The sequence below is a fragment of the Pagrus pagrus genome, assembly GCF_965226575.1.
Source record: "Pagrus pagrus genome assembly, chromosome: 12".
In the NCBI taxonomy this organism is placed as follows: domain Eukaryota; kingdom Metazoa; phylum Chordata; class Actinopteri; order Spariformes; family Sparidae; genus Pagrus; species Pagrus pagrus.
In genome coordinates, this window is record NC_140196.1 from 10,393,078 (window position 1) to 10,537,256 (window position 144,179).

General features: G+C 41.3%; 4 protein-coding genes across 7 annotated transcripts; 1 reads left to right on the forward strand and 3 right to left on the reverse strand.

Annotated features, from left to right (window-relative positions):
• Nucleotides 1-15,999: 15,999 nt before the first annotated feature.
• On the reverse strand, nucleotides 16,000-27,856 carry ss18 (SS18 subunit of BAF chromatin remodeling complex). Of its 3 annotated transcripts, XM_084368127.1 has the most exons (11): nucleotides 27,668-27,855; nucleotides 27,100-27,176; nucleotides 26,911-26,995; nucleotides 25,610-25,766; nucleotides 24,377-24,607; nucleotides 24,047-24,217; nucleotides 23,652-23,729; nucleotides 21,466-21,588; nucleotides 18,836-18,966; nucleotides 18,360-18,422; nucleotides 16,000-17,595 (listed from the first exon to the last, which is right to left on the reverse strand). In XM_084368127.1, exons 1-10 carry the CDS (start codon nucleotides 27,734-27,736, stop codon nucleotides 18,405-18,407), a joined length of 1,140 nt encoding a protein of 379 aa, XP_084224253.1. In that variant the 5' UTR covers nucleotides 27,737-27,855; the 3' UTR covers nucleotides 16,000-17,595; nucleotides 18,360-18,404. The 3 variants fall into 3 exon arrangements, with proteins under 3 accessions (XP_084224253.1, XP_084224252.1, XP_084224254.1); XM_084368126.1 differs by lacking the exon at nucleotides 18,360-18,422 and having other exon boundaries at nucleotides 27,668-27,856; XM_084368128.1 differs by lacking the exons at nucleotides 18,360-18,422; nucleotides 23,652-23,729.
• Nucleotides 27,857-28,472: 616 nt separating this feature from the next.
• psma8 (proteasome 20S subunit alpha 8) lies at nucleotides 28,473-32,430 on the forward strand. Its single transcript, XM_084368989.1, has 7 exons — nucleotides 28,473-28,696; nucleotides 30,214-30,340; nucleotides 30,530-30,654; nucleotides 30,873-30,995; nucleotides 31,100-31,219; nucleotides 31,772-31,834; nucleotides 31,926-32,430. The coding sequence occupies exons 1-7, from the start codon at nucleotides 28,595-28,597 to the stop codon at nucleotides 32,019-32,021; spliced, it is 756 nt and encodes a 251-aa protein (XP_084225115.1). The 5' UTR covers nucleotides 28,473-28,594; the 3' UTR covers nucleotides 32,022-32,430.
• Nucleotides 32,431-55,571: 23,141 nt separating this feature from the next.
• LOC311266847 (BTB/POZ domain-containing protein KCTD1-like) lies at nucleotides 55,572-64,084 on the reverse strand. Its single transcript, XM_084369442.1, is given in 7 exon segments — nucleotides 55,572-56,806; nucleotides 59,022-59,327; nucleotides 61,422-61,566; nucleotides 62,451-62,629; nucleotides 63,443-63,707; nucleotides 63,709-63,753; nucleotides 63,755-64,084. Coding segments are annotated over 7 exon segments (1,263 nt in total). The 5' UTR covers nucleotides 63,916-64,084; the 3' UTR covers nucleotides 55,572-56,644.
• Nucleotides 64,085-77,905: 13,821 nt separating this feature from the next.
• LOC311267095 (aquaporin-4-like) lies at nucleotides 77,906-82,539 on the reverse strand. 2 transcript variants are annotated; one of them, XM_084369945.1, is made up of 5 exons: nucleotides 82,412-82,539; nucleotides 81,393-81,810; nucleotides 81,126-81,290; nucleotides 80,330-80,410; nucleotides 77,906-79,618 (listed from the first exon to the last, which is right to left on the reverse strand). In XM_084369945.1, exons 1-5 carry the CDS (start codon nucleotides 82,501-82,503, stop codon nucleotides 79,364-79,366), a joined length of 1,011 nt encoding a protein of 336 aa, XP_084226071.1. In that variant the 5' UTR covers nucleotides 82,504-82,539; the 3' UTR covers nucleotides 77,906-79,363. The 2 variants fall into 2 exon arrangements, with proteins under 2 accessions (XP_084226071.1, XP_084226072.1); XM_084369946.1 differs by having other exon boundaries at nucleotides 82,278-82,412.
• Nucleotides 82,540-144,179: the final 61,640 nt, after the last annotated feature.

Below are 144,179 nucleotides of genomic sequence, written 5' to 3' on the forward strand. Positions count from 1 at the left end.
TGTTCACACTGGGGGGAAAGTATACCCAAAACAGTCACAATGCATATGAAAAAAACCCACTGATTTTTGAGCATGCTGTTGATGGACGCCGCTATTTTCCAACAATGCAATACCCCAAAGGATTCGAGGAGCTACTCACGGCTGAAAAAAAAATCAAACTGATGTGAATGGCGGGTGGAAACAGCTCCAGGAACACCTCAGAATACCAGATTATTGTAAAAACATTTTGCTGTCTCTTTGAATTTGGAAATCGCAGATTGATTGACGTATCATTTCTGTAAAGTACTGCATGTGAAATATATTAAGTTAGTAAATGTATCTCTTGTATGCTAACTTCAAAAATGGTATGCTATAAAGATAGCATATCTTATGCAAACATTGGATATGGATTTAGGGTAAAAAAAAAAAGTGTGATACTAACACTAGAATTAAGTTTGTATAATTATATGTATATGTATATGTAGTAGACACCATTTCAAGTAATAAGTAAAGTTTAGAAATTAAGTAGGTTTCAATTAAAAATAGACATTTGAACTCTTACAGTTAAGTAGAGCACACACTAAAACTAACTAAACTAAAAACTAGAGCAGGGGTGCCCAAACTTTTAAGGGTAAAAGGGGCAAAAACTACAAATTAATGGTGGACAAGCGGCCAAATGCAAACACCTATCATGTTGTATTGAACTGTAATGATACAAAAATGGTACTAGGATCTGAAGTTGCCTTAACTGACTGACTTCCTGCGCAAAGTGTCACTCTGCCCGCCATGCTAAGATTGTGAAAAATAATAGATAAGCATTTTTTACATCGCAAAACATCAAATGACATAAACTGATTTATATTAGAAACATATATTTTAATTTATTTTATTTTATTTTTCACTTCTGTGGTGGGCCACATTTGGGCCCCACTATGGGCACCCCTGGACCAAAGAAATGCAAAAATGAAGTTGCGAATGTATTTTTTATAAATACAAAAAGTTAAGCGTTTTATACAATGACTGACAATGTCTTGCTTGATATGCATGATAATCTAATGCCAAAAGTTGCCCTCATTTTTAAAAAAGTAGATCAAGCAGGATATTTTTATCAGTGTATTCTGAAACTTAGTTTTACCAATTACCGCACAGTATGTAATCTCTACAGCTAGGTGTCTGTCAATCAAAACAATGCAAACAAATGACGTAGTTTGATGTCGTGATGTAGCGTGGGACCACAAAGGTTGTATTATTCATTGTTGATTCACAACCACCAATACTGACAAAAGCCTATTTGGCGTGACTGAGGCAGAAATGTTCATGGACAAGTTGATGTATTAAAGCTTTTTTATGTTATGTTTAGTCAAGCTCGGCCTTCTTCTTCACACCGGTGTATCTAATCATGTCACCCTGGAAGTTGTGGCAATAGGCAACCAAATGAAATGCACTGTTACCTTGAATAAAATAAGAGATATCTCTGTGTTTGAATTGTGTTGGAAACATCTGGGATAATTGACTCAACACAATCTATAACAAAGGTTTCGTCAATATTAGACATTTTAATGCAGAAATGTACTTGCATACACATATCTTGCATTCTATATCTTTAAGATCCGTAAGATTTTTTTGGATGATGTTTTATATTCTGCCTTTGGGTCATTTATTTCCAACTAACATCACATGTGGTCATCCCTTTTTGCAGTCAAAAATAATGTTGCTGTTAGATCAAATTTATCGTCAATAACATATTAATTATTAAAAGGAAGACATAAAGGTCTTTGTAAATACCAGAAATACTCCTTTTTCCTCTCAGTCAGCTGGAGGGGCATGTGGGTGTCTGTGTTTGATTGACAGCAGCTGGCAGGCTGAGCCCCTGCAGGGGAACACAGAGTCAAAGTAAACAAACTTGCCCTGTAGTTTAAAAGTCATGGTCTTGTGTTGTTAGCAGCCGTACTGACAAGTGAAGACCACATCAGTATGGACTAAAGTGATATATTTGCAGGAATAAGTTCGCACACTGTTTTGTGTAGTGCAGAAAACAGAATTTGAAGGTCAATCGGGGTGCACAGACCTCAGTCAAGGCTAACAGTACACTCTATTATGATATGCAAACCTGCAAGCACAACCACTAAACATGTCTGGATATATTTTCCAAAACTACCATAGTTATATTCAAATATGGTTGTGCCGTATGATATGTGTATGTTTTGAGCTGGAGCTTTTCCATCCCTGCAAAATTCAAACTTTTTTCCTTAATATGTCTGGTGGAGTTTGTAGCAGACATTTACATTTAATGTGAGTTTGATTACTATGATGATTGATTGAGAAAAAGCTTTGTAACAATTGTGGTGATGTAACAGTTGTACCGGTTCTTGCGTGAAGCCACTGTTCCCAAGTGCTCCATAACCACTGAGACAATACATGTGTAGGCTACATCAGACGATTACTAGTCATCATATTTCTACAATTGGCTGTTTCATCACTATTAAACTTTACTACTATCTGCTGGAATTTAAGATGTACAGCATTCATTTCACCAAGGTCAACTACTCCTCCATCCATCCTGTGATTTGTGCTTCACAATTTGTTCCTTGGCCCTCGCTGCTCATTTCCGTACCGGTACTTATTCCGTAATCCTGCTGACACACAAACTGAACCTAAAAGTATTGCCAGAAAATTCATCCTTTCTCTAATATTTATTTCTTGGCTATTATATGGCATATTTGTATGCTGTAGTAATAGACAACATGCAATTTAATTTGTTGGACTTTCACCAGATTCACCAGAGCTTTCAACTGCATGTCACAGTCCCTTGATGAAAGATATAAGGTTGAAAGGTAAAAACTTACATTTTTGCTTTATAATTTTGTAGATGTGATTTCCCTCCTAAAAGCAGGTACTTTAGTGTTTTAAAGATGTTGTGAATGGATGTTTACTAATCAGTGCCATATGTCTGCTGTTACAGTATGTCCCAGGTGGTACAAAGACAATTTTCCACTATTGTGACTAATAAAGTCTCATTATGCTGTAGCAACGCTCTTGGCACTGTTGGTATTCATTGTCAAAGCACATGGAGAAAAGCTTGGTAATATCTCGCACTATTGACTATTTTGTTGAATTGTTGAAGCACTCAAATGTTTCTGTCTCAGATCATAGGGTTCTCTTTTCAAAGCTTTGCCTGTGTGACATTATAAACTGCTACTGTATACAAATGACTTATCTTACCAACCCAAAAACAACATTCAAAGCCCCTCTGTCATGTGAACATGTTGTACATGTCACTTCATGAAATTCAGTCTGACATGAAGCGTCAACTCTTGCACCTCACATCATGCGGTGCGTATGTGGCTATGGAAATTTTCCATGTCAGGATGGCACTCCCCCTCTCTCGCTCTCTCTCCCTCTCGCTGGCAGGTGTAAATGGTGCAAGTTTCTGTCTTGTTCAACACCCATGCTATTTTGATGTGTTGGCAATCCCTTTGCCAGACCAATAACTCCCTCACACCAACACTACTCTTTCATGCTGCCTGCTTTATTCTCATTCTTGGGGGAATCCTCATGAGATACATAGTGTGCCTCTTAATTTCCCCAGGGATGCATGCAGGAAACATACACTAGTGATTTTCCAGGGATGAAACACAGGGAAAACATTAGAACAGGATATATCATGACATCTACTGCTGCTGGGTCAGATAACCAGTTAAGTGGGTGCCATAACTTGTCACGCGTCCGTGTTTTGCATTTCTCCCTCTTTGTTTGCCTCCCGTTTTAGTTTGCTCTTTTGTTTTCCAGGCTGAAGGTGGAATTATTCTGAACAGCCAGCGTAGCACCAAGCAACATGCAGCCAGTCAGCGCAGCATAGTAAGGGAGAATCCCAGGAGACGACGTGGCCCGGTGGGTTTGGTTTGTACACCCGTCACACACTTCTGAGGGGTGATGTGCATCACTGCTCCACTGAGGGAGAGCCTCTGCCATGTTTACTGTCATGTTCCAAGGTATGCTACGTGGCTTCAAACACATCAAACACATCTACAGGAATACTGATATTGGGAATGCCATGGGGAGCCCCACGAAAAGGTACAGACATACTCCTGAAAACACACATGCCCACGCCATGAGCACTCACAAACCACACAAAAATAAATCCATATTTTTAAAACGCTGCTTTTATGTATTAACAAACTGTCCATGGTTGTATAGGGTTGCAAAGTCAGGTCAAATTAGTTTATCTCTAAAAGACAGCAGTGTGTTGGATAGTGTCTCATTCATGCCTGCAGCACTGTATCTAAATTTGCCAATATGCCATTTTCTTTGTACAGTTGTTTCCATAGTAACAATGCCAACAGTAACACCTATGATGTAAAAGGAGACGGTATAGCCAGGGGATTCTTTGTTCAGATTGTGAGCACTGATTAAAACAAAAATTATTAAAACGTCTGCAGGGCTTCGGTGCTACAAACAGCACAGCATCATTAAATATCAAAACAAAATTCTTGCAGTAGTTTCTTGTCAAAGCGTCATTTGATAGATGATAATGACAACTTTAAAAAAAACGTCAATAACCTGTTGTCTTTCGCACACAATCATCAGGCTTTCGGGGTGTGCCGTCACACGCTTGTACCTGATTTATGAAGAATGGTCAAGACTGATTTGACTAGCAAAGTGCTCCCCTCCCGGCCTGCTGTTTGTAGTGTTGACGAGGGCTGAGTTGTTTGCTGTGCCTCTAGGCGTGAGGATGAGGGGGAGCAGCCTGGAGTTCCTGCCTGGCTCAGGGGGAGGTTGGACTGGATTAGACGGCTGACAGCTGGGCCACATCTCTGGAGGCGCAGGGTGGAGAGGCCCCCTGTCTGCCTGCCTCTGCACCAAGTGTCAATTTGAGCATGAAGGAAGGATGGAGTGAGCCAAAGAGTAAGTAAGTGAGCGGAGTGGGGCCACTGGTAGTCCTGGGCGGATTGACATCAGCGGTGCATGGGCCGTGCACACCGTTAGGCATCAGGAAACACACTGTTTATTTAGCGGGCTCTGACTTGGGGGGCACAAACATGTGCACACTTGGACAGACACACGGACACGAGACAAAACACTCTTACAAGGTTGTAGCTCTTGACCTCTCAAGTTTGTGCTAGTGATGTTCATAGTCACCACCGCATGGTATCAGGGAAGCATATAAAGCAGGCTTAGCTGCTTGACTTCAAAATGCCAGCGTTGCTATTAATTGCATTTGTTTCATAATCAAAGCCAATCTTTTCCTCGCAGAATCAAAGCTTTTCAATAATGCAGAAATGGCAGCGAAAACTGGCTCGCCTCAGGTGGTATCCTGTACAATTACATGCAATCAAGATTACAAACTCCTTCAAAATCAAACGCATTCCTATTTTACTTCTATTTTCAGTGATGCGATATGTAATTAAATCTGACTTCTCTAAGCGGTTGCATTATTTGATAGGCTGACTTTCAACATTTGCTCCAACTTCCAGAGGAGATCCTTTGATAGAGTATTTGATTGTGGCGTGCAGAACAACTGGCATAATTTACTTCAGCAGCGTGGTGTTAATATGAAGAATGTTGCCATATGAGAATTTTCTATAATAGGTTTCCTCTAGTCCTGAGAGACTGCTTTGTGTATTTCCTACGCTGAGACTTGGCCATCACTGGGACGTGGGATGTGGGCCGGAGTCGACTTTATTAGCTGGTGATGTTCTAATGTGATTTATTTTTATAAATGAGAGTGGGGTGGGAATGCAAGTGGGGGTGGAGGCCAGTATGCAAATATGGACCCTCATTAAACAACACCACCACACAACATTATCTGCTGCTCCTCAGATTGCTGGTGTGCATTAACGAGGTGCAACCATGTCTGCTAACTAATGACAATGTAATGATCACAGCATTCATGATAAAGTCATCAGAAGGCATGACATTTACACATCCGATGTGTCAGGAGGATCTCTACCACCCATACACTCAGGTGAGGCGCAGGTTCCTCCTCATGACTTTGCCCTTTTGAGAAACTCAGAAGTTATTAAAAACTTGGATTTGGAGTTTAGAGCCGTGACCTTCAGCGACAACAAACAACTTATCATATCTTTACTTCTTAGACAGAAAAACTATCTACAGTTTTAGTGAGTCTTATACTGGGTTAAGCTCCCCTAAAGGTTATAAATAATTATCTGACCCTTGTGGGTTGAAACATAATCCCCCTCTAAAAAATATGCATTAAGCCTAATTACAAGTAGAAGGCCTAATTTTTATATCTCTATTGTGATATAATGCAAGTTCAACTTAAGGTACATAAATATCTAAAAACAAGTGTGTTTTGTGTCTATATAGATTAAATGGTGATCTTTGTTATACCCTCATTACATTCGACTGTATTCAATAGACCTTCAGGCACATATATATTATGTGTTTGTTCATGTATTAAGAAGCCAAGATTATTCTATTCACTAATAATGCTCTGGTTGCTTAGCTCTGTATAAAGATTTTTGCAAAAATGACCGTCTGCACAGCAGTTTTATTTTTGGCCCTTCAAACTTTCTTATGAAGTTGGGATGCGGTCCCCGTGGGATTTCCATGAGCCCATTTCTATGTAAAGATGTTTATCTTCATGGCTTTTGCGAGAATGAGGAGATTAACCCCATAACAAGCAGACATCTTATAGTTGATCTGAGCATCATTAGTCCACATTAATAACCCATGGAAGTGCAAATAGCTTTTTTTTTTTATCATCTTAATTACATGACATCTGAGGTCTCAATCTAACGATGACTCTCTTTAGAGAGGAGGCGGGCTCTGTGACTTCGAGGTACTTGTTTTTGTGTGCACATCTGATAAGAAAAAAAAAAAATCCTGGCGCTAAAGGATGTGCATGCATGCGTGTACACACACACACATACACATACACACACACCAGCCATCTAAACTAAAAAGGATGCCATTGCCCATTAGAGAGATGGATTGACAGGAGTGCAGAATAAATCTTTGTGGCAGTGAGTCAGAAATATAAATAGAGCACCTAAGATAGATTTGTCTCTGGTGTTGATGAAGTTACCTTTGGGGGTAGAGCTCTATCTTTTTAGTAATGAGGACAACCACAAACAGTTTGGTCTCCTAATGAGAAATGATAGTTTTGGAGGTGCCATACAGAAATACCGTAGAAATACACCTCACTTAAGCATTTTCTGCTCTGATCCTGAACAAAAATGCCAAAAGTGGGATTCATTTATGAAAGAATCAGCCCCACCTGGTGGCTTTGATGTACATCATACTCTCCTATACATGAGGATGAAAAATGTTCTACATCAGTATCAGTAAAGCACAGCACTTCTGCATAATTGCAATATCTTCAATGAGAGATTTATTTTCAGCTGTCTTGGGTGGTTTGAACACCTTCTGTCAGCTCCGGAGTGGCTTCAGAAGACATTTATTTTCAGCCCCAAGTCTAAACGTTTAAGCACTGATAGCATTAATACAACAAACTCTCGACAAGAAATCTACCTTCAAATTAAATGTCTTCTGAGTGCGTCTGCCGTTGATATCATCGGCACACGTAATCTTTTGTGAGTGTCGGTAATCAAAACTTCCTTCCCGTAACAAAAAAAACCACACCATTAACAGCAGAATTATTTTAATTAGATCAATAAACGACGGTAAAATCAGGTAGGCAGGGGAGGGAATGAATGCCCTATTACCCATTTTTATCATCAAAGTGAGCGCTGTGCTAATTATGCTAGCAGCACCCAGTCAGAGCAGCCCACCAGAGACTGATAACAGCGGACTGCCCAGGGTTACGGTGATTGCACACCACAAACTCCCTCCACGCCATCTCATTGGACAGGTTTGGTTGCAGCAATTTGTGCAAAAAATAGGATGCATAATGATATAGAACAGCACTAAGAAGGTGTGGCGTGCAATGTTTTTTTTTTTTTAACCCTGGTTTGAGAGCTGGCATCCCATTAGAGCTCTATTGCTAATCAATGTGAGGCATTATAGGTTGTATAAATCACACTCTGACACCTGCTGTATGGGTCGTTAACAGAGAACTCACCAGGGAGGAATAGACAGAGCAAACATGCAGACACACAGAAATGTCTGAAGCTCAGGCTAAGGCATTGATACCAAAACAACTACTATGGCGATCAAGGAGCTGATCAATAGAAAAGATTTGGGACAACTAAGCGGGGTCATACACTAAACGACTATAGACGGTTCTCAATTAGTAAAGCAAATATTGGTTTGGCTTTGCAACGAAGATACACTCTCTGTCTCACTGCTTTCTAATAATGCTATGTAATCTAGGCTCAAATGATTATTTGCAATTTGCGGTTACCAAACAAACCACAGACCACCGGAGGTGTTTCTCAAATATTAGGAGGCAAGAAAAAAGAGGTTCCTGTGAAAATTTTTAATTGAGGATGTAGTTATTCTGCCCGAAAAGACATGCAGGGAAAGTGCACACGCAGGCATTTGTAACCTGAGTGTGTTACAGAGGGGGACCATCTGAAGACTCGCAGGCCCTTTGATGTCTTCTGAATACGGGCATAATGCATGTGTAATTAATAAGCCATTTGCATATGATGAACTAGGGCACTTAGTCAATGTTCTCGGGATACAAATACCTGAGGAAAACAATAACAACGGAGAACATTAAAAAAGGGGAGTCTACGCAAAAAAAGACAAATCTATGGCCCGCTTCGGATTAGAAATACATTAGCAGCTAATTATGTCCTAATTGCCAATATTTTAGCAGGTGTTTGTACTTAACCAGTGGTAATGCCCTCCTGGAACAAGCTCATCAGGGCTATTCTCAGGTGGATCTCTGCAGTCCTGGATGATTATGATGCGACAAGATGGACTCATGGTCAAAAAAAAAGAACGAGGGGAGTAATGAGGCTGCTGAATAGGACAACAACAACAACAAACATCCATAATAATGATAATAATATGAACATTAATGCTGCTAATAATCTAAAGAGGAGAAGGAACGAAGGAGAGGAAGAGGAAAAACGGTAAGTCAGTGCCATCTATAACAGAATACAAATATAACCATGACAATTATGAACTGTTCCTGGTGCTCGGATATTAGTGCTGAGAGCACACAGTTCAAAGAGGAGTATTAATTTTTTGGCCAAATATTTTCAAAGCAATCAAAGACTCTGGGAGGTGGAATTCTCTTACCTAATCAAACAGCAAATGTAACCCAGCGCTTGATTAAATATTGAGCTTAGAAGTTTCAGGTATCTTTTTTCATCGGCCTGCTGGCATTTGGCAGCGAGGGAGCATCAAACTCCCATAAGTCCCCCGGAGTTGGTCCACTCTGCAAAAGTGCTGAGTCGGCTGATCAAACTGTAGAAATGCCATGGAGTGAAAGAAAAAGAACCACAGGCATACATCAATTTAAGAGTCTCCTTCACATCTGACGTATTAGTTCCAGATGAGTTATATAGTGGAAAGTAAACCTGGGTCATGCCTGTTGAATCACATTATTATGATGTGTTCGGCACTGAAGTTATCTGGTCCTCCAGTAATTAGGATTTGTTGTAATATGCTTTATTAATGGAATACACTACAGAATAGAATAGAATAGAATAATACAATTAATGACGACTGAATTCCATTTAATTGCTTTAGTTTCATGCTGGCTCAGCGTGCTGGACACTTGAATATGACAAAGCAATTATTAATGTTCCAGTGTGCAGGATTTAGTGGCCTCTAGTGGTGATGTTGCAGATTGCAATCAACTAAACACCCCTCACCCCACTTTTCTCTATGGCAGCCACTAAAACAAAAAAACAAAACAGGAAATGCCCTAGTTTTTTGTTTGGTTTGTCCCTTCTGGGCTACTGTAGAAACATGACGGTTACAACATGGCAGACTCTGTGGAAAGGGGCCTGCCATCTCTGTAGATTTAGTTGATACTGATAGAAGTTAACAAAAGCATGATGATTCTTAGTTTCAAGTCATCGTACACTAATGAAAACGTAATACATTTCTGTCAATGGATGCTCCTAAATCCTGCACACTGGACCTTTAAAGTTGTAATGATTACGATAATTATAGTTTCATGCCATCAAACTCCATTTTTGTTTACATTTTTGATGGGTATTTAATGTATCTGCATTCTGTAATTTTCTCTTATTATAGTAGCTTTCATTGTTAGTGGCGGGGTCCGCCATTCCCGCTCAGGTTTCACAGAAAACAATGGAACATGTCATGCAGTGTCACTATATCTTACTCACTGTTGCTGTATCAGCTGTGTCAAGTTACTTGAATAGCACTAAGAATGCTTCCTTTTGTTTTCTTCACATTAAAAGCATTCAAACCAGCGAAACATGGGGTGGCTTTTATTGTGAAGCAGTAACAGGAAACGTCATGCGTTTGTCACTGATGTTAGGGATGACAGGGCTCGTCACAATACAAGAACATCTGGTTGCACTCCAAACAGATGAAGGAGTTACTCTAAAGTAATGTACCAGCAGTGACCACAGCTTTGACCAAACCAACCAGGACTGAATTCTTAAGGATTATAATATTGTTATTAGTAACTCTGCTTTCTTACAAGTTGAAATGTCTGCTGTGAAAGTGGCCAATGTTGTATTTATATGTTTGATTGCACAGATTCAGCCTGTATATACTGGCTCAGCTCACGGTTCATAAAGATGTAGATTCACGCTGAGGCCTCTGAGAGTTATAATTCCACATATCCTTGTGTGTTATTGAAACTACCCCAAACAATCCTACAGGTCCTTTGATATTTGCCTCTTAGTTTCACAAGTCTTAAATACCATTTTCCCAGTTCCCGACTCAATACCCAGTGTTGCATCAAATATCTATTCAACTTTTTCCTCCATCTTTTTTTTTGTTCTACTCCCCACACTTACCATTGTATTGTTCGACCTTGAGTGAGATGCTGTCAGGCGCTTTTTAGAACATAAGCGTTGCAGTTTCCCATAATCCACTGGGAGCGTTGAGGTGAGAGCTGTGGCCCAGTAGCACTCTGAGTGGCTGGCAGCGGATCAAAAGCAAACGAGGTTCCTGAGCTCATTCCAATTATAACAGCACACACTATCAACTACAAATACAAACAGCACGTAAGTGATAGCGCTGGTGGCCTGGAGGACTGCTGCCAGAGAGCAGGCAGCATGCTAATCAGGATACCTCTTGCCATGGGCTATTTAGGGAATAGCCTCTTATCCCACCAATTCCCCATGCCTTAGCCAGGGAAACGAAAGAGAAAAAGGGGAGTGAATTCCCTGAGCGCACAATCCAAGGACAAAATATTAGAAAATGGATCTTTATCTTTGCTCTCGGCCAATATCCATATTAATTACAAAAAAAACATTGCATATGTACTGAATAAAATATAAAGAGATTTGTCAAACACATACAGCTACAAATTATGACCAGCCTCTATAATTGTCTCTTCTTATGTTAATTTAATCATCAAACAAAAGTAAAGTAGTGCTGAAACATATTACCATGATTTTCATCATAAAGAATTTCATTTTCTTCCCATTTCAAACGAATCTCACACAGGCTTCTGCTGACTTCACTGAGCTGGCATCACACACTCTACCCTATGGTTTAACCTTTGCAAAAAGCAGGATGTGAAAAAACAAGATCCTCAGTCATTTGCACATCACTTCACACTGTTTATTGCAATTAGTCTGATTATTCATAACAACATCTTCGCGAGCATCCCATTGTAGTCGGCCAATCCGGGAAAGTGATTTATATCCGGTCGACTGTCATGGGGGAAGGAAGTGAGATGTTTGGAGCGGTTTTGTGGCAACATGCGCGCTCCCCCACTCGCATGGACAACCCCTCAGAGTTTGGCAACTCTCCAGAGCCATGCAGGGGCGGCGGAGTACAGCGGGAGCCTGAGTGAGAAGCACACATTGTGCACCGCAGGACCCCACCAGCCCCGGCCCGAAGGCACAACTCTCAAGGACATGGAGAACTGGGGCAGAGAACTTCCAGGCTTCCCACTGTTAGGGCAGGCTGAGAAAAAAAAAAGAGGCAAAGTTTCCAAAGTGTCTCCGTCTGTGTGAGCGTGGCTGGTGAAATGTGTTGTTAGGAGAGATGCATGGGTTCTACTGATCAGTAAACACTAATCATGCAATGGGTTTTAAAGCGTGGAACAGCTCTCTGGGAAGGGTGTGACATTTAAAATGTGGAGTAGAGGTGAACTGAAACTGGAAAACTCATATTTTAAATCACAATTTGCGTCAAAAGAAAAAGTGCAGGGGTCAAGCCGGCGCATGAGTCATACAGGTGTGTTGTGGTCGGTTAAAAAGAGGGAATACCAATCAAACAGGTCTTTACTAAAACTATGTCTGTGCACGTAGATGCACATAACTGTGTTTGTGTTTCTATCTCAGTGTATCCACTCTCTGATCTACTAGTCAAATATAATTACTGACTTGCATGACACCCCAGCAAGTGATACATTTAAATCAATGGCTCAAATAGCCCCGCGGTGCCATGGAGGGAAGGGTAATTCTAGGTTTTGCAGACAAATAAAAATGTAATCCGAAAATGGAAATTACAGCTTACTGTTGTACTAAATCCAGGAGTTCTGTAACATGCGACATTTCAAACAAGGCGACTGCAGCGTGCTTTAGAGCGAATTTGCATTAAAAATTCACAATTTCAATACTGCGTCTGGATATTTCTGTGAAATACGACAGAATCGATGTATATCCTGTTTGTTTGATATAGAATCCTACAAAAGAGTCAAAAGTCTTTGACACTGCTGGAACAAGCTTTGGAAGCAGCAACCCTTTTCCCTCATTGTCCTTCCAGTCAGGAGTTCAGGTTTACCGCGGGTCAGCCCCCTCTCTCTCTACATCAGGGGGAAGGAACCACACTGATCTGAGATGGAGTACCCCCAACCAAACCTTACCGCATCGACCCATGCCACCATCCTGGGCCTCTAATGGAAGTCCTGGGCATCCAGACGCCTCCCCCGCTCCGACACGGACGTCAAGTAGCGCTCTACTCATCATTGGAAGCAGCAGGCCTCGCAGCCCTCCTTTTCTCTCCCTGGGACCGGCTTTTTGGGAACATTGCAGGCAGATGTGTCCAGATGAGCACGTTCTAATTTGTAGGCCCAGGTTAATGCTCCGCCAGAGGCCCCGGAGGATCAATAGCTTTATTTCCCTAAAACGCCGGCGTGGTGAGAACCAGCTCACGGGGTGCTTTTAATACCGCCACAGTTCCAGTGATGACTGGGCTGTATTGATTGTGCCCATGTGGAACTACGTGCGCCTTCTGGGGAAGGATCTATTTGTGTCACCCTGGGCTGGGATGGGGGCTCCACTGGAGGAGTAGAGAGCTCAGCCAATGGAGGATGCCAAAAACATCAAAACAGCCATGTTTACAGATTACCCAAAGGGAAAGCAAATTACAGCAATTATGCAGGCTGTGGGAATACTGATATCAGCATACCTGCTATTTCACCCAGAGACTACTTTTATGAGGCTAGAACACATACAAAACAGCACACTCAATTTGATTTGATGGCTAAACCCTCAACAAACGATGGGATTTAAACAAAGCAGTGCTCATCTGATGCATGCAAAACAATGTCTTTCTAGGGGATCACCCTGTTTGTGTATGTAAGGTCCAAAAAATCTTTTCCAGTTGTTTTGAAAGTAGATGTAATAGCTTACACAAATATCTGTGAGGCAAATATGTATCTGGCAGGCGTAGTGATGAACATGTAATATTGAACATTGTCTCTACCTTAGCTTTTTTTTTTTTTCTTATTTCCCAAACAATGGCAATTAATCATTCTTTGTAAACACTGCAAATTGCTTTACAGAAAACTCATTTACCCTCACAGCATTTATCTCATATATCAGCGCAGAGACAACATACAGAGGAGCCTTATCCAAATCACGGGCCTTTGTTTGCGGCTGTCGTGACATATTCATGACTGGGGCCATAATAGTCAGATTCCTGTTATATCCCCCAGGGAGAGCAGAGAGAATGGTGTCACATCCAATTACTGCGGCACACTGTAGAGGTAAATCAAAACTCGTGCCATGAACTCTGGAATCCAAGGTGCACGTACGCACACACACGTGCGCACACCGCAATGCACGAGGGGAGCGAGTAAACAGCTATATCAACATTGATAGAGTATTGGAAAACACATTCTTCTGGTAACTTGGAGGTCATGTATGGATTACACAGGGAAATGGGATTGGCTGGAGGCTGTTGGCTGCTGTCTCCGCAAAACATAAATTGACATACATTAGATCTGGGAGCAAGTGAGGCAGACGGCACTTGCTCGAGATTCAACAATTATGGATTTGTTCGCCAGCGTGCAGGAATTGAAATTGCAGATGAGGGCGCTGATTCGGCCTCTACTGGAGGAGGAACAATGAGGTCACCAGGTTCACCCACACCTTCTTCTCGGCACCAATAAAGATGTGTTTCCACCGAGTGAAATTAATGCCTTTGTCTTTTCCTCCACAGTAGTCTTTGGGAGGCCTGGTGGTTTGGTGGTTGGAGGCTATCTCAGCAGTGCATAGCCCAGTTTCACCCTGGAGCGGTGCAAAGCTCCTGCCCAATAAAACAGGCTGCATCCCCAGGGCCCCTCCCTCAAGCCTCCAGTCAGCGCTTGTTTTTGCACCATTTATTTAGTGTGACACATCTCCAATTAAACTGTGGAGGCTGCTGCATTCCCCCCATAACTACCTCTTATACCTCCCCATAGACTTTCTGTCACACCGAGAGTGTGGGTATGAGAGAGTGAAAGGGAGAGTTAGTGGGAGAGAGACAGGGAGGGAAGGGGGAGAGAGAGAGAGAGAGATCACATCTTGCCTGCCAGCTATGATCACAATGTCATTTTCCCCTCAGTGGTTAGGAGCCTCCTCTGAAAGGTGCCCTGAATTATAATTATCAAAATATTGAACAAGATAATCATCCTCTTAAATGATGCTGCCACTTCACTATCTGCCTCACCATCGCAGAACATGCATGGAGTGATGTTCTCCTGTACGCTTCCTTAATAACTCATTTAGAACTACGCAGCCAAAGACTCCCTTTGTGCAAGACTGCACTTTGTAATATTTAGTTACATAAGTTAGCCATTTATAAACTACTACAGAAATTCATATAAGAATTCCTCCACTGCCTCACTTTCAGTTATGTGCCCATCGCTTTAAATTCATGACCGTTTTAAAGGAGATCTTTCATAGGAGGTAAGAGTCTCCTTGCCACCTCTTCATCCTCCCCCAACGGCCCCAGACACAGTCACAGGAGGAGTGACTTTGTCCGACCCCAATACCGTCTGCGAGAGCGCAGCTGAGGGCAGCAGCTGCCAGGGAGGACTGGTGGGGGAGCGCCCAAAACGCCATCTCTGCCAAGCGGAGGGGCCGGGGGGAGCCCCAGTGGCAGCTGGGAAGGGTGGGGCAGCCAGCTGTGGAGCAGCAGGATGGTGGGGTGACTAGGAGATGCCACTAAACCTGAGTAGGGATACACAAGTGCACACACAAATTTTATACATAGGCACACTTTAAAAAAGTTCCTTCTCTTCTCAAAGCACTTCAGCTGCTCTCGGCCACATTCACACGCACGAACACTCATCATCGGCACCGAGGCAACCCAGGCAGTCGGTGGCCCTCTTAACACCAACACCGCTCTCCCATCACGTGCTTCGGCCACACATCTGGTGTACCATCTGTATCACTCCCCCCAATGTGACAGGTAGTCCCTCTCCCTCTCTGGAGGGAGCAGAAGGGGAAAGAGGGACACGGAAGGTAATTTTGGGTGTAAATGTGCTCTGGACCTCTCTGGATGCATCTGGACAAAGCAGACATGCTGCTGAGCGGTGCAGGGTCATTATCAGTCGGAAACTGATTACCAGATAGGAGATGAAGACAAAACAATTATATCATACTGTCACGTTATGACGGCACCAATAGGGCACATCTTGTTTATGTTGTCGTCAGGACGAGTGTTAAGAGCTTATTAGTAAAAGGGTCAAATGCTATAAAGAACACAAGTCAAAAATATATTAAAGATTCTTCCAATTTATTGTAATGTACAGTTATACATTGCCATGACACAAATGTGACCACTTGGATGGGGGTGCAGAATGCAAAATATTAAAACAGCCATATAAACAATATCCGAGGACAATAAATTCCTCTTCTGTATGCTGCTGTACATATGGGATCAATAAAGTATGCACCATGAAACAGATATCAAGCCAGTGATATGAAACTGCACAACCAGTCTTTACTGTGAAATTAAGGAATCCATTTCAGAACATTATTTTCACATCTTATGTTACATATTTGACAGTAACTTCATTATTCACACACAACACTATTTGAATGACATCAACTTAGACGTTTATTCAAAAAGGGAAAAGGGGATTCCAGCATTGTCAAGACTAACAAAACAAAGTACTTGTCAGAAATATGTAATATACCGAGTTTGATCTTTCCCACTCACTAATTTGCAGTCAATGGACAGGACTGAGGTGCTTGTATAGAGAAAAAATGGCTCCGGAGAGCATAAACTTACAACTTGCAGTGGCATCTGCTACATTTCACCACTTTGGGCACATGTGTCAAATGAAGGCCAGTGGCTATTATTCTGTCAGGTTAATGCAGTAAAAAAAAAAAAATAATACTCATGATCCAAATTTTCTATACATTTTTCATTGACTTAGATACACAGCTTAACAGAATACAGCGATCGTTTCATGTGTTTTCAGACATTTAACATTTTCTAATTCCAGGTATGTGGTTAGTATTTGAAGATTTTCTGTTCACGTCATTTCATTTTCTATGTTGTTCTACGTGTACACAAGTCATACAGTGTCCATGTCACCGAAGTAGCTGAACCAATTGAATAGTCATACGAGTCAACACCACAAAGAAATAAAAAACAGAAAACGTGCTGGATGGGATCATCATTAAAGATCATTAAAAAAAACAAAAACATTGACACATACACTTTATGAAATAAACAACACAGCTTTAGTACTAGTTTCCAATGTCTTATACAAAGTTAGCTTGATCTAAAAAGCATAAAATATATTTTTACATCATCACATACATCAAGACATGTACCATGGCCTAGCGGGAAGTTCGTCTGGTGCATCATTTCAGGCCCCCACACATTTCCCTACTGCTGGCATTATTGCTTCTTATGAACAAGGAGCTGAGGGATAGCGAAACAATGCACCACAGTAGATTGAAACTGTACATTTAAAGTCAACTCTGATATCCAAAATTTTGTTAGTCTGTTTCACAATCTGCAATGCTAAAGGATAAGGCAGTTCCATTTTTAAGGCATTGCTGCTTTGAGACATACTGGACCAGAGGTTGAGTCATGGACTTTGACAGTATTAAGTCAACGTACATGATTAACAGAATACATTTTATAGGCGAAGATAAGAGCCCGAAGAGAAGGGGAAACGTATCTTGTATTTTTGGGTGTTGTACGTTCGTGTCTGAGAGAATCTCAATGAGCTACAACCATCATTAAAGTCTGCTTAGCAGCTGACCAGAGGTCAAAGCTCAGACAGAGATCAGGGCAGAGAGCTGTGTGGGTTGCTGTGACCATCTCTCATTGCTGGTAATTTCCATACTGGCCCTGTGGAGAGAAATGTGACAGACTCGTGTTACTGACCTTCTCAAAAACGAGGAGTAAAAGCTTATATTCACAAATCTCAATAGGGTGCAAACATCTGTGGTTTCAACCATATCCTACTGCAAACCATGATTTATGGCTGCATGTGCCGGTGTTGACCAGCAGGTGGCAGCATGGCCTCACAACTTGTGAGCTCTAAATTCTCACTTCATACCTCAGGTTTCGGCAGCAGCATGGCTGAGGAGTTTTTTTTCCTCATTAATAAATAGTGGACAGTAGCTTCAAGTGAGACAAATTCAGTGCAAGAACAGTAGTTGATGCATTTCTAAACAGGGGTCGAAGTATGTGTTTGGCATCAATGGAAAATACATGGAAACAAATTTTGAAAACAAACTGATTTGACATTCGGGTAAACATTTTAATTGAAATATATGAGCGTTATCATAAGCACAATAGTCATCCAAACCAGTGTTGTAAATTACAGAGATTTAAGACACAGCCAAGGCACTAGGCTTTTGGCTGTCTCGCTGCAGACTAAGCATGCTGTGTTTCTGGACCTCACGACTTACAATTCGACCCCTGGTTAATAACAAAATAAAGAATACAAACAAAAAAAAAGAAGAAAAAAGAAAAAGGTTCAGGAAAGAAGAGAGAGATGGAAGAGAGATAAAAGAATAAAAGAGAGACAGAAGAAACATAAATGCAAATTAAGGCTAGGTGGTCAAAAAGTCTAGATTGGACGTTGAGGTCTTCACAGCAACCATTACCTTTGCTTCTTACAGAGCTAGTCAGGGGTTCAAATCCCCGGGTCTTTATTTCCTCATGTGCCCCTGAATATTCAAAGATAAAGATATCAAAGTGTAGCTGTGGTCCCCACATAAGACCACAGGAAATACAGGGCAACAAATAGATCTCCCTTTAAACACTAGAGCAGTCTGCATCACGTTTAAGGAAGAGTCCTCTTTAAGCCCTCATATTTCACTGTATTGGCATACCATATTAGCCAGGATATGCAAGTGTAATTAACAAGACAATACTAACACATACACTCTCTTTCGGATTTGATTTAACCCCCAAATATGATGACAGCATGCATAACAGACTACTCTTCAATGTTTACGTTCTAACTTCTGGTTTCTCTACACAAATATACAAATAGTCTGGCATAAACACAATAAGGGACAAACTACGACAAATATATAAACTAGTCTTTGTTGCTGTCTAATGTTTTGGATATACTCACCTGGTCGTAGCCATAGGGCCGTTGCTGCTGGCCCTGTGGGGGTCCAGGTTGAGGAGGGCGATAGGCCCCGTACTGCTGCCCCTGCCCCTGAGGATAGTTAGGATACTGTCCTGGGCCACTTTGAGTGGGACCTACGACAAACATTGAGAACTCAGTTTAAAATGATGTATGCTTGACAGAGTAAACTCTCTTCTTAAAACCTCTTTGTGCATGTTTTTGGAAATGATTGATATATCTTTTTATTTTCTGTTTATTTGATGTTGTTAAGCACTTTGTTAAGAAAATTACTACTTAAATAAAAAACTTGAAAGATCAAACTGATGATGACCACTGATTTAGGGCTGCAACGACAAATTATTTTCATGCTGGTTAACTGATTATTTTCGTGATTAATCGATTAGATGTTTGGTCTTTGAAATGTTAGAAAATGGTGGAAAATGTCAGTGTTTTTCAAGAGATCAAGATGTCCTCAAATACCTTGTTTGGTCCACAACCCAAAGATACTCGTTTACTTTCATAGCAGAGTCAAATTTAAGTAGCTGGAATCAGAGCACTTAAGACTTTTTTCCCCCTTTAGTCTTAAAAATTGCTCAAACAGATTGAACGATTATCAAACGAGTTGACAATGAATCATTGCAGGTCTACACCAACTAACACTCAACGCGACTCGATTGACACATGATTAAAAGAGTAGAGCTTGTGCTTTTCTTTTCTTCTTTACACGAAGTGCAATTTTGCGGTCTCATCACCTGCTCAGAGAAAGATGAAACATTCAAACTCAGGTTTGGACTCCAACAAAGGAACCCAGTGTGAAAACGGCCTAAAGTTTTGCTCATTAACCGTTTCCTACTTGTTACTCCGAGAACTCTAGGGACTCCCTGTTAGTTTACTATCACTAATGGGCTGCAATAAAAAAGCTGATGGATGACAAAGAGGATGGTGGATATGTCAGACCCATTTGTTTAGGCTGCCTCCACAACGCCTGACTCAGTAATGAATGAGAATGAGTGAGTCAAGTTGGAGCCGGGCGGTGGTTCCCTAATGCAACGAGACATCAAGGATTCTGTTGGTCTTCATTAGAGGAGCAGGCTTCATTAAAAAAAAAGGAGAAAAAAAAAAATCACTTCATCAGCCCCCGTACACTGTAGATGTCTATGCAGGTGCTGTGAAGGACCGAGCGAAGCTTGACTGGGGCTCAAGTCAAATGAGGCCCACGCAGCATCGTTAGGCGCTCATAATGCCTTATGCTGTTGAGCATAACCTTGTGGGGGCCTGCGAGAGAAGGCATGCGTGCGTGCCAGATGGATCTCACCTCACAGCCTCTCCGCTAGCTCATTACTAACATGAGCTCTGGTTCAGACAGAGGGTGAGTGATGGAAAGTTTCACTGAAAAATGGGATGAGGCAGAAAAAGACCAAAGAGCTGCAGGAGCTTAAATACTTACATTGCATGCGGAACGTTTTTTCATCATTTATTCATTTTGGTTAAATTGCAAAGTCACGCACTCATTGTGAATAACCTAAAGTTAGAAAATAAAGTACAGAACTAAGTGTTCTAACTTTAGGGATGGTTCAGCTCAAAAAGAAAAAGACATATTTTCCCTCTTACTCATAGTGCTTTTTAATCCATCCAGAATGTTCTGGTGTGAGTTGTTGAGTTTTAACATCCACCTTAGAGATGTCTGCCTTCTCTCAAAAATAATTGAACTAGATGGTACAAAAAAAAAAAATCATTTGAAAAGCTCAACAGCAATCTGTTTTTCCAGAAACCATGGCCTGGTTACTCAACATAATCCATAGACCTTGGTTCTTTCTACCGAACTACACCAGTAAGATGAATCACTGCACAGGAGGACATGCGCGGGATGTAAACATTAGTGGCATCCTCCTTGGATGAGTTGTAACATTAGCTAGCATAGTTAGCTACCGTCTTGTCCTTGAGTAGATTCAAGCTTCCATCCGCATGGTGGTATGGACAGAAAATGGTTGCAACATGAAACTGCTCACAACAAGGTCTGTGGGTTACCTTGAGTAATTTTTATGAAGCGATATTGCTGCTGAGTTTTTCAAATGTGTACTCTGGCACAATAAACTAAGTGCAATCTAACTCCATTATATTCCAGAGAAGTCAGAATACTCTGCTTGATATGTTTTAACAAATCTATCACTTAACCTATTCTTTAATATGTATGTTTACTCATTTAAGGATATCTTTGCTGAACTATTTATCCAAAATGCAAGGAGTTGAAAATGTTTGGCTGGCAGTCACACACACTTTGCCCAATGTCTGTACCCATCAGCCAAAGCACCTCTCACACTCCCTCAGAACAGTGTGTCATATCAAACTGCAGCACCAGGAGAAATGCTAATGTGGTGCCAGCCACCACTACTGATTAAATTTCTCTTCCACCAAGCTTCAATCCCCCAACCATTCATTAAGGTGGTCCTTTAATTCCTTGCTCTTGATGATGTCTTGACATGCATCTGGCACAGTTACATTTCCAAGGGGCAGAAACCATCAACTCGCTCAGGAGGAATTATTCAACAGTTTAAAAAAGGGCAGCCAAAGAGAGACGACAGTGCCTCCTACAGGACAAATATGTGCCCTTGTTTAAAAAGAAGATAACTCACCGTAAGCCTGCTGCTGTGGTGGGTAGCCCTGTTGGCCCGGGTACTGCTGTTGTGGCGGGTAGCCCTGCTGCTGGGGAGGGCCTTGCTGGTATGCTTCTTGCTGTTGGCCATACTGGGCATTACCTTCAGGGGGCAACAGCAGGCAATGTGAGCAACGTGTTGACAACTACAGCGCAACAGCACAGCGGGCGGGTAGACATTAAATAGGGATTTATTCTACGCTATTACTTAAGCAAACCATTTTCCATTTGGATGGTGCTGTTAGGATGCAACACATTAGCTGGCTGTTACAACCACTAAAAACACAACAGCATTGTGTAAATTATTAAAAAGTAAAGTTGTAGTCCTTGTCCTTGTAAATCATACATAAAATAAATAGTTCAAGTAAGAGATAAAGGATCAGGTGTCAAGTAATATATTAAGTCTAGGCTGGATAATATATTGAGTGATTAGATATTCAACTTTTAGGTAGTACTCTGTACTTTTAAAAGCAATCCATATCTTTAGAAAAAGAAGGGAAAAATAAACTATACAAAGTCAACACTGTCATGACCACACATATTAGAGGAGGGTATAAAGATAGCAGTGTTGTGATGGATTCTCATAAAGCCGACCAATGCCTAGATCAGAACATAGTGGAGGCAAACTAATCACTATGACCTACATCAACTCAACATATGAAGCTAACTGAAATAATACTGTCAATTTATTTAGGTAATACCTAAGTTTAAATTATCTCAGTGTGAAAATATGAAACTGATCATGCTATAAGAGTTCAGTGTCTTGTTTTTTTATTCCGCAAAATATCAGGGTTTGACTTGAGGGAAAAAAAGGAAAATGTGTTTGAAAGGTCAAAAGGAAAATAGTGTAGTCAGTAGAGAAAACAAAAACAAACAACAAATAAGTAAATGTTAATTGGACAAAGAAAGAGAAAGTGTTGTTTCCAGTGAATCTAATCTTTCCGTGTGGCTGCTAATGTAATAATACCACCCCTTAACACACCAATGTGAAGAAAATCTAACTAAAAGGCTGGCTGCCTTTGTTGAAAACGCGACGCACTCGAGTGTGAAAGCAACGGGGGAATGACATTTACAATATCTTGCCGTCATCCGAGAGGCAAACAAATATGTTTGGAAAGAAAGCTTGGTCAACTTCAGTTACAGAAGTAAACAGAACTGGATATTCAACCTCAGGAACATCTGCCAACTTTTTGAGTGCTGGCGACAGATCTTAGAAAGCAAAGATTCTCTGTTGTGAAGTTCGTTTTTTAGGTTGGAAATTCCACAAACATTCACTCCAGATCCATAGGCGTCTTTTTATACACTTTCACTCAGCAAGAAGTGAAATTGTGATTTATTTATTTTTACCTACGCACATGGCACTCTCAAGGTGAACACATAAACTGTGTATGCCACACCCATTCTCAAACCTTTGTTTTGTTTGGCAGTCTGTTTGGTGTCAGTGGAAACTGCCCCTTTGAGAAGCGTTGGCAGAATGTGACAACTGGCTACTACTCCTGATCGTGATTTAACTTGAAGGCGTCCAAAATCTACATTTCAAGTGACTCATAGAGATTGCGGTATTAAATGTCCTCTTACTTCTGTTTCCAAACATCATTTAAGCTCACTGACTAGTAGATCAGCGCCACATGAACAAACCCAGAGTACTGTGCCAACTAGATGGCTATGCTGACTGGGTGAATTACTTCACGTGGCTCCTTCTTGGGTGGTATACTGGAAACGCAACTTGAGCTATCGGTAGCAGCACGGTGGATGAGGAGCTTGTGCTTAAGAACCATCTTTAATTCAATATTGTGTTTTAATGGCGCAAATGAATAAATGAATATATAACTCTGGATCGGTAGGTGAAAGGGCATTTAAAAATTCAGATTGAGGATTTTTATTATGATTAAATAGTTTGTGATATTCATTTTTGGCCAGATTGCCCATCCCTGGTGCTAAGTTATCCATGGACTTCAGCACCTTTTGAAATAGGCATGTGGATGTTTACTCAAAAGTAGATTCCATATTTTAATATTTAAAGTCAATTTGATTTCCCAGAAAATAATGAAGAAACTGATTTTTGGTTTTTCTCACAGTCTCTTTGCATCATTTGTGTTTTAACACAACTCCTGGGTTTAATTTTTTTTGTTGATTTTCTCCACGTGACTGGAGGGTTTCTCCTACCTTCTGAGGCTCCCTGTCCTGCGTGACTGTACTGGTCCCCATAGTAGTCTTCCTGCCCTGGGTACTGCTGAGGGGGTCCTACATACACATACACACAACATACACACAAGTAGATTCAAGGTGTTGTTGGATCGGTTTTGTGAGGGGAAGAGTAGAGAGGATGGATTCCTTGCCGCTAGTTCTTGTTAGAAAGCGTTCTTTTGGTCACTTGACTAATTTTATGATTGGAGGCTTTAGGTTACATGTTTAGTCATCAACATGTCTGTGATCTAGAGAAGTGGAGATAGAGGAAATTGAGAGGAACAAGAGTAAGAAATGCAGGACGGTGGGTTAGGGAGAAGAAAGACCAACACTCACAACTTGCACACTTGACAGACACACTCTGAGGGGTATACCTTGCTGTGGGGGTCTGTAAGGCGGCATTGGCCTCTGCCCCATTACATGGTTCCCTTGGTTGACCTGACCCATCATTCCCATCGGGTTCTGCTGTCCTTGGTAGTGCTGTGCGGCTCCACCAGGAGGCATGTTATACTGCTGGGAGGGAGGCTGCTGGTGCATCATAGGGCCTGTTTGTACAGTGATAAAGCGTTAACTCTCACATTGTGGTAGAAATCCTTTGCACGTACTATATGGCTCATTAAAATGCAAGAACATGATGTGTAGCAGGTGATAAGGCACTGGAAAACAACACAACCAAGTGGAAACTAGCAAAAGAGTTGTTTTACCTTGATTGGGCTGCATGTTCATGTTTGGCCGAGGCCCATAGTTTCCCATGGGCTGGCCCTGGGTCATGTTCATTTGGCTCTGAGCTGGCATGCCCTGGGAAGAAGGGACGGTGTGATTGTAACCACCCATCGAGCCATGGCTGCTGGGGGGCATATTCATAGAGCCACTGGGCATGTTCGGGGGCTGGTTGGGGCCTGGACCGGGACCTTGCATGGGCATGTGATTAGGCCCTGGAAAACAACAGCAGAAATGATTCATGACTCTCTTTGAAAAAAAACCCATAAATATTTAGCACACATACTCTGTGAACAACAGTTATGAGGCTGTGTTTCCATAAAAAGGGAATGACATTGGTTAAATAAAATGACCTTAATGATTGTAGACAGATTTCTCTTAAGGACCAAGTCAAATTCATGTGTAAAGCACGTTATATAAAAAGGCTCAATCCCACTACACCCCTTGCCTCTACCACTTGGCCACACGTTGTGCATAAAACTATCTCAGTAGCTAACATTACATTGTTCATGATGATTTGTGCGCTGTAGTTGACGAATTTCAATGTGGCAATCGATACTCGAATTTTAACTCAGGTCCAGCAGCAAAGTTGCTGAACTTGGTACTGGGGGTACTGATGACGAATGACGGTCGTCCCATTTCATAGTACTCTAAACTAGCCACTGCTAACTCTCTAGTCAGCTCAATGACTAGACATGTTCAGTCTTACAGAACTGACCAGGGAGCATTAAAGTGAAGGCCAACTTCCATGTAGGACCTTAATACTAGCGAAATGCATATTCCCTATTGTGAACTTTCAATGAAAATCCAACACACAGAGAGCCACGGCACTACCATGCCCAAAAAAAAGGCGACTCCACAGTGGTAACATTTTCTGGTTTTCTGTTACGATGCCGTCAACATTTGTGTGGTGCAGCAATCAGTGCTCTCATGTTGTTGTTTTTTGTTTTAATTTTTCAAATAATCAATTTTATTTGCAAACAAAGCTCGCACTGAAGCAAACCATGATATGAAAGGATAACTATAATCAGAGTACAAGTTCAAGACCACCAGAGCTGGCAAATGGGTGACATCATCCTTCAGCAGAGCGACCTCCTTCACAGTTCTGTGGTGTTGCTAGGCAACCCAAGTGAGACAGGGACTGAGGGAAAAGAAGGGAAAAGAATAGAGAGAAAGACGAGGGAGGGAAGTTGGGTGGTGGTGTTGGGGTCACTTACCAGGCATCTGTCCATTCATCTGGTTCTGCATGTGTGGGGCTGGAGGGCCACCACTGACCATACCCTCGGAGGGCATGTTGTGACCGTGAGGAGGCTGAGGGGGGGGTCCACTTTGGTTCATACCACCAGGGCCCATGGGCATGTTTTGAGTGGGCGGCTGCAGGCGCACAACATCGACACAAAAACACACATCAGCTGGCTAGAAACACATCGTAGCCTGAGCCACTCCAAAGAAAAAAAGACAATCAAGACGAAAGCAGATCAAAGCCAAGATCTCTGTACAAAATGTTGTAACCAAGTACTTCTGTGATGTATGTTAATCAATGACACATTTTTTAAGATACTGTATATATGATAACTGAAAGTTAATACACCCACAGTACAACACATGGGCACTTGATCACTGAATAAACCATCACAGTCACATCTAGGGACCATCAATAACTTAAAAGAGGTGTTGATGAGAATTATTTGATTTGAGCGCACAAAAATGTAACTAATTTAAAATATATCACACAATTAATTAACAGTAAATTCAATGAACTGCATCTTTACATATATGATAGGATGCACTCTACAAACAATGGGCTTTTAAGTGAACCCAACTAAGTAGCTCTTACAAACTTTAGTGCTAAGAAAAGTTCATACTGTTGGTGAATCCATAAAGGGCAATAGGTGAAAATAGGAGTACTCCAGTGCATTTGTATTCAATATCCATACTGTTGGGGGACTTGCAACAGACACTACTTCAGCAGAAGCAAAGATATCTACACTTATCAACCTCTGTATGGGTCAAGGTTAAAAAAAAAAGCTGGGTGACGTCACTGTAGTAAAATTTCCAGACTGTGAAAAGCTCCCTTGAGAACAACAAAGCATTATACACAGGTTAGAGTAGTGCCCTTTGTCACAAGCAATCTGATATTAATGTGTTTAAACTGATGGAGTTTAAAACAAGAGTAAAGTTGGACTGAAAAAAAAAATAAAAAAAATCAGGAAATTTTAAATTAAACTGATCAGATTTTATATATTGTATAGTGTGGGGAATTGTACATTTGAAATGCCACATGTCGGACGATCTATGTGTAACATGACTCTGAGTCCATGCAATATTGCAGTGATACCTTTGTCCTGAATCCTTACTATTTTATTTATGTGTATTGTTTTCAAATGATCTACATGAACCAGTGCCCAAGAGACTTGTACTGGACATGGGGTAATACAAGAGCTCCATATTAACTTATGAGGCAGAGAAATCAGACTGTTAGTCACAATCAAAACAGCCAACAAGGACCAATACTCACCGCAGGGAGGAGAGACTGCATGTTCTGGTTGGAGTCTGCTATCGTCGCCAGGTAGACTAAATTTCTGTGCAGCATTTGTTGATACCTGGGCAGATGGGGAGTCATCAATCACAGGTTTTCAGTCAACGTGAACTTCGAAAAAAAAAATCACAGTAACGCACAACACAAGAGGTGTTTTTCATAACTTACTGTGAGCATTCTGCTGTTTTTCCTTTACTCTGGAAGTCCATTATACACTGGATCAGCTGGTTGTTTTCGTCAAGTAGCTGCAAAAGTAAATGCAGAGATTTATATCACATGATTTTTCTTACGTGCTATAACACGGCTTTTAAAAAATAATTGATGCAGAGTAATTTGCTTTGGGCTTTTTCTTTGTTTGCTGGCGGTTATTGTGCCCTAATTTGAAAACAAAGAGGGGGACGGGGGGCGTTTTTTTGTTAAATGTGAGTGTGCGTTTCTAGCTAACAAAAGACGCGTCTCGCTAGCTAGCTGTCCTTAGCTAACAAAACGGCAGGCCTACGTTCATATGAAGCACAATTACACGTTCGTCAAGTAAATCGACCTAACACACATCGTCTGCACATGGCGCCCTGACTCCAGAGAGGTTCATATTCACCGCGCTTTGACCCTGCAAAATTGTTCTCGATCTATTCACAGTGAGACTTGGATGGGCAATGCTACCATCGATTAGCTCAAAGGCTAGCAGCGCCTGATGCCACAGCCTCCATTCGGAGACGCGCTAAAAAAGATGAATTACCTTTTGTATTCCTGCGGGTGTTATATCACCCTTCCCACGCTGCCTGTGAGGTGCAAACGCCACCGACATGGTGATACTCTATGAAATTAAAGCGAACTAGAGCATAAATGCCAAAAAGTAGCCAACACACTTAACAAATCGGTAGAACTCAGATCAAGCAGTTCAGAATAGGATGCAATTTTGAAATGCAGTGGTCCGTTGTGGGGGGGACGTAGCACGTTTCAAATCGTAATGGATGAGCAGTGCTTATTTCAATTACACGGAAATGCGTGGTGTTCAAAATCATCGGAGATGAAATACAATATTTTAACACACTTAATTGTGTGATTGAAAGCACTCCTATGTTGGCATTATTTAATTGCAATTTCACCTCTGTTTCGTATATTGGAACAGTCTAGATTTGGTCCTGAAGGCCACGGGAAATGGACTGCTCGACAAAAAGGGGAAACGCAGTCAGATGGAGCCTGAATGTATTTCAAAAACACATTAATCATAATAACAACGCTGGCAGTTTTAGGCAATAGTAGATGATGACAATATTTATTACTCCTATTTTTAAGTTTTAATTTAGTTGACCTACATTGCACCACCATTCAAAATTACCTAACGATACTCACATTAACTGAAATTACTAAATGATATTTAGGTTATAAATATTAACCTCGAGCCTTTTTTTGTGTTGTAACGTTTATGGTAAAACATCGCAGCGCACTTACACAAATCAAATAGTGAGCGCTCTCGTCAAATTTGAATTTAAACTTCCCTCTGACGGACCCTGGTTTTGGTATCGCCCCGGTTCAGAGGTCATGCGCATGCGCTGTTTTCAACACACGGCAACTTCCATACTGCGCTGATACATGCTAACTAGCTGAATCATTTGGCTGAAGTCTCTCTTTTTTCTTGTGATTGTACTTGTATTGGGGTGCAATGGCGGCACGATATGACAGAGCTATCACTGTCTTCTCTCCCGATGGTCATCTCTTTCAAGTGGAGTATGCACAAGAAGCTGTAAAGAAGGGCTCCACAGCGGTAAGTCCCACAATGAAACTAATGCTTATGCTAACATTAGCAAACGTCAGTTAGCCAACCAGCTAACTTAAGCTAGCTAGCGACTAGCAGGAGCTCTTTTTGCACCATATTTTGGAAATTAAGGTTTAGAAAACAATCTGTTACACTCAATTGTTGTGAAAGTTCTATCTTTCACATGTACACAATACATAATTATAGTTACTGGACATGTAAAGAGAGAATTATTAGCATGCATATTGTCGCTGTGTCACTCTCACAATAGTTTCAGTTTCAGTGTGATATTGCCAACTAACGCTAGTTCACTGACACAATATGTGATTTTTTTTTGGCGATCAGCAAATTGATATTGCTCTGAATGATTATTCCAATTTATTTTCTAGCCGGCACAATTCCACTAAATCCCACTGTAGGTCTGTTAACTAACTTTACATTGTTTTAATAGTCATTAAACATGGTGTAGTTGCGGCTACCTCAGTTACAGATAACTTTTGTAGCACTAACTGTAAAGTTGTGGCTTGTTTAAGTCTGAGAATTATTCTTTGAGAGTAATCTGAATAATGGCAGACCAGTTTTGTTGATGTAACCTAGATGCAAGTCTCTGACCAGACTGTAATTAAAGTGCTCAATGTGCATCTCAACGATCAAAATACCCCTCTTTTGAAGTTTAAATGGTCGTTTGTACAGGTCTCTATAGAGGCTGTTTGGGTTCCTGAAACCAGTTCTGGAAAGTTTTTATTTCGGGTTATGTGGATGTATTTCTCAGGAATTCAGAACCAATTACTATGGTAAAAGGACCTGTACTCGAAATTGTACACAACAATTCAGGGGCAACAGCATGGCAAGCTTCAAACTTTACAAACGGAGACTCAAAAAGACCACAAAGCACAACACTTATAGTGATGGAAGCAGAAAGGGGTGGTGGAAACAGAAGGCAGTGTGAGGAAGGGCTCGTGACTTAAGTCTGTTGGTTGCTCCGACACACACTCTGGTCATGACTGTCAGTGAAGTCAGTTAAACCACTTTTGAACCAGACAGCAGGAGTACAACCTCCTTTATTGCTGTCCACTGTGATCGACTCTATGGCTGACAGTGTTACCAGCAGCCTCGCAGGAGGGACGCTTCCTTGAGCAGGACGCACACTTTTATTTCCTCTGTGTAGAAATCTGATACTTTCACATCGCAGATGACAAATAAAGGCGTCTTGTGTCTTACAGGTAAAACACAAGAAAAATGCAGTCTGATGTTGATTTGGAAAATGGTCTATATGAACAAAAAAGGACCAGATAGTAAAATCCTATTAATAAACAGCCAACCCAATTTCATTGACAAAATTCTGAGTTGTATACAGCATTAAACTGTACTGAACTTTACACAACAAAGGTACCCAGAGACCCCAGTCTGTTCAGTCACTTGATGTAAAATTCTGAATGTACTCTTTACTATTCAATATGTAATACAACAATTGCCAGTGTTGCCAATGTTAAGAAATTAATTTGAATATTTTTTTTTCTGTACAGGTGGGAATCAGAGGAAAAGACATCGTTGTTCTTGGTGTTGAGAAGAAATCTGTCGCAAAGTTGCAGGAGGAGAGGACCGTCCGTAAGATATGTGCCCTGGATGAGCATGTCTGCATGGCATTTGCAGGTACCTCCATAAAGCAAAACTTTTTCAGTAACTGAATAATACATGTATTATGTACAATGGCATAGCAGGCCAAGATCACTTGTCACGAACACTGTCATTGCAGATATCTGTAATATATTAGGCTTTTGTCATGTGTTGTACTTTACCTGTACGTCGCAAAGCCTCTTAACCTCTTAAAATGTTTTTCAGGTCTGACAGCAGATGCCCGTATCGTGATAAATAGAGCTCGGGTTGAGTGCCAGAGCCACAGGCTAACTGTTGAGGACCCAGTCACAGTGGAATACATCACACGCTACATAGCTACACTGAAACAGGTACTTAACTTTAACATTCATTTGATTGTTTACTGCTAATTTACTGAAATGTGTCTGCAAGATTTCATGTTTACTGGACAAGAACATAAAATAATGTATGGGTCAGCTTTTATTCTCCTATAATATTTTGCATAAAATGAAACTCTGAACTGTTTTAGTTCTAAGAATGATTTGTGAGAATGACCAGTCACATCAGTCTATATATGTCATATTTGTAGCGCTACACTCAGAGCAACGGCCGCAGGCCATTTGGCATCTCTGCATTAATTGTTGGCTTTGACTACGATGGGACTCCCAGGCTGTACCAGACAGACCCATCAGGAACCTACCACGCCTGGAAGGTCAGTGATTTGCCTCTTTGTGCATGACTTTGTTTTCTTGTCACATTTGCACCCATGTGAATTGATCAATAATTAAATGTTGTGTTACTCTTGCAAAAAATCAGGCAAACGCAATCGGCCGTAGTGCAAAAACTGTGAGGGAGTTCCTGGAGAAGAATTACACAGATGAAGCCATTGCTGGAGACAACGAGGCAATCAAGTTGGCTATCAAAGCTCTGCTTGAGGTAAGGTCACATTTAGTCTTTGCATTAACCCATTTCAATTAACACACCTCGTCATTAGCTACAAATATTGAGATTGAATAATTACTGAACTACTTGGCAATAGGATTATTCTACTGCCATACAAATGTTTCGTACAAAAGGTGTGGAGAGTGTCACAAATGGTAAATGCAAAAAATAGTTGAATGTTAGAAGTATTTACATCCACTATGATGTGAATCAATGCAGTCAGTCATGACTTCATCAAAGAGATCCAAAACAGCGGATGTGAACCATAAGTTGATCTGCCAAAACAAAGGTTTTCCTGCACCATATTGCTTGTTGTGTTCAGATGAACCTGCCTTTGCGCAGGCAAACACAGGAGAAAATTCAGAAAACAAATTAAATTAAACAGAAATTTCACCTTATTTGTATATTGTTACATTCAGTGATGTTTTTCTAAAATGGCCCTTTATCTGTTAATCAACTGTTGAAGCAAATTATTGCTAAATTAGTCTCAGTAATCATGCTGATTTTTTTGCAATTTGTCACATCAAGTGTTTTGTTTTGTTACAGGTTGTCCAGTCAGGAGGGAAAAACATTGAACTTGCTGTTATCAGACGGAATCAGCCACTGAAGGTGATGTGCTGCAGATTATGTTTGGCTTTTGTGTAATTACTTTAACCGTTTTCTTTGAAGGCTAATAATCGCTTTTCTTTGCTGTTTGCAGATTTTGGAATCCAAGGAAATCGAGACCCTGGTGGCTGAGATTGAGAAGGAAAAAGAGGAAGAGGCAGAGAAGAAGAAGCAGAAAAAGTCCACTTGAAGCAGTTAACCAAGAGTTTTTCTTTATTGCACTTGGATAAAAATAGCAGATTTGGGTTTCAAATATTAGACCTTGATGGGTTTACTCATTTATTTCATTGTAAAGAGCTAAATCTTAACTTGAGATCTGTTGATGTTGTTCACATGTTTTGAACACGTTTCTGACTTATACTGTACCATTTCCTTAAAATATCTAGTCCCTATACTTCCAGCTATTGAGTTGACTGATGTTTAAAACCACATACATAGATCTCAAGTTGGGGTTTAGATCTTAAACTTGACTTGCAGGATGTTTTTATATCATTTACCAAACAGCTCTGATGGTGATGAATCTCAAATGTTGTAATAAACCATTGGCAGTCAAAAACATAATGAAGCAAAATACTCAATAAAAGCTCACTTGTTTGTAACATCTTTGTATGTTCTTTATAAACTAGTCTATTATGATTTATAGGTTCTATTTATTTAGGTTGTGTTTGGTCCCATCCTCTTTCTGTGACGCATCATCTGGTGTTTCCCTCAAAGTTATAGACCGACAATCAAATGCAACGCACCATTACCTCGAATCCAATTACGATTTCTCTGGGTTTGAACATTGTTAGAAACATTTAGGATGTAGGTACACAGCCCAACAAAATAAAGTACTAAGGTCTAGTTGTTTTTACAGATTTTAAAGCAGAAATAGTGCATATTTAGCAAGTAATATATAAGTAATATTTCCTTGGCTGGTTTCTTAAAGATGAGAGTAGAGGGAATTACAAGAACAGCAGAGGAATGAGTTCCTACCTGTTTTTTCTTTCCTTCTTTATTGATTATGCTACTGCAAAGCAAGTACTGCGATAAAGATAACTACAGTTTAAAACACCACCAGCGGCAGTATAGTGTGTGGCTATAAAGAGCAATGGTTTTCATTTATCAGCATTCTGTCGCACAGACTTGGAATTGGAGGAGGTAGAAAAAAAAAGGTATCTTCGATTGCTTTATAAAGTGCTCACCTCTCCCTCAGTCATTTAAAACAAATTAGTGATGAGCGAATGAAGTGTCTAATGGTGGCCCGTCGAGACCCCCTTTTTGCCTCTTCTTTTTTATTTCACCCCAAATTCGCTTATCAAGCAACCGCTGCTCTGAATTCTCAACGACACAATTATGGCCGGCGGTGTGGTAGGGCTGCTTAATGGGATCCTGGCCTCAGACCCCAGTGGGAACTTTCAGTGACTTTAATCTGGAGCCCTTTGAAAAGTTGTGCCGTGCTGTGCTGAAGAGCCCCGGGGGTTCCCTCTGACTCTCACCAAAGACATAATGGTGAATGGTAAAGTCCTTCATTTAGAGTCATCTCCCCAAGCCAGGATTTCCGGAGTGGGTGCCCTGGCTGCCTCGACTAGAGCAATTGCACTTTGTCTGCAATTTGTCTTGTTTGTGAGTCTTATAGGTGGTGTTTGGGCTGATGTCAGAGGATCAATTAAGCCTCTGATATCACTTGCTATACATAATGTCATTAAATCCGAGGAGGGCAGTAAAAGTGCGGTTTGTGTGACTTCACTCTCGGCCATTTCATCCATACACTAATTGCCACATACTAATGTTTTTTGAGTCAGCTTGAGAAGATGCTGTCAGCCACATGTTTGTTGCAAACAGAGAGGTGTTGGATCCAGGAGATGACAAAACAAGCCATAGGTAAACCTTAATAAAGTTTATTCTGGGTAATCCTCTAGCTATGGAGGTTATCTGATCCATCTTGTCAATAGCGCTAGAGCAGCTTATTCCGTGCTGCTGCTAAGACTCCCAGTCTTTTGAACTGCTTGTGGGAAGAGTTTTCTTTTTCTTTCTTTCTTTCTTTTTTTTTTTTTGTGCCGGCATTGTTGTTGCCCATAATCAGCGCTACTGTGCCCCAGGACAAAGTCCATCTCTCTCATCGCTGGCTGCTGCTCATCATTAATGCAGAAAATAATGGCTTCACCAGAGGTCATCGACGGAGGAACGAGGCCCGAGGACATGTACTCTCCAAGCAAGAATGCACACTGCTGCGGGCAGTCGACTGAGTGCATTGTTTGTATGCACACACACACAGAGCTTACAGGCCCATCGCGCATACACACAGCAAACACTGTCTTCATGTGAACACACAACAGATTTTTTTTAAAAACAGTGCCCACGTCTCTTTTTCTCTTGATCGGTCATGCACGTACAGTTCATTTTAGGCAAAGCGTGTTCTCATGTTGTGGTTAGTATGGAACAAACAGTGGGGGATTAAAAATACTGCATGTGTTTCCATCTGCTTTTAGTATTTTGGCTTCGAGTTTGGACCAATCCGAGCACCGATACTGACGTTATTCACTTATCTGATATCAGTCATCGATCCAGATTCTATCGTCTGATTTATTGATTTCCCATTTGCCAATTCTCATTGAACCCCTTGAAATTCTCTCATTACTTTTGAACTCACAGCAGAGTTTTCATAGCAAATAGCTCTCCTACGCCTGCTTGTATGTGAATGCTACCTAACCTAGCTTGCTTTGAAATGCATTTTAATTTACAGGTGCAATATGTAAGAATTTTAGTTCAAAACATTCACAATTTAACATCATAATCGACAAAGAAACAACAATTTTAACGTTATGTCGAAGATGTCATGCATTGTCGTGCATTTTGTTGAAGGTTACCTACTGAAGTTAGCGTGCTAACCAGCTGGGCCTGAAAACCTCCTTCTCCCAGCAGTCCAAAACTCCTGTGCCAATGGTGCAAACCCCCAACACTCCCCTGGTCATCTGGATAGCTGCACGGCTAACTGTGCTAACAAGCTTATAGTAGCTCGAGTCAAGGATGAATAAAATAATTCGGCTAGCAGCAGTTATTCAGGTGATTAACTGCCTGTATGAATTAGAGGCGGCCAGTTCTTACATACTGCACCTTTAATGCATTTAATACTAAGTGCTGTGTGGTTTACTGCCTTATGTGACCTTTCACCTAATATCAACAACAACAATAAGACTGATGATAATAACATTCAAGCAATAAAGGTGCCGACAGATATTCAAATGAAAGTATCTGAATCGGATGGAAACAGACAAAAAGTGTATCAGTGCCTCTCTAATGTGGCTGCTAACACCGCTGCTGTGACCCTCTTCTAACAATATCCATTACTCCTCTCTCTAGCTGAAGTCACAGGCAGATTTCACTTTGAGGATCTACATTTTTGTCATTCTAATGTGCCACCCTGTGGCCATATTTCAAAGCCTGCCCCTCCTGGGATGTTTAAAATTTGTCAGTGCAGAATGTCCTTAGGTCCAAATAAGGCAACTGCTTCAAGGGTAAAAGCACACAGACATTTGCATCCCCGGGGAACTAAGGTTACATTAGTCTTCTGCTAAGACTGCCTCACTGCTGCTGCTGCTGCTGGATGACTCAAGGTGGTATCACCTTCTGCCAGCAGAGCGCAGTGTTGCATAAAAGCAGCCTTTCCCATCATATCGCTTACACTTTCATCTCACTTTTTGTCCTACAGATTGACAGTGTGACTCCTCTAGCTCACAGCGAGCAGAATCTACGGGGCCGCTGACATGTTTTTTGTCTCTGTGTGCTTTAACACGCAGCCACAAAGGCCTCTCTGAACAATTGAATCCATCGAGGGAGAGTTGTTTTGCTTAAAATTGTCAGATGAAAAAGCAACATAGCTCATGTCCCCGAGCGATGGCCAAGCTGTCAAAGTGTGTTGGGTCATAAAAGGCTACGCTCTCAACACTGTCCCTTTTCTGCTTGTCACATGTCGACAGTTACACACATACACTATTTGTGTATAGCTGATCTGCCCGCCTCCACTTATGCCCTTCAGGGCCTTGCAGCAGTATGAAGTAAAGTTTGGGCATATTGGTTTGCAGGCTTACATATCCATAAGCGATCAAAATATGTTCTCTTTTAATGTTCTCTTTTAACTTCTAGCTCCGGGGATACATTTTGAATATCATTCTATTATCTCATATCACACATCTCATCTTCTCTGTCCTTAAATCTCTTCCCCCCCCCCCCCCCCTCTCTCTCTCTCTCTCTCTCTTGCACACTGCCACAACACACAGCACATCTTGATTTTCAACCGCTTTTTTTTTTTTTTTTAAACACACCCTCCACTCTTATCATCATCACACAGAGCAACAAATACAGTTGAGTAACAGATACCACCGACAGCTTCTGTTTTTTTTTTTTCTTTTTTACCTTTGGGTCCCCTGAAAGGTGCTGGAATACTAACAGTTTGTGTGAAGAGACTAAAGGCATGGTTTTGAGTTACCCCGCAAGAGTCACCTGTCAGGGGGTTTTGTCTCACGGAAGAATACAAGTGCATCCTCCTCTAATTGAAAGTAGACACCGCTGGGCCGGAATGAGAGGACGGGAACAGGAGAGACGAGGAAAGGAGACGGCAAAGTGAGAGGGAGAGGCAGAAAGGAGCAGACAGAGCTAAAATAAACAATTCCCAGGATGCTGCGGGCCAAAAGCAAATGGCCCCGAGGCTCCGTGGCCTCTCAGGGCCGTGGCAGAAGCCAGTCACACACATCACATAGCATTACTCGGGATGGGGTTACAGGAAAATGTCAGCCGACGCATAAGGAGGAACCATCAGCCCATAGGATAATTCGATTGCCTGAGGGAGGTGCAATCTTGCATTCCCACGATTCCTCTCTTTCCACCCACACCCTCTTTTCATTGTATTTTACAATCCATTTTTCTCTCTCAGTCATTTCATGTTTTCAATTCTGTTGTTTGCTCTGGTAGCCACGTATATTTACGAATATTATTGTAAATAGAGGCTACTGGGTTCTTGGCAATGGGTTAGCCTTAGTGCAGTTTTGGTGCAGCCTCGTCTCCTTCCATGCCCATGGGAGTTTAATGGGCCATTGGTTTGTTGCGTGGCCTCTGATATCTTGATTTACAACCTGATATTTGAAAAAAAAAAAGAAAAAGAAAAAAAAGAAAAACTCTCCCCACTCGAGGTCTTGCACCCTCACAGTGTTTTGGGTTACATGTCATGGAGCAAATCATGTCCCTCCCAGTCTTGCCTCTGTGGTCAAGATGCAATCATTTTTGAAATATGAAATGAGTCACTGCATGTCTTATATCTAAAGCAGATGTTTACGGTTTCAGAAGTACTGTGCTGCATTACTCTATTATACAAATCTACCTCGTTACTGCATGCTGCTAAGAGGCCAGGATTGTTGCGTGAGCTGCTGGTGCACGAACATGCAGCTGCAAATTTTGCACGTGCATTGGATAAAGACAGAGAGAAAGATGGAGAGAGCAAAAGAAAAAGAGACAGCGAGAGAGTTCAGCGCAGATATCTGAGTGCGTCTGACAGAGAGGACAGCCCCGGAGGCAGGTCCCAGCCCTTCAGCACCGAAAATGACACATGACTGCTTTGACTTTTGTCATCCCCTGTCTCCCTCCGCCCCCGAACCCAAGCCTGCAACAAACACTGAGGCTAGCATGGATACACACACACACACACTCAAAGACACACAGTCACACACTGTATACTGCTTAGATTACATTATCTTTATCCCCAGGACATGAGCCCTCCTTGTTGGATGACATTTGGGCTTGTGCAGCACTAAGGTTACCTTTCTTTGCCCCTGAGTTAAAGATGCCTGTCTGCAGCATGCATTTGAAATGAAGGGCAGGGGGGAGAAAAAAAAAAATCAGATGAGAAAGATTTCCAAAAGCACTTTGATCAGAGGCATCAACAGTCACGCACAAACTTGTTAAGCAGTATGTAAATTTGGGCTGATACTGAATAAAGTTGCCAGAATGGCATGAATCCATTGTGCTGCGATGATCAAAATAAAAGAGGGCTTCATACGCTGGAGGGCAAGAAAGTCACAGACATGAAGGTTTTTTTCCTTCCTCTTTTTTTCTACAAAGGGGCTGATGGGATGCAGAGAGGAGAGAAGGAGGGGAGGGAAATGAAAGATAGGGGAAAGCCTGGAAGGATCTCAATCTAAATTAGCCGAGTAGAAGGAAGACTGTGCTGAGTGAGACATATAATTAAAACCAAAGTGATGAAAACATCAGTACTCATTCACTCACTCGCCGGATGAATTTCTGAAATTGCTACCACGATGATCTGAAGATGTTTCAAAGCTCAAGGTAAATCCAGTTTATTGCCTAGGCACACCGATCCCCCATTTTCGTCTTTTACTGGCCTTTCTCTCCTCATCCGCCTCCTCTCTGTTGCTTTTATCTCTCCCTCATTCCCTCTTTCTTCTCTGTCTGACACCCTGAGATGAATAGATGCTGTCACTGAGACTCTTGTAGCCTGTCAGCTTTTAAACAAACAGTTAGCGAAAGGATCACTTTCACAGGAAACCTCCCAGTCTGAGGTGAGGTTATCGGCGTTAGCTTGTTGTGTCCTGTCCGTACGGGAACAGGGACCCACCCTGTGAGTCAAGTAAAGAATATGACCTTACGCGTGTGCCGCCCTCATGCCTCATCACCATCACAACGTAGCAGGCCGTATATTCAAACCAAGTGCTGCTTTGAATCACTGAATTGACATGATTGGTCGCAGTGATAGCACTGTTCTGCGTTTCGTCCTCAACGGTGAAAATCATATTTATTCTGGGAGTCTGCGTCTGTAACCAAATGTCTCTGGCAGTTAGAGAGGAAGCATCCTTCCCTCCAGTAGAGTGTACCTCCAGTAAATCTGTCCTCCCGACAACAAATGTCCCTGCACCTAAAAGGCCCCTCAAAAAAAAAAACAAGCCTGACTTCTGTGAGGAAAGAAAAAAAAAATAAAAATCAGGCCCCTCAGGTGTGTTCCCTCTCACTCTTCCTCTCTGCACCTGCACTGAGTCTCTCAAGTCCTCCATGTGTCTCTCCACACAATGGAGACAGTGCATAGCCTCTGGCGCCTCTCTCCAGCTGAGAGCCACCTCTCTCCAGAGGACAGGAGAGGAAAACTGCCAGCACTAACAACTGATCCTGGCAGATAAAGGTGCAGATAGGCGAGGAGAGAGTGCCTTGGACGATACTTGCCTCGCCCCGGTCCTCAGTGCTGCTTCCTTTTAGCTCTGAGACAATGACGATAGCAACTGTTAGGGGCAAAACATACTGCTGATTTTGACTTGAGTTGCACTTGTTTGTAAATCAGTTTAATGTTACATATTTTACAGAGTGTGTCAGCAACATGCTCTCACTTAACAAAGCTGTTTTACACTGCACAGTGTTTGGAAAACCCCCTCATATTGATTCAATTTGTGACCTAAACTGCACACCACAAACACTGGGCTGTTCAGGCCCCCGTTTTTTTATAATGTGCTGTAATGTTGTAGTGCCAGGCCGGATGACCCAGCACCAGATCAGTGTACCACTCACGCTCCTGAGGGCAGCTGACTGGAACAGCAGTTAGGCGAGACGACGGTCGCAGGTCGCCCAGGCCACAGCTGGGAAGCCCCGGGCCCGAGTGTTGACCTGATGTGATTAAGTGTACATCCAGCTGCACGGAGGGAGAATACGTGGAAATAGTGTTACACCTGGAGAACGATTTTTCTTTTATATTGATGTAAACCATGTTTTTGGTCAGAATCCACAAAGGAAATCAGTGATTTTTCTTTTTTAATAGGGGCTGGCGAGGATGGATTTGCATTCCTTTCTTCTAATTTCTCTCACTGATCCTGTCCAGTGTGTGTGGTCTATAAGAGCCAAGCTCCCGGTATTTGTCCTGAGAAAGACCTTGATAGGAATGGGGTCTGAGTGAGAGTGCTTATTTTATTCTCCTCCATGCTGCTGCAGGCTATGGCTGTATTAATGCAATGGCAGGGATCTTTGAAGTTGTGACTTTATGAGACAAAAGCTAATTTCCTTTCCTTTGTTCATTATCGAGAGAGACTTCCAGCCGGGCGGAAAGCACGCTGTGCTAATTATTCCATTCATGAGTCGTCTCTAAAGTATGTAATGGATTTCACTGGGCTTTTTACAGGTAAGCAGGGTGACACGGCGCACACACTCCTGTCAACACGCTGGTTTACAGCAATTATACGTTTTATTTGTTTAATCCTCACGGGATAAAGCCGAGCAAATCGACATATCTTCAGAATCTCATAACCGGGAACTGGGATAGCAACTTCAGGTCCTGAGATTGATAGTTGGTTACAAAGTTAACTTAAAAATGGGGACTTACACACAGCCGCAGATTCGCTCATGTCTGAACAAATATATCCTCTGCAGACTTACAAGACCAAAGCCACTTTGCAACTCATTAAGACCTGAACCCAATTTCACAAATGACTTTCAGAGTTTGTAGGGCCAAGTTAGGCATGTGACATAATGGGATTTCCATCTTTCCCTGAAACACATCTTGGCAGCGCATGAAGGGAAATGCAACATTTCACATTCCATCTTCGCGAGCGTTACCAGGATGCCACCCACAACACCTGAGCACTCCCAATTAGAGCAATGTGTGTGTGTGTGTGTCTCCCACTGCGGTTGTGTATCCAGCCGCTCGCCGTCATATCAAACAACAACAAAAAAACACAAGCGGTGTAGTGGCGATACAAGTAAAGCCATATACTTCCTCCACTGCTGCCTGACACCCCTCCTCCTCCTCCACCTCTTCCTCCTCCTCCTCCTCCTCTCCCCAGCTTTGTTTGTGCTCATTTCATTCCGTGTGCAGCCTCCTGGCAGGCAGGTCAAGGTTTACCCTCGCACCACACACCATTTCCCTCACACGCCGCCTGGGGGAGGAACACTCGAGGCCCGAGGCAAGGGCAAGCCCAAACAGCTCACACAACATTGCCGCCATCACCACCTCTAACCATACTGATAGGAGGACAGAAATACTGAGCTCAGAATCGCACAGTTGGATCTTTGTCTTCCCTTTTTTTCCCCTTTCTTCCACCAATTATACCTTTCTTGTTTTTTCTTTCTTTCTTTCTTTCTTTCTTCCCTGCCCTTTATCTTATTGTACATTATTGATTTCTGTCAGTAGTAAGGTATATGTCTATTAACCGACAGATTTAATAGAGCGACAATAGAAAGCTACTCATTTGTTCCCCCCGTAGTGTAAGTGTTCATTTTGAGAGTCTGATACTAACCCTGGCTAGGAGCTAGTGCTGGATTTTTAGCTGTAAATGGAAAACGCCTGTGGGCTTTTCATTTTCTGGGCCCAGACGTTCCCTTCATGGTGTCGGAGCCCTTGTGTTCACAGAGTTCATGTTTTGCTGCGGGGCTTTTTTTTATTTTGTTTTATCTCATAGCTTAGACTAGCAGGGCTTTAACTCCCAGAGGACTCCTGCGTAGCAACAGCAGAGATCAACAAAGTAAGTTTGTTTATGTTGGCTGTGTCCGCATGTTGTCGACTTATACATTTCTCAGTCTCCATTTCCTGCCTCTCCTTGCCCCAGGGGAAAGGAGCCCTCTAATTGGATCTTGTTCTAATTGAGCCTAATACTGGAGCTAACCGGAGTTGGGCCCTGTGGCTAATGAAGAGCTGAATCAAAACTAGGCACTAAAACTTTGACTGTGTATGTGTGTGTGTATGGTGTGTGTGTGTGTGTATGCCTGCATTTTTTGCTCTACATTCTGAATGCATCATTATCCATTTCGGTTTAGTCTTTGCTTTTTACTTTATAATCTTGCACAGCAAATACGCATTTTTAGACAGGAAATAATAGTTTGTGAGCTCCACAGAAAGAGCAAGAATAGTATTTTGTCGTTGATTTTGAAGAATAACTCATTTAAAATCATATGTGACTCACTCACAATCACACATTCACAGTTAGCATGCTGCTGATTCTCCACAGGAGGAGCTGTTCAGTCAATGTCAGGTCAGTTTTGTGCTGTTTTTTTAAAAGGGCTATCTGGAACTTCTGGAAACTGTTAGTTTATGTAGCGGACTTTATTTCTAAACCAACGTGAGCAAGAGGTACTGAGATGAGTCACTACAGAACATGTATAAAGTCACATCCTTTCGACTGTCACAGGAAATCTGACCCAAGTCTTTCACAAAGAAATCCACCATCCAGCGACATTAAAAAAATCTAATTTGTGAGAACTGGACCTTTAAACAATGTAAACAAATCATCCACAGGCTTGTATAGCCAACCGAGAGAGACAGGGAAGGTCTCATTTTTCACGTCACGTTACAATCGGCTCACATATAGCCAATAAAAGAGGGATTAATACATGTAGATTGCTACAAATAGAGCCCCTTTAATTTAACTGATCAAGATGCAGCATTGTGTCACACTAGCTAACATATCAACATAGTTCAGTTCAGTTTTGTTCATTTGTTATTCATTAGCCCTTCTACGATTAGGACTTTACATTAAACATTAAACATTAAATTCATATACTCACAGTATACTCACACAAAAAACAGAAGATATTAGAAAAAAAGAAAGAAAATGTATTAATTGTTAAGACAAAGTGTCAGTAAACAAATGTAGCAGCAGTCGTTGCTTGTAGGTGGCATTAATGTCAATATTGCAGAAAGTATACTTTGTTTGGCTGCAAGTCAGAATGTGCACTAGGACCTACATCTGCAGGTCAAAAAATGAATGCTAATAGGCGGCGCAGGCTGGCTGGAACCGCAGGTCTGAAACTGTTGTCACTGGATGATATCATCTGCTGCTGGTTTCTGGTGCTTTGCATCAATGCCTCTGTGTGTCATCGTTCTCAAACTTAACACAACATCAGACACTGAAGCCCTGATGAAAACCCATTTTCAAAGGATTGATTTTTTCACTTATTCTCTTTGCTTCTGTCACAGTGAATGCCAGTCCATTGGATATAAAATGATATAAAATGAAACTAGCCAAGCACATGCTGCAGTTTCAACAGTTGCGAAGGCAACAGAGAAATGGAAATGAATGAAGCCAGGTTTGCCGCCACGGGGCTAGAAAAGAAATGACTCCTCTGTTGCCCCCGGCTAAAAGACTGACTTTTTTTTTTATATTTATCTATCTGCAAATCATCTTCCTTCTTTACAAAAGACGAGACACATACACCGTGTGTAAAGACACAGTAATCATCCATATGTTATTCGATCACATTCTTCAACACAGGAACATTTATATCTATTCTCCCAGAGGTTTTGATTTAATTTGGTTCCATATGTCACAATTCAAGGACAAGATGGTTGATCTGGCTGCCTCAACAGCACCACAGATTCAAAACCACACAGCAGGCGCCATATGGGTAGTTGTGTTTTATCAGGGTCAGACACAAAGTAAATCACACACATAAAGCACAAGCCTTTACATATTTATTGGTCACACTGACTTAGCAGTGTAACTTTGCAAAAGTCAAAACGTTGGCGTTAGATTTCACTGTTTTCTGCTACAACATAAATAGTTTATAGCCTGTGCATAACTTGGCACTTATTGACAGCCTAACCACATATGGCTCAACTTAATTAGGAATCCACTAAGCTGTCTTAGTTATTACGATTACAAGTCCATTTTACACCTCCTTTGCATGGATCTTGAAGGTTATTTTAAGGCATATTAGCTGGCAAGTGGTGTTAGCTCCAGGTGTCGCTGCTGTGACGCTAACTGTTAGCCAGTTGGTACCAGAAATAAACGTGGGAGAAGTGCACTTGGAGCATGCAGTTGAACTTACTTTTCAGCATCGCATCTCGGCTTTTAAAAATCTGGCTTGTAAATTGTAATCGACGCCATAACATAGCTGTGGTCAAGCTTTCAATTGGTCACATATGCTTCGAATCTATCCCCTCAGCTTTGTACCGTACAAAGTGGTGTTTGGAAGCTGGCATCATTCAATCTTGATCTCCAGATTGTGATGTCTTTTCCAAGCTGTAGTTGGAGGCCTGCGAGGCACAAACCAATGCTGCACAGTGTTGGTGACTACCACCAGAGGGGGGTGGGGTGGAGACACAGCACTCCAGGTGGGCCGAGCTGCGGCGCCCTCCGGCGCTCCGCCATGTCTTGAGAGGGAGGAGGGCACAGTAAATGGTTCCAGAGCAAACATAGCCTTCCAAACCTCCCGCCTCAAGGACGTAGCCCAGAGGCCAATCGGGAAGATTGGAAACAGATGAAAGACAAAAACTTTGGTGGGGCTCTTGGTCTGTCTTATGAAACTGTCTGGATGAAAGCGTTTACTTTACAATGTACAAATTATTTTTTGTTAAAAGACTCAAGCTTCTTTTGTGGTGCATGAACACTTGGACATGTATAGACCTGAAAGCTCACATGTGTACGCAATTCAGTGTGCTCATACTCATTCAAGAGTGGGATTGCATTCCCTGAGTAGCCCTCCAGCTCTTTTCTTGTTTGTTGACAGTATTAAACAAATGGTCAGAAAGCCCATTACTCACGGGGGGATGAAGTGAAACTGCGTGTGCATGTGTGTGGATATGTGTGTGCTGCTGTGTGCATGGCCCCTCCCTGGCCCTGCAGGTTTCTCTGGGGTTTCTTGTCACCCTATGTCTCGGAGGTGAGAGGGCGGGTGATAATTGAACACTCCCTGGCACTTTTAACAAATGTATTGAAAGGCGGAATCGAAAAACCTGTTAATGAGATTTCCCTCCCCAGGCAGTGCTCAGGGTTATTATTCTTATAATTTTCTTAATCTAATGAGTTACTCAAAGTTTATTTTCAAATGTATTTCTCCCACTCGCCCTATAGGGCTCCTGTTTTATTAGCCTCTGTTCCTCAGCAGCAGCAGCAGCACACCAACTTTATTAATAAATCAATTTACAATGCATTGGAGGAGGCACCTACTGAGACTTGAGCAGTCGAGATCTCACCAACCAGACGACTGCTAAGACAAGTATTCATAGAGCACAGTGTGAATGATGGAACAGCACTGGCTCCATACCAAGGTGCACATCTTTGTACTTGGGTTTGTTTACCTCACAAGATGGCTCCTGGCTTCGGGAATGGACCATGAAAATGGCTGCTCTCTTGTGCCTACAGCACTCGATATAGATTGGAGTTTTTCATGTGGCAGTTAGGCTGCTGGGAAATACACCCCAGGGGATGTGCTCTCATTAAGGACAGTGGCTCTGGGCACTTTTGCACTGCTTCCTGTGGCCACTGACCTCCTTTTTTACCCGTGGGCGTGCAGCTATACCACAGCTCCGCTTCTCGGCCTCCCCGTCACTCCCAGACAACACCCCGGGGGTCGTCACATGACTCGAGTGACTCCTGACCTGCCTGGCCTCCTGAGACCCCTCCCCTCCTGTCGGCGGGGCCGGTTAGAATGATCACAGACCGCGTAAGGGTCACATTTGCCCCCCCAAAATGGCGGCTGTGTCCTTGGGCTTTTGAGGGAAGAGTTTTTCCGAGTTGACAGTGTCAAAACATCATGTCAGAAAGGGCCAACCTTATGTGTCATCTTAAAGCCGTACAGCTGCAATATTATTCATGTGGAAAAAGTTTGAGCAGGAAAAACTCAGCAAGTCATCTATCATTTCTAGTAGTCACTGAGAGCAGATTATTGATAGAAGGCACCTGTCTTATTGGACCTTTACCTCCAGTTCAAGCAAATGCTATAAGAGTCGTGCTGCTTGAATGGAGACAAGCAGGATAATAACCTTGCTTCGTCACCGTCCTCCCTGAGCCATTTCTGCAGCCATTTCCTCCGTGTTGTGGTTCATTTTAGCCACAAGACAAACTTGCTTGTGAGAAGCACCTAAAGCTGATCTAAGATCCAGACTAAGGTAGTTAATCATTGATCAAAAAAAAAAAAAAAAACTTTACTGCCGACTTGGGGCGTTATGGTTCTGTGCCTGAAGTGTGCAGGGAAATATCAATAAAAATCCCCCCGATCTATTTTTAATTAAAGGCTAAAAGGCTCTCTGTTGTTTCTGGTGTTCTTGAACACAGACTTTAAACCCTCCTGATTCTCATTGTCCATTCTAGGAGAAAAAAAACAACAATAAATTAATTTTACAAGCAAAAAAACAAAATGTTATACTCACATACATGCGAGACGTGGTTTTAAGAGGCAGGCTGTGGGGTGGCCCCGCATAGCTGATTGGTGGATTGAGATATCAGACCAGTTCTCATCAGCACCACCCATACTTATACCTGCAGGCATAACAATTTTGTCCTCCACTCGTAAGCAATTAGATTATATTCAAACACACATACACAGAGAGCCTCCACAAACTGGATTCCCCCTATGCAGCACTCTGTATGACACTTGCTTCCTCCATATGTGTGTTTGTGTTAACACAAGGATGCGAGCAGACACACACACACATACACCCTGTAGGTATAAGGTTCCAGTTGGTATATCTCTGTCTCTAAGCTCCAGTTTGATGCCCTAGTCTCATGGTATCCAACCCCCACTCTTTCTGCATCCCCTCAGGCTTCTGTGTGTGTGTGTGTGTGTGTAAGATGGCTACTGAACCAAGAGGGCATTGTTTCTCTCCAGCGGGGTTTCATAATTGAACGTTCGCATTTATGCACTCATTCAAATGGATACTAAAAGTAGAAGTGAAGCACGTAACCGCGTCCTACACTCGCATTTTCCGAGGCAAAAGTGTAACTCAAGATTAAACTCGAGATTATTATTGCGAGGTGTCACGCCGAACACATTTCGGTGGATGCACGGGCAGCAGATAATTACACGTGCAGCGATTGGAGGCTTTCCACAGGAGGTGCAAACTCCAGTCAGCCTGCATCAGGTTGTGTGTTTCTTAGGCACATGTGTGAGTCGAGCAGGGAGGAGAAAAGACAGCGGGCAGCAGGGACAAACCCGTCAGCCACTCAGATCACATCAGGTCTGTCGGGACACATTGGAGCACAGCGAGCCTGATGGGATATGCCCCCCAGGGGTGCGAAGCAGGCCAGATGACATACAGGCACAGGGGCAGGCAAAGAAGGAAGGAAGAATGGAGGCTGGCACATCCTGCCTTTAATGCGCAATATGTTCAAATAACAGGCATGCAATTATGAATGGTAACCCTGACTACATTATGTACCAATTATACAGTAACACCATGCCACCACAGACGTGCACTTACATACAATCACACACACACCCCTACCCCCAACGCATACTGACAAACACACATACATGCATGCATGCTCAGTGATGTAGCCATAAACATGTAGCCTCGATCTCACACCAGATAACCTACATCTTAAACAACACGGCACATATGCTAATGTGAAACGTGAAGGCATGATGTTTGTGAGCTGCACACGATGCATATGCTTGTGCGTGTGGGTAAATGCACAGACACGCTTGGGTACATATGTCCGCGGGGGCAAAATGGGAAATAGACACTTCTCTTCATGCCTGTTCTTTAATTGGGGCATTTATTGTTTTGCGGTGGTGTTTACTTCATTAAATTAAGGCACATTTCAAAAAAATGCAGCGTGTTTCAAGGTTTATATAAGCAAAATTATGCTTTCAGCCATTAAGTTGCAAATTAACATATCTTTATGACTGTGGGATATGCCAGTTGAAGATGCTTTTACATTTTCACACTAATCAACTTGACTTTAACATGTTGGATTTCAGTTTGATTTGCTTTCATCGCAAATATTGCTTCCCCCCTCGGCTGTGCGCGCGTGTGTGTGCGCACGTGTATTTGAGTGGAGCTGTGCTAGCGTGTGTGTGTGCGCTTGTGTGTGTGAATGTGTGTGCGCTTGTGTGCCTCTGCTAGTTGTCCATGGCACCTTCATGTCAGCCCAACTGTTCTCTTTCTTAGCAAATCACAAGATGTGTGTGTGTGTGTGTGTGTGTGTGTGTGTGTGTGGAGGGGGGTGTTGCAAGGACAAAATGAACTAATGTTGAATATTCCGTATTGGTTTTACTGTAATTCTTTTCTAATTCTTAGTTTATTCAATTTCATCTCCTTGAGGCTGCTAGGTATGGAAATGAGGTCTGTTCTTTTTTTTTCTTCTTCTTCTTTTTTTTTTTGCCTGTGTAAATTGCAGCTATCACCTCAAGCCTTTTGAGCAAGATTACCCAGATGGCCTTGCGTGGTGTGCCTGAAGTTTTATTTTCCTCCTTTGCCTGCTTTTCCTTCTTGGCTGCGGGGGAAAGGAGAGGGAGCTGGGAAGCCTCCTGAAGGCTCTGGGCAAGGCCAGGAGGCAGCAGCTGTGGCAAAGAGAGATCTGGGGGAAGGAGAAGAAGGAGAAGAAGAAGAAGAAGAAGAAGAAGAGTAGAGTTGGGGAGGGAGCGCTGGGGGGGTGGATGAGACTGGTGCAGAGGGCGTTGTTGTGTGCATGTGTATGAAAAGGGACGGGGGGGGGCAGTAAAATTTGAGAACACCAGCCATTATGAACACTAACCCCTACCTGGCTTGGCTGTCAAGGGGACCGGAATAACCCTTGGAGTACTCAAAGTGGGGGCTGGTGGAGCGGGCACGCTCTGGAGGAACTTGGGCTGTGCGAGCGTGAACATGTGTTTGGAGGTGAGGTGCTGTTTGCAGATGCAGCGAAGGGTGTCCCGGTGTAAACATGGCATTAGCGCGACACCGCTCACATTAGCAATACTTACAAACATCTCGAATCATGCAAGGATTTGGTGAAAAGCGTGATAAACAGCAGCCCCCTGCCCAGGTGATCATTGTTGTGCGAGTGGTGAGACTTGTCATTGGGTTTCCACTCACCGTGCCCTGGACATAATCTGCTGCTGGTTCCCTGCCCCGAGGAAGAATATGATTTTAATACATTAAGGTGGCACAGAGATAGAGAATTATGCAGAGTTAAAGTGTTCACCTGTTTATTATTCTAACATGCAACAGCCTCCATCCACACTAATCTCCAAAAGAACACACCCAAGTCCCAGATTGCTGATCTTGGCTCGGAGGCAACAGTGAAAGGAGATTCTCACCTGAGATAAGGTGAGGAGAGGGGCAGGGGGAGGAGGAGGAGGAGGAGGAGGGAGGAGGAGCTGCATATATCACTTTAAGTCTTCTTACAGAATATTGGAGGAAAAGCTGATGGGAGACGGAGATATTGACACCCATCCAAAAATCTTTTATTTTGTTGAGAATATAGTTGTCCATAGCAGGGATGTGACAAAACAGAAGTCTCAGCATGTAACCCGTATGGTCAGCCTGTTCCCATACTGGAGTGTGTTGCTGGATCAGAATCCCCCCCTGTGTTATTTCAGCAACAGCCTCTCAGATGCTGCTGCCAAAGAGTCAATAGTAAGCTATCACTGTTTGTTTTCACTCCCTCCATTTGTTTGTTTTGTTAAGGTTTTGCTCTCCATCATAATGAATCACTCTTTTTTTCATCTTGTTCTTATTTATTCTCATGGCTGGAGGTAGAATGTGGTGGTTGATGAGGGGCTGAAATGAACTGAGCCTTAGCCTTAGCCCGAGGGCTGGCGCATATCTTAGCATAAGTGATGGCCAACCGGAGGGCTCGAGCCGAGCTGAGAGCGCCCTCAGGACAGCAACTCTGACAGATCATGTATTTATAGGTCTGTTGAAAGACCTCTATTGTGTCCCACATAGCCTCAGAGCATGTCTGTCCTCTGTATTATAATAAAGCCGCTGGCCTTACCGCTATGATGGATGGGTGGCCCTCGAATGGCAAGCTCCAGAATCATTAGAGCACTCCTAACATGCAGGTCTACCCATGTGAAAGGCTAGTGCAGGGAGGGGTGCTACCGGTGAGCAATACAGTACAGTTGAGACCTTTTAATCAAGGATAGGTAGCCCTTATTAATTCTCTACCAGGAGTGGGAGGGAGTGAGAGAAAAAAGGAATAGAGTGAGGGGAGGGGAGGGGGCGTGTTTGCTGATGTTTTTCGCCGAAGGATACATTTGCAATTATCTCAGTGGCGTAAAACGCCTCCGGGCTCTTTCAATACAGGTAAGGATGTGGCACCTATAGTATTTACAGGCAGCTTCACTGGTCAGATTTCATTGCTGCAGAAAATTTCGCCAAAGCCAGGCATTCCATCACACCTGCGCCGAGCCATGTGCCGTCAGTGTGAAAATGTGTGAGCGTGAAGGTGTAACTGAGCGCGGCATATTTATTAGGGGATTTTTTTTTTTTTTGGGAGAAACTATTTAAAAAAATAGAAAAGAAAAACAGAACTTGCTTGAATATGCTCTGCAGCCCAAAAAAAGAAAAAAAAAAAAAACAAGCTTGACTTTTCTGCGCCTAAAGCCTCACAAGCAGAGTGGTGTTTGAGCTGTTTCCCAATCTCATGTTCTTCTGTTACCTCTGGAGTAGAATATAAATGATTCCCTCTCAGTGTACAGTGTATGCCAAGGGGCCTGCAGCGACCATAGTCCGGTCTAAAATTCCTCACTGCAAGCGCACCATAACTCAAGGCCTGACTGATAAATAAACAATGGAAAGTGCAGCATGTTGTGGAGCACTACCTCAAATCCTCCACTTGGAGCACTGTCACATATTGCAGCCCAGTCACTACAGCGTGAGTAGAGGGTCCCAGGGATGTTGGTGCATAACAACGACTGTTTCTTACAAAAAGGAGGCGAGCCAAGCGTTGTTTCTCTGTAGCATGGTGCATGATACATGAGTACTGCACAAAATCAGTGGAAATATACACTTTCCATATCTTTTAAATGGCTCATAATTAAAGAGCAAGGATTTTCATTTAAAAGTGATTTAACAGAGTGTATTAATTTAAGAAACTAGGGTAATTACCTGTTTGATTGCCTATCACGTCCTTTTTAAGTAAGGGGGCACTCCACCAATTTTATATCAATTAAGTAGTCACAGAAAGTACCACAGAGCCTTACACAAAATTACTTAAGTGACATCACTCAAGTAATCACAGCTTGGGGACAGCTAATTTTTAGCAATGGCTATAATAATGGCAATGTGGGTCAGTTGATCGGTTGGCTGGCCCTCCACTGAGGGCCAAAAGTGAAATAGACTTTTCATTTTTAGTAACATATCTTGACAACTTTTGGATAGATTACCATTAAATGCTGTTCAGATGTCCATGGTGCCCAGAGGATGATTCTGACTTTTCATCTTTCGCCAAATTTTCACTTATTCTGTGAAATATCTCAACATATTCATGGTATTCGAGGGTGAAATTTAAGGTTTTGAGTGAAATGTCTTTACAGTTATTTAATGGATTTCCCAGAAATTTCCTACAAACATTCATGTCTCTCTCAGGATTAATCGGAAAAACAAGTGATCCTAATTTGTGCCATCATTTAGTCAACATTTCACTCCAATTCTTTGGTTTATGATCAAACACAAAGCTAACAAGCCTCAACTGTGCTTTGTTTTTAATCCCACATAGCATATGTTAGCATGCTTCCATGCTTAACTAAAATAGTAAACATGATAAATGCTTTCTGCAAAACACTAGCATGTTAGCATTGTCATTGTGAGCATATTAGCATGCTGGCATTCGCGGTTACTTAGTCTGACTCAGCAGATGTAGACTGTGGTTAAAAGCCTGCCAATGGTTGCTTATTTCAGGCTGTGTTCTCCTCCCTCCTGCTGTCTGTGTGTTCCCACCAACACTATTCTGCGCTGCATCCAATACTATGTTCCTGCAATAGCGGAGGCTGCACTTTCAGGACCGCAGTTTCAGACCCGAATACTACTTTCTGATTCATTATTTATAGTTTTAATGGTTGAATCCACCTAAATAAAACTTTGATTCATTATTTGAAGGTAATACCAAGGAACAATACAAAAGAAAACAATGTGAACAGAAGTTATGTCAGCTGAATCCAATCTCCAGTCCATCAGGCCTCAACGACTCTGAAAGAGAGAGACAGTGCGCGCGCGCGCGAGAGAGAGAATTTTTTACTTCTACTGACCCGTCAATATTCAAACCTCAGATTGTGAAACCTCACTTGAATGGTCCTCCTTCTGTCTTCAATTGTTTGTCTATCAACTAAAACTTTATTCCCTTTCAGTACTCACACTTATTTGTCGTACGTCTTACTCTTGTCTACGTGCCCACGTACATCTTACCCTTACCTCTATCTCCAAAGGGGTTGTCCCATTCGGTAGGCGCCACTAGTGTCTAGTGTCCTAGAAATGCAGTCCTGAAAGTGCAGCCTCAACTACTGCAGCTGTACCCATCATGTGTTTAGACCCACCCAAACCTTTTTTATTAATCGCAAATCCCCAAGAGGAAACTAAATCCCTGTAGTCAGCCTACTCTTTTCAAATGTACCTCATTAAAGACAGTTTTTGAGGAGCCGGAAACTATGTTAAAAACAACACATCCTCACACCTGAACGACTGCATGGGTTCATTGCCGGTGATTCCCAAAATTGCATTTGTCACATTCATTTCCAAAACTTCATGACCGTACTTTCATCGTATTTTAACAGTTTTGTTGCGCTTAGGCAAGAAAACTACTTATGACAGTTTAGGTTTAAGAAAACATTGATGCAACAACTTATGTACTTAAATTATTTACATGAAGTGACTTAACTACGTTATTATAAGGTCTTTACAAGACTTCACCTGACTTCCTTCTTTGCTGCTGTACTCATTAGGTTGCTGTTGTTAGATCGTCAATATGGGTTTTAATAAGCTGCTTTCAGAAATTAACCTATATGGTCTTTTTTTCTGATGACAGCAGGCTATTGTGTAGACTGTCTTCCTCCATTGTTGCTTCACTATCCAAAAAACTGTGGCTGAGCTGACAGAAACCACCATGGAGGTTATCAAAGCTTACTGTGTTAAAATCTGTTATACATTAAAACTGGATTATTACAAGTTGCCTCGGGCTCCTACAAAACAGAAAACTTGGGGGACGTTAAGGATTACGTGTTAATATGGTACTGAAGACACAAAAGTAATGATCTTCTCAGACAAGTTCAAGCCCAGGAACCCATCAGTGGAGGTGCTCAGCTCCATTTTTTGTATTTAGACTGGCTCCATTTTACACCAAGACTTGAATATCTAACTAAAGCAAAGCCACTGTGACATATTATTCTCCTAGCGAGTGTCCATTTGAGATATTATCCTACCAGCGATTGTCCATCTAAGAACATTTAAAGCCCCAAAGACTGAGCAGGCATTCATCACACAGATGAACTAATTTTTCCACTAGAAATAATTGCTAGAAATATGTGGCCATTATATTATAATAAAGGTATTTATGAGCCTTCAATCTCTCAGCCTCACTATGAGATATCTTTGAAAATTCGAAATCAGCTCCCGAGGCTTCGGGAGGGGGAGGAGGGGAGGGAGAGAGGGTGAGAAAGAGAGAGGGAGAGAGAGAGAAAGAGAGAGAGAAATGGCAAGGGAGAGATGTGGGAGTTGTGTTTTGCTTTTTCGCCACGGGTTACATTTATAATTATCTTACTGGCATAAAATGGCCATGAGGCTTTTTCAATAAAGGTAGGAGGCACCTACAGTACAGAATATTACCTACAGATCAACACAGAACAAGAGAGAGGACTGCAAATAGGATAAGAGTCAGTCCAGAGTACAAAGTATATCATCGAATAAGTGTATTTAGTTAGGACATTCATTAGGAGCAGTAGCCACTGCTTGCACAGTGCTGTAGAACTGAGCACTGTTAGGGCTGATGATTTGAAGACGAGGTGAATGAGTCCATCCACTGACCTTCACTAGTGGTGAGTAAGCAGAGCCCGGGGAGCGAGGGAAAGATGGCCACAGCCACATTCTCCGGGCCCTTTTCTGCCTTTTGATGACTGGAAATAATCAACTCGAGAGCGAGCGAGTGAGAGAGACATGATCACAGACACGCCACAGAAGAGAGGAGGATCTCAAATTGCTTTATTCTCCTCAAAAACCCCTGTCCTCTAAAGGACTGGAAGTCAGTTTCTTAATACCATTCATCTTTTCTCCAACAGGCTGTGTCCGGAGAGGAGGATATCTCTAATTCCTTTTCAAGTTAGTGTGAATCCAGGAAGTGAGAAGAGATAGGGGCTGGACGGGGTCTCATTAAACTCAGGCTGCCCCACAGGTAACAAACTCAAAAATCACATAGGGTGCACAAAAAGTAGCGCTGAATTTTTAAACTACACTCACATGTTCATTCCCTCTCTTTTACGCCAACCTTCACAATATTTTATTTTGGGGAGATAATGCTGTATTTTGTGGTTGCGGTTTATGTAACTACACAAATTAGCTACACAGTCTTTTCTGCTTTAAAAATATATACTAAAAGTATTACAGGAATAGTTCATTATTTGCCTTTTTTCAGAGTTGATGAAATGAGTAGACTGAAATCAATGCCTGTCATGTCTGTGCAATAAACATGAGCCACTTGTTAGCTTAGCTTAGCACCTGTAAAGCTCATTTAACATATTATATCTTCGCCTATGCAAAAAGCAAAGTGTAAAAATGACTTTAGCTTTTGTGCTAGCTAACTGGTTGCTTGCTGTAGCTTTAGGCCTATACTTTTTTATACACACATGAGAGCGGTATCAATCTTCTCATTTACTCTCGCTCTCGTCAGGTAATGATGACGAAAGTAGCAAGATTAAGCTACATTTTTAAACTATCCAAACGAAAAAATGCCAACCTCGGCCTTCAGGCCTCCCTCCACAGCCACGACCCCAAAATGAGGACAACAAGCACACAGTTGTCATTGTTGAGCGTATCTAAATACCTCTTATCTCATTCACATATAAGAAAACTTTTAGTGTTAGCATTATAATGAAAAAACATCAAATGTGGCTATTGTTAGCACTCAGATCTATCAAGCTAGCATGTCAGTACTGGGAAATTTTGGGCGAACTTTCTCTGCCATTCTTGTGGGACTAGCTTGCTAATAGCTTTAGCAATATATCTGCCTAGCCTTGTGGAAGACTCATTTGCAATAAGTGCACGGACAGGCAGGTTGGCCATCTAATCATTTAATTAAGCCCAAATGAAACGATTGGACGGCCTGTGACTGCCACAAACACTTTATTTTGTCGTTAGAGCGTTTAATTTTTTGGATCGCTATCAGGATGTAAGGAGAATTTCAACAAATTTAACAAAAAAAGCTTCTAAAGTAATTGCCTGCCCGAGTTTTAATGTGCCTGCTCCATGAATCTGGAATAACAGACACTGATATTTTTGATTTGATGATTGAGAGCGAAGCATCACTGTGCACCACTCACAGTTGCACCTCTAGCCTATGAGAATAACAGTCAGTCAAACGGGAATCTAGGGCAAAGAGGCCTGAAAGGGAGACATATAGCATAAACCGTAGATAGCCAAAGAAAGTGGAGATTCTGCCAAAAGGGATGAAGACAAGACGACAGGGCTCCATGTGGGATTTCACTTTGGATTTTGGCCCTGCAGGGATATGTGGAAGCACAACTGACAGGACTTGCGTGGAGAAGTCGGCTCTATTCAATATAACTAAGTAAAGAATGCCCCCATGTAGTCACTGATGCACCAGCATAAATCCTCCAAGGTACAAAATTGCCTTGGTAAAGTTAGCTTTACCTCTCTGGTTGTAGAGAGCTACAAAACGCTACATAATGTTAAAAGCTTCTTATTTGAGCTAAACACATTCAGGATGTTTGAATCGTCAGAGGTAGGGTTGATGCAGTGAAATTCAAATTTAAGGAATTACTAACCGCTGCTTGAAATGCAACGCTGGGCAGACATGTGAAGCCAATCCCCGCAGCAATGTAGAAACAGCGAACAGACACCATGACAACTTTAGTTGAGATTTATTTCACATTTTTTTTTTGCTACATTCCTCTTTTCTCAAATCTAGGGAGCGTAGGTGGGTCAGTCATCTTAGAAATACTTTATATCCAACTTCATATCAATATGTGCTACAAGTAAAAGTGATCTTGGAGTGGGTAGTACAATAAGCTTTAATCTGTTCAGTCATGTCTTCGGCAACGAATTTGCTTTAAAAAGATTTGATGTAAAAAACACAAACACATATACAATGAAAAGATTTACAGGTCTTGACTCAGAGGAGTGTTATGATCCAATTAAATAATCCCTAAAGTAGCACATGGGGGGTTAGCAGTTCATACTCCCCGATGAGGCAAATGGTGTGACAGAATACTTTACTAAATTATTTTCTTTACGGTGTATAGAATTGTATTTGATGTTTAATTTTGATGATACTAATGTCAACTATATTTTATGGCATAATCCAATAAAGTAACTTCCATTAAAGTAAAAAAAAAAAACACTTCATTGATATCACAATATTCACCATCATGTTAATTGTGAAAAAAGATGCTTTTGTTGAAACTAAGTGTTGTTGACAACTGAGACATTCTGTACTGTAAGCAACACATTAGTGACCTTTTTACAGCAAGGGATAAAAACAGCCAATTTGCCAGTGAGACAACAAAATCAAGTCACTGGTGACAAGCTATGCAACATACTACATCAGCAATAAAAGCCTTTTTTAATTTATATGGGTATTATAGAAATCATATTCAACCTAATGTAGGCTCTAAGTTTTAAAACAAACTTTGTTTGGGGATCCAGCGTATATAAATCCTTTTTAAATTGGCTTATGGGGGGCTAGACAATCACAAATGTCCTTGCAATCTCAAACTTATCAAATGTCTTGTATCTTCTTATGGCAAAAAAATCTCCTGTTGCACCTCATTTTTTTATTCTCTAGATGGTTCTCAAGTTTAAGAAAACAAAAACATCAACAAGGAAACGAAGAAAAACCAGAGTCCACAGAGCTCTGCAGCGTCGAGCGTTTAGGCTGCCACAGAAAAGTCTAGCACCTCCTGCTGCTCGGGAGGTTTCTAGTCCAGCTGCTCCTGCTTTATCCTGTTTGAATTGGATCCTCGCTGACTCGTCCTCCTCAGTTCCCTCCTCAGGACGTACTCGCTGAATTGGGATGAGTCCACGCCGCCGCCGCAGGAGCCGGCGATCTCGAAGCCGCGCTGTTGGAGACGCTCTAGAACCTGCGAAAGGTGGGATGGGATAGGAAGGAGGAAGACGTCAGTGGAGAGCATCATTAGCGTCCTTTATCAGCACTCCGGTGACAGGCAGTGCTTTCTCATACATGCCTGATTAGTCATTCGTGGAGGTCTACCAGTCCCCATACACCTTACTGTAACCTCTAACCTTTTGTCTCCTACTGCAAAGCTTGAAAACACAGAATCGTCCAGAACTCCTCTAGTTGTGCTGCCGAGTTAGTGCTAAGTCTAGCATTAGAAACAGCTTTGGGAGTAAGCTGCAACATACGGCCTGTGACGGGAATTTGGATGAGACTTTCACAAGACTTTCAAAAAACCAAGGGCCTCTCGTTTTGCCTCATTTTCATTGTTTTCTGGTCTATTTGTGTTTATGTACGCGCGTGTGTGTGTAGCTGCTCCTGATCTCGCAGCCTTGCAGACATCTACAGACGTGTCCGGGGGGCCTGTAGGATCACATTCCATCGAAGAGGCCCCAGGGAGCAGCGAGGCTTTCTCTCTGCCACTTGGCTCAGTGTGGACTGCTCAGCAACACCCCCTCTTCTCCCCGTTTCCCCCCCCCCCCCAGCCCCCAGGCCCCAGGCCCAAGCCTCCGCCAAAACTACAAAGGTCCCCCTACTGCTGGCAGCTCTCTCTGCCCCCCCTCCTCCTTCCTTCTCTCAAAACCCCCGCCCTGCCTCCATTAGCCGCAGATACAGCATCCACCGCCGGCGTGCTTTAATAACCAAACAGGATTATGGGCCCTGCCTGGGGACAACCTGCCAGGGAGCATGCTCACTCTCTTGCTCGCTCTCCACGACTCACACACTTCAGAGACGGGGGTTTGTTTGTGTGTTTTTTGGGAGGGAGATGGAGATTTGACTTCCTCGGATGGAGACGCAGTCCAAATCATTGTGAAATCTTTTCAAACATGCCTCTCCTCCATCATTTATTGATGCATATCTGAGGAGTTCACCATCAATGAATTAGTGGAATGTCAATATATAATCAGGCAAATACAATATTGCCAAATACATGCTGAATATAAAAGATGAACTGAAGCTTTTTTGTTTGTCTTACAAGCACGGTTTTGCCCTGAACCCTTCTATGCCCAAGAAAGGATGATATTAAATCCTTTGTATTCGGTGTAAATGTAACAGCAAGTGTCAAGACTATACCTGCCCTTTAGTTCTATCCATTTTTGGATGCTAAAAGACTTCAAGTCATAGTTTTACCCCCTCGAGGAAATCACAACTTTCCCAACACCTTTAAAGTGTTAATTAAAACAACAGTAAAGGATGTCTTTGGTCGACAGGAATAACACGGCAGGACTACCTTCCTAACTTTTCTTTAAGTTAAGTGTTGAACAGCCAGCACAGCCTCAAAGAATCGCCTGTATCCATGTACTTAAGCGTCTGGAGTCTTGTGGATCTTCAGAACTATTTCTTTGATATGAAACAGTGTGAAATTGTGTTTAACGCGCTTGTTTCCTGCATGTTATAAACAAAAATATGAGGAGCTGCTTGGATTTATATCTTACTTTAAATTCAGCATTGATCCAGCAACCCCTCTAAGACACTCAGGGGAAGCATCTAATCACTACTTAAGTGTTTCACCGCATCCTGAATGCCCCCCCACCCCCCCTCCGTTTGCACGTACATGTGACCCTCCGCCATGACTCAAAGTGTCAGCCATTCCTTCGCTTAATGGGTCGAAATCCACCATTAACCCGTTTACTGTCCCTTTTCTGCAGGTTGGCACTAATGCCCACAATCAAAATGACTTATGGATTTAATTCTAAAGGTTTTTCATCCACATGAAACTCAGAACGAAGGCGATTGGGTGGGACGTGCGGACCGTATTATGAGTGTTGCAAAGAGATGCGTGATATTAAAGCTGACCATCCCACCAGCCGAAGTCGAAATCATTATTCTGGTCGGATCACAGAAAAGTAAAGATAGTGGTAGACTTGCGTAATGATGGCTTGTTAAATTGATTCTTTGATGAACTCATCAAAGAGCTCATTTTTCCTGCAAGGCTGTTCTTGTGATTCGATTAGATTAAAAAAGATTTTGCAGTCAGACATGAGTAAAATTCTAAAAGTATACAGTGTAACAGCAGATGAGAAGGAGCTGAATGAACAGATCATCACCTCAGTCACTTCTTTGGGCATACAAGTGGATGGAAAAATAAAGAAATAAAATATTAAAACTGTTCCCATTACCTGGACAGAGTTGAGGTGGCAGTAACCATTGAGCGGGAAGCGGATGACGTGCGTGGAGTCATGGTTCCAGCCGGCATTGACGGAGTTGCACATGACGTCACCGATCTCCGGAAACACGTCCTCAATCAAGGCCTTGTCGCCGCTGAGCGTGATCCTCTCGCCCAGGTCGGGCGCGACACGCACCACCAAACACTCGCATGGGCGCGACACCCGGCTCAGCTCCTGGTCCTGGCGCCAGCGCTCCAGCTCAGCAAGCATGGGCTGCAGCTGGAAGTACCGCGCCTCCTCGTACAGCAGACTGTAGTCCTGTAGGAGACGAGACAAAGAGCGTGAATAGAAATAATTATGTTGTGTTGCTTGATATGATGATTCTGTTTATGCAGGGGTTTTTTTTCACAAGAATAACTGCTAACTGCTGCTAAAATTTTATACATCCATGACTGTAGCTACAGTTAGCTTGTTAGCCACGCAGCTAGCTAGAGGAGTGTTGGCGTTTACACCGCTAGCACAAGGGCTCTGGGCCGCTGGGAAAGAGAGGTTTTCAGGCCCGGGGTTAGCTGGTTAGCATGCTAACATAGACGTCACTGTTATAACTTTACATTCTGTTGATAATGTTTGTTAATTTTTTAATGTTTTACATTTTTTTATGTAAAGATACAGAACTGAAAATGACGTCACATTCTCTGTCTCTCTGTTGTAATACGAGCTTCTCTGCTCTTTGTTTTGGTAGCTAGGCTGGCTAGGTGTGAATGCTACTGCAAGCAAGTTCTTCCCCTGTCCTCACCACATCTGTTTTCAACATGGCAGCCTGGTAAGAAATGTTCTCATAGCTAAACAATACATTAAAATATTGCTCTCAGTGAATATTGATTCAGTCCTTAAGTCCTGAAACAAGGCAATAGGTTAGCATTTATGCACTATGGGTTCCCTCGTCTCAAAGTCAATTTGTTTTTTTTATGGGTTTTCTGCTGCTTTGTATTTTGCCCCAACGTCACTGAGTGAATGGTACACGTTTTGGTCCGAGATGCCGTTCTGGTGCGATATCTAGTGGCGGTAAATGACGTACATTTCACCTTTAAATGTAAATTCAGTGTTTCATGTAAATCTAGTGACATTTCCGAAGTTTGTGGTGCAAAAATCCACACTGTGAATATCTGCATATATTTACCCCAGAAAAAACTGTAAGCGTTTGCAAGTTGTCAAAATGTTGCATTCTTTGTAAAAGTATAAAATGGTAAACAGTGAAAACAGTGGGTGACTCATGCTGTGTCACGAGGTCAACACTAGAATGATTATGATTAGCAAAAAAACTTTCCAACATACTTCATGTGGATCATTAATCTAATACGTAGAATAAGCATTCTGGATTGAAGGATTTTATTTATAACAAAAATAGCCCAAAATCTCTTTCCTCAGGCAATCCAACAAAAACATTATATAAACATATATTGTACAAAGATACTTCCTCCTCCCTTTTAAGGTAGACTGAACTGAATTGGAGGCAGCTGGTAGCCTAAATGCAGCATACACAGTACATCTTGCTATACTAGAGAGCAAAATAACCAAAAAAGAGGATAAACTAATCAGTTTAAGGTCGTGTTTTTCCGTTCCAAACCAACAGAGAAACAACAAATAAGTTCTGTTCTACATGAACGAGCAATAAACCCCAGCCAAGTAGAGGAGATGTAGTGCGACGTGCAACACAGGGTTGCGTGGGGTAGAGGAGCAGATCCTTTACTCGCAGGACTGCAGGGCCTAAAATCGCACCACAATCAAGTTTTCTCATGCTCCGTGCAAAATCTACTCAATGTGAATGTGGCCTTAGCCTGAACTTGAGCCTGTCTTTTGTCTTTGCTTATTTTAGCTGACATACTTTACACTGATTGAGTCACACTGTGGACAGTCCATCAGATAATGTGGTTATTTGTTTTCTCCCGGGGCAAGTTAAGTAATTACTGACTAAATGACACATAAGAGTAAAAAAAAAAAGAAAAGAAGGAATGCTAATGTGTCACATACAGTGAGACTCACCCTGGATGGACACTTGGCACATGATCATAGGGCGCTAGAGAAATCTAGCACATGCAATGTGGTCATGGCAGAGCCAGAGCATTTATTTATTTGTCTTGATGCGAGCTTATTGTTCTGCTTACATATCTCAAAAGAATCTGTGGCCACTAACAGCTGGAGGCGTACTCCTGATGAGTAAATGCATTATGATTGAGCTTTGTTTGCCCTCATATTTTGTCTCCGTGCATGGGAACCGTTTCCAGCGATTCAAGGGGGACCATGTGACCGAAGGCTTTCCACGGCCTTAGCATTCATTGTGTGTGCGCTAAGTTGTAGGACTGCTGACTGGCTGATGGGACTTTACAGTTTCTAGGATGGACATGCACTCACTTTGAAGTCGTCTGGGATGAGGAGCTTGGACGTCCTGAGGAAGTTGAGGATGTAGCGGAACATGTGTCCATCCCTGTCAATGAAGTAGTGCTGCTTCAGGCTGTCCAGGACTATAGGCTCTGTGCCATCAAAGAGACGACCAATTCTACCCACAGAGAGGGGAGGGGTGGTGGGTGAGGCGGAAAGGGGGGGATGGAGGGAGGCGGGGGAGGGGGGACAACATGTCAACATTAGGAATCTTTCTTGATTCATGCATGCAATAGTTCACATTCAGTACTTTTGAGATCATCTCTCCGTTTCCTGCTTCCTTGTTGAGTGAGAAACGAGGGATGGAAAAGTGATACAGTGAGGCAACAGGGATGTGACTCACTCATTTTGTCAACCTCTGAAATGTTTTTCACACCTTCGCACAGACACGCACGCATTACCGAGCACAGTGCACGCATCGGCGGTGATGGGAAGAAAGGGAAAGATTAAAAACAGAGGTGCTCTGAAAAGGTCAGCTGGTAGCTGGTTGCCCGAGGCCGGATGCCAGTCACCCTCGGGCCCGTGCTCGGAGCGACAGTGCGGGCCCCCTCAGCCTCCAGATGGCCCCATGCCCTTTGGCCCTTTGCTGCTGCTGTGACATCTGTCAGAATAACCAAGTTGCTTTTGTCTGTGCGCTGCATTCGGCACTTGGAGCTCCTGCAAATTGTTTACTGCTTCAAAATAACTGTTTTGTGATACTACCTGATAAATCCAAAAGAAACTAACACTCCAGATTTATTTGATACAAGAGAAGACATTTCATACATCCTCAGCTTCTCTCCTCCAAGTGCATCCATGAGACATTTTTGTGATTTGAGGAGATGTGACATTTGACTCTTTAATGTCACAGGATGACATTCTGACGCTGATAAACACATCTGAACTCTCTACAAGACACTGAATCTTCCACAGTCTCACAAACATTCACTCCTGGCTAAAAGAACACAAACGCAATCTCCATCAGACTCTTAAAAATACAGATGCATGGTAGAGCAGACTCACCGGGATTCTGGGAATTTTGTTAAGGTGGCCAGACTGCTGGTGTACATGTGTCCGCCCACGTCAATATGCACGGGGGCATTGGACTTGGTGAGCTGTGCAGGTGTTGGGATGCCCTGGTTACTCAATGGAGACACTGGTGACCTTGTGATCATGGGCCTGGACATACTGGAGCGATTATCCTGCAAAACAAGACAAAATATTATAAACACGAAGAGACGTGTTCAAGAAGAGAAATACACCAAGAAGAAAAGAAGAAGGGGACTTGATAATCAAGATGTAAAACATGTAAATCTTAATTTTTCTGTAATATAACACACTCCACAGTCAGAAGTGAGAGCAAAGATTTCCTTCTCTGCCAGATAGAGCAGCCTGACCTTGACCTGAATGTTGCCACAATCCACAAGCATCCACTCCTGTGGGCCATAATCTCCAAAACCAAATTAATTTGGAGCATCAATCTCAGAGTCTTGGAAATGAGCAATAATGACTCTTGATTTGAATACCGTAATAGGATTTGGAGAAATTGTCTCCTGTTAACCTACAAACACCATTAGCAGACAATTTTCCGTGGAGCTCTGGAAAGAAAATTAGTTTTTAGCCGCCAAAGTTTCAGACCCTGAGAGAGGCTGGTGGTGGTGGTGGTGGGGGGGAGGTGTGGTGGGTTGGGGGGGGAAATAGTGTCTGCAACATCTCAATCAGATAAAAACATCCTCTGAAAAATGACGGAAACTGGTTAAAATGCGAGCAGAACGCGTGCAAAGTGCGTGCGCGGTGCTCAAATTACGCGACAATAGTGCGCACCGCATTTAAGGACAGCAGGAAGAACAATTCACACACTGCGTGCGGTTAAAAAAAAAAAAGCAAAAAAAAAAAAAAAAAAAAGACCTAAGTGTCTGTCACTTCGCTCCTACAGTAAAAAGTCGCAGTCGGACCCCTGGTTCTGAACAGAAAAATCTCTCTCACAAACAATCACCCGGACTTTACGCGGTTACCTGCGCCGGCATCACTGTGGTTGGAGAAGAAGTCACCGAGTGGTCATTTTGCTTGAGAGACGCTGCGGGGACCGGCTCTCCTCTGACTGCGTACATGAGCGAGGGCTCCCTGCACTCCGCCGCTCGCATCGGGAGCCGTTTGAGGGAAGCATGCACGGACTCGTCCACGGAACTGATTGGACGCGGTCGCTTTCTGGCTTTCTGGTGCGTTAAGTCCATGATGTCCGTCTCGTCCATTATTGCAGCGACTTCTCGAACAGATAGGAGGGACGCGGCCGGCTGTTTTCTTCTGCGGAGAGAGGCGTGAAGAGCTGGGGAGAGAGCACCGGGGGAAGAGCGGCGCCGTGGCTGTCACACGGAGCAGCTTCTTTGCAATGGCTGGGAGAAGTCAAAGCCCCCGACAACATTAGCATTGTAGCGCCCGCGGCTCTTTTGGGCTGTCGCTGCTTCAGTGGCAGGTATGTGTGTCGCATTTTTTCAGAATAAAACAAATCTCGTCTGAGGAGGACAAAAAAAAAAAAAGAAGGAGATCTCCTGCTGGTTATGCGAGTGGGGTCAGCGCACACATCTGGACCTGTCACAGCTGGCCTTTGCCCTTTTGGAGCAGTGTTTCTGCGCGCCCTCCTCCTGATGATCTGCAGCAGTTTTTGAGATCAGTGAATCAAACTCCTCTCCTTCAACACCACAAAAGTTGAGTAAAAGAAGCCCACCAAAAAAAAAAAAAAAAGAAAGAAAGAAAAGAAGAAAAGGACGGTGACCAACCCACTCAGCCACCTGGACAAAAATGGCCCTTTAACACCCTCCACCCACAAACACACACATCACTCACAAGCACCTGACTGGTGATGATCTTTGCAATCACACAAAAAGCAACCAGTGGTCGCTCAGGTGTGACTTTGAAGTGCACAAACACTCTTTTTCATCATTTGTACTGAATTTCTATAAGAAAGACAGCTCATGCGCCACATCGCAGCAGCCCGAACCAACGCTTGTAACATCCTTTTCATCAGTTTCTCGGTGGTTACGCTCCTGACAGATATCAGAGTTTGGTACATGATGCAAACACCACCTCCGATGACCACATCAGCATTGCAAAACCACCACGCTAATGACTTCACGGGGTATAAAAACCACACCACAACATGTCCAATTGCAGTTAAAAGTACTGCCACAGCACTCTCCTGGGCTGTTTTTTCCCCTTCATAGAAAATGCAGGGAATCCACAAATTTTAATAACATTCAGATTAAAATTAATTAGTTCAACCACTGGCCTTAAAACATCCACATTCCTGCTTCTCATTGGCAGTGTGAGTTTCACACCTAGATACCCAATTAGCAATTAAGCTTGCCTTTGAGTGTAGGCCTCCAATGCGGTGTGTGATCCTGGTCTGATTTGCATGCCGCTTGTGCACGCGCTGATAAGCACAGGCAGCAGCCATACATAGTTTTAAAATTCAACTCCAGAATCCCTCGCAGAAGGCAAAGGGGCCTGCAGGGCAAAAGAGAGAGAAATCACATGGCTGCTCTTCAAAAGGGGACCTGTGTAAGGCAGCCGGCAAAGTGCGTGGGATCACACTCAGAATGCAGGTAATTTGTTCCCTGACTAATTTGTGGAGATGGTGGTGTGTGTGTGTGTGTGTGTGTGTGTGTGAGTGAGTGTGAGAGCGACTGTGTGCCTGTGGAGAGTAAGTTCTGAAAACAGCTTGGTGGAATTGGATTTCCTCAAAGCCTTGTCATCGCAAAGGTGGATTGAGTGTAAAATCTGTAAGGCATTATGGAAAATTGCAGGGGAGAGAGAAGAGAGAGTGAAAGAGAACGGGTGGTTGGGTGGGTGGGAGGTGGAAGAGGGTAGCGGGCGATGGGAATGAGCTCTTATATCACAAAATCACTCCGACTTTTTCGAAGTAAAGACACGTGTGTGCATGCGGGGCGATGTCCACGTCGCATCTCGGTGTTCTTATCTCAAGGACGGTTTCACGGAGGTCACCGCATCCTCCTACACCGTCCACTCCGATTGAGGACCGATCAGCCGGCAGCTCCAGATGTGCACACCAGCACCACTTTTCCTACCTGTTGCCATTTTAAAATTTCTTGGCACAGTGCTCCCAAAAGTCTCCCACGTGACCGTGTTTGTGTTCCCAAAGTTTCCAGCCTTTGTGAAACAAGTCGAAACGTATGTGTTTAGGGAACACGCTCGGCTTGTGTAATTTTGTTGCGCCACAGTATGCACAAACAAATCTAAAACAGGCACAGCGCATCAAAGCCTCGAGTACTTTGGCTGCTCCAGTTACTCCTGTTGTTTTTCCATCACTGGTCTGAAGCCTTTCAAGCCTTTTTATGCAAAACCATCATCTCCTTTACATCTCAATGAACAAACACTGCAACTCTGTTTACATCTTGAGTGAGCCAACGCAGGGTATCACCCACAAATACTCCTGGAACTTAAGAAAGCAAGCACCTGTCTGCTATTGCTATAATCAAAGGGCCTGTTGGGATCAACAAACCAGCTTTCAATTTTCCATCCCACAATGCCGCTCTTCAGTGTTTCGACATATCGCACAAGACACAATTAGCATTTCAGATCAGAGCATTAACATTCAGTTCGAGGCAGGCAGACTGGTATTTACATAATCTGGATGGGTTGTCTGTGCTTTGTTGCCCGTGGCCATTTGTTTCAAATGTCCACACACAGAGACGACTACAGACTTTGGGTTAACTTCAGTCACTGCTGACTGTAAAGGAGGAAAAATAACAAGGTAGTGAGAGGGCCGGGGTAAATGTTGTCGGCTGGTCGTCTGGTCATTGGAGTTTTAGAAATGGACGCCGTGAGGTAACTTCTCGCAGGTCTAAAGCGACACCTCATCGAGAGCAGTTTGCCAACGTTTAAACATTTTAATAAAACTTCAGACATCGTCACAAAGATAGGTTTCGTTTACACCCGGGGCGCTCCGGACCACTTTTTGAAATGACAAAATTTTGTCCCCGTCACTTTAAAAAGCATAATTAGTTTGAATAACTTGCACAAAGAAATGTCAACTAACAAATGAGTTTAATGAATTTTGAATTCGCCGTGATGCGTTTGTGTCCCTGCCGTAATTATCAACTCTGACCTCACACAATCTCCTCATTACGTTGCCTGAAATTGCCCACGTTAAAAAGGTGCACCGTGTTGTTTTGAGGAAGACATTTTGAAATCAGAAGAGAAAGCTTTTCTCGGACTGATTCTGTTTTCATGCCTAAACAAACTAAATAAACAAACTCTCTCTGTTTTCATGACTGAATAAACAAACCAACCTTAAAAGGATAACACAGTTTTATACTGTTTTACTTTGTTTATATGTGGTGGACCCTGCCACCTTTCTAGCTTCAAACAGTGTTCTGGGGACCTTATTTTCCTCTGAGAACAGCGTGTTTATTCAGTTCTGGAAAAAATGAATATTTCTGAGTTCATATTATCACCTCAATAATATTGTTAGATTAAGATTAAAATGATGAGTTTGAATCTCTTCTCCAAAACTACACAGTGCCCCTTTAAAGACAATTTAATTTTCTTTTAGTACTGCAAAGTGTAAAGTACTGTAACAGCCTTGAGTACTGTACTGGGTTAGACTGGTATATGTGAACTTTATATGAATTAGTAGACATGAATTTTGAATAATTTATCCTTGAAAAGTGCTTGAATTTCATCATTCAAACTTATATTAAAACACAACTTCTGACACGTTTACTGTACCTACTCTTGTAGGTTGCCTGTGATATTATCCAAAGTCCTCCCACTGACTACACAAAGTGATGTCCTTGGTCATAAATCTTTCGTTAGGAGTCCTGATTTGTGGCGATAACAGTGTTTGGTTTGCGTTTGTCTGATGAGCACAGATATGTTTAACATCGTCAGTGGTTTGGCTCATGTCGGCCACAGAGAGCATTCGTCTTAGTAGCAGCAGAAGCGTTCAAAGTTTGTGCTGACAAATGCGGAAAGTGTAAAGAAAATACTTTGTTAAAGGATGAAGAGGTTGCCTGGCAGAGAAAAAGTTAGCAGAGCACAGAGACCTCGCTGGCCTGCTCCCGAGCTAAGAGAAATGTGATTTTCTGGATGAACTATTTTCTAACCTCTGGATCGCGGTTATCCGATCTGTGTTTGTGATTCCACAGAATCAACAACTTCCTAGAACTTGAGCCCCTCTGTTAACAATAACCAAAAGGCAATCTGACCTAACACAAAGCTTCAGATGTTACATCCGAGACGGTTACGTATCACAGCAGAAAACTCGGAATTAATCCCTCGGTTTTTATGACAAAACAGGGCTACTTGTCTACGTGAACATAACTCTTTGTGGAGTTACTGTAGCAGCACAGCAGCATGACATCACAGATAAGAAAGTGTGATCTGTGCTTGTTGGCTGCAGGCTGTCGGAGGCCATGGTGCATGTTCACTGGCACAAACCAAACACTCAGAGCACAGGAGAGGTAAAATTAAATGTGAAATGTAACAGTATTTCTCCTCCAAGAAGTTCAAATTCAGCAACTGAAGCAGCTCTAAGTTGGGACTGATGACTCAGTCTGACAAATGTAATGTGGACTAACTGACTCCCCTTTTAAATAAACATCTTTCATCAGAAAAGATTCTGTTTAAGTGTAATTTGACTGGGAAACAGATGCTGTACATACACTGAAGTCGCATGGTGTTGTTAATACAGCGCCACCAAGTGATCATTCCCGACAACCCAACATCTCAATCTCCTGTTTATTCATGCGCCCTCTGAAAAACTGCTGAAAGCTTTTCAGCCCAGGTGACCTGATCATGGAGGGCTGTGTTTGTAATGTTACATGTAATAAATGTATTTAAAGTCTCCTCCTTCTCCCTGCGGTGCAGTGAGAAATACCCAAGTAAGAAAATACTCAGTCTTTTTTATTTTTGTTCAGGATGTTAAGACAAACTTTATGAGCATTAGGAGGATTTCAATTACACAGTTCAAGGTCCTGGAGGCGAAATAAGTCCAGATTATTACTTAGTAAACTATATCTGCGGAATTGCATCCGGACCTTGGAGTTGATTACGCACGGCGCGGTCAGAGAGCACCGAGAGCAGAGGACAAAAATTCGCCCCAATCTTCGTCCTTTCTTTACATGAATGCGATTTTCTTAAAACGACCAAGCCTTCTGTTAAAGGATGATTCACACATTCGCCATTGACGTGTGTGAAAAGGTACATCCTGTCTTAACAGAATACGAAAAAACGCCTGCGGCAAAATTACTCCACAATGGCGTCTTTCATTAGAGGATCTGGGGCAGCCAGGAAATAGAACCGTTTCGCGACAAAACTGACAGTAAAGAAAACACTAAATAAATCGTCGCGGAGACGAGTGTTTGCGTGTTTGAGTAAGTTACGAGCTAAGTTATAGAGCAACAGCGGCGACACGGGCACGGCGATGTTGTTCGGAGCTGAAACGCGCCAGGAGCGAATTCACACGGTGGACAAGTAGAGTGTTTGCTCGACAAGATCGCAGTCTAATCCGCAGTTCGCTCACACCAGATGTGCCAGAGCCTCGTATATTGCAGCTACGCGCTTAAATATGTGCTCTAACTGTGGAACAATAGCCAGGAAGTGGTTAAATATAAGAACTGTACCGCTCGAATCGCTTGGCACATGCGTAAAAGCTGCTGCGCCTCAATGTCCCAGTCCATCCAGCCACGGAAATAATAGCAAACCAAATAAATCTCCGCTTACCTGAAACATAGAGCGGCACAAAGTATCTTTTTGTGCACCTTTTCCCTCCGATTTGGCCCACGATCTGCTTCTCTTCCTACACCAGTGAGAAATGCAATAGCTTGGCTAAGGTAGACAGAACAAAATACAGAGAATACTTGCTCCAGGGCTCCGAAACCCCTCAAGGCAAAGATCAGGATACAATTAGCTCATGTCTCTGCCCCAGTCTAAACCAATCTGCAGAATAAAAACTCCGAGCAAAGGAAGAGATCACAGCGGCAGCGCCTCAGTCTTTGTTGAGTTTATGTTTTTATAAAATCAAATAAAGAAATCTCTTCTTTTTTTTTTTCTGCATTTACAACACCCTCACTCCTCCTGCCTCCAACTTGCCTATTGCCTCCCTCTCGCAGAGAAGCTGATTTTAATCGTTATGATTAGTTTTGATGTAACGTTCCCCCGGGCCATTGCTACAAATGGATGGAGTGTTTCTTTGCCAGGGAGGAAAAGCAGCAGATGATGATAATTATATAGATTGTTGGTGGAGTCCTTTGATTTTTTTTTTTTTCTCTTCCTACTACCTCTCAAAACATCTAACCTATCTCAGTCTGCTTCTTCACACACACACGCCATGCACAGTGCGTGTGCACCAGGCAACTTGTTGATTAGCCTGGAATCAACTTATTAAATTAATGGAATGTGGTTAATGAAATTCTGACTCTGTAGTTTCTCCTTTCTAATCTCCCCAGTCTCTTTCCTCCCTTTGGACAACCTCCAAATGACGTAGTTGTATAAATAAGCACTTGCAGCTTGCCTTGCCCCAATCAAGTCTGAATCAGTGCCTGAGGGTGATGTGCGAGCTCATTTCAAATGTTCAACCATGCATGATTTCAGGGAGATTGAGGCACTTCTGAGGCTTTTAGATTTACTTGGGGGTTGCAGTGAGCAAAGGAATCACATGTTTAAAGTCTCTCCTTTTGTCAAATCCCTCCACGTGAGCGCGCATAATTATTCCGTCTCAGTCAGGAGTGCTATTTTGCGCACATCTGGACATAGAATTGGCACAGTTCTGTCTTTTACATTCTCAACAGTTTCTCCTCACGCCATACACGGTGGAGTGAGGCTGAAATGCCCGCTCTTGCGCCCCCTACCGTCGAGAGGAACAACTTTCCTGACAGCAGCTATGACAGCAAATCAGTTCTGCCATGTTGTTGTAACATTAACCGACTTTAAAAAAGCACGGAGAGGACATCCATTTGAGACAAATATTTACGCTCAGGCCCGTGTGTTCTTCCAGGGAGGAGAACTGGATCCAAGTTTGTTTCTGTGTGGAATAAGATTGCCACATCAAGAGACGAGCGAGTGATGGATGCGAGCGTGCAAACAAAAGCATTTTCCAGCTCTCTTCATCAAAAGAGTAACCCTCTCAGAGCATCTTTAGGAGATGATGAACAGAATTGCTTTTGAGGAAAGGCCAGCTCTCCCTTCCCCGTCCGATCCGATCCAGGGACCATTAAACTTTCCACTTTTTGACCAGCATGTCCCACAGGAAAACAAACACAGGATTAAAGTGTTACGATGAAGTTATTTGCCCCAGAGGTTACTGGCTGGCGCACACTCCAAGCCTGAACTATCATCCTACACACACACATTTTTATACCATTAGTCTGACAAACTATAGTGAACAAAGAACACCCGGGGCCTTAAAATCCCATACGTTATCCATTTTCCACACAAATGGAGCCCATTCATAATGGGATCCTCTCACTTCAGTATTCGAAATATGCATCAGATGTTGGTGAAGCGACCCGGCGCAGACTTTCGAGTACATGTGGCGTTTGATATCAGAAAACAAAGCCCTTGTTCTGATGCCGCTGCAGAGTATTTTCCTTGGATCTATGTGGTACAGCAGCAACAGCAGGCGAGCACAGGCTGGCTGCACTGCATTTTGGTGGACAAATTATCCAGATTGGTTGCAGATGTGAGTTTGCCCCAAACAGAAACTGCCGAGCCTAGATGACATCATATGGTTATAAATGCATACAAGGGAGGGAGGAGAGAGGAATCCTGGTAAACTCATTCTGCCTGCTGGAGTTTTGAGAAACTGACACACACAAATGCATCAATCTTTTCTGTCACAACCTAAACACTTAAAGCAAAGACTATGTAACCCATTCTCCCTCTTACGAAAGTTAAATTCAGTCATTCAACGATAAAACACACACATTCTCGGTTTACTCCACTCAGGGGTGTTAGGCTACAGTCTAACTTGGTCTGGTATGACCATTAGCTATTGGTGGCTAATGTTAGCAAACATTAAAAAGATACTGATGAGTGAGTCATCACTAAGTCTGTTTTTCGATTCTTCTTTACTTGTGTGTGTTGTGTCATTTAGCATTGCATGTCATGTGGGGCTACGGTTAGCAAAACTAACGTCATTTCAATTTAAATCTTGAATTTAACAACATTTAAACACTGAAAGAAATGCTCTGTTTTATCATGATTAATTTAACTTGAGAGGCTAGACTTACTGGCATTGACGCGTTTCCAAATCTCAGGACAAAGAAACTGCTTTGCTCACAGCACTGCACACATAACACTTTGATAACCATCCTTGATAAATGGTAAATTTATAGCCTAGTTCAGTGGAATGGTGCACACTGGTGTCGCTGCTTGGATTTTGTTTCAGCCATAGATTATTATTACAATACACAACTATACAACAAGCAATTAATTAGTTTTTTTATTTTACTATATCAGTGCTTTGTAGAAAAAAAAATCTGGATTTATCCCTTTATCAGAATCCTCACCAAAAGTTAAAGAGGTCAATTCTGGGCTGAGACCCATCCTCCATCTAAGTTTCCTGGAAATCCATTCAGTAGTTTTTTTGAAATCGTGGTCACAAACCAACAAACAAACAAATGGTCATGGGTGAAAACATAAGCTCCTTGTTCGAGGTAAAAACACAACAACAAACAAACGCAAGCAAGCTCCGACATGACACGTAAATTACAAAGCAACTTCAAAAACAAACAAAAGTAGTAGTACAGATATGAGCAGATAGTTAGTTTTTGAGTCTCTTTTCCAACTCTTCCTTTCCAATATTGACGCTTTCAGATGGCGCCAACCCGATCTACAATACCAAAGTGTCAATATTACTGTCTTACTAATAGCAGCTTTAATAAACATTATATATGCCAGAATTATCCAAGAGGCTAGTTTTCACCTGTGGTCCCTGACCAGGTGTGAAGTTGGAAAGCTAAAGTTCACCTTTAATCAAGAAACAAGTTTAAAACAACAATCATGATGTACAGTATGTCAGTAACAGTAAGAGCAGGAACACAGACATGGGCAGCAGTAAAAACAGAGCAGATTACGGTTCAACAAAGCGAAAACAACCTAGAACGACACTGAGTAGAGCGCCTACCTCCACTAAGGCCCAACAGTCCCCTTTAAATCAATCAAGCCTAATCCAATATCAAACTTAATAAACCTTTAAATTGTAAACGTCAAACATGTGCTTAACCATAAATAAAGCTCACTAGCTCTGTAACAGCCAGCCACTAAGATGGCAAAACATCGCAGGTGATCTCTATTGTGTTGTGGAAGAATAACGGGTTCACTGAAACAGAAACAAAGTTAGACTACAGACACTATCTCAGCTGCACATTAGTGGTTCGATATCAAATTGTACTAATTTTCCTTAAGAAATTGATATACGTGTCACTCTATCTCACAATGTTACAGAAAGTGAGAAAAAATTCCTGGATTCATCCCTTTGTCCGGATCTGCACCAAAAGTTAATGAGGTCTATTCTGGGCCGAGACCCATCCTCCATCCAAGTTCCATGAAAATCCCTTCGGTAGCTTTTGTGTAATTGTGGTCACAAACCAACAAACAAACGGACGAGGGCGAAAACATAACCTCCTTGGCGAAGGGAACAACACAACAACAAACAAATGCAAGAAAGCGCAGACATGACACGTAAACTCCAGAACAACTTCAAAAACAAACAAAAGCGAGGACAGATATGAGCAGCACGACGACAGAAACACTAAGCTGGCAGCAAACACGTTGCACATTGACACACATTTGCCAAATGATAAAGGCATCCAAACTAATGCTGACAGGTTTGATAGCCCTGTGCTTCACTCTCTAGAAAAGGACCTGTAAGCAACGAGTTCCCTGATGTGACCTGGTGTAGCCTTCCATTCATGTGCTGCTTTAATTGAAAAGGCAGATTGGCTGAAAGCAGATTTTTATGTTTTCCTCTGAATAACATTGAAGTGCACCATGTGATCGACTTACTGATTGACGTTGGCCTTTGTGGCCCGGGCAAAGCGTGGACTAAGAGAGATGTTGGTTTCGCCTGAGACCATGTTAATAACTGCTGCTGTACTCGCCGCACCCCTCTAATGGCCCGTGGTTATGTAAGGGAGTGGGATGGATAAGGGAAAGTGCTGAAGCTGCTCCAGAGCCTGACTCAATCTGCCCTGCAGGGTTGCACAGTTTTAGGCCAGAACTGTTCATCAAATATTATCTTTGGCACAATGAAATTTAGCTCTGGAGAAATGAGTCTTTGCTGCAGTGTCGTCCAAGTCATGCAATCAGGTACAGCTCTGGGAGGTTAAACATTAATAATTATATGACAGGGGAGCTTCTTTGTTCAGTAGCAAACAAGCCTTTGTGCTGTAGTTGTGTCTTTGTTTATGATTTGTTACTGTAACCTCCAATATGCGAATGCTGTGTGGTTTTGCATGTACATGTTTCTGCCTCTCTGTTGCAATGAGGTCATGACAGCTTACAAGAAGGCGTCACACACCTGACGGACTCAGTTCTGCTCGTGAAATTTGACAAAAGAGATCAAAAATCAAGATTTTACATTGAAAAGTCGCCTGTTCGGTAGTTAAGAAAAGATGAGGATCCCCGTTGATCGAAATCAATCGAAGGCCCCAGTCGTTGGCTCCCCTTTTACCCCCGAAATCCACCTATCCCACCCACAGTGGACAGAGGAGTCGGTGACACTGCGATGAGGGGAAGAGAGACAAGAGGAGGGGGCTGCTTGGGTAATGCTGGGAGGCTCTAATAAAATGTAATCCTATTATATGGTTCCCACTAGAGGGCAACAATAATAAAGGTTTCCCTAATAACACGAGCAGACCAAACCCAAATGGAAAACAGCTCCTCCGGTCAAGTCCCACACTTGTACATATATCCTCTCATTAACCCAATTGCTGTTGGGCCACATTACACCGACAGGCCTTCGAGATTTAAGCCGTGATGGCGAGGCAAGAGTTAAGTCAAACAAATGTGTTTCATCAAACTGCAGTTTGGGCTGCTCTGCATAAAGGAATTGAAGAGGGGAGGAGGAGGAGGAGTGAGGGAATGTGTGCGGGTGGGAAGTTGGAAGCAGAGCCCCGAGGAAACCAATCAGAACTTCTCCACCCTCCCTTCCTGTGTCAAAGCCACCGGGGTCTCAGGTGTGTGTTACATGAGCTAATACCTCCCAAACTTGATTGTTTGTGTGAGAGTAATCAGAGTTTTGTAAATTGCCATTTTGGAAATGATAGTCCTATCATTGGTGCATCACAGTATAGTAGTATCCAAATGATTATGAAGTGTAATTCCTCCTCGTGGGCCAATTGGAATGAAATATTTCTCAAAATCACAAAAAGCTGGAATTTCATCAGATCTTTACAAACAAACTCTCTGAACGGGAACGGCGGAGGTGACTTCCTTCGACGACTACGAACGAGAAAATGGCAATCTCTCTACTGGAGGAAGACGTAAACACAAACTCTCATATTTATATGATCTGATAATGTAATGAATGAGTTATTCTGCTTCCCAGCTATCTCACACAAACGCAGTAAAATATTTATCATAAGTGACAAGGTGAGTGAGAATATCAATCATATTCTCAAGACAGCTTGAGTTATTAAGTGAGCCAATGTAACAGTATTACAAAACCCGGAATAACAAAGTTATTTATCTCTCTCTCTCTCCGCGTGTGTGTATGTGTGTGTGCGCGCGTGCGTGCGCGGAGCTGTGCGCGCGTGTCTGTGTTTATGTGTCTGACAGCATCAGACAGAGAGAGAGAGTGTGTCGCATGCCTTCCTGTTCCTGTACCACCCTCCAACCCCAGAGCCGCAGACTCAAGGCAGTTTCCAGAATCAAACAATTTCACGCAGCTACTGGAGGAGGAAATGAACTGAGCCCAGAGCAATAATAAAATTATACAAATGTTATTACAGACTCGCCTGCTACTGTCCTACTTTAATTCAAATTTGGGCACTCCAGGCGGTGCTGGTGGCAGAGACCTTCCTGAATAAATCAACATTAGCTTACGCCTAAATTATTAAGGAAGTGGGAGACTTTCTTGTTTATAGTATGAATTATTAAACAAGTGTTTAACGCTGTTTTTCTTCATGAATCCCCAAATATTATTTGCTAATGATCTTTAAGGTGTGTGTTTTATCTTTTGCCCCTTCTGTCGTACGCTGGGAATTGAGAATCTGAATTTTCAAGTCGCAAGAAATCAGTCTGCGCTGAGTTAGATAAGCAGGAGATGCACTTTGAGATATACTTTGCTGGCATCTGTATGATGTGCAAATGAGGCTCTAGTTATAACAATATTCCCATCATATAGCCATTGTTGGTATTTGCAATGCATGTGAATGTAAATTAATGAATTATGGAGGCAGCCACTGTGAAGGCCATCCATGCATTATCAGTTTTTCTGCTCAACATCTCGCTGATAAGCCGTGATGTTAACAAACAGACAGCTGGAAAAGCGTCGGTCCATTATTCGCTGTCACTTTTTATTTGCCTTTTCCTAATTGAGGTGTCTGCAGCAAGCCCGTGGAAGTTTGTCAACACACATTGAGAACATTTTTCTAATGAAACCTTCAGATTTGATCGGCACTTTACAGCATCTGCTCATTTATCTAAAAGTATGACAATGCCTCTCAAGGAAATTCAGCAAAATCTTGCTTTGTGTGCACACAGAAACGACTTTTGAATGCATTTTTAAAGGTGCACTATGTAGTTTTGGGTAAGAAATTTTGATTTAGAAGAGAAAGAAATTCATTGACTGATTGTTTCATGCCTAAACAAACTAAGTAAACAAACTTTCTTTATTTTCATGACTGAATAAACAAACTGACCTTAAAGGACAACAAATTTTTGTTTCACTTTGTTTATATGTGGCGGACCCTGCCACCTTTTCTAGCCTCAAACAGTGTTCTGGGGACCTTATTTTCCTCTGAGAACAGCTTGTTTATTCAATTATGGAAAAGATAAATATCTCTCAGTAGAGTTTAGAGTTTAAATCTCTTCTCGAAAATGACATACTGCCCCTTTAAAACATTTCACTCTCTCTCACTAGTTTGAAATTCATAAAGCTAAATGTTTATACCAACAGGGACTGCTCTCCTCACCTGTCTCCCTCTGTTTAATCTTCAGATGGGCAAAAGTTGATAAATCAAAAGCGAGTGTGCCCACTCCCCATCGTCCGTCCCAAGAGGAAATAGTCAATGCATGAAACATCAGATTTATGTACTCATTTATTTAGGCTATAAAGATGATTAAAGGGAGCTGAGAGGGGGCTGGCCTCGAGCCACCGGAGCCTTAAGGGATACAGGCAGCATGCCTGCAGGTAAAGGATAGTGCTGCTGAGAAATTCAATGCTGTCCATTTTCAACTCCAGTAGGCCTCGAAGAACAGCATTCACTAACACAACGTCACACTACCTGTTTTGCAACCTTTAATACTGAAAAAGTATTGAGAATGCAGTTCAGCTCAGGCAGCTTGGGCAGAAATAAGAATCAAGACATGTAAAAAAAATGCTAAAAATAGTAAGGTTGAACATAAAAAGGTGCTTTATTGACTCGCTTATGCTCCTATTTGAATCCTTGGTCCAAGTTAAAGGACTCTGCAACACTAAATCCTCCTGTGTAGTTCTGAATCAATGACTTGGACCAGTTTCAAATGAGATGTGGCTCAGACTTGTGAATAAAACTGGCTTGTGTCTGCCCACAACCTGTTCATCCAAGGCTCGTGGCTGCCCTCCCCTGGAGGAATCCAAATGGGAGCATTATTGCACATGAGGTGATTCACATTGTGGCCAGTAGGTGATGCTGTTGTCACATAAAAAAAACTGCACTTACTTGGGGAAGAAGCTTATATGGGGGGGAGTGGAGTTCACGTAGGAGTGAAAAACAATTTTGATTTAGTATCTGAATTATTCCGGCGTTCTAGTCTTAAAAACACAATATCGTTGCACCATGTAGACAACTTTAGTTGATGCAGCAGGATCAGTGGGGCTGATCATTTCCTCCCCATTACAGGAAAGAGATTGAATTGCACCTGTTCTCCTTAGCAAAGGAAATAAAGCCCAGACATAACAGATCACCTCTATTTCGTATCACAGAGTGGTATCATTTCCTGTGCTCTGTGCTGATGGAATGAGATTACATGAAGCTATTCTCAGAGACTTAACTCACAAGGAACACACATCATGGACATTTATCTGGCCATAGGGAGACATAATCTAAAGGTAGATGAGCCAATCCATCACTGATCGGAACCTTTCCTCTCCCCAGTGCCCGGCTCCTACTGCCGGAAACAAGTGACTCAAGCGAGAAGCCTTAAAGGTATGGTCACTAGATTTCTTATGAATATGAGGAAGATGTATATTTGTGCAGCTGCCCTGTTTGCAAGTTTGAAAAAATATTTAAAAGAAGAGTCGAAGAGAAATCCTTAATAATGACTTCAAATTAAAAAAAAAACTTTTATTATTACAACTTGACATCTTTTACATCTTGTAGCACTTGCAGTCTGTGAGCATAAAACGAGAACTGAGCACAGAATCACAAAGACAGATAAGTGAAATATCTTATCAATAAGTTAAATATTCGAGGTGCAACACTTAAGAATTCCCAACAAATAGGGGCAGCATATCACCAGAATAAAAGGGCGAACTGCTGCTAACTGTATTATTTTTATACATCCATGACTGTAGCTACGGTTAGCTTGTTAGCTCAGTTAGCCGTGCAGCTAGCCGGACTACCAGGGGAGTGTTGGCGTTTACATCGCGAGCCCTGGAGCTTTGGACCGCTGGGAGGAAGAGGTTTTCAGTCCTGGGGGCTAGCAGGTTAGTATGCTAACTTCAGGATACTGTAAAATTTAGAAGTTGACTTAACTTTAAAAAAGTCAGGAAGCCGATTACCTCAGAATTACCTAGTAAGTTGTACGATTTAAGTTTTAACAACTTAAAATGATTACTCTACTTTACTTGGTAATTTTGAGGTAATTGGTTTCCTCAATTTGTTTAAGTAATATCACTTTTTTTTTTTACAGTGTACAGCGATGTCTCTTCTACACAAAATATAGATGTCAACATTTTTAATTCTTTAGATTCTGTTGATAATGTTAGTTAATTATTTTATGTTTTGGACTTAAAATTCGCACAAATTGCACCTTTAAGTATGAAATTCAGCAGGAATAAGAAATGTGTTACAAGAAGAACTAGACCTACAGAATAAAACAGCCGAGTATCACAATTTCATAAAATAGAAAAAAAATAAAATAAGACCATTATGTGGCAGTAGACATAATAAACAGTGTTTCCATTAAGATGAGCTGGATGCTTCCCCTGACTAATGCACTGAAAATAGAGCACGCTGTAATACAGCTCTGGTAATAAAGCTTGTCAGAGCTGCCTTACATTGCTTGGGACCTGTAATGTGCTTAATGATCACAAGGAGACATCTCGCCTGTTATTACATATACAATACATGGACCAAATGTGACACTAATCCAAAAATAACAAGGCTTCATTTTCTTCTTCAGTCCTCCAATTCAGCGTGATGACCCCACATAATTGGTTGACCCTACACATATTTCCTTAACACAATGTATTGCGGGCTGTCAGTCTGCAGCGTGCAGTGCGGGCCGCGTGCCAAACGCTGCGACGAAATCATTCAAGGAGGGCCTCAGGAGGAGTATTGAACAGGTTGTAGATGTTTGTGGGATTGAGCCATAACATCATATTAGCTTTATGACAATGAGAGTAATTCAGCCTCACTGTCATGGGCAGAAATTATATTCTGCTTTGAGGCCTTTAGAAGGGGGACAGGCTCAAGATGGATGCTCAAAAGTTTCTTCACTGTCACTCTGCTTTACAGATTGGTCTCCATTTCCAGTGCACGTGATAGTCATACTGAAGACAGCACTTCTCCCGTCGAGTCCTGGAAAAGGTCTTTTTTCTCAGACTTCTCCAGATCAGAGATGGTGTGGATGGAGGCCGGCTTGACGGAAATGTCCTCCGCCTCCACCTCCCTGTATTTTCCAGCCGGGTCCCTCTCAAAGACCTGCTTCAGCCTCTTCTTTACCTCCGGGTCGGGGCAGTACAGGTACTCATACAGACCAGCAGCCAGGATGCCCCCGAGAATGGGTCCTACCCAGTACACCTACCATAAACAGCAAGACGCACCGTTATTAGTCAGTCAGTACCAGAACTGTCCTCCTCTGTTAAAAGAAGCAGGTAGACACTTATGAATATGATACCAGTGAGACAGTGTTAGAAGCCAAGCACATCACCCAACACACACACACACTAACACTCACTCACACACACACTCAACATGACACCATGCTGTCTGCTAATGCTTTTTTACACCTGGTGCAGCTGGAGGTGAAATGCTGTAAAAGTCTCCTTTTTTTTTTTTTTTTTTACACTTCTTTGTGTTGGATGAAGTCATAGATTTAAGGGCTCATGTGCAAGAGCATTCAGAGCACCTTGTTTGAGGTTTTCTCCTCACATTTTCTGATATACGAAGTGTCAGACTTTGATTGTATCTTTAGGTCTCAGCTGTTTTTGCTGTCCTGGCAGTGGTGCTGAAAATGCGACCTTACCAGATTTCAACATGCCGTACTCGACTGGTAGAGCTTGGCCTCTTCAGGACATTTAGATTATATAGTTGTTAGCTACTGATATTTACTTAAGAGAATTTTGAAAGGGTGCCATGACGTAACATCTTAACAAACTAGAGTGCGAATAATTGGTCATGAAATGATGATAGGTATCAAATCAAACCGACTCAGCTGCTATCAGGTGTAACTGTTTTGGCACACACAAACTCCAAAAAGAAAGATCATCCTCTTGGCGAAGTATCTCTTACCCAGTGGTCCTGGAAGTTAAGTGTGACCATTGCAGGCCCGAAGGATCGAGCAGGGTTCATGCTGGCTCCTGTGTAAGGGATCTATAAGACACATAACAGCATGTCTTTCAGTCAAAATGATAAAACACGACAGTTTTGTGTAAAAACTATCATCTGGTATGTGTGTTAAGAGCTAATAATGCCTCACTTTAACTTATACTGCAGAATATATCTTATGCAAGTCTTACAATATGAATTTGCTAAACAGACCCAGGGAGAAATCAGTTGAGCAGTGTGAGAGATAACATCTATTTCCCTGTGCATTCATTTGCTCTGCAGGGCTCAGGGAGCCCCCAGAGATTGGTTGCTATGCGATGGCAGCCTCCAATAAAGATGTGCATGTGGGTGTGAATCAGCGAGACTCGCACAATATCACACGTTGAAGAATAGATGCTTTAACGCACCTGCTCTTTCTCGAGGAGCAGCAGCGCTCCTGCTTTGGTTGTATGCTCAGTAAAGAGACTTGCACTTTGAACTAGTCCTGTTCTGCAACTCTTTCATGTGCCGTGTTGGATTTAATAAGATTTGGCGATGAATCTTTAAATCAGTGCTTCACTGGAGCACAGCAGGTGTCAGCTTATATGTAGCTAGATTTACATTAAATATTTAACTGTTTCTATATAATCTAGTTGGCCAAGATCTTTCTGGAGTAATGAGCATTCGGGGTGAGAGGCCAAAGTTATTTGAGTACAGCTGCTATAAATATTCTCCTAGCCTTCTGCCATTTCATACGTCTCGCTCACTGGCAGGTACTTACTCCAAATAAGTGCCCAATAGCAACAGCAAAGCCGATGGCAAGGCCTGCAGAGCCTCCGAGGTCAGTGCGTTTGGGATCACAGGTGGCGAAGACGGTGAAGACGAGTTCGAATGTGATGAGGAGCTCCACAAGAAGGCCGTGTCCTACCGAGATGTTGGTGTTCACCTTGGAAACAAAATATTTCCCTGTATAACTTGTGCGAAAATGCATCACTCACACACACACACACACACACACAAGTAAAACTTGATTTGGCCAGATTCTTACCGTGGTCACACCGAGGCTCCCTCTGTTAGCAGCAGGTGTGACGAAGTAAAGGATCCCAGCTCCTGTAATAGCTCCCAGGCACTGAGCCACCACATAGAACACTGCCTTCGCCAGGCTCAGCTTCCGAGTGACCACCATGGCAGCAGTGACCGCCGGGTTAATGTGCCCGCCGCTGATGTGACCAAAACATTGCACCAAAGTGGCGATACTGAGCCCAAAGCACAGGGAGATGAGGACGAGGTCAGCCGGTGGAGGCTTCTCCTCGCCCGCAGCCCAGTTGATGGTGGAGCCCACACCGAGGAGGACAAAGATGAGAGTGGCCAGGTATTCTCCAGACACAGCCCTCCAGAAGTCCTTGGTCCAGATCCCTTTGAAAGCCGCCATTATGCTATGACAGTTACACCAGGACAGGAACCTCCTGGCGAAAAGAATAATGAGCAAAATGATTAGCCTACTTATGTATTCTTGGTGAGTGCATGTGGATGGAAATGTACTGAACCCTATCAGGATGGCTGCCTCTGGGCACAACATTTATAACTCCACTAGGGATTTAAGCCAGTGACTTTCCATCACAAAAACGCCATACAGAGCATTCTTTAAACATTGTGTATAGGGGCAAATGATCAAAGCATACAGTGTTTAATTGCTGTCACTCACTGAACTTTAACCAGGATGGAAGAAAAATTTACATTTTTTACTTTTAATGCCAAGCAGAATATGATTCACATTCATTAAAACATCTCTACGTTACAGTACGTTCGGAAAAAAGTTGAAACTGAAATGAAAAAACTGAATATCATTACATTTGTTCAACAAACCTCTAAGGCAAGACTAAACTGATAACTTGAGTCATCTCTACTCCTCAGTCCATAGGCTACAACTTACCAAAAGCAATAACATGTCCCCCCTCTCTCTGTCCTCGTTGTGTGTGCTGTGTTCTCATTCATAAGTCCTGGTGAGACATCTCTCCCTTCATCACATCTAAAGAGTTGAAAAAGGCTGTGACCTGCAGTACTTACAGGAAAGCAGCAGGCTGTGTGAGCGCAGGAGTGGAGCAGAGAGCAGGTCTGTCAGACGAACATGATCCACACATTGTGCCCCGGGATTGCATCCAGCAGCTTTATTAAGTTACTAACCGGGCATCACCTCACGGGAATTAAACAGCCTGCTCAGGGGGAGGAGTCATGAGATTTGCTTGCTGTGCAAACAGTAGCACAGTTGCACAAAGTGCTGCCGCACAGTGACTCAGTCAGCCTCAGCATCTAAGTCATATCAGAGCTTTGAAAACACGCTGGACACATTGAAGCATCGTTTATCATTTGAAAAACGTATTGATTTAAATCTTTAATTTATATTTAAAAATAAAAAACAGTGGTCATCAAAAGTAATTTCAGGAAGACAGATAATATTGTGATATCATGAGAGATGCAACATACCATGTGGTAAAAAAAGTGGTGGAAAGTACATGAAATCAAATGTTAAAGTACAATCTTTAGGTTTTTGAGTATTCACATGTTATGCTGCTTCATACATCTACTCCATTACATTCCAGAGGGTAATATTACACTAAATAAATTACATTTATTTGACAGTTATTGATACATTCTGAATGAAAAGTTGTGTTTAATCTTATAAATTATGATGCATTAGTAGTGAAAAGTTGCTGGACCAGCTGCAACATTAAAATGCTACTTACATGGTGATCTATTAACAATAACCATGCAGTAACCCAACATGAACCTCTGAAAGTTACCTTAAGTAATAAATATTTGTATATTTAGTCACTAATGCTTTTGAATGTGGGCTGTTTACTGGTCATGGAGTGTTTTCACACTGTGGTATTTTTACTTTTGCTCACGTAAGGATCTTCTTCCACCTCTGGTAAAAATATACTCAGGGCATAACTCAGACACACCAGGTTCTGGTAACAGTAAAATATTATGGAAGTTTAAAAAAGGAGGACTGATTAATAAAGTAAGTGCTAACTAAACTAACTAACTAAAGTCACCTCAACGTTTGGAAAAAAGCCAATAATCTGGTAAATGTGTAACAGGTAGGATACGAGGATTGTTTTCAACAAAGGCCTGGTTTATCTATTGATAAAGACATCCAGGCTCAGAGGATGTGTACCAGCCCTGAACACCATAAATCATAAGTTTATGTCTGTGCAAACAATATTCCACATTTCTGTGTTATCTGGATCAAGTGTTTGCACTTCAGCAAACACACACGCTCACATTGTTTTTCTTCATCATGTGTTCCATGATAAGCCACCAGGAAGAAACATGGTGTGAACGGAAAGATAAACATCACATCTTTATGGTGATCAAACAGTGTCCTTGTAGAGCGAATATAGAGATCCCTGTAAGAAAAGCAAGCAAGTAAATGACCAGATAAGTATACAAACTACGTTATGAACGCTCAGTATTTTCACTAGTCGGCAGGAAACATTTGAGGCCATTGTTCCCGAACACATTCTCCTCCTTTCTGTGTCTGAGGAAAAAAAAAAAATGTCTGCAGCTCCTTTTTGAAAAAAGTGTGAAAGCTGCCAAACTGAAACTATTTTAAGTGTATGCCCATTTTTTTCCCCACATATATTTCACATCACTAACTAGATCCCAACTTTTTCCTCAATAAGCCGACACAAATCAGTTCACTTTTAGAAGCCTGGTTCAGTTTCACCTGGAAATCTGAAATCCAAATCTCCAGAGGAGCTCTGCACTGACTGTTGATAGAAAAAGGAAAAAGACAGGCCGTCATTTTTGAATTGGACTACTGAAATGATGGCACCCCTGCTGCATTTTCCCTTAAAATATATCCAGAGCTTTTGAGGGAGTGCTTTTTGCGGCATCACTGCTCTATTAAATATAATAAAACAACAAAAGGCCCATTTCCAATTTTACTAACAATCATTGCTGCTTTATTCTGACCCTGCGAATTGAACAATGTTTGAAAGAAGTAAACAAATTGTATCATTATCTCTCCAGCATATCTAAAATGACACTTACAATATCATCATTTTTAAAATCTCATAATTCACTTCCCTGCTATAATCCCACTTTCATCTTCTTTCAGTGTAGATGTTTGTCACTTTGATGACTGAACAAAGAGCAAATAGGCAGCACGGAGACAAATCTACATTGTCACAGAGAAGCAGTCATCATTTCTTGAACACATTTGCGCTCAACTCAGCTTCTTCATCATATCTGCAATTTACAAAAAAACAAACACATATTCTTTGAGTGATAACTACAGGATCATTTTCTACTATTGTGCCACATTCTCTATAGCTCTGGGCACTTTGATGACAAACACATCACGGTGATCTGACTTTGTTTTTCTGCTTTGAAAATGCTGGATTCAATGTTCCAAGAGGTTATTTGACAGTTTGAATAATTTTATGTATTGATTCACGATTTGACTTCTCCTTGGAATAGTAGTAGGTAAACAGTAGTGGTGTAACGATACATCAATCAGGATTGATATATAGATTAACAATCCAATAGCATCTATGCAATGTGAAAACATTGATTCATATCGCTGCCATCGTTAAGATGCGCCTTTATTTTGAAATTCCCATTGCACGTGTGTGTCACCGTTTCCATCCATGTGCAACTGCTTTCTACACTGCTGGCTAGTGCCCGGAAGAAAATGGCAAGCAGCCAAGAAAAAGACGCTGAGGATATTATTTACTCCCCTCTGGGGAATAAGTCAGCAGCAGTCATAGATGTTCAGGGTTTATTTTCATAATTGGAAGGTCAACAAGGGCTTTTTAATGAAACATTTGCATTTAAGAATTAAAATTGAATATTTAAATGTCTGAAACCATTGATAAAATAATGTTTCGACTGAATAGTTCAGTAATAAAGTTGTCAAATCATATTTTAGTTGATGTATTGTAACTGATTGTGTTAAATGGGCATATGATATCATCTCATATTGATCGTAGGGCCCCTGTATTGAATCGAATCGAATCGAAATCGTATCGTGGCAGAATTTGTGATATCTGCAAATATCGTATTGTGATGCAACTTGCGATTGTCGGTGGACACGCTGGAGCGTTCATTGTTTTGGTTGTTTGTTATGATAAATGTCACGACACCCTGAGGTCATCATCATCATGTTGTTTTAAATATATTACAGCTGTCAAACAGTGGTTATAGTTGTGCTTTATTTCTCTTACATTACATTACAATATTTTTACGAGTTGATTGTGTTGTTAGACATCTTGTCAGAGCCTGCATGATAATTATGATTAGTATGCAGTAGGAAAAAAGGTCTCACACAAACCATCAATCTAAAAATGGTTGTCATTTATTCTCGCAGAAGCCGGAGCCTTTGTTACTGATTACTCACTGTGGTGCAAACAGGACATCTTCAACTATAAACTCATAATTGAATCAAAAAAAGAGAAAATAATAATAATTGCTCATCTAAAATCTGCCCGAAAATATGAGTCTCTGTCTTGGTCTCATTTGTAAACAAATGCTCCCGGGAATAAGAAAATGTGCACGCACGATGACTCACAACGATGTACATGTAGCTTGTGGTAATTCTGTGAGACCGGACTTAATGATGCATTCAATGGCCGTGTAAGTGACCTTGCTCTGAAAGGACATTCCCTGGAGTTTTTAATGCGGAAATATGTTTCATGTGTTAATATTTGTCTTAAAAATCCTTCATGCTCCTTTAGGCCAACACAATACTTCAGTAACTAGAAGGTCACAAGAATTGTAAAGGTGATTTTGGATTTTGAGATAAGTCGAGGCTCACTGGAGTGAAAAGCTACAGCGTGTTATCGCAAAATATACCTATTACAAAATAAAATAATTGGGGGTGCGTAGGCTTTCTTTTCTTACCGTCTCTCTTTTCACCTTCTTATCTGTGTTATTCTGGCAGTGAGTTTAAAGTCAGAGGTTAAACACGATGAAGTGGATAAAATATGATGACCTACGTTCACCCTTCATGTGCTCACAAACATGTTCCACAACACACACACACACAAACACACATTTAATAAATCCCAATGAGATTTTCTTTAAATAAATGCATGGCTGATTTGTTCCACAAGTTCTCTGGGACTTAACCTTTGCTCCAGATACTTCACCTGCTCTCCTTGGGATGGGCATGAAGGTGGCAGTCGGTGACTTCTAGAATTACAGCATGTAGAAGGTATGTTGCCGGGATATCATGCGTGTTGCAAACAACTGCACATCAGTGTCGGAGCAACACGATCCCTCCTGTGATACCATCAATTACAGGAGTGTGAAATAGTTTTGTCATTCAAAAGAGGAGATTTGGAAGCCTCAGTTTAGATGTAAAGACATACTTCTGGGGAAGCGGCGGGAGATATATTGTCATCACTCTGCACTCCTCACCAATGCCAGCATGTATCCTCTTGCACATCCAGTCGGAGACGAGAGCACAGAGAAGCACAGTTTTCATGCTTCACTAGAATAAATAAGGCATCTCCGGTAATGCTCACCCATTTTAGATGGCAATTTAAAGTCATTTCTAAGAAAACAAACAAAAAAAGAAGGTCAAGAATTCTCCTTGACAATGTCATCGCTTCCAAATAGGCTTTTAATTTAGGGAAACAAACAAAAAAAAAGTCAACACCACAGATAAGAAAGCAAACAGTAGCACCTTGTATTCACAATGAGCTCCAACCTGCACCATATGCATGATAATTTGACAATTATGCATGCGGTACAGTTTTATTTACAATGGTAAATATGGCCACCAGGCTTGCTCCTTTTACATCGGAATTTAAATCGGCACACTATACAGACTCGAATATTAATGAGCTACATAAATTGTTATAAAACAGTCTTATGTGCAGGATCCTGTTTCTATAGTTCCTCCCGGCGTCACACACATCAGAGGAGCCCCTTCTTTACTAATTAAAAGCTCGCCTTAATTTCTTCAGATTTGCATGTGTTTAAATTATAGTTCAGTCAATTAATGTTTGTTGATACAGTGTGAGTTCTGTTTGATTAGGGAGCCGTCCTCCGGATCAGGTTGTTCTGTTTCGAGCGGGGTCGTTTGTTAGAAGTGAATTTTTAATTTGCATTTAAGAGTAACGTGTTAATAAGGCACTGCTCACCTTTTTAATGTCATTTTGGGAACTTCTGACATTAATGGACAATTTGTTATTGCTATAATTTACTATTTAAAACAATTAGGGCAATTATTGATACCAGCAACAAATATGGCTACTCCTGCATAACACGTTCTTACAGCTTTATTTTTCAGATATAGACACTTAAAATCAAACCATTCGAATACATAACAGCGACTGTTTTTGTAATAATCAATTAGGGCTGTAATCTTGGGAATTTACCAAAGGCACCATAAGCAGACCGTCTCTGGTAACAAACATGTTTTCCTTGCTGAGTAACACTGCCATGCTTCGTTAGACACAAGCGGCTGCCTTTGTTAGCGCAGCACCATGCCAAGTTTTCTACATGCCGCAGTGAAGAGAATCTCAACACTGTTATATAATCTATAGGCTTGACGGGGAGCCAATTCAGTGGCCTCTTCTTGAAAGACAGCACTCGCTAAAGGGTTGATTCTTATTGAAGTAAATGAAGCAAATGGGAACAATCTGTCCGTGAAAGCTCGTTTAACCTTTGACACAGAGAGGAAAAACAAGCTGCTAACTGTAGGTTCTGGTAATCATGCAGTCATGCAAGAGGATGGCACAGCCAGCACATGCATGAATCTGACACGCATGAAACCGTAATGATTTTCCAGAGATGTTTTTTTTTTTTTTCCTACAAGGAGAACACTTCTAGTGATAAACTGCTTTATCCAGATAACTGTGGCTACATTTAATCTTACCTACCCTGGCTTATGTAAAAAACAATCCGGCCCGCCTTAATGAGGTTTTTATTTTTATTTTTTTTTAATTCAAACTCTGTTCATTAGATTTTAAATGCTGGATTTGATTCCCCTTCATTCCCCAGAAGCCTGTTTCATCAACATGTAAGCTGTGATTCACACCATGAGTTAATTCCATCTCCTGTTCATTTGACAAGTTTCGCTAATCAAAACAAATGCCGCACTTGTAATGTACGAGCTTGTGAGAGCCTCGTAGAAATCACAATCCTGTTTGCAATTTCCAAGCTTTTGTGAGAAGGGCCACAAGGATCTGTAAAGGCTCAACAGACCTGTAAGTTAATTCCAGTATGTGCATGTTGTGGCCGCTTTTAATGATTAGAGCCATATTTGCACAGGACTGGTATTACCTAGGGAACTCGAGTAATTTGTAATAAATGTCGACGTCATCTGTGATTTTAATTTCGTGTGAATCTGCCATTTCTGCAATTTGTAAAGTAAAAAATTCAATGCCAAAATACCCACCGTATTTTGCAAAACACAGACGTCACAGATACTACTAGTCCCATGTGAATTGGCATCTTCATGATTTGGGTTTATATTTCTTTCTGTCTTCAGACGGACTGAGTAAGTAGGAAATATGATCGCGGCTCGTGATATGTCAAACAGCAGCCAACAGCCGTGCTATGAGATCGGCTGTATTGACATTTGAAAGTGAGGAGCGCCAAAAGGTTGTCATCTTCAAGTACAGCCCAGACGCATCTGTTGCTTGATCCAAATGAGTTGTAAATGTGTATTTATGCTTGTAGCACACACAGAAAGTGGGCAAAACAACTCTAAAATATATTATTGATGTGGCTGCTGAAGAACAGACGATAAGCTTCTGGAGTGTTGTTGTTACATATCACAGCCCTTTGACCCAATGTACGGCATATAATGCATGTAAATTTGACTAAAATACAGAAGAGACAACACAGTCCCGTGTGAATGGGAGGAATGTGAGGTCAGGTTGTTGCAGCCCTTTTATCACTGCAGAAACACTTGGCTGAATGGGATCATGCAACCCAATTTATTCTGCCGAAGTATGTTTTCTGCAAACTCTTGTTAAAAATATCTGGGTGTTGAGTGCTTGCAAATGTTGAAACACTGTCTCGCCACACTTATCCTCGGCTACCTACCATGCTGACATTTTCTACAAAACGTGTCGACATTTGTAATTGTGAAACCACTGGATATTTTTGATGAGGGCTCACAGTGTATCGACATTTGTAAGCATGGCGTCACTGGATAATTTCAAGGAGACCTTGCGACCATTTCAGCTGTGGGGTTGTGTACATAAAACTTATAGTTATGACAAGACACAAAGCCAAAGTGTGATCTTTTCCTGACCCTAACCAAGTGTGTTTTGTGCCTAAACCTAACCAGAGCATAAGCACAGTGTTATCACAGCATAAAATAGAAAACGGAGCATACAAACATACAATGCCTGCATTTTATTCTTCCGACAGGGTAGGACATGATGATGATCATGACGCACTCACATGCCATGTATGAGTACATTGTTTATAGCCTATACAGCCTGCTTTACCTTTGATCATAAAACTAGAGTTATGGTATCCCTCATTTTGTTTGCGCCCTGATCTGAGGTGACAGTAATTGTACTCGCTGGGGGAAAAGTTTGGTTTTACTGCAAGTGACTGCAACCCAAAGTATGTTCAGCTGACAAGATGTATCTTGTCTACAGACTGTACTGTCAATGACCGAGCAAAAGCTGGCAGCTGGATGGAGGTTTCCTCTGCTTAAGATATTCTTGGCCCCGATCAAACTGTGATGCAATTTGTGACGTACTGTGTGGGTGTGACTGACTCATCTCGCTTCAACGTATATTTATGAATGTATTCTTTAAAACAGGTTAAGCTGGCAATGCCGTGCTCACTGTTTTTCCTCTGCCTATACACTCTACACTGCATCGCACTGCACCACGCCGCTCCTACGGTTTTTAATCAGCTCCACCTCGAGGCCCTGACTCTAGTTTTCCTGAGGGGGAAGAGTTTATTATAGTCAAGTCTTCCTGTGTTCAGCCTGAAGTGTGCACTGCAGGGCGTGATGACATCAGAGCCTAAATGTTAAACGTTAACTGCACATACACGTAGCTACAAAACTTTTCTCTGTGAGTCTGTTGACCGAAAATGTAATTAGTTCCAGTAGCTGGCAGTCTGTGCGAATCCTATGGTCTGATAAACACACACACACTTTCTCTCTTTCACTCTCTCCTCTTTCTCCCTGTCTGTCTCTCAGAAGCACTCAAAAGACCTTGAGATTATAGTGCTGTTAGACAAAAACAACTTGACAAGATCCCAATGTTTTCTGCTGTGGGGAGAGGGCACATTCCATGTAAGCTTCATTACTCCTATTCAGTCATCCACAGAGTATTCTCAGATTTTCTACTCGGGCTTACTTGAGCAGAAGGCGTCCTTGCCGTGGTGGAAATGTAGAGCTCTGCAAACCAATGTAACTTTTTTAAATTCAAGTCATGTTTTTAGCTTTATTGTTTTTTTGAACACACCTAGAAATACCTGCAAGAGAAGGCATTTGCCTCAAGGGTAGTGTACCGTAGTGTGATTAGCCCATAATATAAGGGGACAAACATTCTACAGGGACTTTGTTTATGTGCACATAATATTAAATGTTTTTTGTATTTGTTTGATCAAAACAACGTTTGATATCCGAGTCTTTCATAACGTTTAAAAGTATGTGTGTCTCTCCTGCCGGTCAGCAATGTGGGCTTTTCTATTGTGTGCACGTCTCATCCGAGGAGGGTCGGCCTTGTAGACTGTGCAAACTTTTTTCTTACTGGCCCGGGGAAGTGAAGCAGCTGCAGAGCCCAAACCAAGCGTCCTCCAAAACAGCCCACCGAGGTAACAGTTCTAGCATCTGTGAGGCAGAGAAATAATGACAATCCAGTCTATGTGCTTGAGGCACATCGATATATCAACGTCTAATCGAGAAAAGCAAATTATTAAAGGTGCAATATGTAAGAATTGACCACCTTTCCAATATGGGGCAGCATATCGCTGGAAACTAGTGTGCTTGCATATGTGGTCAGTGTCTGAAGTGGCAGATGGGCTGCAGCTCCTTTGACCGAGGACACCACAGTGCCAGGGAGTCCCCTTGAGTGGAGAATCCCAGTCCTAAAGCATCCTGCCATTCATCGGTCCCTTAATTCTCTGTGGATTGAGGAACAGTGTGACCATTGTGTCCTCTGATAGTGGCAGCCATAGGTTTTTGGAGGCTAAACCCTAACAACTTTTCATGAATAGATGCAACCCCGGTGGCTTAGGGGGCTTTGCCTGTAATCCAAGTAAAGATAATATTGTCCTCTGTCCAGTGTTCGACTGGATTGCCGTCTTGAAGTCTCCAGTGTGATCATGATAGCACAGGAACTGCGATGGAACATGATGGAAATCAGAACCGACTGCATGTAATGCAGTTCACTGCAATTCATTTCAAAGTGTGAGATTATTTGCTTTCTCAGTCATGGTATTCACCTGACATGTTTCTCGGCCTGGATAACACTCTGTCATGTGACAGCACCTCATGTCATGAGGGGCCTTTATGGGAAAATCGCATCATCTTCAGCATAAGTCATCATCACCTGCTGGGGATTTAATTTTAAAATCCTACTTCTCTCCCTCTCTCTGTCTCCTTCATTCGTTTTGACTTCAAAGAGAGGCTTGATAAGAATGTTCCATTGCTAACGCTGTTAAAGAGCAAAAGAAAGACGTTTTAAAACATGTATAAAATGGACGGATATACAAGAGCCACCAGCAGGACTCCAACCACTCGGAACACAGCCACATTTCAGCGTGATCACTCAGCTGGAAAATGGCAAACAAGCAAACCGGCCTCTCTCTCCAACACACAGTTTCACACTGAGCCTCACCCCGGTGCTGCATATTTCAAAACATGTGACAAACATCCGCAGCGGCATCCCAAGTTTTTCATACCCTGTCAGACAGACGTGCACTGCGGAGTCACTTTAAACTGAAGGATGACCTGTCTACCTCAGCGTCTCACGTCCTTATCTCAGTCCACTTGTGAACTGAGAGTGCCATTTGGCCCCTCTTCCTGGAAAACAACAAAAAAAAGTCTCACCGCATGCCCCCTGTTCTCTCTAGATTGGTTCGTGATGTGCCGCCCTGCGAGCAAAGATCATAAATATCTTGCTTTCGCAGCAACCAAGCACCGCTGAGTGATTCCGTCTGCATCTTTCCCTTTTTGATTTCTGCAGAGTGCAAGCGCATTAAAGGGGAACAAATTGTTCGGTGTTGTGGGAGGACACTGTGTGAGTAAACACTGATACTGCACTTTCCAGGGCTTTCAGACACTATCCACAGACAGTCTCATAGACAGTATCAGTGAACATCCGGCCTCTGGAATGTGAGCTTCTAACCTTCCAGTCTGACATTTGTTGTGATGGATGTTTATTTCTAAAATAGTACGTGTCACAACTGGTGACTGTAAGTCCAGGTTTTTCTAGCAGAGTGAGATGGGAAGTGACTGGTTTCCTGAATTTAAATAAACAGACTGTCTGAAGAGCGATGGTGGGAGAAGCATTCTGGAGGTTCCCAACTGAGGGGCCAGTGCCCCGACAGGACGTCACAAGATAAATCTGTGGGGTTGTGAAACGACTTTGAAGAAAACCTCCCACTAGTTACCCCTGGAGTCATTACTCAGACCTTCTAATCTTTGCTTTTTTCTGTGAAATATTGGAAAGTTTGACTTCTTTGGTCTTCAAACAGTCACTTAGATAATACCATGTGAGAAGTTAAGTGTGCACTATGTAGTTTTGAGGAACAAATAACTAACTGTCCTCAAAGTACAACACAATTTCATACTGTTTTTCTTTGTTTTGTTTATGTTAGCGCGTCCCCACTAAGTAGCCACCCTTCTTGCATCAAACAGTGTCCTGGGGACCTTGTGGGGACAGTGTTGGCCGTGGCGGCCAGAGTTTCTGTGTTGTGTTTTTTCCTACTTGTTTTCCCTCCTCCTTTCTCCCTCACCTGCTCCTTCCCTGTGTGTGACTGTGATCATGGGCGTGGCCACTGGCTCCTGCTGCAGCAGAGAGACAACTGAAAATCATCAGCTCATCACCTATCGGCTATAATACCCTGGTCTCTTCACCACTCCAGTGCCAGGTTGTTAAGTCACGTTTGGTGACTATACCTGCGCTCACGTTAACCTCAGTGTCTTCTAGTGTTTATTTGCCATGTGTTTTTGCTCTAGTGTTTTTCTATGACTGGACACCATCTCATGCTTGTGCTTCCCCCCTCTCCATGTGTGCAGATCCTCGGCGTCTCTCTGCTTGGCTCACAGTTTCGTCTGTTCACCTGGAATCTCTCCTCGTCGCCACCAGACCGCTCCAGCCTGCCCTCCTCGCTTTGTTTGAATAAATCACCTTTGGACTGACCTCAGACAAAAAGCTCGGCCCTTACGCTTATTCCCCTCGAGAATGGCTTGTTTATATGGAAATATATCAAATAACTATTCCTGAGTTTATATTATTACCTTATTAAAATATTAAATAAAAACGTTATGAGTTTGAAGTTTTCCTGAAACTAAATAGTGTCCCTTCGGGAGGGAAAATTACTTTTTTATTGGAAACTCAAGGAACTTGAACAACAACAGGACCCTTTTTTTTCACCATGAGCAACAATAAAAGTTTGAACCATTGGTTTAATCTTTAATAATTTCACTATTATTATTATTAATTTTTTCATGTTTTTTCAAGTTTAATAAGCTGTCAAATAAATGTATTGCTTTGTTTTTATTGCATTTTAAATGCAATTTCTTTTAATCTTTAACTTTTTATAGGCATATATTTGCTTTGTTTTTATTACCTCCACTGAGGAGATTGTGTTTTCACCTGTGTTCATTTGTTTTGTTGGTTTATTGTGTGGATTACTGTCATCTAGTTTTATTGTAAATCCAACTTTGAATTGACTTGTGTCTGAATGGTACTACATAAATAAATGTGCCTTGCCTTGCCTAAAAAGTACAATACTTCCCTTGAAACTGTAGTGGCGTAAAAGTATATAGTAGCACAATGTGGAAACTCAAATTATAGATAAATACTGCAGAACTATGCAGTAAAAGTACTTTATTACTCTCCACCACTGCTGAGGAGAGGCGTCTTAAAAAGCAGCAGTAGTAGTAAAAAAAATACCTTAATACACAATAATAGTTCTCATACTTCATTGAAGCTGCGCGTAGGGACAAAAGAGCAAAATACATTTCTGAAATGGAGCAGTTAATACACACTTTCCAATATCTCTGTGGAAAAGCGCGGTGGTTTGTTACTTACACGATGGATTCACTGGCAGGTCAAGCAGGGTCGACGGTAATTATAATGGTGAGCAACAACCTGTTCTCTTTGAGAGTGCTGACTAACTGAAAGGCTTTCTCCCTGTTAGGCCACCGTAGGACACCGAGCAACCACTAAGTGAAGCGCACAGTCTCTGCCTTTATCACAAGGCAGCCTCAAGGCCATGCACATTTAGAAATCCATGTCAAAGCACTGAGGAAAATTTAAAAAAAGCACTTTTCTAGGTTGTTTTTTTTGTTTTGTTTTGTTTGTTTTTGTGGACCATCATGTTTTAAATGATGAAATGGTGTGTTAATAATTTTTAGATGGCTGGCTGAAAGACACACGAAGAAGGGCTTTCGGTGTCTGCTCCTGTCTGACGTATCAGATTAGTTTGTGTTATCATCCGTCTCCATTAACAGCACTGTCAGATTCAAACTGATATTCATCATCAGTTCATGGTTTGTGGGTGTCATAATTAGACCGCTTAACAATGAAAGCAACAAAAACAGCAATGACAATACGGCTGGATCGTATCATTTTGTCTTGTTTCACATCTGATTGATAAACATCCCCTTTTACATATTGACATCCTGTTGTTCATTTCTTAGCTCATAAATAAATTATTTTTATGGCATGTTGTCAGATAAAGACATTTGTCTCACTAGAGATAAATAGTTATGATTTACAAGCTGACGTCAAATAAAAACTTGGTGAATGTGTGCTGTGCTCCAAGCGCATGCAAATTGTAGGCAAGATTTATAAGAAATAATTCTGTGATCACTGTGTTTATACCTCGTGTGTTTATTTATGGTGTCGCTGGTAAGAATGATGAGTCACAGAGGATAACATTGTCATTTTATTTGTAATGTCTTTGAGCTCATTGTTTTGGTTTTACATCCTTCAACTCTCCTGTTTTAGTTCAGACCCATGACTATCGACCTCACCTCCAGTTGCAGCGCAATGCCAACCGGACAAAGTAAGTGACCAGCCGGTGAACTTAACATTCAGATAAACGATAATGTTGCTCCACGTCGGTTGAATGAGTAAACTCCGTAGGCAACTGCTGTCCAGATGAACTTCATAGGACGATAAGTTGCATATTGTATTACAGCATGGCTGCAGAAAGTTGGGCTTGTTGACCAGATGTTTCTTTTAAGAGCAAATACTATGAAACAGTTTGATTCGTTATTCATCCTTTGTGTGTTTTTTTTTTTTTTTTTACATACGTGGGATTCATATTTATGAATTATTTCGCATAATCTGAGCAGAGTGACACTTCGTGCAGGAAGTCAGTCTATTAATTTTGCATCTTAACAACACAACACAATACAATAGGTGTATGCTTTTGGCCTGCTGCCCACCATTAAGCTTCAGTTTTGGCTCTCCTAGGTGAAAAAGTTTTTGCACCCCTGGTTTACAACTTGCTGTGCTGCCCCCACGTGGCCAACTCATTTACTGCAAGTTTAAATGAACAAACTTGACTTCTAAAATGTCTTTGGTTCTCTACGCATATCGCTCAACAAGTGCATTCACCATCACTATCACTGCTTCCATTACATTTTTAACCCAGAACCAGTTTTGTAACCTCAACAATGTGCCTGTAAAAACAGCACCTAAAGGTGTTGCTGTTGTATTTTTTACTATACATTCGTCACATGTATGCCGTAAGCTTGCACCAGAGGCACTTTAAAAACTGCCTCTCATACCTTCAAACCTAAACAAATCGATGCTGTAGATAAATGGCTGAATGTAGTCGCTGGTGTTTGGTTGCCATTCATGTCAGGCAATGCTAAAGGAAAACCACAGAGTACACAAGCTCCAAAAACACTTGTGTATGTGTCATTCTGACACATGTAGACAGAATGAACACAGTCGCTCTCATTACCAAGCCTTCATGGAGACAAGCTGTCAGGTTGAAACCCACAGGAGCCTTCTGCAGATGCTGCAAGCCATCAGCCTCAACTCCCAAAGCTAAGGAAAGAGGATGTCTGCTAGCATCAGCTTTAGAGGGAAATGAAAATATTTACGGGGGAAAGCGTTCAAACTGAATTTTTGATTATAAACCAACTCTTCCACAAGGTGTTAGTCCATTGGGTTCAGGTTGAGTGTACAATCTGCTGTCAGTGCTGCCAGTGGAGAGATCTAGCTATCCCAGTAATATGGCTGAACTTGGAGCAAGATGTCTCAATAGCACAGACATTAGTTTGCATTGCCACTATTCATCACTGGTGAGGAAAAAACAACAACAACATTGGTGCTGCACTTACTGCAGAAGGGAGAGAAATCCACCAAGACTTCCACTGACAACTCCTGTATTGACCAACACGATCGATACGTTATTATCATGAGCTATAGAGCTCGCCTCGCTATGAATATTGATCCAGATGTCAAGATGCTCTTGTTTAGGCCAAGGTCAGCCAATGAATCATATACAAATAACTGTGAATAATGTGCAAATGCGATGGTACAGAAACAAGAGTTGTGTGGCTGGATCGAGATAATGATCATGAGGAAGCACGAATTACAATTAATCAGCCCAAAGTCAACACGTAAAATGTCAACGGATTAAATATCAACAATATTTATACAACAGAATATTCATGCTGTGTGTCACAGGCAGCCTGATGAATGTTTTACTTTACAGCATGTTGCCCTTATCAGAGTGCAACTTTACACGACCATGAGGTGATAATTTGTTACTATTTTATTCTGCTTATTCTGAATTTGATGCCAGCAACACGTTTTAAAGAAGAAAACCCTGGCATCAGGCATTAGCTTAACATACAATTCTCTTTTCTGTTCTCATTATTTGAAAGTGTACACATTTTATTCATCTACAACGCATGTTTGATGCGTTCACATGTCATTAATGCAGTTACAGTTACCGAAAATGACAACAGAAATAAGCATGTTTGTCGATTTTCATATCTACCACAGTGCAAATCAACCGCCAGTTGTCTACTGAAGTGACAGCTGTTGTTAGCGCTACGTCACGGCGATTCTGTCTATAGCTCTTTCTGCAAATGCAGATTATCCATTTTTTACAAGAGAGCCGTTTATGCTGCCTTGAGGAGCCTTGAGGAGCCGTTCAAGGCATGTTTCTTTAAAGAACCTCTTGCTAAAGGGTTCTTTGTGGGACCAAAAATGGTTCTTCTACGACATTGCTCCAAAGAAGCACTTTTGGTTACAGCTAGCACCTTTTTTCTTCTGTGTGTAAATAGTGACTTACATGTAGTGATGCCTCAGGTTCCGCGGGGATACTTTTTTACACCTTAGTACCTTTGGTTTGCGTCATTTATGGTTTCCCAAACCTTAGAGTTGGATAATGCTTGTTTGTACTGTGACCACCTCATGGCTACTGTGTAGACAACTGTTTACTTGCTTTTTAACTAACTATCTTTCCTCCATCTCATCTAACATGCTTTTCACTTCTGCCCTCCATCTTATTTTAATGCATCGCTGAAATCAGGCCACTACAAACAACCTATCGGTGACAAATGATGATCTCATGACTGGGTATGAAAGGAGCATCTTTGAAAGGCTCAGCCGTTCACAAGGACGGGGCGAGGTTCACCACTTTGTGAAAAACGTGATTATATACAGTCATTACCACATGATGCTCTCGGTAAAAACCCTTGTCAGTAAGAGTTTGCACTTGACATTGTGCGAAAAGTCTTTAACGCATCAAAGCTAAGAGGCAATAGAATCCTTATTTACACCAGAAGTGTTGAGAGGTAGCACTTGGCCAAAGCCCCAAACAGTCTTTTTATTCTTTCTGCCTTCACCCACTACGAGATGAAATGTCACACCAGCTCTCAAATTATCAAGGCCGGCAGACAGAGGAAACGCCAGACACCCTCGAGTGTCATCCACACTCTCCATCCTGCTGGGCTGGTCACTGGGGTAAAGGGAACCCCCCCGAAGAAAACAGCAACTTTTTTGTAGAGCAGAGTCACAAACTCAGACACTACAGAGCACTGTAATCATGGTGTTGGCTGCTTTGGGCTAAGATGAAATAAAACGGAGAACACCGAAGAAGTTGTTACACACGACAAATACTTCAGAGTGATGGAGGCTTTTTTCTCTACACTGGTGGTTTTGCACTAAACATGTGTCCCCTTTTCTGTATTTTCATAACAAAATCTCACACGGAGTCTTCCAAAAAAAGACAGGTATCTCGTGTTTCTGCCAACTGAATGAAATACTGTTATCCGCTATGCATGATATCCACTGACACAGGTCTTTTGATAGTGCACTTCTACTAATAAATTAGCCTCTGGTGCCAAGCAAGTCCTTGTCATTGCACTCTGTAAACCCATCCACTCCTGGATGAACACTCATTCACCCTCTGAGTCCAGGTTACATTTTATTCCTCTTCATTTTCCAAAAATAGACTAACATTGGCACTGGGCCCATAAGAGGAAACATATGAGCTGCTCATTTAATCTGTCACCTCGCTGACAGAATGTAGAGCCGCCTGGTGGTCTGAAAGAGCAGCAGACTAAAGGAGCTGCCCACAGGGCAACAGATGTCCCGGGCACCAGACAACCAAGACTGTGATGAAACAACAGAAATCATCACAGGCAGACAAAATGTAAGGAGTTACAACACTGGCCTTGTTAAATCTGTTTGTTAAAGGGGCATTCCACCAATGTTACACACACAAATCAATTCACTCATCGTGGGCTGTGTGCTGAGGAGCAAATCAAAACCCTTAAAGCTATTCTTTGTTCCAGTCTCTATGAATGCTGAAGCTAAATCACCTACAGTAGCAATTCCGCACTTAATACTTAGTTTCTTTTTCTAAGCCACCATGTTGTCAATGTCGAGTCTCAAATCTCTTTTATGTTTTGAGATGTTTTTATTTGAAGCTGCTGTCTGGCATCTTGTCAAATATCCCTTGTGTTTTTGTGATGCTTTTTGTTTTTAATGTGAAGCAAAGGACTGTAGCGCTGGGCCCAAGACAAATTTCCCGCAGGGATAATTAAGTTTACTCCGCTCCACTGTACTACTCAGTCAACAGTAATATAGAGGCTTCCATGGCTGCTTGCCTGGAGATGTGAAAGGAAAAGGTCACCCAAAAAATGAAAACTCAGTCATCATCTGCTCATCTCCATGCATGCCAATGGAAAGCCGGGTGAAGTTTCGTAGTCCACAAAACATTTCTGGAGCTTCACAGCAAAAAAATCCATAAAGTGGCTCCATGCAGCTCATCTGGTGTAATCCAAGTCTCTGAAAGCCCCAAGATCCCAAACTGATTTGAAAAGACTTTATTTACACCCTGTTTTAAGGGGAAATCTTCCCTAGAGCTGCTAAGCTTAAAGCTGAGAAGTGAACGGTGTAAACAACGTCTTATGGACTAACTTTGAATACTTCAGACGAGCTCTTTGGCGCCATTTTACGTATTTGTTCCAGTTGTTTTTCTATTTAAGAACTACACCCTATCAACTTGTTGATGAGAGTGCTGTCATGCTGTTTTGCTGTAAAGCTCCAGGAATATTTTGTGGACTATGGAAATCCACCCGACTGTCTATCGGCACGAGGCTGAGAAGAAAGTGACTGAATTTAAATTTTTGGGTGAACTTTTCCTTTAAATATGAAAGCTGTACTTTTACTGACATATCCATTACAAAGTCTGAAGTGAAAATCTTTCAATCTAAAAAAAAAAAAATGTGGCAGTTCTCAGTTTTTTTTTATTCTAACATAACACTTGGCACATTTTAGATCATTGGTTCTCAGTTGGGGGTTGGATTAATTTCCAAGGGTCACCAGATGGTTGTGTAGAGAAAAAACTAAATAACATATTTTAGACTGGGGCATAGTTATTCTTTTTTATTTTTTTAATATATAATTAGCCCTTAAATGGATTTCATGAAATGTGTTTTTCAGAGTGTGTGTGTGTGCACACTGATTAAAAAACACACCAAAACACCCTTCTTCTTCTCATTTTGCACTTTCAGGATGTTGTGAGCTAAAACTCCCACTGCTGACGGGGGGTCGAGAACACCAACCTGATTTTTCTGCAGGGTCGTGACTCGACTCACTGTGCACACTATCTGCAGTATATGTGAAGTAAATTCTCTCCGCGTGCTGTTTTTTTTTTTAACAAGCACCAGTTTATGTGTAGTGAATGGAGCGTGCAGGGTTTCTGCGCTTGCATTGTTTACACCATAGATTTAGCCCCAGGTCAGGAAACAGAAGACCCACTCCTACAAAAAAAACAAAAGCCCAGCAACACCGTTATATTTCAATACGGTTATTGTCCTATATGTACTATTGTTTGCCTGCATGATAATGTTCCTATAGCTGTCAAGAAGAATGCCTTTAAACCAGGATTAAAGACGTGAGAGAAAAACACAAATCTTCTTAAAACATAATATATTAGAAACAGTTTTTGATATGAATGCCTTGACAAGAGAATTGTTTTTGTATTTGTTCAAAAGAGGGTGGTTAAAAAAAAACCCACATAACTTGCGATATAAACTGAATCACAGTGAAATGTTCAAATAACAATATAATCAAAGAGTGTAACGCAGACCTTTGAGTATTTTCTCTCTGCAAGAGAAAGAGAAAGAGCTTCCTTAAACTGATGCAGGTGCTGCGTGGTGCCTCAGGATGGTGCCAGTGTGCTTTGAAACACACGGACCTCCACCACCCACAGACTCCACACAGGCCCACAGCTTTAAATTCTGACTGACAGCTACAGTGACATTATATAATATTAACTTAATGGTGGACGTACTGTCACAACATGAGCTCTGTGCTGGCTTTCTGAGGCTTTTCACGTTCGACCAGCCTCATCCGTCTATTAACGGGATGACGGCTGAGTAGGAGAAAAAAAATTCATGCTTATAAAATGACTACAGTCGTGTCAAAATCTCAGCTTCTGCTATTTCAGCCGACCGCTGTCTGTACATGAATACAGTAATGACCTAATGCATAAAATAACGGATAGAGAATCACTGGTGTGGATCCCTGTGGTAATGGTGTTAGCATAGCACAGTAATTATAAGTATTTGACCCTGGTTTGGAGCTTAGTAGGCAGCTAACTGGGACTTCAGTTACATCCGAGGATATTTAAGAAGCCAGTTGGTCACCAACTGGGAAAATGATCACCATCACAATACGGTCAATATGGATACAGATTGCATAAAAAGAGTAGCTTGACATTTTGGGGAAATACAAGTATCCGCTTTCTTGCCAAGAGTTGGATTATAAGATCAATACCACTTTCATGTCTGTAAGTCAAATATAAGGCTCCAGCAAACAACTGGCGAGATAGCATACAGCACATTTGGTCTGTTTCTGAAATTGAATGATGGATTTTTGTGGTTTTACCTTGTATGTTTCATTTCTCTTTCTCTAGACCCTCTTGTGAGTCTGGAATGAAGTTCGAATTGAACAGCTAGCCAGGCTCTGCCCGAAGGCAACGAAATCCGCCCACAACAACATGTTGTGGTGTTACGTGAGGTAAACCAACAACTTCTTACAGGCGTGTTGTTGTCTGAAGTCACTGCACCCATAGTCTGGAACATAATGACCCAAAACACACCTGTTATTTTTTATACTTTGATATTTATATTTATATTTACACTTATTTTTTCTGTCTGGATTACAGGGAAAGCAACATTTAAAGGTGCAGTATGTAAGATGTAATGTCAAAACATTAAAAAAAATTGACAAAAAATATCAACAGAATATGAAAAAATAACAGTTTTGCCATCATGTTGAAGACGTCTATGTGGTGTGTGGCAGAGATAGCTGTTGAAGTTAGCATGCTAACCAGCTAGCCCCTAGCCAATTTGTACCTTAAGAGGTGATAGTCCGATGGTAAGCAACACCAAAACGTCTCCGGTGCTCTGAGCTCCCAGTTGGGTTGTTAGCTGCATGTTTAACTGATCTTGCTAGCTAATTAGCAGCAGTTAGCGGTTACCCTGACAATATTCTGCCCCCTATTTGTTTTGAGTATGAATTTGACAGGTGGCTGATTCTTACATACAGTATTGCTCTTTTAATGTGTTAATTAATGGGACAGAGTCAAGGTAGCTGTTTCCCGTTTCCAGTCTTTGTGCTAAGCTAAGCTAACAGGCTTGCAGGTAGCTTTATATTTACTGTGCCATACAGATATCAGCTGTATCAATCCTCTACTCTAACTCTCAGAAAATGCACATATAAACTTATTTCATGAAATGTTGAACAATCCCTTTAAACTAATCTAATCACTGGTAAAGGTGCCAAAAAATAATTGATGTCTGATTGACACAAGCACAGAATCCTAATTTAATCAGCTTCACAATCCCCAGTGTTATAGACTGAATCACTATGACAACAACAATCATTTCCAGGTATAATTAAATAAGAAGGTCCAGCCTATCTGACATTTTTGCTGTTTTAATTTTATATACCGTGTTGCTTTGCAAGCATGAATAAACCAAACGTACGTAACAGTGACCTCTCACTGCCAGTCGGACTAACTGCGAGTTTTGGGTAAACTCAAGCTGTCATTTTCATTAGTCTGCGGACCAACTGAGAAAATGGGATTAGTCAAAGTGCCGTTATCGATAAGATATGAAAGAAGATAACATACATTTTAAATGACAAAAATGTATATCTTTAAAAATGACGTAATGCAAAAAGAAATTTAAATTGTATGCAAGATTTGTGACGCAGGCATTTTCTAGTTAGTTATTACAAAAAAAAATTATTATATATATATATATAAAAAAAGTGGCTGGTTCTATTGGACAGTACCGGACAACCATCAGTATTTACAAACATAGTCCCTCATCAGAAATATCTTTATTTCAACAAAACATTTCTCCTTTTGTTTAATCGGGCTGCAGTAACTCATAAATTCAGAATCCTCTTTTTGCCTTTACGCCAGAGTTCAAACTACATAATTGGTAGCCTACAGTGAGCATGCAGAGGGGGAGTATTTCCCTATGGTGACATACAGTTGATGCAGAACAAAAATGACATTTGCTTCCCTACATGGTTCAACTGCTAAGTATAAAGCAGAAAAAATAACTTTCCCCTGCTGAGACGGCTCTCCCAGTATAGACCTGAACACAAAAGGGTCGTCACACACAGCTATCTCCAACATATAGTGCATGGCAGGCCACTCGGTGTGTGCGTGTTTACGGGCAAAAGTGTAAGCCAAAATATCCTCCAGGCACCAGCATGGAGACATGCATCTGTGCCAGTTATTTTTCAGCAAATTTCAATACTCAACAGTAGAAGACTCCCCAGTGAACTTTACAAGGTATTGATATTTTGTTGGGGATATTTGTGCACACAGTAGGCTTTGCTGTATGTGCTGCATGCTGCTGAGAGATGGAGTAGAATTCTGAATTTGAGTTTCTGCAGGATTCAGGAAATTTACTTCCGAGTTCAATATAACGAACATCACTCATGCACTTTCAGACTCATTTCACATCCATGCTGGCCAAAAAATAATAATCCCTGCTCTCTGAAGGACGCTTATCAGTGTGGCAGGAGTTAATGTTGTTAAAGCTGAGTGGGCTGCGCTCGGGCCAGACTTTGCTGATGGTCCCGATGTGAATACAGAAAAACATTAATACATTAATATTCATTATTGCATGCATTTACCAGTGGTTTTTAACAGTGAATTATGTCTGTGATTTTTTTTTTTGTTTTGTGTTTTTATGTCTTTGTTTTCCTGACTTCCCCATCCAACTCGAATGTCTTTTTTACGCTAATATGACCGTTTTGTTACAGGTGAGAAGGCTGCCAAGCCAGCGAGGCAGTTCAAGTGGAGTCACACTTTCAACATTTATAAACATAACACTACTAAATATTTTTAAGGAGAACTCGGGACAATATCCCTCCGTGTTTGTGATGACTATAAGAGGTACTTTAAGCCAAAACATAATGATTTCCTCACCCTAACCAAGTGTTTTTTTGTGCCTAAACCTGACCAGACCATCATCACCTAAACAAACATAAAGCTGCAACATAAAGAACAGTAAAATTTCAACACATGCATGGTTTGTCGAAACGTACATTACCAAACTTTATCTTTTAGAAGTAGCCATTTTTTGCCATGTTAGCCCACTGCCCACATCACAACACACTAGCTGGCTGTGCTCAGATAGATTAGTAGTCATGGGTTCCATGTTGGTTTCATTTTGTAGTCTTGTTACAGCACATTTACAAACACATTTAAAAGCTGAGACTGAAGTTAATGGACTACTTTATAAAAGTAACACTACCTTGTCTCAATCCAAACAAAAGAGAGGGCCTAAGTAGCGTGGAATCATTAAAGTCTTATCTTCACTGTTAAACAACCCCAATTACTGATGAAAATCTATCTATGTGATCGTGTTTGCCAGAGAGGTTATATATTAAAGTTTTGTTCACGTTATATTTGGTAACTTTCACCACCTCACTCTTTCTCTTTTCGGGAAATTATAGTGGCAGGCTAAGAAGAAAAAATGCAGTGTGACCTTGACTAAAGGTGCAGATTCTCTGGGTTTGAACATTGTTGGAAATGTTGAAAATAACATAACTCAACAAAGTATATAACAAAGGCCTAATTTTTAGACCTTTGAATGACATTTCTAAAGGCAAAAATTTCAGATTATTGAATTTTAGACTCTGAAAGACTTTTGAAGGACCCGCAGAAAGCCTATTGAAATGTTGAAACTGTAAAGGTGGTCTGTTTTTGGAAGAAGGTAGAAGGTGGTTGCATTTAAAGAGAGGGGGACTGAGGAATTGTTCCCTTGTGTAAGTGGATGTGACAGCTTCTCACCCAGGAGAGCACTTGTACTGAGCACACACTAGAGGCCAGCAGGGCCACCTGTCAGACAGATCTGTGACTAAAGAACTCTATTAGCGAACAAGCACCCCGGGGTAACACACACACACATGCACATGCACGGGCACAAACACAAAACACACACACACACAAAATCAATATGCGAATGAATGAGAGGAGCCATAAATGTAGAGTGATTAGGTAAGAAGACGATAAATATGGTGAAGGATAAGACAGGACTAGATTGACGTTCGCTTTCAGTATTAATGCACATTTTAATGACCCCATTCTCTAAATTATATCCTGCTTGTCACTACGGTCGGCAATACCATTGTTCAAAATAGCACATTTTCACTTTACATGATTTACAGTGCACGGAGGGTGTGAATGCCGATGAAACACAATTTTCCACTTAAAACATGTTAGGTGGGGTATGACCGTGTTTCACTCTGTCCACACTTCACTCGGCATATGACAATAATCAAGATGGATTTGCACTAAACCGTGTACGCTGCCACGAATGCGCACTGTATTTGAAAAGACAAGTGAGGCTCTGTGTTGAAATAAAAAATGATCTATAGTTCAAATAAGCGTCATGCGGGGATGAAAGGCGCACCGCAGGCTTGACATGCTTGCACGCAGCTATTCCTTACCATTTTATTGTGTTCAAAAAAAATTCCTGTCAAACACTGTTTGTACATAATATAGGTTACTTAATGTGCCGAGATACCCCTCTGGAATAGAATAGCCAGAGGAATTTTCCACACTGTCACTCTGTTGCGGTCAAAAAAAATAATCATATTTGACACTGCCGCATCCTCTGGAAAACCACGACAAGTTGGGCTGTCAGGGCTCTTTTGCTTGGTTGTTGTCCTTGAAGCCTTTTGTCATTTTTTTTTCCTCTTTTACTTCTTGCTTCCTCCCCCCCCGGATAGAGTAGTGGTGATGTTTGATTTTTAAATGGCTGCAGGAATAATATGCGTGAAATCAGGGATGATCGTTGCTGTCTCTCAAACCACTACCTCCCCATTACCTCCCTATTTGCAGGCTCTCACGTGATGCTGTCGAGCTGATCCAAGGAGAGAAATTCATTGGAACAGGTGGAGCTGTGGACCATATCCCATTAGCGAGCCTGCCAAAGGCCGGTCCCTGTAGGAGTAAAACCCCCTCTTCATGCACCATAGGCACAAGATACTGTATATAGAATCAAATTTATGGGAAAAAAACTGCTTCTCAGGCAAAAATAGGGAGGGAACGATGAGCATATAGATCACAGCTTTCATTATTTTTAATAAATCTGCAAAAAATACATGTTGTAAAAGCCTTTTTCTGTGAGGAATGTACTTCGCCTGGAAACATTCTGAGAACAGTCATTTGCAATGAAAGTCAGTGGCTGAAAATGCACTGTAGGCTTGTTGATGTGTGTATTGAGGGTGCATGTGAAGGGCGCACGGGGCTCTGACTTTGGCTTTGACTGGCTCGGCTGTTAGCCCCTGGCTTCGTGACTCTTCCCACATGGCAACGCATTATGGCAACACTCTCAATTCTATACATAGCGCAAGGAATAATGCCAGAACAAATGAGAGTAATTGTGCGCAGTGATCTGATTTGTTTGTTTGTTTTTTATGTTGCAAGAAAATGAAATGCACCACACTTCAAACAGTAACAAGAGGAGGAAAAAACTATTTAAACTATCAGGATCACATTCGTGTGTGTATGATGAGTCGTGTCTTGATAAGATGAGCGAATGTCAAAACTTGTGTTTGAAGGCTACATTTTTATGTACAGTACAAAAGTCTATATGGAGAATTAATGAGTAAATTATAATTTTACCCACCTTGATTTTGTTGAAGATGCTATCAACCACTGTGAAATCAATCCATAAAGCCTGACCCATTGCATTTGACCAAGTTGTAATGTTAAATAGCCAAACCTTTGTAGTGATTAGTTGTAATTACCTTTTTTGCATTTAATTTTTTTCTCAATAGTTCATGGTTTTATGAATGGGAGTGAAAGATCAACAAAACTCTCAATTGTACAGTGGCCCTGAGAGCTCAAAACACATGCAAATAGAAAACAACAGAAACAGTTTTTCATAGGACACACGACTGGGACACGCTGATATCCATGAGTGGTATTGGAATGGGACAACAAGCATGTAATGTCCATGTTATTATGGATCCCACTGGTTTTCTTGCAAGATCTGCCCCATCCACCTCTGATTGGTTGCCTTAGTTGGTTGCGCTCTGGTCTTGTTGTTCTGATACAGTGGTTTAGAGCTGTAGTTTGACTTTGGCCTCCTTCCCACTCTGCTGCTGCCAGTCTCCACCCAGGCTGTCCGCTCAACAAAATGAATATTTTACACTTAGTACGGTACGTTAATTTTAATAATTGGTCCCACACGGTAGCTGTAACAGCAAGGTAACATTGCAAATATAACTGAACAACTCATCTCAATCAACAAATTACATTCGCAAAGCTAGCTGCCGGGCTGCTGTCATGAAGCCACTTTCCATATAGAAAATAATTAAATTTCATTTGCATTCAAGGCTGCACCAGAGAGAGTTGGTGTATTTTGAGGTGTTTTTTTTTCTCGTCTCCTGTTTTGCTGTAGTAGCAGTGGTTAAACCCACTCTTTCCTGAGGTAATTTGACAACTTGTTGAGAGATGCAGCAGCAGAGTGAAGGAAGAAGCAAAAGGATCACGGATGAAGCAAACAGACGTGTTGCCATGGCGTATAATGGTTAGAGTAGAGGATCCTGTCACTTCAAGAAAACAATATCAGAGAGCTGCAGCACATTCAGTGCTGTGTCCTCCAGTTGGGTTGTGCACGGTGATGCTGTTTATTTGGGTTAAATAAGTATCCTGTTCCTCTCATGTCAGTTTCCCACTGGCTGGAACTGAATGCTGTTGAAAGGCTATGAAAAATTTATCCAAGTTAGGCACCTGGGTCCCATGCTGAGCTGGAAAGCTGATTGAAGAAATAGCAGTATAATTATCCTCATCAAGGGAAGCACCTATTCTGTATTTATATTCCAAAAAGCAGTATCACTAAGCCGGCACCAATAATCCTTCTTCTTCCTTTATGCCGTCTTCTTCTGCAGTTACATATAAAGAAGCCTTGTACTCGTACCTTTCCATTTTTAGCTTTCCACCGGACATACTGAAGTATATGATAGTGTAATTGTAGCTGTAATAACTACCTCAATTCACACATAAGTGGGATGGAGTGTCCTTGAGCAACATGAGCTTATGAACTGAAAAGTGTTGCATTACTCTCTGGGGAGTAGGGGCGACTAAGGATTCAGTTCATGATTCTGAATGTAATGGGGAATGTCAGCATTATAATAAGAAAGTTCCATCTCATTTTTCCTGACCTTTTGTTTGAATACTCCCTCTGAGTGTGTTCTTTACAGCAAAATCAATACGTGCATCATGGTGCTCTTTGTTCTTCATGCACAACAATGGCCACTGGCTACAAATTGTTTTTATAGGTAGATACAAATTATGGGATTATATGGTATTTTAATCTCGTAAAAAACTGGGGTTATCCCCAGGCTGCGAAGTGAATCAATAAAGTTTGCAAACCGTCAGCGAAAACTAGAACAGAATGGCTTACGCCTAAAAACATTATCTTAAATAGACACACTCTAACTGTCCGCCGAGCGAAATTTAAGCTTCGTACTGTAACTCCTTGTTAGCCTGTTACTAACCAGAACCAGCAGGACAAAAGCTGCAATAGACTTAAATGTTAGTGTCAAATGTATTGCTGTAATTCACATTTCTTTAGCCTGTAGAGCATGTGGGCCTTTACTCCACACAAATACAAATTCTTTCCATGCAGTATATAAACCCTTCCTCTCTAGAAAAACAGCTTCTTACGATCCATGTTTACGTTTAGAGTCAGATGGCGAGCTCTAGTGGACGTAGTAGTTATGATGGGAGCAAAGAAAAATGTCGGTTGATGTTGTATAAAGAGCAAAGTCTACAAATGGAGGAGGCCGGGGTGGATGAAGGTTTAAAGACATCCAGACTTGCACACAGTTGACTGATGTTCAAAAGGAAATCAAAGGTAAATGTAACGTACTTAACTTACCTAGCAGCCTGGCTACTGTCCAAAGCAAAAAACAATTGTAAGAATCCCAATTTGACCCTGATCTCAGTGCTATGAAAAAGGCAGATTAATACAACCAGTTGTATTATCAGCAGGCAGGTTTTGTTACTAACTGATCTGTAGCAGGAATGCCAGTTTTGAACCATCTTCTGCCGGTAAGAGCAAACAACATATCAACAGAACAGACTCTGACACAACGCTGGCACTCGCCATAGAGCGAATGCCCGTCCATTCACTTTAGTTTTACCTCAGTTTCTATCACTCTCTCTTCTCGCCTTTGCCTCCTCTTTTTCTTTTGCAGTGTAGAGTTTCCACAGTTATTCCACAATTACCTGGGGATCGCAACCAGGGAAAACAATGCCTCTTCCTGTTTCGGTTGCACAATGGCAGGCAGGCTTTCTTTGTGCTGTAATTTGACCTTCATTCTTCCAAGAAAAACACAGCCTGATGGCAGACCGAATGACATAGTGAAAGCGAGGTCAACCAAACTATTAGCGGATGGTATCATTTTTCTACAGCCATTACACTGCCCATTGTGTATTTACCTCAGAATAAGTTAAAACAAAAAACCTTGTGTATTGCCTGTTAAGTTAGCTTTCCATAGCTAAACTAACTAAACTGCAACTGGTTAACCACGTGACGACGAAAGGTCGGGTACGCTTATGTCACTGGTACCCTCCAACGGTCATATATTTCACTTTGGAAGTCACGGGTAATTGACCTATTCGGTCTTTAAAGTATGGGGACGTGTTACATATGGGCCTATAGGTAGAGACATTGCATTAGTCCTTGACATTCTCATGGAATGGCGCAGAAGCTCATCCGTGCTCTATATTCCTCCGTCTGCTTCAAATGTTAAGTAAAGAATTAATTTGAGAGGGCACCTCTGAACTGAATGATAAATTATGGTACTGCCGCATCCCACCGCTGCTTTCCAGCATTTTAAATATCGTGCTATTGTGCAGCACTACAATTACAGTTCAAAAAACAAAGTATATCTCAGACAGCAGCAGTGGCCACCCCTCTCATCCCATCCTTAGCCTAAACATGCTGCTCCCCTGAGACTCCCACCCTCCTTTTAGCTCTGACACACAATGCATGATGGACATTTTTGCGTTTGAGTTCCAACCTGCATCCCCAGCCCCTCTCCAGACTGTGACTGTCACCACGACTGAACTGTTACAAAGCAGCATATGTACTCATAAAACTGATGTCACTGCAGGTTACTATATTTTCAAACAATTTCGGTGCCCATGCGGTGTAATGTTTCTCTGTGCTTTTTGCTCCCCCGCACACATACCCCTATACTTATCGTGGCACAATCCATGTTAACCTCACCCACATGAAATCCAGCCGCATTACTCATAGATTATATTTTCGGAAAACCAGCTTTTCTTTCCTGTATTTCATAAAAGTTTAACACCCCCCTCTCTTAAGAGTGCATTATTGACTCTTGTCTCTCACGCTCATGTTTAACTTTTAAGCAAGCCATGCACATTTTGTCCTGCGCTTGAATGACACTGAATGTCCTTAGCATGAATTTTGCACAACCGACTCGGTGTAAACTCACTGACATTTAGGTTGTGAGGCTTTTTCTCCAGTTTTAAACATAAATGAACATTTGAAGATGTGCAGCGGCTCTGTATGAGACAGTAGTGTTGCTAACACAAAGTAGTTATATCACAGGCGGCAGCGTAACTTACACACATTTTGTGCTTGCAAGGACACAGCACCAGGACACAGCAGTCTACAGAGGCTGAGTGACAGAGAGAACATTAGTGAAATCCATATTGATATTGCAAGAAATTAAACCTCCTGGGAAAAAAAGATGTAAAGAGACAGTAAATCAAACGGCTTAGAAGCATAAAGACAAGTAATGACTTCATTAAGATGCCCAATATACCATATGGAATGGAAGAAAAAAATGTTATTTATATAATGTGAAGAATTAATCTTTCAGTAATGTGTTATTATCTTTCGTAACACTTTATATCTGCTTTAGTTTTGCAGTTCCTCTGTCCATCTGCCAGGTTATAGTCTAATCTGCACCACTTTAAAATGAAAAGGGTCTAAGCTCAATATGTTTTTAGACATTGTCCACAGCGGTGTTGGTGGATCCAAGAGATCTCTTCCACATTGGTGAGAGGAGTGAAATCAAAGCAATCTTTTTTGGCTGCACTTAAGAGGCTTTCATCTGCGGTAACCGACCTACCTCTTCACAGAGTGAATGATTTAAAACACTGGAAGGAGGAAGCCGGAAAGCAGAAACTTTTTCTCTTATTCGCAGTTATATAAGGTGTGCTTCTGCAGAACAGGTGTCAGTGAGGCCAGCATTTTGGAGAGTGATTGCAAAATGGATATGTACACTGGAAATGGCTGCACACCTCGTCATGTCGGTAATATTACTCCACATACTGCATCATAATTCAATAAAATACAAGAGAATTATATTGACCTGAATATTAAATTACCCTGGGATACAACCCACTTGAGTCCAAACATCTTAAAAAATACAGAAATACTGAATAAAACAAGAGGAGCAAAATAAAAAATAAGGTCAATCAATAAAAACAAGTCAACTAGGAGAGGCTTCAATATGCATAAACAAAAATGATTATTAAAAAAAAAAAAGTTTTGATGCAGACTCATCAAAATGCACACTCTACAGGCAGCATGGTCCAAGGCTGGAGCAGATCTTGGCTGAGTGCTCTGCAGGAGGGCAGTGAGCCTGCTGCAGAGGCTTCAAGCATCTGGTGGATGTTTACAGCAGGGGTGGTGGCGGGGTGGGTTACTACCAGTCTCTAAGGGCTACTTTATAAATGTGAAGATGGGCAACAGTTAGCATTGTAGGATGGTAGGTGGATGACCAAAGTTGAGATCGATATGACAGCTATCAGGCTAGTTAGCAGTCATACTACCTATTAGAGGCCCCTCAAAATATTTGTGTTATTTTGACATAAGGGATATTGTTAAATTTAGTTATTTGGTGATGAATAATGACTCCTGTTATATGTTTGCACAAATCAAATAGGCCTATGTGAAAAAATATATGTAGAGAAACCTTTAAATATTTTCAAACCTTTGCAATTGTTCATTGAATACACGTTTTGTTTAAGAATGAAAAGTTATAGGTTATAATCAGTGTGTCATGATTCTGGTTGTGATTTCGTGGTTTCCTGTTTTATTTTGAAGTATTACCCTCATGTGTCCTGTTTTGCTTGTCATTCCCTCCCATTGTTTGATTTCCCACCCTTTTTTCTGCGTCCACCTGTGTCTTGTCTGTAATCAGCCCTTGTGTGTGTGTGTATATAGTCTGTGTGCCCCTCGTGTCTTTGTTAGTTCATCCTGTGTTACTCACCTGTGTGATTTCCCTTATGCTCTCACCTGAGTCTGTTCCCTCCAGTGTCTTCGAGTGTCTACCTGTGTCTCCCCGGTCCGATGGGTTTCCGACAGGTTCAGGCTGGGCATCCATTTTCTCTAAAACACCGACGTTACTGGCATAAAGATCTGCTACGGCTATGAGATGAGGATGGACAGTGGTGCTTCAGTCTCTCAAGGAGCTGAATTACAAATTGGGCTAGAAAGTAGTTAACACAACCGAGAGTTAGTGGGTTTGTATTGACTGGCTGAACCTGTGAGAACAATTTTCAGCACACTAATTTGCAGAGGTATATGTTTAAATCTCCAGGTCTTCATGATGAAGATGAACCCAAACAAGTCTGGTCATCCACTCTAATACAAAACTTTAAATCAGATCAACAACGCGGCTGAAAACATTCTCAGTTTGTCTCTCTGCCTCAATTACATGTGACTTCTTCCTCCGCATGGTGAAATAAGAGAAATAACAGGCAGCATTAACACCCCTGCATTAGGGAAGTGCAAACACTACATTTCCACCACATGATTGACTGAATGTTTCTCTAAATGCAGTGGACGTCAGTCACAATGAATCTCATGTGCAGCAAGTCAAGGAGCGGCTCTACTTTTCGTCTCGCATGAGGCACGAGGGCCTCAACGTGTAAGATGGACTAGCTGTGCTTATTGGGCAAGACAAGGGGTGTTCACTTGAATTTTCCCAAGCCTTTGTCAAAACGCTAGGCTACGTTTCAAAAGACTGTTTCCTTTTTTCCTCCCTTTTTTCTCAGCAATATAGAGAATAATTTACTGAGGCCTATTTAAGAAATCTGTTTGTCAACAGGAGACTCAAAGGACGTATTCATAACAGAGATTGATGACAGTATGTGTAATGAAGAAATGCCAGTTATGTGCTATTCAAAATTTCCTGTAACAATAAGCCTCCACCTGTCAAACCTGTCATTATCGCCTTCATAGCCCTCAGTGAGCTGTGAAAAGCAGCTTGATATCATCCAGTGCCTTTTCTGATTTTTCCTTTCTCTTTTCTTTTTTTTAATATTGTGAACGCCAGAAAAACATGTGATGAAATGCTCTGTGAATGATAGGATGTAGGATATGAGAATATGAGTGAAAGCTTTTTTTAATTGGGCAATATTTATAGTTGATGCAGCAAATAAGATAAGATAAGATAATCCTTTATTAGTCCCAGTGGGGTAATTTGTATTGTTACAGCAGCAAAGGGGGTAGCAGAAAAAGAGATAAGCATTCATTAAAAATATATATATATAATAAATAAGTAAAAATGCAAGAAATAAACAAGAGGACAATAAATCATTACAACAATATAAAAAACACAAACAAGAAAACAAACTAAACAGCTGAATTTTCACCATTGCACATATTGAAACTGCACAGTTGAATGATATTACACCTGAGTGAACTGGTGGACTCAGGGGGGTTGCAGGGGGGCTGTGATAAAGTGCCCTTTTAGATGCCCCTATGGTAGATAAAACATGATAAAGTGCCCTCTAGGTGTCCTTCCAGTGGAGAAAATGTGATACAGTGCCATAGGGTTCCCTTCCAGTGGACAAAACATGATAACGTTCCCTTTAGGATCCTTCCAGTGGACGAAACGTGATAAAGTTCCCTTCAGGATGCCCTTCCAGTGGACAAAATGGGATATAGTGCCCTCTCTGATGCTGTTAAAGTGGAGAAAATGTGATACTGTGCCATCTAGGATGCCCTTCCAGTGGACAAAATGTGATAATGTTCCCTTTAGGATCCTTTCAGTGGACAAAATGTGATATACTGCCCTCTCAGATGTGGTGAAAAAAACGTGGTGACATGCCCCTTTTATCACGACTTTCTTTTCAAGCTGGTGCCCTTTTTATTTTTGCCCCTCAAACATCCTGGGTCGCCACTGCCTAAGTCAAATATTGATATTGCCAGGATGGTAAACATTAGTATTACAGTCACTTAGTCACTTCTGGTGTGTGTGTTCTAAATAGTCACCACACAAACCGCAGCTTTTAATTAACGCTCTTTGTGCTGATGAAACCTTAAACAAACTGGCCAGCAAAAGCTCTTTCAACCATAAATAATAGCACAAATGGGCCCAATTAATGGCCCAAAAAGTAGAGGCTGAATGTTTTTTGTCATATTTGCAATTAATTTCTGTAAAAGCGCACTCTTTTAGCCTGTTGTAAATGCAATAAGTGCAGTACATGTGGTGAAATGAGTGGGATTTACAAGGTTGCTTTTAAAGCATTAGCTTGTTTCTGGAATATTAAATCATTAAATATGGCACAATCTCATTTCCTGTATATCTGAGCTTGACAGTTGAGTTTTGTCTAAATACACAAAGATTTGTGTTGAATATTCATGCCACCAACCGTCGAATTCACCTCAGGCCAAAGGTGGTTTATTGGGTTGAGATCTGGGGAGCGAGCTGGCAACACTGTCATGTTTCTGGAGCTGTCTTAAGATGATATGAGTCATTGTAGCGCCAGAAGAATTCATCTAAAAAGGGGAAGGCTGGCGACATGGTGTGTTTTGTCAGAAATGTTTAGGTACGCCATGTCATAAGAGTGATGCTCAGTTGGCTGCATTAAAGGCACGAATGTGCACCAGGAAAAACACTACCAGCAGCCTGTAGCCTACATAGAAAGTGGACCCACGGATTCATGCAATTCATACTAAATTGTCGCCCTGCCGTGACCATGTTGCAACACAAACCTTGATCCCTTTGGACTAGGCGACGCTTCCCGCGATGCAATGGTGATGACAGCCCCACCGTGGCTTCTTCTCATTCGCTTTGAGCGACAGAGTGGAACCTGGCGTGGTGTTTTGCTGCTGTGGTCCATCCATTTTAAGATTTGTCTGTTTCAGGATGCCCTCCTGCACATCACCGTGGTACTGAGCTGTTACTTGCATTTTTGTGGGCCATCTGTCAGCTTGAACAAATCTTGTCGTTCTGCTGTGACCTCTCCCGGCAACAGGGCTTTTCTGTCCACAAACCTGTCACCCACTGGAAGCTTTTTTCTGTTTGTTTGTTTGTTCATATTTTTTTTTGCTCATGGCACCATTCTGACTAAACTGAAGCCACCGTAGTGAGTGAACTTACCAGAATAGTGAATGTGTTTATATTGGAATTAGCACATCTGGGATCAAACATCACGCTGCATTTAGAGTCGCTTAGATCACATCCTGCCCATTCTACCATTTAGTCAAAAGAGTTACTGAATCCCTCAACCCTGTTTGCATGCTTTACACTCATGTTTTATTTATATACAGTGTGACTCACTGTCTGCAGGAGAAAACTGTTTGTGTAAATGAGAAATGTGTATTTAATAAAGTGGAAAGCAAATGTACTGTAGATACTTCAGCAAAAACAACAGTCATAAAAAATCTCGTCACATCCAGTTTTAAATATTACCGTTGGCCTCACCTTTCTCAATGTTTTAATGTATTTGGAAGTTCTGCCCTTGATGTCAGAGATGACTTATACGATATAATTAAAAGAAGAATAAAAAAAATGGAGAAAAACTATACAGAAAGATCAGAGCGAGCATGAAAAGCAACGGCAGAGGACAAAATAATTGATATAATTCAAATGTCTTTCAGATATCAAAACAAGAAGCATGAATGGAGCCGCTTTTAGCCGCACTTGCTGCATGACTCATGCGGTGGCAGGGTTGGTCGGCTGTCCATCACTTTGGTCCAGACTGAATATTTTCAACAACTATCAGATGGATTGCGATGGAAAATATTCGTGGTCCCCAGAGGATGAACCTCAATAGCTTCTGTGATCCTCTGACTTTGCATTTAGCGCCACCAGCTGATTAAAGCTTTCACTTTGACATGGACAGGCAGAAAAATACAGATATTCACTGTTCCCTGACTTCAAATGCTATTGACATTAATGATCCCCTGTGTCTTTCTCTGGGGCCAGCAGCAGGGTTGCCATTGTTGAATTTGAATTGCATGTCTCCCCAACTATTACATTTATTACCATGACATTTTGGACAAACATTAATAATCCCTAGAAGATGAGTCATGAGTCATCATCAGGACAAAATTTAATTTATCCAATACCTGCAAAACTAAAGACATCCCATCAGCCTCAGCAAGATTGTCACTCGGCAGCCATATTGGCAACGCCCCCCAGCAGTTATTTAGCTATCAAGACCAGGCTTTTCTATTCAAAATGCTTTAACGCTTACAACGTTTCTGTTTGTATAAGTGATAACTAGCAACTGTTAATACCACATATTGGAAGGAATATTGAAGCCCCATAATCATAACAAAAAAATGGGTTGTGGTAATGGTATTGCCGTACTCCAGCAGAAGCCGTTGCTCCAGTCTTTGCTGTGAGTAATGCTGTGTGTATATTTCATTGCTATCAAATATATTAAAAAGTGGAGACTGTAATATGTGTGTTACATCGACTATATCACGTTTGATTGCGAAAGTGTAAAGTGTTTAAGATAATCATTTTATGAGGTTATTGCCCCGTGATGTTATGCTAAAGTCCTGTCAGAAGCTCAGCTAGCTAGCAAACATTCTGTGCATTAGCCATCAGATAAATAAAACGTTGATCCCATGTCTTAATATGTTTTTATAATAATTTAAAATTGCAGGAAATGAGTTTTCACATTTAAATTTTTTTCTGACCCCCACAGCAGATTGGACCCCCCCAAATGTTGACTCCATGGTTACAAACTTCATTTTGCTTGTCTTACTTCCCAAAGGACACATTATAAAATAGGTATGGACCAATCATAATGATTAAAATAACCCCCTGCATCATGTAGCTTACATCTTTTTTGATCATGTTATTTGGGCAACAGACTAAAGAAAATCAAAGAAAAGTGAAAGCTTTAGTTTATCCAAAGTTTATCCAAAACTAGCAGTTAGTCCAAGCGATGCAGCTGTTGGGTAGATATCAAAGATGCCAGCAAAGCACCACAGTACATCAAATAAGCACAGGATCATCACATAGGCCAACCACCATGATATCATTAAACGTTACAGTCACGACTGAAAATGACAAAAGAAAGATGCAAATTTGCAGATTTCACATATCTCCACGATGCAAATCGACGATCAAAGATGGTTCAGTTACTATGAGCTCAAATTGGTCAGACGTGGCAGAAAAAGACAAACTATTTTGTGGTGTCTGTGTCCTGATGTCAGCCTGGAAAGAGAGGCACGCTGACTCACCCACTGATCCCGCTGAATGCTGACATCAAAACAAACAGACAGAGGAAATAAGCCGTGGCATTGAATCAACAAACAGCTGTCAACCATCCCTGCGTTACATGACGGGCTCAGCCGTGGTGAGAACAACAGAGCGTAAATGGGAAGGGACAGATGGACACGCTCCGTTTGGGTGACAGACTGCACAGCCCTGGGAAAGGTGTGGGACAGGCAGCTTTTTATAAAGAAATATGTCTGACACCGTCGAAGCTTGCTGCAAAATCACATCAAGTCGCCTGAAGAGCTCCGTAACTCTGGGGTCATTGATAAAATATGAAAGAGTTCAGACTATTTCCAAGCTGTGGAAAATACCTCACGAGTAATCTTTTCCTGCATGACAGGGGAATGTGAGGATTTAATTAGGCTTAATAATCAAAGCTGCAATCAACCGTTGTTCATGGTTTGAACTCTTCATCATCTTCAATTCTGTCATAATAGATGCATTTCACTTGTGCGTTCTGAATGCGCACAATTAGAACGTGAAGAGAAAGCAATCAAACTGAATTGCACCGCTGATGTTGTCACGAAAGATGCATGCCAGCAGTCCCCTGATAATGTAGCCACAATGATTGCATGTTATCTCTGTAATGATAACAATGCGTATGCAATCTCCAGGCACCCCCCCAGTGTATTCTGCATCACTCGCATATCTGGTGGCTCTGATGTGGTCGCAGAACACTCCTCCTGAGTATTTTTGTTTAAAAATTTGAATGCAAAGTTTTGCACAAAAACTCTCTGGTGTAACTTGTTATTGATTATTGGGGAAGAAATTGAAACTGAGGAGTATTAAGCGCACGTTTGTGTTATCACCAAGGCTGTTAGAATAATATCTCTCCCATAGCATCACATACCGTCGAGCCGGGGACACAGATTACCTCCTCCCTTACGTCTTTTGGGAATAGCAGAACGTATTGTGCGTCTCCATCAACACCATAGATCTTCTTGAATTTGACAACTCCACTCAATTGCCCTTGTCTAATGGCTTGTATTCTGATATTGAAATGCAGAACAATATGCAACCGCTTCTGGGGAAACAGATGCAGACTGTCTAGCCTGGGAAATAATTTTCTATGAAATTATCTATTTTCTTAATAGTAATGCCACTCACACATCTCTGGTATGAGTGATCTGGGATGAACTCTGATTTTCAGAGCTGTCAGACGCCACCAGAGACGCTTGTGTTGCTGTGCGTTTTTCTTTTTTCTTTTTTTTTGCCTCAGTTGTGTAAACAAATGTGGGCCGTAGACTCTCACAGAAGTATTTGATGTTCTTGTGTAATGTTGTTGGAGCGATGCACAAACCGAACAGTCAGGCATCAGAAAAAGTACAAAGATGCTACCTGCAAAAATATACAGTACACTCTGTGTGTCTTTGTTGCGGCTGTTATCCGAGATTAAAGGAAGAGTCATAACGGAGAATGTTTAAATTCCATGTTGCCGAGTACAAAGGCAGAAACTACAAAGATCACACAGATGTTCAGGGGGGACTAAGAGAATGATTGTGTGTATGAAAATGGATATGTCAAACATGCATTAAAACACTGTTGAATCATACTATGATGTGTCCCAGATGAGCAAAAGTGCTGCTTTCTGATGTGATGAGGCTGAAAAAAAGACATTTCGGAAAAAAACAAAATATATTCTGGTTATATAACCATATACAGAAACTTTTAATATTTAAGGAGACACATTATGCTCATTTTTAGGTTCAGAGGGCGTTACATGTGCATCAGTATCCTGGTTTTGAGCCTTATCCTGGTTTTGAGCATATTTGGGATATGGTGTGTGAATGGAACAAGAAAAACCTGGTAATTCAAACCCCTACGTGCATGATCCGAACACTATCCAGGTTTCTGATTGTCTTGATCTATCACCATCTCAACCACTGTTTTGTATGTGTACAAATGTGGCATGTGGTTTTCGTAATAAACCAGGATACAGTGTGTCCATGCCACAGTATCCAGATTTAAAAGATTTAAAACCTCTCGCACTGTATAACAATGTGTTTCTAAGGTTGTTATGTTTGGGTGTCTCTCCATGAAATGCATGTTCAAATGATTGCAAGATGGCTTTGTTTCTCTGACAGATGCAGATGACTGCGACTGTAAAAGGAGTCCAATAATGTTTGATTCCAAGTGTAACTTGAGATAGATCGCGATCAATGGCCGCTTTTCAGAGAACAGATTCTGTCCCGCGATGCTCAACAGCACTAATTAATGTGCCCCTCTCCTGGCAGCGACGCAGCATTGACCTAATCCTGCTCATGATGCCACATTGTATTTGTCAGTGACCACAGCAGCGAAACACTCGCTTCATATTTTACATGCTTACATGGAAGACTGGCAGACACAGCCGATGAGTCTGAATACTGAATATTATTCGCTCCAAAGCAAAATAGCACTCTGTTTCATTATTTACTCAAAGCTGCCAAGGAAAATTTTCTTTTGAAAAGAAACCCAGACTCTTTAAGAAAAGAACAATTCCAAGGATCCCTGGTTGCTGGCTTATTAAACTTGTAATTTGTGCTATCAAAGCATGCACATGAATATCTTTTGTGGAACATAGTTTTTGCACAGGGTGACATGTTTCTAAATACCGGCGCGCCTTGCAACGCCATGATTTTGGTATCTAATAGCGCAGGAGACATGTCAAACTCTCCACATTCCTGAATAAAAATGAAAAATTACAAGATTGGAATGAAGATAATGTATGCATGAAAAGCATAACCAAACTCCAGCACTGTTAAATTTAAAGTAGGTTACTTTTTTTGGTCTGTGCTAGTTTAATATGCTGTGGTTCCTCATTACTGGCTTTGAATGTTCACTATTTTATGTCTGGTTAAAATTGACATATAACTGAGAAAGCCATGGGATGGTTTTTGCTGATGCTACACCACTTTTAAAAATGATAGTGGGTTCAGTTTTCTCTACTTCAACTTGTGTCCAATAGATATCTGACTTTGGTCCATATTCGCTCATCTTGAAAGACAGACTGGCTGCAAAGAGAAAACTTTCATTTTAGTGTTCTTTCTGGGACTTTACTTCTCAAAGTTTGATGAATCTACATTATTTATTCTTTTCCTCCTAACATCAGGATATATTGTATCTCCGATGATCTGCAAGCTCCAAATATTCCTCTATTCCTCCAGTGTAAAAGAATAAAATAACACGAAGCAGCGCACCGTATCTACATCTTATATTTGTCAGTGCGTACATGAAATGTGTGTCTAGTGAAATGTTTAATCAATGGCGGGAGATAACAGGTCTGAAATGCCAATGCAGGAATGCCTGAAACCTGCATTGTTTCTCATGGCCAGCAGGGGGTGACTCCACCGGTTGCAAAAAGAAGTTTGGTTGTACAGTACGTGAGCTTATGAGAAAAATACTGTACTTCTCGCTTGATTTATCACCTCAGTAAACAGCTTCCTAATGAGTTTATTGTCTCAGTCGCCAGTCTCAAGTCTCCTTCAATACAGCATGATGCTCAATTTGTAAATTATGGTCCAATTTAGATTTAAATAGACAATAAAGCAGGGTATGTTTAAGGGCCTGGCTGCCTTCTGATTGACAAGTTCCTCCCACGGTATGTAGGTTTTCATTCACTAACATCTGGCAGACTGGTTCCAAGATGGCAATGGCCAAATTATAGGCTCAGGTAAAATCAACTTTTAGAAAGTTTCTGCCGTGATGCATGCTTCTTTCACTCTTTTTGGATTCTTAACAGTGGCTGTGTTGCTCTATTCTGTATTTGAGTGAAATATTCATTCTTTCAAGATTCATCCACTGCTGTAAAAGGAAGCCTTTTTCCACCCTTCACATGCTTCTGTTATCAATTTCCCACAGTCATGCAGTCAAGATGCTTGACTTTCTTTTTTCCACACTGCATTGATCCCCTAAGAATTCAATTATGGCTTGCCCCGACCAAGTGGGAGGTCAGAAAGCAGTGTCAACAACTGTCTCTCGGGTACAGAACCGGGGTCCCGCTCAAGGACACTTCCACTGGTGAATGGTTTCCGTCAGTGAAGCTTGAAACTGGGTTCACAGCTAAAGGATGGTCTAACTACTCTTTATCCTTGATGGATGAAAACTACTGCTAAGGGAGGTGCTTTTTAAAAACAAACGAGCCTGGAAACGATCTTATATATTATATATTATATACAGGAAATGATATATAACAATCAGAGTGCAATGATTTAATTGTAGATCTCCACAGTAGACTCATTTGCCTCATTTTGTAGCTGTTTGTTATGTGTTTTCAAACCCCAGAGTTATATTCACATCCAACTATTCAGAATTATTGATCTATTTTCAGAGCTAATATGAAACATGGAGTGACGGTCATATAGCAAAGACAACATTGACTTTTATATTATTTATCCAGCATCTTGACCTTTGTTATTCATAACCAAATGATTATCTAAAGATAATCTAAATTATCCTTCCATACTGGGATTATGTACTGTAAATGAAAACGACCAACACCTTAACTTAACTTTAACAGAGTTATCTATCCAATCTTCCAACCATACTATAGTTGATGTTTAATACTAAAATATTGAATGAATGATTCACTATGCTGTACGCAGGGGGAAAAATGTATTCCAGGTGGCTTTACATGTCTTTCCATAATGTATTCTGTTGGAAAAAGTAGAATCTATCTATAAACCAAGGAATCTCTGTCCGTCTGTCTGTCTGTCCATCCATCCATCGCATATCTCGAGAACCGTACGTTCAATCTTCTTCACACTTGGCAGGTGTGTTGTTGAGAATGAAAGAAAGTGCAGTCCAGCTTGGTGCAATTTGGACATTTGCCACATTCAATATAAATACATTTCGAGTAAGCAGCAATCACAGCCCCAAAACACTACACTACGATTTTTCAACTCAAAATAATAAGTTTCTGTCCATCTGGAAAAAGTTGTATCAACAGACATCTCTTCTGGTATTGTCACATTTGTTTAAGCTTCCAACCTGATTGTTTTCTGTGGTATTAGGGGATATTTCAGAGACAGACAGTTCTATTATTAATATGATTATTTAGTTTGGAAAAGATTTATTTTCAAAGCTGTGGATTCTTTGAATATTCATGAATTTGGAGTGTTTATTCAATGTCACTTTTTGTTGGAAGGATATGTTCCAAAAAGAATTGATGATGATGATGGTGGTATAAAAAATACTATGATAGATGGGTAGGGTCTATTGAAGCTGAAGGCTGGAATATCAATTTTATTTAACTAAAACAATTATTCCTTTTCCTCTCTCTCCCTTTTTTCTTCTTTTTCATGTTTAATCCTGAGAGGGAGTAAATGTTTTCCAAATAATGATTAAATTACTTTATAAAGATGATGCAGGATTACGATTTCATTCAACTATGAACTTCTTGTTAATGTTTTGTTCTGTATTTAGTACGTTGGGCCTGATGTTAACAGTTGTGATGATATATGTGTGTTTGTATTAGGATGTGTCCTGTTTTAGTTTGTATTTGATATTGTTTTAGTAGGATTTTGATGTAACGTTGGTTTTTGTGCTTCATTGTTTTGTTAATTAAAAAAAAAGAAACAATTAACACCACTCTGTGCCGCATGGCTCCGCTGACTGAAGCTGCAGGACTTCGAACCGATTGCGAAATGGGGTTGTGTTACAAAGATAAGGGGAGACAGATTTTCTTCTCTCTAATCTATAATAATAAACATGCACACACTACAAGATTTTAAAATAATGGCACATTGCACACTACAGATAAAGTTATTGTACCAGAGGGAGCAATCCACCACATGTGATCTCACGGGGAAGCAGACCTAAACAAAGTGGAGATTAGCGTGGTGCAACAACTAGCTGTAGAAATGCGTTGGTGTTAGAAAAAATAGAAGCAGAAGGTTAAACAGGTCTGGATGAGTGGGGAGACGCGGTCAACACGGGTTTTCTGTTCTTCAGCAAGAACTGGAGGTGACAGTTTCTGTCAACAGTAGTATGCTAGCTAACGTTAGCCTCAAGGGCTATAATGTTTATTGTTGCTACCTTCAGCTGCTGCAGGGATGTCACTCATATTGGCTGTTGTGGGCCAGTTAGGAAAGAATTCATGTAATCATCCAGATTTTGAATAAATATCAAAAATAAATATCATGTTTTATATATTCGGGGTGGCCCAGATGACTCTGAGCATTTCAGGAGCCTTCAGACTGGATGTGTCAACCTTTCCCAGTAATCTGTGCTGAACATCGGTATCAAAATGATGCACAAACTCAAGCATGTCACGGCAGGTGTATTGCTCAGTACCCAAGGAAACACAGTGTCAGGGCTAATTTTGTTTGATTGTGCTTTTCTTGAAAGCTGCAAGCAGAAATACCTCAGACAAACCTGTCGGCCCCTTTTCGAACAGCATGTTTTGAACGAAGACTGCACTGGTATAAACATAAAATGTGGGAGACGAGGTTGGTGTTTTCAGCTGTCACACGCTTTTGAATGCCTCTCCTGCTTCTCATCTCTTCAACATCACAGCAGTGTCAAAACCGACCGCTTCAAATAGCCGCATTAACTGCAATTTAATCAGGGCTCGGACTGCCTAACACTATTACTGCCCTAATTATTCTCAAAGTGCCTGGTGTGTGAACATGATCTGATCTTCAACAGAAACACGCAGAGGTTCTGGAAGTGCATAAAATCTTAAAGGAACTCAGCCTCTTCGGGGGATAGAGACTTAACGAGCTCAACAGCCTTTGAGTTGCCTGGAGACAGTGGCAGGGTTATAAAGCATTAAGGAAGGAAAAATCAAGTCCCCCTGAACATGGGAAAAAAAAGACAGAAGCTGCAGAGATTCTGACTAAGCTGTGGGCGGTGGCTACAGCGGCTACAGGGCTGCTGAGGACAAATGGTAGAGGACCCTGAGGAAGAGGTAAGATGTGAGATCAATTGGCAACATCATCGACAATCACTGAGGCAGTGACATTTAGATAAAGCCCATTTAATGCCATACTCAGACTTAAATCTTTAGGAAACAATTCCCTATAAGATACTGTCGGAGTTGGAGGCTTAGAAGCGACATTTCAATGTGCCATGCTACTGTGCGGACCATTTCCTTTCTTAATTACAGAGTGAATCACAGCAGTATTTAATAATATGTGGTGTCAAGCACTGTCAAGAAGTATATTTCTATTACTAATCTCTCTTGAGTTTTTTTTTTTTTGCTGCTTTCTCTCTGTCTTCTGCCTTCCCTTAACAAAAACTCCAAAACGTGACAGCTGTGTTGATGGGATTGTAAGGTTCTGTACTGCCCTTCAGGCAAAACCTTCCATTGTTTGGCGCCCGTCGTTCTTTTTCCCTCCCTCTCTGATGGTTAACCTAAAAAGCTTTCTGTTGAAAAGTCAAATCCTCATTTGCCTCCCCCTCCTCGTAATTTTCTTTTCTTGTTACCGGGGAAGCTAGTAAAAGAATAATTTCATCAGGAGTGGCACAGCTCCAGGCATGTAAACAGGTAGGTCTCCATCCAAATGTATCACAAATTTGAAAGGAATTTCGAGAAATTGCAAAAGAAAATGTGAATAAATGCTTGTTTCCATCTACTCCAGTGGTACTCCAGGTGGTCGGAAACAACATTATGCCATTGCAGAAGTATAGGGCTCAATAAGATGATAAGCCAGTCGAACCTCAAGCGGTGACGTAGGAAATGCTATGGAAATATGACATTTCTGTTTGTTTTATGTATTAATGCGAGGGAGGTTATCTCAGATTTGTGTGGGGTGATAGAGAGAATCTGACGCTGTTTGTGGTCTCTTCAGCGGAGCAAATGCTTCAGTCAGAGGGCAAACAGCTGTCAGTCATGTGAATTAAATGTTCCCTGTGTCAGAACTTATTCATATAAAGGTGATTCTATCTACTACTGAGCAAAAGAACAAGCTTTTCACAAAATTAAGGGCATTTTCCATCAACCTTTTCTAATTTAACAATAACAAAAATATGTTGTAGGAACTGAAGCTCATGTCGGACAATTGGTGCACCACTATCTGTTGGATTGCCATGAAACGTCATGTGAAGACATTTGTGGTCCTCAGAGGATGAATCCAAATGACTGGTGATACCCGGCTGCTCCTCCAGCGCCACCAAGAGGTTAAGATATGTGGTTTTCATGAATGCTAGCATGCTACTGCTATACTAGTATGCTACACTTAGGCCACTATACTTGCCTTTTAACCATGCATTCACAAAGTCAACCAGCTGCCTTGTGAAAGTAATTCTTCAGTCACTTGCCTTTGTACTATAGATTTTTACATATTATTTGATGGAAATTTGGTCTCAGTGGAACGGTGAGTAAACTGCCAGCTCTGGAGAGAATAAAGAAAAGCCATCGGCACCATCCCCACTCCATTGTTCGCATGCACAGACGTAACAGTCTTGGACTTGTGATGCTGATGGAACCAGTCTGTTGCATTTGTCTCTGTGCTGGAGCAATGACAGATCGTACAAGTATGTGTAACTTGTCTTCAAAAAGTTCCACCATTGTTGTCTCTGCTGACTTACCCTGCCTCCACACTGCTCCTGCATATTGCATCTGGCAAACGTAAAGCATTAATTTTTGAGGACGGCACAGCAACACAAAGACACAAGAGGCAGCCATCATGCGCATGAAAACATGTACTTTAACACAAGTAGCCTACATGGGTAAAAATGTGCAATATTATAACTCAAATATCAACCTGTGAGCACCGTCATTGTTAGTATTGTGCCACGGTAGCATTAGCTTTCAGCTCAAAGCTTGCTTCTCAATGTCGTGCATAGACACAGGCACGTCTGTCGACCCTCAGTCTTGTTCTATTATGTTTTCATTTATGTTTGAGGCCCATGGAAAAGGCTAACTGCTGATACAAATCCTGGGGGTATTTTCTTCATTAAATTTTGCAGAGGTTGTCAGTCGCTGCTGTTGTTGAGCTTGTGCTCTCCTCCAAATCCCTCGAGAATCTGTTTGAGGACTGTAATTAAAGGTTTTTTTCAGAACTTGTTGATCTACATTTGAATATTTTATAGGGTCAGTTTTAATGACAGCGTATTGTCTAAAGAAAATGAAAACAGTAAATCAGAGGGTGAAGAAACCTTCTGGGTATGATTGTATAGCCTTGTCTTCCGGGAGAAAAACAAGGGAGAACCACAGACCTTAGCTAATTTGATTGGCATCTATTTTGATGGCTGCTGAAGTGTCCAGGTGCCCTCTTATCTAATTCTCTGTTCGGCTGGGAGGCTGGAGTCTATAATAGCCTCGTTATGGAAGCCTGTTAAATTCATTATGAAAGAAGGAAGCAGGAGCGACAGTGGGGGCAAGAGCTCAGTTGTTCTGACATTCTTCTGGCAGAGACTCTGCAGGGGGAATAGTGTTTCTCATTTTCATTAGATTTCACCAGACAACACCTCGCTTTTCGCAAGCAGTTAAAAAGATGAAATGCTATTTTGCACTTTTGCTGTGTCCTCTGCCCACACAGAGCTGCTTCCAAGACTGTGTTGTTTTAGAAATGGGCAAAAAAATAAATGCATGAACTTGTGTTTTGTTTTGAATATTCGGGAGGAGGACTTTAATTTCTCAGTATTTGCTCCATGTACCACGACTTTAACAGATATTAGGCTTAGTAAATCATGTGGATAGAGCAAATGTAACAATTCTCTGTCACTGAAAACATGCCACAGTCCGCAGCACCTCCTCTCTCTGCAGTAATTATCCTGGTTCCAACTGGATGAAGATGGCACACTGTCTTGCTGTTGGAAGAGAATATGTTAGATTGAGTTTGACAAGTAAAAAATCACATTCCTGCACTTTGGTCCTGACAGACACACTGTGCAGTACTCAGCCCTGAAACTACTCAGACATCATGCACACACACAAACACAAACACAGCCACCATCGTCACAGGATGCCAACATAAACATCGCAGAGATGCCTCAGAGGTTTTGGATATGGAAAAATTATATAAAATTTAGACTTATTTATTCAAATTAAAATGTCAGTGTTGTCTCATGTTAAATTACTTGCGACAGCAAATGTGGCAAAAATGCATCTATGATTTTTAACTTTTGAAACCTACTGAAATGTTTAACAGTCACAACAGCGTTGGGTGGTAATGTTTTCACCTTGTGAGTCTGTGTGTGTGTATGTGTGTCTGTCATGGCAAAATGTTGTGCAGGAGACACCTATAGTAGCGAGAAGTACCACAGAGGCACTTTTGAGCACTTTACCAGGTGTTCATACATCTGTCTGTTTGTCTGTGGATAGATTTTGTCCTTGTGATGGCCGTGGTCCGACCGATGAGTACAGAGTACTGATGAAATAAGGCAGTGATGACAACTCAGAGTACTCATTGGTCGAAAATGACTACCAAAAGACTTCGTGTTTCGCCCGGAGATGGAACCTTGCGTCCTGTGTGACACAGTGTTGTTTGCCTGATGCGAGTTCTCGTCGGCATTGGGTGTCTCGTCACTTGTAACATAACAGAGATGATTTTTATTTTTGCCTAAACCTAACCAAACTGCGACTGAAAAGAGGAAGTATTGTTTTTAAAACCCCAAAAGTGATAAATTAGTTAAGTCTAATCGTAAAAAGCCAGAAAAACAGAATCTACTTGAACTCTAACATGAACTCTGGTCACTCACTCAAAAATCAGAGGCACAATCCACTCAGCCAACTCATTATTCTGATTCTCCACTAATAAGGCCTCACCTTTCTTAAAGGAAGCTTCTCATAAAGCCACCCAAACAGTCTTACAAGGCAGAATATCACCTCCCACGCACATAGATGAGGTTAAACACACAAATTATTGAAAAATTGAATGCAAATGATACATTTTGTAAGGAAAATTATGTAAAAGTAGTTGTGCATATTATACTATGGGGCAGGAGTGGCTGGTATTTGCAAGATGAACATTAATTCTGTCATAAAATAGCCCAAGCGATGAATGAGTGGCAGTAATTGCAATACTCAGCCCATATGATATATACATATGATCACAGATCTTTAACTGACATGAGCAAAACCTTTTGCTTTGTGCCTCATCAGGTTCAAGAAGGGATGCAACAAACCAGAGACTTAAATAAGACAGAGCCCATCAGCCCAGACACTAATTAGTGATATCAGCCAGATGTGCACGAGCGGGCTTAATGATGTGATGCGCGCAATAAAAATTAACACAAAGAAGGCATGTCACCAATTAGTAATTTTTTAAAGAACCAATATGCCAGGCACTCTGTGGAGCAATATTTATGTCAATCACTAGCAAAGCACATTGTCATTCCTCCTTTATACTTTCACGAAATTAAGGTTTGTGCAAGGAAGTATTTCTAATATCCTACAGACTATTAGTATCTATATTTAAATCCAAATTGCAGTTGCAAATGCAGCACACAAGTTGAGAAGAGTCATTAAGTCAGCCCGTATAGCAAAATCTAAACATCTAAAGCTTGATAACATTATCTTTGCTGACATTAAGGAAACTAACTACTGTCAGCGACTCACCATGTAAGGCTGTGAAGTGCACTGAATTAAGCAATGGGTGCATTTTATTGCTTGAATGTAATTTCTTCTCATTTATAAGAGGCACATTACAAGGTTATTTCCTCTTTCCGAAAGCACATAGTGTCAAGTTAAATCATAAGATCTAAAAGAAATGAGGGTCAGGTCTACTTACTAAACAGACTTTCATCAGCAATCAGAAATGGGTCAGTCTTTCAAACTTCTGTTGAGAGCGCCCCAGTGGCTGAATCAAAGAGAACCGGATAGCGTTGGAGGGCGCTCCGTTCTCAGTTGAGTTAAAGTTGTTTCTTTTATAGCCGAAAAGAGTTCAACTTCTGTATCTTACACATAGATCATGTGCACCAGCGTTTTGTTTAAGCTCACCTTCTAACTGCTGAGCAGTTTGTGTGCTCATAGCACCGCGCAGTCATAAAAGAAAGTAGTTAATCTAACCCCAAAGCTTACACACTAGCCGAGTAGCCGCAGCAGCAAGTGTTTATTTAGAGGTATAATAACCAATAGCACTGTGCTAACACTGGATGCAGAGGGTGAGTTGGTGAGTTGATAACAATTGGTGCATACCCAGCCTGTCCTCATCAGAAAAAAACATATAGTGGCAGTCAAAGCAGGTTATTATCACCATATTGACATTTCTTGTTAGGCGGCAACCTCCAGTGGCCACAGTCATAATAGAACATATTCACACAGCAGCCATTTTCCTCTGACGTCTCAGGGTGGGAAGCTCAACTGCATTCAACCACTTCCTTCAACCCATATCTTGAACACATTTCTTTGAGTTGGAAGTGAAACGCACTGGATGTAATCAAATGGTAATATTAGCCAGGAAGTGTATGAATGCTAACGTTAGCTAATGGGTAATCAAATATGTAGTTTTAATTCAAAATATGGCCAAATTTCCCTCCATATTTTCATTGGCCAATAACTTCTCAGTAGCCGCTCAACCGGTAAGTGATGAAATGATGAAAAATGTGTCAGACTTCTTTCATGTATACAACCTACAACCTGCAGCACAGAAGAGTGACATTATCCCAGCATTAAAGCTTCCCAAGTAAGGCGAGTGAATAAGAAAGTGGTCGGGGATGGATGGTGTTCCACTCAGGAGACTGCTGCTCATGTCCCATGTGAAACCAAAAGTCAACGTAGTGACACAAGTAATGTAGTTATTTTACCCCAAATCACAATATTTTCCTAAACCTAACCAGGTAGTTTTAGTGCTTAAAACTAACCAAGTAGTTTTCTTACCTACAGCATACTACAAGCATACGATGATGGTCCATAACGCCTGCCACTGGTCTCCTGCAACTGCCATGTTGTTATGGGAAAGGTGGTATAGCGATGTCGTTTTGGGACTCACTGGCAACTGCTCCATTCAGGTTTTTAGGTGTGAGGATGTGTTGGCAAACCAGATAACATGGTTCCACATCCGGAGGATCTTTGTTCTCTCTCTCCTCATGTTTCCTGTCTTTCTCTCTACACTGCATGTCAAAGAAAGGTGATATTTAAAAAGACTTATATCTAGAAAGAAAACTCCATTGAGCTGGTTGAAGGGTTGAATCTATTCTGTATCAGAAAAAGGTTCATGTTATGCTCTAACAATTAGGAATAGCTTCCCTATCTTTTGAGGGTTTTTCTTTTTTTTTCTTTCACTTCACACACCACTGCCTTCATACATACATTACACTCCTATCTCTTCCATTTTGAACAGTTAATTTCAGGCTCCTTTCAGCAGGATCTTTCAAAATAGACTTACAGTATGTGTTGCCTATTGATCCATATATAATAATAACCATCTCCAACATCCCGCAGACAATATCAACAAACCTGTTATTAAAGGGAGGCATAAGTGCTGATATCAAACACTGGCTCAGCTCTTTGTCCTGCAGCAACCCTCTTAACCTCCAAACACCAACTCGCCCCATCTTTCTTCCCTGCTCTGCTTTTTCTCTGCCCTGTCTAGCAAACACATAACCTCTGCAGAATATCAATCAATCGAGCTGTAGCATGCTTCATCATTTGGCCCTTCAAACTCAGCCTCCTCTACTTTCGCTCGAGCAATCAACTGATTGTTCTCCAGCCTCCTAAACCGTTCCTGAGTCACCCCACAGACTCCGGCTGAAATGTCAACCAAATTAGCAGCCAGACTACCTGCTACCGCATGGAGCTAACAACTGTGCAAGACAAAACAACTGCACAACTACACCTCTAGCCATCAACAAAGTTCCTGACAAGCTGTTAATGTCAAAGGTGCATCTGTTTGAAAGTCCAAACAACTCCTCTGCCGCTATAGCGGCAGGAGCCTCCTCCATCTCCGCCTTTGTATGCACCCTGGTGTCTTTTTATTTGTAAGTTTATTCCCATGTGGGGGTTGTTTGCAGTGCCCCCTGCATATTATTTATCACGCTGTTGTTTTTCTGTGCCGGTTTGCTATGTTGAAGCAGCAGGGAGCCTCCAAAAAAAGTGGAACCATACTGCCATGTCAGATTGTGTTGATGTCTGTATTTGCAACATAGCACAGGTGTACCTGACAGGTAAAAATACTGTAGCCATATGTCATGATCATAAAGGTTATCGCTCTAAAATTAGAAATAAAAGCTGAGATGCAAGGGTCATGGGCAAAAGTAGAATCATCATTCCTGATCATTTTAAAGGGTAGTGAATATTTTATAAAGTGATGCAACAGTTTTATAGATCTATAGCTGCCAGCAGCTTGTTCTAAAGGCTTGATCGCTCTTGATTTTTAGTCTTGACCTAGGAATTATAACAGTCCTCTGCTGTAGGATCTCAGGCCTGTGGGAGGTTAGTAAGTACATGGTATAATCAGCCACCCAACATGCTTTTAAAGTAATCATCGAAATGTTACAATCATTTTCTAAAACATACAGAATATCTACAGTGATTCTGATATAGGCGTCATGTGGACTCGACATGCCTGCACTTATCCCTGTATTTCTTTGTGCTACGATAATAATAGGATGAAGGATGATAGGCCAACAAAGTGGCACATGTGGGTGCTTATGCTCAAGTTCTCATGTCAAGGTCAAAACACACACATACAAAAAACACATAGTTTAGTCACATTCACACTAGTGAAACAGAGTTAACATTTACAGAAGATCAAATTTTGATATTTACCACTGTTGAAGGTTAGCAGGGACTACATTCAAAATAATCTTTTTGACTTTTATTCAGCCTGAAGCAAGGTAAAATCTGCTCTGCCTCCAACTATCAACTGCGAGAGAAAGGTTCCTGTTAGTACATAACCTAATTTTTTTAGATTTTAAACACTTGTTAACAAACAATAAGCCATCTATTCAGCTTTGCACAGTATGAGTCTGGTGTCCTTGAGCATGATTTCAGCTAAAGGTGGGAACAAACAACAACGCCATTTCATTTATTGCTGATTTCTCTTGCTTGATAAGAATTGCAATCTCTTACTAGGGATTCAAGTACACTAAATAGCAATGTTAATATTTCCTATTTAATAAAACGTGCACCAATTTTGCACACTGAATGATTCAGCTGAATTAAGAAAGGCAGCAGCATTGTATTTTAATTAATTCTAGCCAGCAGGGACGCATTCACTTACTTGTTTATGATTGTGCCATAATTCTCAAAGGCCCTGTTCAACCCCCTCAATATGTCATGTTTAATCAGCAGTTCACGCCATGAAAAAGATGTAGGCTGGTGCTTACCTAAGACAAATGGTTCCTCTTTACATCCTTAACTTACATCCTCACAAGTTAGGCATATGTGGCTGCTGTTCCATGCTATTCCATGTTTTTCACTGCCGTAAACAAAATTATCCCAAGGCATTTGTTCCCTGCCATAAAGTGTCTGACAATCTGTCCGATATCATGTTTCACACAAACAGCAATTTCTTGACAGTGCTTGCTTACAATGACAGCCACGCCACATAAAGATCGAAGCTACTGTCAGAATTTCAGTCCAAGGTAACTGTTTATGCTCCCTGCACAGCAGGAAAGAATAAACAGCTTTTCATGTTGCGTGTTTCATTCAGAGTTGTTCATTACTTTTCGATGATAGAAAACAAATTGGAGCTTTATGACGACAACAAACCCGTCTCAAAGTATTGAGTTCAATAACTCACCAGCATTGTTACTTGTCACAGCTCCATTGTAAATACTAGCTACTGTAAGTGTAATGCAGTTTAATGGAATTCAGTGAGTCGAGTGGGCTTAGATTTCAAGTCAAAAACTCTCTGGTTGTCCTTTTATTCCCTGTAGACGATTATCCCCAGCAGGACAACTTCAGTAACATTGGTTGAGTCCCTCCGGACAAATGTTTCATTGGTTCATCAAATCTGTCTCCTCTGCTAAACAGCTGTGTCATCCATATGCTGTGCAGGCATACAGTATATTCTACAGATGCATTTAAGATGTAGACTGACTTTCAAAGATGCACATGTAGTGTTTTCATAATTTTTCTTCTATTAATATTTATGCCTATGTATAAAACAGATTTCTACAGATTGTCCATCCAGGTGACTAGGTCACAACCCCATTCTGCAGTTTCTCTAATTTCTCCATATGACTTCCTGTGATACGACTTTCTGATCTTGAAAGTCTCCCAGCAGGAAGAAAAGAGCCATGTGGCTCTCAGGTCACATTTATTTATATAGCACCTTTTATGAGCAGACATCAGAAAGTGCTATATCATTTTTTTTTAAAAACAGTGAATAAAACAGATATGAGTGCCATGTGGCTCATTGCCATCTGAGCGATATTATACCTAAATTTATGGTCAAATTAATCTTCCTTGATATTGTCTCGATCTCACATCAGAGGTGGAAGAAGTATTAAAATCATTTACTTACATAAAGGTAGCAATGCCACAGTATAAAGGCACTTCAATACAAGAAAAAGTCCTGAATTCAAAACACACATGAGTAAAATTACATAAGCAGCAAAAAAAGGACTGCAGAGGGGCTACTGTCAGTGTTATACTATTTTATTACTGGCAATATTATTGATGTATTAATATGTACAGAAGTTTAATGCTATGGTGAAGGTGAACCTAAACGTTTGCTTGTTTAATCTGTATCATCTTTTAGGAAACTGAAAATATTTAAACTAATCAAAGTAATTAGTAGAGGTCAGAGTTCTTTTCCAGCTCTGCTCCCACTTGGCCATGCCCCCAGCTCTTCTCCAGAGAGCTGCCAGCTGCAGTTCCTGCAGGCCCAAACAACTTCTCCACAAAGCAGCGTCACAAGGTTCTGCTAGTATTCCAGCTCAGTTATCACCAGTAGCTGTGACGCAAAGCTTGCCAGCTAACTCCACAATCCAAGGAACACCAAGCACATAAGCACCGAGTTGCTATCCCTTAAAAGGAAAGGAGCGACCAGTTTCCTCCAACCACTTTCTTTCATCAGACAATGCACAGCAAGAACAGCACTGTTCAACATTGGAATTACAGTGTTCTCCAGCTTGGCTCATCAGCTAAGGAACCACCAGCACCTTTTCTTCAAAGACTGGTGATGTTGAACTGGGCCTAGATAGCACACAGCATAGTATAGCACATCTATGTGTTTGGTCACTGTTTGGGTGTTATTCTGATCTCTGTGTAGTCAGGTTATTGGTTGTCCGCTTTGCTTCATGGCTAATTTGACGTTAGTTGAATTATGCTTCATACAGACTCAGGGTCTTCTAACCATCTTCTCTAGCCTGGTACCATGTCATACACACACACTCCTTCAGCCTGGACCATATCACACCTGCGTGTGATATCAGTGAGCTAATAGTGTGAGCACCACCATTGTTTCGTTGTTTCTTCCCTATCAAAGAAACAAGTGGTAATCCACCATCTTGGACCTCCATCCCTCGTCGGCCATCTTGTAGTCCCCTTTGATCAGCCATTTTGTTTGTATTTTTTCTTTGTCCATGCAATGGAGGCGTGGCACTTTGAACCCCTGTTTTTGTTCTTCCAGACACACACACACACACACACACACACACACACACACACACACACACACACACACACACCTGTATATAATACATGTTAGTTAGTGTGTCTTCATTTTGTTATAAATAAAAGACTTTTTAACCTACATGCAGTCTATTTAATATTGTACAAGAGTGAATGTTGCCAATCTCTACTCTGTCAAGGACTCCAAAATCCTTCGACCATTACGAGCTGTTATGGTTATTTTAGTTGTTATTGAGTTAATTATTAATCACAGTTACAAACTGACAATGTTGTACCTTTTTATGAGACTGAATTATTAAATTGGCTATCATTTTCCCTTCTTTAAGTGTGGTGCTCCCGAAGGTGATCTAATGTAAATTGGATCTTAATAATTATCCCTGATAATCATCAATTATTATTGATAGCCAAATTTATCCCAAATTCCCAATTAATGTTGCATGAAGCACATTTCAGTTGGCCGTGAACTCATACCAAAACAGGAAATGCACACTTGAAGTTGTCAGTTGGATGGGCTTCAACTGAAGTGGACAGCAGGGAACAGGAGGAAGATTATTGTGACCATAGGTTTATGTGTAATATCGCTCTATATTTGCATGGTTCTGTCCAAATAAAAATATTGTTTTCTTTTTAACCACAACGCGTGACCTGTGTCTCTTAAAAATACTGTTTTTCTCAAGTGTATGAATGATTCTGAAGTGACAGAAAAAAAAATCCTAATTGTAAAATATAACACAGACTCGCTGTAACAAGTGGTCATTAAGTAGTCTGCACAATTTTGTGCTTCGGGCAAATGAAGTTCACAATGAGATGATGCAATAAAGAGTAACAATGTTTTCATTATCAGTAACTGCTGATTTCTAATCTTCCATATGAAGGTACTGTGATTTCCTCTATATAGTTTCCACACAAGAGTGCCTAATTAGTAATCAGTACAAGTGCTCAGTGCTGATAAAATACAAAACGATGATCTGCAAAATACCTTTCATTCTTTCTGTTTTTTTTCATCCCACTTGCTGAAGCCGGGGCTTTCAACAAAGTGCTGCTATTTAAATCAATACATCCCTCATTACAGAATGATGAATATTTCATCACCAAGACTATTACTTCAAATGAATAATTTAACTGTGTTATATCAGTCAGGGTTGGGGGTTCAGTGGTACCGTGGTCCCTCAGCTTTTAAACCCAACCACTCATCATGAAGCTCTTTAAAACACTGCACAACCCTACCAAAAAGGTCCAGGATCAGGGCCAGAGATTGTTCTCTCTGAAAATGCCAGGGTCGCAGTTCAGACCACTGACAGTGAAGGTATCTTCAACTCCAATTAGCCAAGATATATACATTGTATTAAGAGCATTTTTCTTTATTATAATGAGCTCCATGAATGTCTAAATCCCACATGGATGTATGGCTTTTGTGCTCATTATAAGTAACCCCCCCACCCCCACCCCCCAATGACATTAAACAGTAATCTATCAAATATTCAAAGGACTGAAAGGAGAAAATGCGGGTGGCAGTGAAACCATTTCTGTGCAGGCATAATGACTGTATAATGACTTTTTGTAATACCTTTTTCCTCCTGAAGATTTTTGTTCTTCATTTATTTGTTGTTCAAGACAATTATATTTGTGGAAAATCTCTTAACATCCAGACAGCAATCAATAAATCAAATGTTCTGACCAACTAGAATGGATCCCAGTAGAGTACCTCCACCAAGGCCCAACAATCCCCTTTTAATTCAATCAAGTCTAATCCAATATCAAATAAAACATATTTAGATCCAGCAGATCTGGATTTTTATTTGGATCTGCATTAAACCACCTAAATATGTTTTCAGTATCTGTTGCTGTTGCATGTCTCCTGTAAGCCCATCACATTGTCACATTCTGCCCATAAGGAAAGATTGGACAAGCTACCTGTCTGTCTACCTACATACCTGCCTGCCTGCTTGTACTCTGCCCCTGACTTCCAGAAGGCTGGGTGGATAAATTGCTAAAGCTATTAGCGAGCTAATGCCACAAGAATGGAAGAGAAAGTGCAGCTAAAATGTCCCAATGCTGACATACTAGCTTGACAGTGGTGCGCACTAACAATAGTCATGGTGGTTATTCATATTCATTATGATAATATTCAGTGTTCTCTTACATGTAAGTGAGACAAGAGGTAGTTGGATACAGTAAGTGATGACAACAATGCAGTGCGCTCACAGTAAACAGTCTATGAGCCTGCTGGTCAACAGCTAGCTAACTCAGTAGCACAAAGCACACAGCACCTGAGCCAAAAAACAAGTTAGCAGTGGCAGTGACAGACTGCTGTTCAGCTGCTAACTGAGTAGCATAAAGCCCACAGACCTGGAGACAAGACCCACAGCAGCACCAATAGACTTTTTCAGTGGTTAATCCAGTTAGCACAAAACACACGGTCCCTGAAGTCCATTCATTACAGCTATTTTGCTTGTGTTTATATGATTTTGGCAATTAACAGAGTTGTTTATGCATGGTTAATTAGACTAAAAAAGGCTAAGAGAGAACTACGGGGCTGCCATATTACAGTGTCAACCAGACAATATATACCTGTTCAGTTTAATTCAAGATGATTGGTTTCATTGTGAATAACAAAAAATAAAATGTAAGTTTGCAGTTTGAAGCTGCAAAAACCTTTTAGGGAGGAGAGGGATTTGAGGAGGTGGATGGTTCAACAAAATGTGTGACTTTGATACATTTTGTCTCTGAGGCGGCTGTTAGCATCCATTTCCCTCCCAGTCAACATTGTTTTCTTTTAATCATGACCACAATTGTTCCCTAACCATAGCTGTGGCGGATCAGCAAACAGTCAGATTAAACATTTTGCTTGTACCGTACATTTTGGAAAACACTGACAAATGATTCCCATGCGACACCACATCAAAACAAAATGTGCATAAGGGTTGTTTTTGAAAGCAGTAACAACCAAATTTGTCACTTAGACTTGTCGGTCAATGCTGTTCTACAGGCATAATGAAATTTATAAATGGCATGGCATTCATGTTTCGCTGACAGAAGCACCAGCGCCACAGCCGCTTTCGAAACAAAATGCACCCGAGATTTGAAGATTGCCTTGTGTTTTTAATTTCTACTGGCTGTCTTTTCCTTTCACCCTCTCTCAATTTACAGCTTAGACAGTCACTACAGTGTCAGCTCATGTGCTGTTGAAGCGCTCCATGGTGGAATGAAGGTTTAGAGCAGTGAATTTAAATAGAAGATTTAAAATAAAATCGTTTGAGTAATCGTTTAAGCTCTGAAATATAATACCAATGTGGTACTGATGCAACAAATTCTGGTACCCTAAACATGGTTCTACAAAAAGGATATACCTTTATTATCAGTGACATCAAATTCACTATCATACATTAAATATATCAAGTGAGTAGATTTTAACCTTACGGATTTCCACAGGGAAAAGGGATGAATCCACTTCTCCCCCTCTGAACTTCATCAAAATGGAGATAAGAGTTCTTTCAAGTGCTGAGCTGTGCTGGGTATTAAGTAACACAAGGTCAAATTCAGTGTTCATGTAAGATTATGGAAATGTCAGTCTTCTCCTTCCCCCTCAACTCTGTAGTTAAGAACACTGACACGAAGAGCATGGTGGTTAAGTATGTCATACACAGATAGACATGTTGATTGTATGAGAAGCACCTATTTCAGTCACATGCCTGCTCATTTATAGTCTTTCACTCAGACAGGTTGTAATTTCTGTGTAATTACTTCCATTAGCATGAATTGCTCTTGTGAAGCTTGAGTATGTAATGACATATTGTGAACGCAGATAGTGGAGCATGGGCATCGTAAGCTCTGCAATCTTCTCCTTCAAAAGGCTGCACTGCCTCTCTGCAAAATAAGGCATTTATCAAGTTAATTCGTCAGTATCATCGCACAAAAATCGAATGTATCTGCAGATATGACTTAATCCTTTTGGGCGAAATGTCAGCTGAGGTGGATAAAATAGCTTCCTCTTCTACCAGCATGAAAAGGCTCACATGCATGCCACATTTTAATCACTGATAAACAGCAGTGGCCATTTTATCTGCCCAGTGTCTGAACGCCGTTGGAGCTCACTCTATGCGTGGTTCCTCCTGAGGTTGGCCCTGTTTTTTGCCCTTGAGCGAGGATTTCCATGAGAAGGATTAAAACTTAAAGGTGCCATTCTGCTTTCTTTTATTTATTTATTTTTATATTACACTGAATTTTAACAACATTATGCAATCATTTACCTTAAAATAACAAATTTGTGTCCTATAATAACGTGAACGGTGTCGGTGTCGGTGTCTCTGTCTCAGCCACTCTGTCCCCCATCACTTGTTTCTGCACTATAACTTCAGTGAGAGGGGAGGATCATAGCGTTACGTATATGTTCAACACATAACCTTGTTGTAACATAACGGGTTTTCATTGTAGTCAGCACCTACATACATTACATCTGACATCGGACATCCGGGTGGCGCCAAATCACACAAAATGGCCCTTTTAATTCTCTAAGCTTGACCTTTTTCTAAACCTAACCAAGTCATTTTGGTGGCAACCGTTTCACAAAATTCATGACAGTCCAGAAGTTATATTATAACATATGTGAAATTTTTGTCAGCAAGCGTTATTTTGAAAGTCTAACTAAACATTGCATATTGAGTATTGCTAATTTGAGCGCAGAGCTCAGGGCCACTTACCAAGCTGTCGAGTGGGAGTGAGAACATGTTGGGTAAGGTGACAGTGTAGATGAATAGGGTGAAAATTTTAACTTATGGTTTTTATGAAATTATAATTTCAAATATGCAAATGAGGCATTATCTAATTAAAAATGCACTACTTTGCATAGATTTCCAGAAGCCATTGCATAAAGCTCGGTTCAAAATTCTTATTAACATATTAGAGTCAAAGGTTTTTTAACAGCCATAAAATAAAAAAAAATAAAAAAAAAATTTTTGACATGTTTTTAGGATTAAAAAGTTATATAAATCAGGCTATGAATTATATGAAAAAACCCTGTGAAAAAACCTTCTGAATATAGATAGTTTGGTGTAACAAGTCTGGTTCAGGGTTTGCTAAAAAAAAATTAATAATCTTGAGAAAACACAGAGTTGTTTTGTAAAATACTGTACATTTAAGACCAAAAATGGTAAATGGGGTCAAAAGTTTAACCAACAGATATCACCATGCCATCCCCTGTTGATATTAAGACAATTGTTTTTTGTACAGCAAGTTTTGTGATATTTTATATTTAAATATGCAAATAGGTTATCTATTAAATATGCTGCAAACATTGTTTTGTTATCATAGTTTGCGCTAACTTCCTGTCCATTTTGCAGTTTGGTTTGGTTTGCGTTTGGCAGCGGTAATCGCCCGACATAGCAGCAAACAGGAGGATCCTGCTCTCTGCGTGTTCACGAGCAGACAGGACCGCCTCATTATGGAGTCCTCTCTCCTGATTTGATAAAGTGGGCAGGGATACCAGAACATGTCTTTTCTCATTTACTGTATGAGCAGGGCGAGGAGAGACATGGGTTACTGACCAAACACTCTATAACAGTGATTACAGTTACAGGAATATAAAGCTATTTAGCACGTATTTAATTAAAAACAAGATAAATTAATTACAGCAGCTTTAAATGTGCACTTACAGAAATCCTAAAATGTGTATTTTGAACCTTTCCGCTAGTCTGAAATAAAACATTTTATGGAAGTGAACTTGACCAGTTTTCCCCTGTAGCATCTCAAAGCTGAAACAAATGTCTTTTTCAACAACAAATATGGATTTTAAAGGCTCAGAAGGCGGCTATAGAAAGTCAGTTGTTTCCACATTGTAAAGAACATTAACTGCGCTGAATAGATTTCTAAGTTTTCACTGTGGACGAAAAGCATCAAAAGGTCAGAGAAACATCTCAAACGTCCCCTGCAGCATTGTTCAGTCCTCCACTGTCCATCTGTACTTTCAGTATGTTTCAAACAACCGTGATCTCCCCAAGTGTGGCCCCTGTTGGCTGATATACAGTAAAGTGTTTCACATCAAACAAAATGTTCTCATATCTTTTAACAAAGTCGTTGTGATGACACAACTCTTTAATATTCATGGCTAAATAATCGTTAGTTCAGCAAGTGTGCAGAGGAGACTTTGAAATGACTTCATCTACATAACTAGTGAGCTTCAAAAGCTTCTCATAAAATTTACATCAGAAACATTTTCGTAATGCAACATAGCTCCATAACATCTGATCCTCCAAGTCTGCGGCGCGCATGTGAGAAAAAAGATCGACCCAGTTTTTAAACATCCTAAATCGAGACAAATAAAAGTGCTTACAATATAAAAATAAGAAATAAATAAATAAATACTCACGTCCCACACTGACCTCTGAGCATCTAAAGCAGTGTACTTAGCATGGCTGGTAAATCTTTTTAGCAGCAAGCCATTCATATCCTCCCTAACAGTATCTCCTTCCAGACAGTGCTGATAGCGATGGCGGAAGTAACTTATCTGGATGTATCTCTCTCCCCGGACTCTCCCCTATCTCTGCATCCTCTGTCCAAGAGACCTACTGAATGACAAACTGTACTGTTCTCTGCGGATCAATGGCTCATAAGTATAAACCAATTTCCTTTACAAACTGCACCCTGGGAAATAAACAGACACGCTGCCTGAGGAGGCTGACACTGTGTGAGCTCCAACAGCCGATTAGTCATTTTAATGTTGTGGAACTTTGGCAGATACGCCAAACTTCAGAGATTAGGTTAAAAAGTAAATCTCGCAAAAGTAAAACTCAAGTCAAAATAATGTTTCATAACTCTGTGACATGAAATATTTTTAGGACAACTGCGTTTTACAGATTTACTCTCAAGACAATAGCCGTGGTTTTACAGTTTTACAGTTTCAGTATTGATTAAGAATCAATGAATGTATTTTCCCGCCCATTGATCTCCATTCATTTCATTACAGCATGAAAATGAAGATTCTGGAATTTTTGCGATTAAGATGTGTGTTTTACTGTAAATATTATTATTATTATTATTATTATTATTATTATTATTATTACCAGTTACAATAAACACAAAGGAGTTTTTTTTTGTTATAATTTCAAAAAATATTATGTCCTGACAGACATAAAACTTAAATTAAACTTAATATATATATATTCTATATTGTTAGTGTTCTTCAATATATATACTGTATATATTGAAGAACACTAACACTATAGAATTCAATGCCATAGATAAGCAAATGTACACAATACATTAACCATCAATGTTCATACGTGGTATATTGAAACCAGTATACCGCTGCAACCCTAGTCAGCTGCCGAACATAGATCTTCTCCATATTGTGTCACTACAGTTTGCCTGGTCAGCCTTCTGAGTTGGGCTCTCTGAGACAATGACTCACCAGTGCAGCGCTCTTCTGCTGTCAACAACTTGTTCAGGAGCACTGAAGGGACCTTGAATGCACCGCCAAAGAGAGTTTTGAGAAAAATAATTTAAAAAGTTGATGTTTATTGTTTTAGAAAAAGGAGATGACTCGTTGCTTTATGCAACACAATGTAGATGAAAAAAATGTGTTGGGTGCTCTTAAAAAAAAAGGAAACAAACAAGTATCTCAAAAACCGGAGGCCATCCAGGCACTCCAAACAAGAAAAAAGCATCAAAACAGGGTAGGAAATATTAAAAAAGTTTTATTAAAGTGGCTAAAACATAACAAAAAGCTTCATCAGTGCTCCAAACGGTCTGACCGATCTGACTGTGTCAAAATATTGCTGGTATCGATATTTTGCTATGTCCCTGTTCCGAGAACCTTTTGAGTCAATTGCAGCCCAATAACAAACACTGTTTAACAGCCATCTCTAACACTATAATATAGATTCAGCATTTCCCATTTACACTAAAGCTTACGATTTACTAATGGTCTGGTAGGTATGGAAAAGCCTTCACAAGAAGATCGTCAGGTCTGCCTACAGTAGAGTATCTACTTACTGTATTTGACAATGGGATGGATTCATGAATAATTTCCTGTAAGTGGACACATACGATTAGCTGTACTGAATGGAAATATGTTCAGTGGCTATGGCTAAATGCTTTAAATGCAGGAGAGGAAAATGATCAGCTTAGGTAGTTCTTAAGCGAAAAAGATTTAGGATTGTACACTTTCTGTTTAAAAGATAACAAGTAAATAGACTTTCAAGCAGCATTATGTAGAAAATGACAATTTCTGAATGCAACAACACATAAAAAAATACAAATACAAATCCCAGGTCAGATGTAAGGCATGAATACAAACAAAACTCATTACGTCATAACAATGTTATGTGTTGAAAGCTTGCATGTTGAAGTAAACATGTATGTAACGCTGTGATCCTCCCCTCTCACTGAAGTTACATACTGTAGTGCTGAAACAAGTGACAGGCTGAGACAGAGACACTGTTCACCCTGTTACAAGACACTGTAGCATCAGAATGATTTTGAAGCTGCTAAGGTATAAAGAAATTGTTATGTAACATTACTTTAAATGTTGGCTGGTATAAAAAAAAAAGCTATTCAACACCTTTTGTCTTGTATACGGCATTGTTCTTTTTCTGAAATTGCCTCCACACTAATTAACACGAGCTCCGCA

What these genes read in the sequence shown, in the direction of transcription:
- LOC311267095 (XM_084369945.1), bottom strand. Translation starts at nt 82,503, where the DNA reads ATGCAATCCCGGGGCACAATGTGTGGATCATGTTCGTCTGACAGACCT. An exon ending in GGAGCCTCGGTGTGACCACG is followed by an intron (nt 81,291 to 81,392) that starts GTAAGAATCTGG and finishes TTTGTTTCCAAG; the next exon opens with GTGAACACCAACATCTCGGT. An exon ending in TTAACTTCCAGGACCACTGG is followed by an intron (nt 79,619 to 80,329) that starts GTAAGAGATACT and finishes TGTTTATGGTAG; the next exon opens with GTGTACTGGGTAGGACCCAT.
- ss18 (XM_084368126.1), bottom strand. Translation starts at nt 27,736, where the DNA reads ATGTCGGTGGCGTTTGCACCTCACAGGCAGCGTGGGAAGGGTGATATA. An exon ending in AGGACAGGGAGCCTCAGAAG is followed by an intron (nt 21,589 to 23,651) that starts GTAGGAGAAACC and finishes TGCCCCCTGAAG; the next exon opens with GTAATGCCCAGTATGGCCAA. An exon ending in GGCCCTATGGCTACGACCAG is followed by an intron (nt 17,596 to 18,835) that starts GTGAGTATATCC and finishes TTCTCTCCACAG; the next exon opens with GGCCAGTATGGAAATTACCA.
- psma8 (XM_084368989.1), top strand. Translation starts at nt 28,595, where the DNA reads ATGGCGGCACGATATGACAGAGCTATCACTGTCTTCTCTCCCGATGGT. An exon ending in TGTCTGCATGGCATTTGCAG is followed by an intron (nt 30,341 to 30,529) that starts GTACCTCCATAA and finishes AATGTTTTTCAG; the next exon opens with GTCTGACAGCAGATGCCCGT. An exon ending in CTATCAAAGCTCTGCTTGAG is followed by an intron (nt 31,220 to 31,771) that starts GTAAGGTCACAT and finishes GTTTTGTTACAG; the next exon opens with GTTGTCCAGTCAGGAGGGAA.